The sequence below is a fragment of the Heteronotia binoei genome, chromosome 21 (genome assembly GCF_032191835.1).
Source record: "Heteronotia binoei isolate CCM8104 ecotype False Entrance Well chromosome 21, APGP_CSIRO_Hbin_v1, whole genome shotgun sequence".
Lineage (NCBI taxonomy): Eukaryota > Metazoa > Chordata > Lepidosauria > Squamata > Gekkonidae > Heteronotia > Heteronotia binoei.
In genome coordinates this window covers 37,542,237-37,686,415 of record NC_083243.1, presented here as the reverse complement: position 1 = coordinate 37,686,415, position 144,179 = coordinate 37,542,237, and the positions used below count along the sequence as shown (strand labels likewise).

Genomic DNA, 144,179 nt, shown 5'->3' with positions numbered 1-144,179 from the left:
AGTTATTGATCTTCCCTGGAAAAACGATGAGACTTTTTAACATTTCCTTCACAAATCACAAGCCATTTTCTTGCTCAAAAATGTCACTCCAAGCTTCCTTTATCCTCAGCGACTCCGTTTTTCCCAAGGGAGATCAAAGCTGTGTTAGTGTGTGGGGGTGGTGATGTTTTCCACAAGAATGTTAGGAAGGAAATGTTTAAAAGGCCCTTCTGTTCTTGCACCATTCTCCCAGCAGCCTCAATAGCTGCTTGTGAGAAATTTTTAAAAAGTCTTTAGACCTATTGTAACATGAAGTTACACTCTTTTAGGCAAGTGAGGGATAGCACTCTTGTAGCACCTCAGGGACCAAAAATAATCAATATGTTAATCTAAGTTGCCACAAATTATAGCTGAGTAAACTCTACCTAGGGTTGAAGGACGTGCATTAATCTTTAAACTAAGGGGAAAGTAGGGCATGAGAAGCCCTATTTATTATATTCATTAGGCTAATTAAGACTAAAGGGAATGATGATAAATGACCAAATTCTCTAATTCTTTTATTTGGGCCTCTAGCAGAGTGCAAAATTTCTTTGAGCTCTTGTACAATGTCATCGTGACTGAATAACACCAAAATGTTATTAGCACCAACTGTTTTAAATTGTTTTATTAGTTAATTGATTTTATTATTATGAGGTACCGGTGTGTTAAGTCTTTTATTGTTATTATGACCAATGTTGTAAGCTGCCCTGAGCCTGCCTCTATTTTCTCCATTGGCTGAGGCTCCTTCCTTGGAGAGGAAGCGGGGGGAGAGGAATAGCTTGCTTTGCCAGGCTCTCTCAATTGTACTGCTTAGCTAGTGAGCCAAGCTTCTCTTCCTTCTATTGGCTGAGGCTCTTCCTCTCCTGGTCCCCTGGGGAAGGAAGGAAAGACCCAGAGATTCCTTTGCTCAGTTCCCCAGATCGCACAAGAGAGATACAAAGAAAGCACTTTTAAGACCAATGAGTGCTACTTTTTAAAGCATGTTTTAAGTTTTTCTTTTTTAAAAAAACGTTGTCCTTTATAAAGTTTATATATCAGCTACCTGACATTACATTTTATGACACACATGGCCTAGCCCAATGGTAGCTCTCCAGATGTTTTTTGCCTACAACTCCCATCAGCCCCAGGCAGCATGGCCAATGGCTGGGGCTGATGGGAGTTGTAGGCAAAAAACATCTGGAGAGCTACCGTTGGCCACCCCTGGCCTAGCCCAACAAGGTCTCATTTATATCAGATCTGGCCCTCATAACAACTGAGTTTGACACTCCTGCACTAAATGGTGCATGAGATCTCGCTCAAGTAGAACTGTGCTAAAACCATTTGTTTTTCCATGTGCATCTCCGGATCCAAGCCTTTGTTTAGAGATTTCAGTCAGGAGGGATCAGGAGTGATAAAACCCTGAAATTTTCTAGTCATCACAGTCAAACAGAACTTACAAAAGAATTAAGTGAACAAATCTTTCTTTGTCATAGTGTTTATACCAACTACTAAACCATTGTTGGCTCAGTGGTTTTGGGAACATTTTCTTAGGAAGGACTGTGTCCCAGCCGTAAAACATCTGCTTTCATTCAGAAGGTCCTAGGTTCAATTCCTGGCACCTGTATTTCAAAAAGGATCAGGTAGTAGATGATGTGGAAGACCTCTACCTGAGACCCTGGGGAGCTGCCAGTTGGAGTAGACAATACTGGCCTTGATGGATCAATGGTCTGATTCAGTATGAGGCAGCTTCATATATTCTTGATTTCATTTCTAGACTATTTATTTATTTTATTCAATTTATACACCAGCCTTTCCCAGAAAGCAGGCTCACACTAGAAGTTATATGGTTATGCCTCTTATAGTACCATAAGGATAACCTAGTTGCTTGCACATTCCAGCTACCAAACTGGTTTTCTTCTTGTTGGGTTCTGTGTGTGTGTGTTAGCATCTTCACAATAACATTGTCTAATCATGCTCCAGTTGTTACCCCCTTTGTCATCATGCTCTTTTCCAAAATTGTTTTCCACTCTGTTTTTGGGAACAGCACAGTCCATATGTTCTCAGCCTACTGCCAGACAACTATATTGGGTCTTTTTTTTAATGGTAATTGCTAAAAGAAGAGATTGTATTTATACCCCATCCTTCACTCAGAGTGGCTTACAATCTTCTTTCCGTTCCCCTCCACAAACATGAGGTAGGTGAGGCTGAGAGAACTCTCTAAGAACTGCTCTTCAGCAGAACAGCTCTGAGTTATGACTGACCCAAGGTCACTCCAGCAGCTGCATGTGGAGGAGTGGGGAATCAAACCTGGTTCTCCAATTACAGTCTGTGCACTTAACCACTACACCAAACTGGCTCTAGATCACCATAGCATATAACCATCTATTAACACAATCTACTAGGTCTTCTGAAGTCCCAGCTTTGTTTTTAAAAGTAAGCTTCTGGACCTTTTATTTATTTATGATATGGCAGAGTTACACACAAGAAGTATGTAATATAAAATATGTAACCAAATTGATACAACAGGTAGGCTTGCAGATTGATTGGGCTGTCCCCCTAAATACTAATATCTATATTTGCAATCTACTCAACTGCAGCTTGGGAGAGTTCAAAAAGCTCTGTCACATCTCCCTGGAAAGCATGACATTCACATTCTTGTGACAGATGGAAAACAGTTTGATGGGCTGCACCACAATCACATTTGGGTCCTGCTATTTTGCCCCATTCAAAACTGCCAAAGTCTGTTCATAGTCTGTTAGTCATGTTCCATACTTTACATGGCAAGTCAAATCCTGAAGGCCTCTAGTTGGCATTTATTGGGTTATAGATATTAGGTAGAACTGACTGCATCCATGTTTGCAACCCTAGATTAAAATTTTGTGATTGCAGGATTTGTGCAGATCTTACTGCTGGATGTCGCAATCTTAGTCTGGATAGACCTGCATCAGCCACATCTTTGTGGATCTTTGCAGTCATCGGTCAGGGGAGCAATGTGGCACAATGTGGGTAGACAACAGGTTGGAGTGGGTTTAATACATCCGCTGATGGTTCTCATTGCTATGTTGAGTTGGGCATCAAGTTTGTTGACATGGGGGCTGTTGAGCCACACTGAAGCACCATATTCCACAGTATTATAAACCAACCCCAAAGCTGAGCATCTAAGAGTTGTAGCAGATACTTCCCCAAGTTGTAACATATGCTTTTTGAAGAATGTTGTTTTGTGTGCATATTTTCACTGCTACATTGGTAAGATGGTATTTATAGCTCAAGGTCTCATTTAGGGTTAGGTGCTAAGGTGTTTAAATTGGGTGCCATTAAGGTAGACATTCAGTTCACGGTTTGCATTTGGCAAGATTGTTACTGAGGTGGAAACAGGAGCATTCTATCTCAGAAACAGGAGCCTTCTATCCTGGACTTGGGATAAGCGTCTAGAGGCACCTTAAAGATTTACAAGCTTTATTCCAACATAAACTCTCTCTCTGCGGGACAGACAGGTGAAAACTCATGCAAAAGAATGGACAAAAGTCTGACATTAAAAATAGCAATATTCAAAAACTGGTGGAAAAACAATTTGATTTACAGGTAATTGCTGTCCTGCACATGATCTTTAAAATGAGAATACAGCATGAAAGTTCTGAATTAGAATTCATGAAGAGGTTTGATGCACACATACACACCTGGTTAAACATGGATTTGGGATTTCTTAGATATTATAAATGTTAAGTGATTTAGCAACATCTAGAACTCTCCTCCCATTATGAATACTAGCCAGCTCAGCAAAACTAATGAATGTCTCTGTGCTTTTCTTGATTAGATCTGAATGTTAAATTCCACCCTCAGCTTTATGCATTTTATAGCCCCATTCACCCAACTCTTTAGTATTGTTTTAGACCTATATAAAAGGTCTGCTTAGACAGAAGGCACTGTTTGCCTCTGAAGAAGTGGGTTCTAGCCCATGAGACCTTATGCCAGAATAAAATTTATTTAAGGTACCTCTTACTTCCTATTTATGAATTTGCACGCAACAGGTAACTTGTTCCAGAGATGTAATCAGAAAGAAATGCAGCTCCATCTGCTGTAACCATTGTCTCCTGATCTCCCACAAAAACTGCAGCTTGCTATAAAGTGAGATTAAAGCTGAATAAAAGCAGTAAGTTAAAGGAAATATCACAAGCAGATATGTAAAAATCACCATATAAAACTCTGGTGCCACCAAATCTAGGGTGACTGCTAACATTGGTGAAGACTATCTACCAGAGCTTTTTTTGAGCAGGAACACACAGGAATGCCATTCTGGCCGGCTTGGCATCAGGGGGTGTGGCCTAATACACAAATGATTCCCTGCTGTGAAACAATGCAGACATCAGGTGGTGGCCTAATATGCAATTGAATTCCTGCCGGACTTTAAAAAGCAAAATAAAAAAGCTCTGGTTTCTACTATATTATGGGGGTGGGTGGGGAGACACATATCGTTGCTTAAGAGGTAAGGCTGGAATCCCTCTTGACTTAATTACTACCAATGAGATATGGCTCTGGGGCTTGGGATATGCAGTTGGGTGTCATGCATTGATATAAGTATTCCAAAGTCCCTCAAGAATAGACGCACAATTTGATTTGGGGAATGGGTAGAAACCTGTGCTTGTCCTTCTTAAGGACTTAATCCAAGATACTCCCCTCTCCACTGAGCTACAACTTAAATTCTCCATAATTGAGAGAAGTAGTAGACATAAGCTCACAACAGTGGAAACAGACAGAGGTTGCAGGTCCGAAGCAAAACCCAAATAATACAAAACTACATGAAAGCTTGTAGCCAGAATAAAACCTGATTGGTCTTAAAGGTGCCACTGGACTCAAACTTTGATCTGCTGCTTCAGACGAACATGGCTGCTCACCTGAATTGTAAGCTTACAATTTAAATAATACTAGGCTAATCAAGGACCTACAACACAGAAGGGGGGGGGGGGAAGCCTGGTCCAGATATTCTTCAGCTGCTAAAAAGAACTACCTACCTAGTTCAATTTTAATCTGCCCTTACTCTCATTAACTCAGAGTAGCACATATGCTGCATTTCCTCAGTTTAACTTCACAACAGTCCTGTGTGGAAGGCTAGGCTCAGAGAGAGCATCTGTATGGAAGGCAAAACAGGTTTGAATTGATAAAACAATCCTACATAGCATTGGTATTGGTTTGTGTTTTTGGCGCCCAGGGAAGAAAGAAACAACTTGTATGATTGTGCCAGTGAAGCTGAGACGACGAAAGGGGATGGTTTGGATCATGCGAACGGTGCAGCAAGGAGAGCATTAATCCTGTTCTGGTGCCACCATGTCTTCGATCAAACTCAGAACCACCTGCAGCTGTTTGGCCTATGGAGCGGATTTTGTTTTGCAACCAGAAGCGTGCATGGAATTGGGCATTTAAACACTAAACCTGCCTGTAACTGGAGATGTTATCTGTCAAACACGGTAGGTAACTACCCAAATTTGGGATTAGACCAGTTTCCAGAGGCCATATGCCTCTGTCCTGACAACACTAGCATTTTATATTTGCTATAAATGATGCTTTTTACATTGTTAAAGCAATAAAGCAAGGTAAAGTTTCTTTCTGGTTAGTTTGCTTTCTGGTTTGCTCCTACTTCAGCTGAAAAATTTCCAGAATCTTTTTTTCCCTTTTGCATCTTTGGTAAGCTGCAGTATTGCAGCCCAAGCTCTGCTCACGACCCGAGTTCAATCTTGGCGGAAGCTTGGTTCAAGTAGCCGGCTGAAGGCTGACTCAGCCTTCCATCCTTCCGAGGTCGGAAAAATGAGTACCCAGCTTACTGGGGGTAAAGTGTAGATGACTGGGGAAGGCAATGGCAAACCACCCCATTAAAAAGTTTGCCATGAAAACATTGTGATGCGACGTTACCCCAGGGTCAGAAACGACTGGTGCTTGCACAGGGGACTACCTTTACCTTTTTATTATTTGGACTGTTTGTTACTGACGGGCGCCAGTGGGTTATATAACATCATAATATATGGTATGTAAAGAGCAGATTAGATTCTGAGTTCAATGCTGTAACTGATTTTATTATGATTTTAGCTGTTCCTAATTGTTTTATTATTGCATATTTGATGTACTCCACACTGAGCCCCCATGGGGGAATGGACGGAATATAAATAAACTAAAAAATAATAATAATATAAACCCAAGTCAGTCTTTAACGTACCAATGGGCAATACGACAAACGAACACCTTTGTAACCCTGTTCAGGCAGCCTCAGTGCTAGCACAAAGACTCGAACTCGGGCCCCCTCCCCGTTACTCCAGTCAGCACGACGTTCACCTCCAGCGCCAATCACCTCAACCAGCGACCGACACGGGCAAGCCCCTTAGTCCTCTATGATCCTTTCTTGAGAGAGCGGCAGCCCCAAAGCAGGAAATCCGGTCTGCGTCCGGAGCGACTCGGCGAAGTGTCACGAGCCCCTAGCAGCCGTTTGAGTGGTCCGCGCACCACCCGGAAGTGGAGTGGGAGGGCGGTTCCTCGGCTGGCGGAAGGGATGGCAGAGCCCCGGCGCTGGACGCATCTAGAGAGCGGCTGGAGCCGCGCGGCGCCCGTTGTCCGCCGCTTTCGGCTGGGAGTGGCAGAGTGATGTGACTGGGTCGCTCGCCCGGCCTCCCGCCTCTTTCAGTGTCTTCCCGGCGGAGGAAGGTGAGGGTGGGCCGAAGGAAGGGACGGGTTGGCCTGTCTGTGGGGGGAAGCCTGCCTGGGCGGGTAAACGCGGAAGCCCAGCTGCGTGGAACCCATAAGTGCTGGGGGCTCGGCCTGATTCAGGAAGAGTTTTGGCTTTGGCATATGGGCCGCCTGTTACAGTTAGCGATGAATGTATAGCACTTTTGCACGTGTCTAGGAGCACACTAGTCTGTGCTTCATGCTTTTTAAGCTCGAGCTCTGCCGTGGCAAGTGAGAGGCCCTGGCCCTGCTGTGTCCCAAGGGAAATCTTCGAAAGGTGGTGGCTCTACAGTGCTTTCACAGAACGTTAGAGACCGACTTGGGTGCCGCCGTTGGCTTCCCAGCCACGCTTTATAATCTGTGTTTTCTCGCTGCACGCTTGGAGGAGCAGTCTGGCTTCACTGTCACTGCACGGATGCGTATGCCTTTGTTCGTGCTTCAGGATGTTTCCGCAGCTGTGTCTGTTGACCAAAGGATCACATTAACTTCTGCGGGGGCGGGGAGGGAGGAAGACCTGACAGACTTCTGGGGTAGAAAGGGAGCCTAGTGCTTTGAGGATGTGATGTGAGAGTGATGGGTGAACAGTGAGATGGGGTGAGAGGAAGAGAAGAAGAGATCAGATTTATACCCAGCCCTTCACTTAGTGTCTCAGAGCAGTTTACAATCTCCTTTCCCTTCCTCTCCCCACAACAGACACCCTGTGAGGCAGGTGGGGCTGAAAGAGCTCTGAGAGTGACTGACCCCAGGTCACCTGGCTGGCTGGCTGCATTTGGAGGAGTGGGGAATCAAACCTGCTTCTCCAAATTACAATCCACTGCTCATAACCAATTCACCAAACTCGGTGATAAGAGCATCAACTTTGTTATTTATTCTTGAGTCCATAGTTGCTAGCTATTTCCAGGCTTAGACACACTTTTTGCTCTGAGTACTGAAAATCCTCCAAAATTTCCTTGCAAAGATGTTGGCATATAAGCATATGCATGAGTGGAGACAGGGTTGGTTTTAGCCAGGCAGACCTGAATGGAGCCCAGCAGCACTTCTTATGTCTTGCAATGTTCCCTTAGTCAGAGAACTGGCCCAGTTTGTTGACAATAGTGCACACTGTTATTCAGCATGCAGGCTGCAGGTTTCCTTCTTTCGGATTAAACATTTCTTTTATGATATTGATAGTACTGATATTACAGTCGTAGTGCTCCACAGTGGCAGTCTGTGAGCCTTGCATACAGTGGAAGTGGACTTGGGTGACTGAATAATTCCATGTCGTAGGGCCAGTTCTTTAGGGGAGGCTGAACAGATAAAAATCTTTATGCAGGAAGGGAACTATTCATGTGATTCAAACTGAAAACAAGCATCTGACAGATGACAAAAAATGATAAGCGTAGTAGTTCTTAATCTGCTTACGTCAGCTAGTCTCTTCTACTTTAGCAGGAGCTCCCATGAAGAAGCAACTCCAAAATAGGTAGGTTGAACAATGCAGCTTTTCTGTCCCTGTTGTGGGATTGAATTTGATGTTGTTTGTCTCTAGACTTGAGGCACACAATTCAGATGGGTAAAGTGATCAGCTTTTCCACGCTTCAGATTGTGATTCAGGTAAAGATCATGCACTGATTCCCTGAAACATCTTGCCAGGGACTGTTTTATTCCTACTAAGGACATAAATTGAGCCTGCTGCAGCAGACCGATGGTCCCTCTAATCCACAGTATTGTTTCATATAGTGCCTAACCAGCTGGCCTGTAAAGCCAACAAACAGGGAAGCAAGGCTTTCTCTCAGCGTTGCCTCCTAGCCCTGGTATTCAGAGGGTATGTTGCATGTAGGTAAGGAGACTGCTAGTAGCCATTGATGTGCCTATCCTCCATGAATCTGTCTAACCCCAACCCTTTTAAGGCTGTCTGTTTTGTGAGATTTTAATCCATGGAGGAAAGTTGGGGTCCAGATGTAATAAGCAGAGGATTATTCACAGCTGTATTGGTGCACCTGGTCCATGGATACTTGACACTCCCTCATTAACTGCATCGTTATTAAAAGGAGATGGGTGCAGGACAAAGGCAGTGAAACAGATTCAGGAGTCCCTTGTTATAATTTGCACTTTCACCTCTTTGTTTGCTATAGCTAAAGTGTTGTGGCTTATTGAAGAGCATTTCTCACTTGCTTGTCTTGGGAGATAGAATGATCCTTAGCACGAGGCACGTTGTGACATGTCACTTAGGAATGTGAGCATCTGGTGAGACTACACTGGGACAGATTGCTCCACTGATAGCCATATTCTAAATACTTGTGTCCTGTATCACTAAAGCAAGGATACTGAGGAGCTGCATGGAGCTCTTCTGAGCATGGTGCCAGACCCATATTTCAGGAAAGTGAGAAAGGACATTGCCTAGTGGGGCTTTCTGGTCAACAAGTGGCTTTCCCCTCAAAACAGCTGCTGCTGTTGGAGGATGTGTAAGCTCTGAGCCTCTCTGAGATGCGTAACTCATCCCCAGGATGGATGTAAGGGAACTGTTCTCTCCAACAGCCCACCCACTCCGCAGCTTCTAGATGCTTATCTCAGCTTCCAAGTGACTGTCAGCAGGACACCAAGCTGTCCAGAGATAAAAGAGAGTACAACCACTACAGTAGATGCCTGGGAAGACAATACTGGCCAGAGGGGGTGAGGGTGGTTTCACTCTCTTTCTCCATGGCCAATTTAATGTCCTCCAAGGTGCCTTGGCAATTGCACTTTGTAGCATTAGCTGCTGTTTGTGATGCTGGGAAGAGAGCAGAAGGCAGAGAGGCAAGCCCTTCATCTTGCTTCAGATACCCAAGGGCTAGTAAGGTTTGGCAGTGGTGGGGAGAGACAACCTTACATGCTCAGTAGTAATCTTAATCCAGTATTTTAAAAAGTTATAGTGATATATTATTAATGATTCTGTCTTCATTATTTTGTGAGTGTGTTTGTTGGGGAGGAGCATGGGGCATACAGTAGTGATATGGCTCTTTGTGGTGATGGTAGTTGTAAATGTGGCTCTCTGTGAACACTGGAGTAAGTACCACTGCGCTAATGCTTCTACAGGGTTAGCCCAGCATGTTGCTCTATATCAGCATGTTGCTCAGGAGCCACATGTGGCTCTTTAACACATATTATGTGGCTCTTGAAGCCCCCACCACCCCATTGGTCAGCTTGGAGAAGGCATTTCTCTCTTTAAATCACTTCTCCATGCCAAGCCAGCCAGCGGCTTGGAGAATGCATTTAAAGTTAAAGTTGCTTTCTCTTCCACCCATCTTTTTGCCTTCCTTGCAGCTCTCAAAACATTCATGTCTTGTGGCTCTTACGTTACACAATTTTGGCCACCTCTGTTCTATATTATGCTGGTGGGATGATTAGGAGATAGAACTGAAGACCACTTTGCACACAAAGGGAACTCAGGTTTTTCACAGAGGCCGTTTTCGCACTCACCTTAATCAGCAGCGACCCCCTCTTCACCGCGCAGCATCTGCGCGGATTTCGCACTAATTGCCGCGGAGCACCCGGAAGAGCCGGAAAGTCCCGGCGCTTTTGCGGCGCAAATGGAAACTGCCAAAAAACAGTTTCCGTTTGCGCCGTAAAAGCCGCGGGACCTTCCGGCTCTTCCGGGTGCTCCGCGGCAATTAGTGCGAAATCCGCGCAGATCCTGCGCGGTGAAGAGGGGTGTTGCTGCTGATTAAGGTGAGTGCGAAAACGCCCAGAGTGTATGTTTAGCGGGAAGCTGCAGACAGCCATGGCTGTCTGTCAAGTGTACCTTTCTGATGCATGTCTTTGCAAAAATGTCCTTGTTGCATTAATGCAGGTACACGTCTAAAATCTTAGATGTACAGCTGAAAGGGTAACATGTAAGATGGCCTTTATATACCTTATTTCAAGCATTCAAATACTTCCCTTCATTGATCTTATAATGGAAACCAGCATCATTTGAAGATGGGGGGGGGGTAAAATTAAGAGAATGCTAGCTTGTTGAAAGCTTCAGCACTCTGGGGTAAGCAGAAACTAGATGATTTTACTGCTTTTAAAGAGGGGAAGATCCCTCAGCGAGCCACTGACCAGTTTCCAGCAGTTTGCTTCATGTGTGCTAAAATTCTTGGTCTGATCCTGCAAGAAACTTGTATTCATATGTGAAATTGTATACTTTGGATTAGTTAACACGGTTAGTTAGGCCTGAATATACTGTCTTGTTTTGCCAATTTAAAACACCACACCACACTGCAGTCTAGCCACCCCTGTCCTCATGAGTGACTGAGTAAGACTTGAAATGAGGACTTTTGGACTCTCAGCTACATGATGTCAACTCAGCTCTGTAATGCTAAGCATATTGCGACAGAATTAAGGATCGGGATGTATAAATAATTGTCATTTTGAAATATTGCCTTCTGCAGGCCTTGCAACAACTACAAAAAGATATTTGTGTCTGCAACTGCAGTACCAATCAAAGTGACTTGACCTACAGTGCAACTTATCTAAAGTTCTTGAGGCACCAGAATGTACCATAGTTTGCTGTGCTTGTCCTTGAGACAACATTTAAAACCATTGTAAGTAGGTAACTTAATGGATGTCTTATTTCTGAGGATGATAAAATAGTGATTGCATAGGAAGGAAGGGCAAACTGAAATTTTATGGTATCGAGTGTCAGTGTTCAGCGTAGGAGATTTGTGGTTTTGGCAAAGCCCACTGAAAACCGTGAAGATAAATTTAAACATGAGAGAATCGTCTTGTTGTATCAGACGAAAGATCCATCTCGTCCAGTATTCAGTTGGCAAGAGCAGCCAGCTCTTTGCCTTTGGGAGATAACATATATTGTGTATCTCAGCTGCTCAGGGCCTATCTCAGGGTCAGTGAATGCTGGGAGCTGCTCAGAGTATGTCATCAGCAAACATTATGAACCGCTTGAAGGCTTCATCCAGCAGCTGTTATTTAGAAGTATATCAATTTGTTTGTGGAAGCAAATTATCATGGCTGATATGCATTGATAGACTGACCTTTTAGAAATGTGGAATTAGCTAGTTTTTAAATTCAATCTCATCCAGTTCCCCCCATTTACTATGACCCCCACCCCAGTGTGGTGTTGTGGATAAACACGAATCTGGAGAACCAGGTTTGATTCCTTATTTGACATTAAACCTGCTTGGTGATCTTGGGCCACTCATGGTTCTCTCAGAACTCCTTCATCTCCATCTACCTTACAAAGTGACTCTTTGTAGGACGAGGACAGGAAAAGGCAATTGTAGCACACTTTGAAGTCTCCTCAGGGTATAAAAAAGTGGGGTATAAAAACCAGCTCTTCTTTTTCCTGCCCCACTTGACTTGTAAATGATCTTCAGCAGAAACGTTTTTGACCATTGGGGTGAGGGGAGTGTACCTTTTTCATCAGCCAAAAGCCTGTCTGAATCCAACCCAATTTATTGCCAAAATAAAGGTTTCCTGAGATACCATGAAAAGAAAAAGTCTTGTAAAACGTTAATATGGTATTGTTAACTGTTCTATAAAATTATTCTGTTTTTATGATATTCAGGCTTGGCTTCAGTTTTCACACGGTTTGTTGTCTGGTTGTCTCACTTCTGCATTCCAAATTATTTGTAGCAAAGCATGCTTGCACACGAAAGCTTATACCTTGAATAAAATCTTGTTGGTCATAAAGGTGCCACTGGACTCAAACGTTGTTTTGCTGCTACAGACCAACACGGCTTCCCACCTAAATCTGATGTCAGACAGGAGTTTTCAAATCTGTGAACTGAGCTCATAAGATGAACCTGATGCATTTTGCAAATATCTTGAATTCTGCACTTCTGAAGGTTGTGGGATGACTAATGGTTGTGTGTGTGGGGGGTGGGATTGGTTTTGCAGCTTATTCTTCTAACCAACATATACTCTTTGTGTCATAGTCATACTGGAGTGAGTGATACTGGCAGCCACATGCTTGTGGGGTTTTTTTGTTTTTGTTTTTTGCTGACAGTAGATGAACTGAGGGTTGTTTTTTTAAAGAAAAACCTTTCATGCAGTGGGAATAGTGATTTAGAGTGACAACAAGTTCTGCAAGTGGGTCCCAAATCTTTGATCCTTTGGAATTTTGACAGGAAGTGGTGAGCGCTACCTCAAAATGGCTGCCTCTGGAGATGAAACCAAATCTGAAATGGCTGCTGTAGTATCTCCCTCCTCACTTTGGAAAAGAATCACAGAAGGGGGGTAAAACTGGATGAAGGGAAATTGGAGGGATGGGGGGGGATAATAAAAAGAATTAAGTCTTGAAGGGAGAATAGGACTCACACATTGACCAAGGAAAAACCCACTGCTTACCAGACCTGATCTTCCTATTGCAGCCATGGACAACCCTTTCCTTTGAAGGAGGGCAGCCAATAACAAGTATTGCCTTTCAGCGATCCCCCACTGTTTCTGAAAAGCTTGGTGGGTGCCGGGAGGTGTATTGGCAGGCACCCATGGGCACCATCTTAGAGAAGCCTGTTGTATAGACTACCATTGTTCAGTGAGAATCATATCTGCAATAAGGAATGTTCTGATGCACTTAAGGGCTTCTGAATGGTAAAAAGTTCATGGACAAAGTTTTTTGGGGATGGGGTGTATGTGTGAGTACTAAAGTTCTATGCTGTTTTAAGAATATTTATTTATTTACAAATATACAACTTGCTGGAAACAAGGCTTCTAAAATCAGGTAGTGTAGCTGCTAATTCTAGCTCATACTCCCAAAGAGTTAGTATGCTGCAAGAATACTTTTATTTTTATGAAGTTGTGCCAAAACCTCTTCAGTCTCTGGATCCCAATTCATACTTTCCAGAAACTGGCTAGGATGCAGATGTTTTCCATGAATGTAGGGACCTCTGCCTGATAACAAAGGGCATTTTGAGCTGCTGCTGGAAGGGGCAGGCGGGCAAAACACACTCCACAAGCAGACTTCCACCTGCAGAAATATTAGTCTGGATGCTGTTTCTTTGTCTTTCACACTAACTGAATAGTATAATTTTATACGGCACAGCAAGAGAAATTTCCAGCCATCCAGGAATATATCCCATTGACAGCTCATTCACAATGATCGAAGGAGGTGGGCAAAGATAGCGCCAAAGTCTCAGAAGGAAACTGAAAGTTTCATTGAGAATTGAGCTCTTTAACCAGATAGCCAAAATTAAGGTATTTGTGCTAAAACAGCATAGGTTGCATCAGCTTGCAGATTTCTCTGAAGTATTGTATATGTTTGCAGTATTGCTTGTAGAAAATTAAGGAATGTACTAAATGACTTATAAATGATGTATTTTATATTTCATTTTATTTATTGGATTTATATCCCGCCCTCCCTGCAAGTGGGCTCAGGGCAGCTAACTACCGTAGGAGTATAAAAACAGCAAACATAAAACACAAAACAATCAACAAAATATCTATACAATAAATAAACAGTTAAAATTACATAATCAGTAAGCAACAACAGGGCCAGTACCATCCAGAGATCTCAACAGGTATGGTTCTGAGACAGTATTAATGTAGAAGTGTTGGCTAGGCGTGTTGGTTCTGTGGTGACTTGACAGCTGCTTCCCATATTGTTAAAGCAATAAAATTAGTTTATGTTTGACAGTCAGTATAGCGTATATTTCATTTCCCCCACAAACGTCTGGCTTTTTTCCATAAAAAAAACTATCCCCCTTTAGCTTCACAATTCCCAGAAATTTTGCATCTCTAGTCCTTGCCATTTTAGATAGCCCAGGCTTGCTGGTGTTGGGTCAAGGTGCTGAGGGCCATTGGGTTCTGGTGACCCTTTCCACAGATCAGGCCTAATTTTGTGTGGTACCTGATATTTTAAGGTGCTTTGTGGCCCTGTGTCTTCTAGAATTGGAGTGCTAGTCTGCAGTCATTAATAGAAATGGATTGTGTATTTTCCCCCCTTTGGCACAGGCCTGCTTTCCATAGATGATATTTGTTGTAATGGGAGTCTGCTGTAATGATATCTGCTTCCCCTCTCCCATTCTAAAAGCAAATTAAGGCTGATGCAATCTTTAATTTGAAAGAACCCCGTGGTGCAGAGTGGTAAAGCTGCAGTACTGCAGTTGGAGCCCTCTGTTTACGACCTGAGTTTGATCACAGTGGAAGCTGATTCAGGTAGCCGGCTCCAGGTTGACTCAGCCTTCCATCTTCCAAGGTCGGTAAAATGAGTACCCAGCTTGCTGGGGGGAAAGTGTATGACTGGGGAAGGCAATGGCAAACCACCCCGTAAAAACGTGAAAGCAACATCACCCCAGAGTCGAAAACAACTGGTGCTTGCACAGGAGACTACCTTTACCTTTTAAAATCTTTAATTCATGGTGTCAAGAAAACAAGAGGTGATAACGGACTGGCAGCTTGGGCTGACTCAGAGACACCTCAGAAATCGATCAGAAAAATCCTTCCAAACACAAACATCTGCCACCCGTCCCCATCTCATGCTCCAGCATCCTCAGAGCAGCTCAAAAAGCTACTACTGTAGAAGTGGTAGCAAATTTTTGAACCGCACTCCAGTTGCCTCCTTGCGTCTGGAGGCGGAAGCATGCAAGAGAGGTGCCTTGGTGGTGTGAACCCGCCAAGCCGCCCCGAGCTGCTTCTGGCTTTTTTTTTTCTCCCAAAAATTGCCCTGAGTGCATGAGTGCTTGCAGTCCGGCTTCTGAGGCACCGCCGTCTGATTGTGCCAAGTCACCTCGCAGACGGGATGGGGCTGTCCCATGCAGGAGCCTGTGGAGGGTTCCGGATGGTTCTTTTTGAGCCAGCCCGATTTGGGATGCCTCCAATCCACCCCAAAATGTCTATCTGTTATCAGCCAAGGTGAAATTAAATAATGTAGTCTTGCATCAGAGACATCTTATACCCATTAATCATCACTGAATCAGAATTTCTTTCTGCTGTTCAGTTGGATTACAGCTGAGGTAAGAAATTGTAGTTTGAGGATCACCATTTTGGTGGCTCAGTGGTAGAGCATCTGCTTGGTAAGCAGAAGGTCCCTGGTTCAATCCCTGGCATCTCCAAAAAGGGTCCAGGCAAGTAGGCGTGAAAATCCTCAGCTTGAGACCCTGGAGAGCCACTGCCTGTCTGAGAAGACAATACTGACTTTGATGGACCAAGGGTCTGATTCAGTATAAGGCAGCTTCATATGTTCATATGAACCAACACGTTCCCTCCCTCACCCCACTGGAAAAGAGGCCATTGCTTAGCTGATTCAGTGTTTATAACAGGCATTCAGCTTCCTCAATATTTTGTTTCGTGGAAAACATGACAAACTCAAAAGCAAGTCCAGTTCAGTAATAGCTTTGGGTTTGGAACTTACAAGAGAAAAGGAGGAACCATCCTGCAGACTAGAGAATCCTTTATAGCTAAGCCTGGTGAACTTGTTTTCTGTCTACATTCTGACAGTATCTGTCAAGGAGGATTGTGTTTTCTGGAATAACCCCAGCCCTAAATAAATCTTTTTCATCTATCTTATTTCAGTAGGCATTTCCCTGCTATGTGTGAGCAGTCCCAGTGTGTGATATGGCACTCCTATGAGGAAGTATTAGCTAGAAATAGGGACAGTCAGAGCAGTTCCTGGGATCATAATGAGTAGATAGATAAAGTGACTTAAAGAATTGTCCTGAGGACTCCAAGGCATGTTGGCAGTGTGGAAAGAAAAAAATAGTTCTAGTTGTATCTATACACCAGGGGTGACCATATTGCGGCTTGAGAGCCACATGTGGGTTTTCGCACATATTGTGTGGCTCTCAAAGCTTCTACTGCCCCATTAGCTGGCTTGGAGAAAGCAATTGTCTCTTTAAACCACTTCGCCAAGCCAGCTGGCAGCTTGGAGAATGTGTTTAAAATTAAAGTTGTTTTCTTTCTACCCCCTCTCCCTCCCTCCCTTCCTGTCTTGTGGCTCTCAAACATCTGACATTTATTCTATGTGGTTCTTATGTTAAGCAAGTTTGGCCATCCCTGGTAAACATCTAGTTTACTCATGCAATTGCAGTCATAAATAGCTGGATGGCAGCGGTGATCTCAGCTGCTTGTGTTCACTAAAGCTATGCAAGCTTGACCCTTAAGACTTGAAATCTCACGTAAGCTGAGATACAGACCTGGGGAGACCCAGGTTAAAATTCCTGTATGCTCTTGAGGCTCACGAGGGGCCACTCACTATCTTTCAACCTAACCTTTTCACCAGGTGGTTGTTGGAGGTAAAGCAGGGATATTGAGGTGGGTGGGAAATGAGCTTTAAGCTGAATTCCTAGGAGAAAGGACAAGATAAGCATTCACTAAAAAAATAAGATAAGCTTGGAATCACTCCAGGATGAGTGCTTTGAAGACTGCTGTTTATATCCATTTGGGATCACAGTTCATGCCAGAGAGGAGAATGATGTAAGCTGCTGCTTTGGGTCCCCATTGGGGATAAAGGCAGAGTATAAATGAACTAACTAAATAAATGTATACCTTTTTTTTTTAAGGTTTTTTGGAAAGTGCATAATTTTCCCCCTTTTGTTTTCAAGGTACAGAGCATGGAGAATGATGAACTTCCGCCAGAGGATGGGATGGATTGGTGTGGGATTATATCTAATAGCGAGTGCAGCTGCCTTTTACTACGTTTTCGAAATCAATGAGACTTATAACAGACTGGCACTGGAACATATTCAGCAACCCCCTGAAAAACTCAGAGATGAAAGCACCTGGATGCACTCCTTAAAAACGCGACTGCTGTCCTTGCCTTTTTGGCTGTGGGCCATTATCTTTTTAGTCCCCTATTTACAGATGTTCTTGTTCCTTTACTCCTGTACCAGAGCTGATCCTAAAACAGTGGGCTATTGCATCATTCCTATATGCTTGGCTGTCGTTTGCAATCGTCACCAAACATTTGTGAAGGCCTCCAATCAAATCAGCAGACTGCAGTTGATTGACACTTAAAATCATTCTGAATTTTCTCATGAGCTGTTTTAGATAATCATGAAGATGCTTGGCTGTGTCAACTAAGCATGTGAATAGAACTTGGGAGTCTTTTTGTGTAAGCGTTAACTACTGAGTAGAGCATCTGCCTTCTATTTTTAAAAAGAAGTTGATTTTAAATATGGCTAATTTATACTTTGTAGAATGACGGGGCCCTCTGAGACTTGAGAGGGGCATTGTTCATATTGCCTTACGACACAGAATTTCTACACTCCATCTGAATTTTTTGTGAGGAAACCTTAATTCACTGTGCACATGATGCTCCATTCTTTTGATCCTACATATAAGAGGAGAATCAATGAAAAAGGACTTTTCCTTTGTACTATTGTATAAAGTTTTGAATGATTACAGAAGCTGGCATATAAGACATGACTGTGCTTTCTCCTTCAACAGTGTTGCACTCAATAAATCAGGGCTCCATTCACAACACATGACTAAATGAAAATAAAGCCTTTGTTACTCTTCATGCTAGGAATGGTACAAAAGTTAATTTGTCATTATACAGCTCTTGGGTCAAACTAGATGTGACTTCAGGAGCTCTGAGACTATCTCTCCCATAGGTTTTAGAAATGTAAATAGAAGTAATGAAAACAGCAAGGGGAAAAGGTTGAACTCTACCCCTGTAGCTCTGAGTCAAATTATGTTTCTCTGCCCCCCCTCCCCCCCCCCCCCCCCAAAAAGTAGAGATGTAATTTCTGGAAATTTTGAAGGAATGAGACAAAAACCATGGTTTCCCCCATTTTTTTTCCAGGGGGGAAAAACAAATTTGGGGGGAAATTGAAATTTATACTTGCTGTCCTGTCAAACTTAAACTAATTTTACTCCTTTAACAACATAAAATGCATCATTTGTAACTTAGTATTTACAATTATATTTGATATATGTATGGAATTTAAAAGTTATAAATGCCTTAGTTTTGTGCAAGCAAATATACTGAATACTTGAGAGAAAACTTGAAGCTGAGGCACATCCTAAGCTATTTTAGCATATTATCTTAATTTTTGCTGGTTAGATAGAGCTAAGTTCTCAATGAAACTTTCAGTTCTCCTCTGAGGCTTTGGCCTAGTTTCTGCCCCATTCTCTTCTGATCTTTTGTCTCCCTCCTGCAAGATAGGGCAATAAGGTACTTTTTACCCAGACTGCAGATAAATGTGTCACAGTATTTTGAGGAAGAGGGAGAAAGGTCAACTAGATGAGGGCAAAAGGACAACAGAAGGCATGCAACTGTTGAGAAGCAATGAGAGCCCCACATTGCTCCCATCATGAACATTAAGTTGCCTTATAGTTGCAGAAATGAATCTTGGATTTAAGAGCTGTCTATGTCTGCCACATGCCCACCTTGTTTTTAAAAGCATTTCACTCATTCTAAAAGAAAAAAAAAACATTGTAGAAGGGTGTTTTTTTTTGTAGTACTCTCTTCTCCCCCAAAAGGCCTGAGGGAATTCCTCCCCCTTGAATTTCCCCAGTCTTTTCCCCTAGGCCTTTGTACCCCTAATTGACTGTTCTTAAAAACAAACTGTTCGTAGAGATCTGTGTCATAGCATCCCCATTGTCATAACTAGCTTGGCCCCTTGGCTCATACCAGTGGGTCTGTAATGATAAAATGTGTGGGAGGAACTGTTTACCCTGAGGAAGTGGCTACTTGCAAAGGCTCTACTAGCTAGTTTATAATTGCTCTGATTCAAATACAACAAACTTTGTAGAGTTCTTTGCTTTGGCTGTTCAGATAACTAACCAGTTTCATCCTATCAAGTTTTTCTGGGCTTACAAGCAGACAGCTTGGCATTTTTTCCCTCTTTTGTCTATTTCAGTTTAAATGGAGTTGCCTAAAATTCACTGCCATTGTGCAGCCATTCATATGTGTTCACATCTCCCCAGTTTAAGCAAGAAAGAATTTGGGATTTCATTAATGATTATTTTAGCTGGAAAGGGGGTACTGCAGCTCAGTAGCCCATATCAAATACCTTCCCTGCTTCTGTCTGAATTTGTTCCACAAAGTGCTAGGCAGAGAATTCCGGACTTTACGAACGTTTGATTTAATACCGGGATTTATATCCTGCCCAAGCAGGCTCATGTGATTGTTAGATTGTACACAATCAGAATGCATGCCTAAACTAGATCACATACATGTTAATTGGGAAGTATGTCTCATTGATTTCAGTGGGACTTGCTCTCAGGTTTACATAGGATAGCAACCAGGCTTAGGACATAAGACTTCTGCAGTGTGATACAGACACTATGCATTGCTGGAGATGTGAATTACATGGGACTAAGTATGTCCACTGATTTATACACAAGCATCTATACTTGTGAGTGTAACACTGGAAATATACACAGAATGTGCATTAGTGTGAGTTCATGACCAACTTAAAATTGGCAGTTTGGTCTCAGGCCAAGTGAAATTCTCTGCTTATGGAAGTGGTTACCTGTAATAGGTTGCCTTATTCTGTCAGCAAATAATGTGAACTTCTATGGAATTTAGGCTTTAACTGTTGCCTGCCTTAGAAAAAGTCTTTTGCATATTGCAGCTTCACGTAATTGGAATATGTCGGAATTGCCTGTATACTGTTAGCCACTTAGAAGGCTGAATCTTTGCCAGTGAGCATGTGATATTCAATCATCCTTGTTAAAGAACTGGAAGGTCCATTGACTTATGGAGAACCTGGGCTGGATGTGAAGCCTTGCTTTTGTTTGTCCATTATGGAATTGGTCTGTGGCTGTGCAGTGGTTTCCTCTGGCACTCAGTGCTTTGAGTCTTATTGGAAGATTTTAGTTTTAGGTATGTGTAAGCTAACATTGCAGGACCACCTCCTGCCACGGAAAACAGCACAAAAAAAATGTCGCACAGGTAGGAAACAAAAGTTTTTAAAAACTTCCTACAAACAAAGTATATACAGAATCTCATACGTTTCATTCACTGGCATGTATTAATGAGCATTCATAATGGTTAAAGGAAACATACACAAATCTCATCAAATTTCAGGAATCCACAAGAGGTCAAAAGAAGTACCAATAGTCCACAGAAGCTACAGCAGTAATGGATGGAACTCCAAAAGTCCTTGAGCAACCGAGGCGCTTGCTTTTCCCAAAAGAGTTTTCATTCAAAGAGTCAATTTTCAGAAGTATGCATTGCTAGCTGAAATTGATTGCGTATCACAATGAAATGCTTTTTTGAGAGTTGACAATGTCACAGCTGTCTGTAGTGTCGGAAGACCTCTAAAAATTCTTAGTATGTCAATTACAGCATTTGCTCCCTCTATTGGTGGTGCTTTTGACCTGTAGATTCTTGAAATCTGATTATATATGGTTTCCTTTGAACATTATACTCATTAATACCAATGAACAAAATGTATGGGATTTTGTGTATATGCTTTACTGCTTGTAGACACAGGTTTTTTATTTTTATTATGGAAAACAGCACTGAAGAAACAGAAAACAAGCCTCCCGATTCAAGCCTTGGCACTGCGATGTGTAGTAAAAATCCAAACATGTACACCAATACTGCAGGATCCAGATCCTTGTCTTTCCAGAGCCAGCACAGAATAGTGATTAAAGTGCTGGACTAGAGTCTGGAAGACCCAGGTTCAGATACTTATGGTACCACAAAGCATGGTGGGTGACTTTGGGCTAGTCACTGTCAGGATAACCGTACTTACAGGGTAGCTGTTAAAGTGAAATGGAGTGGGGGAGACCCATGTATACAGCACCATGAACTTCTGGAGGACGGGTGGGATACAAATGCACTGAATGAATGTTTCAAACAATGTACAATAGACATGCAACAAGGCCCCTCCCTGCAAAACTTGGGGGGGGGGATCTCATTTCCCCATTGATAAGGTGGCATATTCAGGTCCAACTGTTCATCTTGGACCCAGGCACAGCAGTGGCAGTGTCTGGGAGCCACTCCAAGACTGGAGAGGTTCTGTGCATCTGCTATTGCTGCAGCCAGATCCCAAATGGCTCCTGGCATCTGCTGCCACAGCCAAGCCTGGAGCAACTCCTGATGTGTGCCACTGCAGCGGTTGTGCCCAATCAGGTCCTGATATGTGCATTCACTGGGCCCTCAAGCTGTTCATTATGTGCACTGATGCCACACTCCAAGCAGCTTCCAGCATTCACTGACACTGAACTAGGCCCTGAGCAGCTCCCCACTTGTGCTGTCACCACAGTTGACCCCTGTAGTATCAACTGCCACAACCAAGCCTGGAAAGGCTCTTGATGTGTGCCTCTGTTACAGGTGAGCTTAGACCACCTCATATTGTCCACCACTGGACTCTGCTGCAGCGACCTATCACTGCTGCAGAAACTGTTGTCTGAGCATGTATAAACAACGCTTTCTAATTTTTTAATCTTCTGGGGGAAATGTAAACATCACACTTTTCTGCAAACCTGGGGAGTTCCCCAAGTTTGTTGAAAAATCTGTTTAGCCTCTGTGTGGCCCTGTTTCTCTTGGAATTAGCTATCTGCAGATAAGGGCCACATGTGGCTAATAATATATAGACAGGTTTGAACATTCAGCATTTTATGAGCACAGCATACTCACAAAACCGCTTCACTAAGAACTGTGCTGTTGTCCAAAACCTGCAATTCAGGATTGATGGGGAAACTCCCTTTAAAACTGTCTACATAGCAAGAGACAAACATGGGTTGTCATACTATCTCTTACAAATACAGACATAAAAATCTATTCCAAAGGCTCCTAAAATTATCTAGACATATACACACTGTCATCTTTCTATTATAATGGAGCTGACACAAAAATCCCAGTTCAAGGGTTGCAGATTTACTTTTGTTCATAGTTCCTCTGAAATGATGAAAAGTTTGTTTCATATGTAAGGATGTTTATATAATTTATTTTAACCAATGAAATGACGTACCTTTATTTCAAGAACAAGAAAACTCAACTGACTTTCCTGTGAGAGGGGCTGCTCAGAGGTAGACCATGTGCTTGGAATGCAGAAGGTTCCTGGTTCAATCTCAGCTAAAGGGAACATGTAGTAAGTAAAGTGAAATTCTACCTAGAGAGCTGCTGTTCCAAACTATCTACAATATGTTTGCGTAATGGGTTTGCACTTAGCTGCTGACGGTACTGGTTTTGATGGCTCAAGGGTCTGATTCAATATAAGGCAGCTTCATGCTTTCAGTGCAGCCCCAGAGACAGAGCTTCATCTGTCTTCCGTGCTAGTTTTATTGGGTTGGATCCAAAATATTCTATTAAGCAGAATGGAAATTTCCAGTCTCCCCCTTCCCACTGCAGTCCTGATCTCTATTACATGCTGCTCTTGAGGAACAGGCAACTCAGGCATGACATAAGAACATCTGCAAGAGGAAGGGGGAACTGGTAGAAGTTTCTATTGTAGTCTAGTTGAGTTTCAGAAGCTTTCAGTTGTAAGTTCACTGTCACAGGCTCATTCTATCAATAAATAATTAGCAATAGTTTGCCTGGCTAAAGACAAAGCACTAAATGAAATGATTACATCCTAGTAAGGCACAGGTGAGAGTATTACTGTGTGTTACACCTGCTGCACTATGGCTTCCAAGTCATGGGCTTCTTTCAGTCTGTGGTCTTCTAGTGTTCTTTTCAGCTCTTTTATCCTGTTTGCCATAGCTGATTTTATTCTTCAGTTTTGAATTGTCTCATTTTAGTTCTTCATAGCTTGACTACAATGGCTGATAAAAGTCATCTACTACAGTTTCTTCAATCAAGAGATAAACTTTGGTCTTTTTTAAGAGGGCCATGTCATTAACAGCCACTCCCTCCCACATGGTGAAGAAGTTGGGAGATCAGAGAGCTCAGAGTAAAAAGAGTCAAAGGCTCAATGAAGTACTGAGAACCCTGGACAAATGAGCTTCCTCCACAGCAGAGCCAGGATTACTGGTGAGAATATTAGTGTGTGAAGATGTTCTGGATTTTAATAGTTTTGTCAACCAGTTTTGGTTGAGTTGTAAGCTGCCTTGAGTTACTATGTATAGTGAAAAGTTAGGATAAAATGTTTTCATAAATGCTGAGATCCATATTAAGATTCTGTGACTCATCATACCATAGGGGAAGAAAGTTTCTATTCTCTGAAGCTATTAAATTAAAAATACAGGGCTGAGAAAGTAACAAAGAAAGTTTTATTGTTACAAGCCTATGCTTGCAAACTGGAATCCTGGATGAGAACAACTTCATTGAAGTTAAGAGTTTAATTTTTTGTAACCATTTCTTAAAAGGTTAGAAATGTTTGCTATGCTAGTATCACTGTGATGCTTATTACAAAGGGGAAAAAAACCCTAAGTCTGAGAAATTATTAAAAACTGTAGATATGCCAATATATTTAATACTTGAAACTGAATGCCATTCTCACATATGCAGAATTTTAATTGTTGCTTACATATTTCAATTTATAGTATCACACTGTAGAACCACAGAATTCAAAAATAAAAAAAAAATCTATTTTGTTATAATAAAAAAAGGCATTTTCTATCAAAACGGCACAGAAGTGTTCCAGCAGAAAAAGTACATAAATTACAATTTCAAGTCCTACAAAATTTTATTTACAGTTCTTGTCAGGAGTGAGTTTTTGTCCGTTTTAATGGTGGCCCGTCCCTACACGCGTTGGCGTTAACATGATTTTCTTCCTCATCATCATTCTCTTCATCTAAATCCTCGTCATCTTTAAAAACAAAACAAAAAGCGCATATTACATACAAGGACCCTTCCCTCAGGAACGGCGACCCCAAAAGTACCATTTCTAATATCTACATCCATGACTATGGAGCGCCTCTTCTCACTCACCTCCAGTCTCAGCTCGTATACAGGCGCCGCCGCTTTCCTGTTGCACCAGAGGGCCGAGCAACGCCGACACTTGCTCCTTCAGCAGAACCAGGCCACTGAGCAGGCCCCGCAGGTCTCCTTGCGGCTGGCAACAAACTCGCAGCTGTCGCTTCAATCCGTCCCGGCCTGTCAGTTCCCCCCGGATCTCCATGTTTCCCTCCTCGCGGGAAACAAACAGCCTATCAAAGGACGAGTAGGATCGCGCCCACTCCCCACCCCCCCGATGACCCGGAAAAGAAAGGAACAGGCCAACCCTGGTCAGAGTTTCCGCTAGGACACCAACCGCTCTTTTGGCTCCGCCTTCAAATAATCGCTTCCTTGCTTTTTTGTTCCGCTAATGCGCCCTGTCTTCTTCCGCCCTCAACGGTTTCTTTCTTCTCGCGATTGGCTCTGGCAGCTCACGTGCCTCCTCGCGTGATGTCACGTGCTCCCAGCCTTTTGTTCTGCGTGGAGCCTCTCCCGCTCAGCGTCCTTTTTGTGTGCGCGCGCGGGTCTTGTGATGGCGCGGTAGCCGTTTTCCGTTTCCGGCTTTTGCTGCGGCGCCTCCTGGTGGCGGTTTCAGAGCTTTCCCGCCTTTTCCTTCTCCTGCTTCTCTTCTCCGGCTGGGCTCTCGGAAGGGGCTGTGGCGAAGATGGAAAAAGAGGCGTCCGAGTCTGTTGCCGGCGAAGGGGAAAGAAACGTCGAGGAACCTGTCGTGTCGCTGGCCGAGGTGCTGGCTGAGAACGAGGAGCTCGAGAAAGAAGCGCGCGCCGTGCTGGGCGGCAGTGACCACGAACGTTGCAGTTATTCTCAGGTGAGGGAGGGGCTCGTTTCTGAGGGGGGAGGGCGTGCGAGAGGCCCCCCTCCCCTCGGAGAAGGCTGCTAATGCGTACTTTGGGAGTGGGTGGGAAGACCCCCCCTTAATATTTCTTGAAGAAGGCGTTTGTCTCTTTAAATCACTTCTCCCAGCCAAGCTAGCTGGCAGCTTGGAGAATGCGTTTAAAGTTGAAGTTGCTTTCTTTCCACCTCTCACACTCCTTTCCTTTCTCCCTCCCTTCCTGTCTTGTGGCTCTCAAACATCTGATGTTCATGTCTTGCAGCTCTCAGACAACTGATGTTTATTCTATATGGCTCTTACATTAAGCAAGTTTGGCCACCCCTGTCCTAGGCGGTTCATAGTCCTCAAAGAAAAATATAGCATAGAAATATTAGTTAGGAATGTGATATATGTGTATAAGCATGCACATGTACAAAATGTAGGGCACTGAACTTAGAACATGAGAATACGAAGATAAGCAATATATTTTTTTTAAAATGGCAGCGCAAAGCAATAAGAGTAAGAGTAGGAGGACACTGGGGTTGTTATAAACACAACAGCAGTTAAAATGGAATTTCAGTGGCCCAAACGTAATAGTAGTAACCAAACAGTTCTCTATTGTGCCTACTGTCCAATCCAGCGTAGACACCCCTCCATCCTCAACTCAGCCATTGTTTCTTCAGTGGCTGATTAAGATACTCTTTCTGATAATTCGTCTGCTTGCTGATTGTGGTTAACTTTTTATAAATAGTTTGATTTTGTTGCCTTCTCTTTCTGTTTGCTACTGCCATCCTGGCAGATAATTCCAACTTGAGAACTAGAAACAGAGGACCTGTGAATAACATGAAAGCAGTCCTGGTTGGAAAGAATATGTGCTGTGGTGCCTTTACATGGCTGGATTAGGATTTAAAGATTTATGCTTGTGCCCTGTGTCTATAGCTGCTTAAGAAATATGGAAATTGTTAGCCTCCTTACTGAGGCTGAAAGCTAAAGCTGGTTCTCTAACTCACTGCCTTTGATATTTCACCTGAATTGGAGTTATTTTATGTATTTCTGTTGTTTATTACTCTTGTCTTTGCAGGGAGCAGTGAAGAGGCAAGCCCTGTATGCGTGCAGTACATGTACACCATCAGGAGAAGAACCAGCAGGGATCTGTTTAGCATGCAGTTATGAATGTCATGGAACTCACAAACTATTTGAGCTGTATACAAAAAGGTAATATTGACTGGTGTAGTTATTTTGTGAAATAATATTTGTACTATGTTGTAAATCAGCGCATTTTGAACTAGTTCTCACTATTTGTTTGTGTGCAAGGAAACGCTTAGTAAACATTCTTGGGAAATCTCTCACTTCCAGTTGAGAGAGAAACATTACTTATATGAGGTTAAAAATAGAAGCCTCTATTAAGGTAGAAGATACCTTAAAAGAGGCTTCTATTTTTAAAAAATTCACATACATGATAAAATGTTTTGTATATCCTGTTAACCTCATATAAGTAATGTTTTGTGTATCCTGTTAAGCTCATATAAATAATTGGTCTTTAAATGGAAAAAAGCATAACATTTGTAGCAATCCAAGCACATGTCTTTGCTGCAACTGTATTTATGGTTTATGAGTCTGCGGTGACAAATATTCAAAATCATGAAGGCTGAAAAAGAATGGAAAGCCCAGTTCATCACAACTTTATTTATAATGGTATGTTAGATTATCTGTATCCACATTTGAACACAGTAGGGGTAATTAATATATATATGTGTATTTGCCATCAAGTCAAGACAACGTATGGCAATCCCATAGTGTTTTCAAGGCAAGAGATGTTCAGAGGTGATTTGCCATTGCCTGCCTCTGTGCAACAACCTAAGACTTCCTTGGCAGTCTCCCATTCAAATACCAACCAGGGTCAACCCTGCTTAGCTTCTGAAATTGGGCTATCCTGGGCCATTTTGGCTGGTCAGGGCAGGATTGAGTAACGTGTGTAAAGTGCTGTCAAGTTATAGCTGGCTTCTGGCAACCTCATAGGGTTTTCATGGCTTGTAACTACTTGCCTCTGTATAGCAACCTTGATATTCCTAGGTGGTCTCCCATCCAAATATTAACTAGGGCTGACGCTACTTAGCTTCAGAGATCTGATGAGATCAGGCTATCCTGGGTCACCCAGGTCATGGCAGATTGAGTAATACTAGATCATAAATCAGAAGTATTTGTTTCACTATATAACTGTTTGTCTATACAGATGCCCCATTTAAATACAAGTGCAGTTAGCAGCCTGTTTGCCTTAGCTTTGGCTGAATTGTATGAAATGTTAACATTAAGAACATTTTATTTCTTCCAGAAACTTCCGCTGTGATTGTGGAAACAGTAAATTCAAAAATTTGCAGTGCAAGCTACTTCCTGTAAGTATAAATATAAGAACTAAAACAGTAATTAGACTGTTGTTTTTCTAGCATTTGGCATTTTATTGAAAAAACTTAAATCAGGTTCTGATATCAATAGCTGTGGTCTGGCTGCTAATATTCTATTTTTGGATAAGGCGCTAGAATGGTAGTTGTCCACTTCCAAGTAATATTGGACAAATGTGAATTTCCAGACTAGTTTCAACTGGGTCACAAGCTGAGTCTGGGGGTGACCTTTGAATCAGCATAAATCCTGAGTAATTGTCTAGAGGATATAGTGGGATTAATGAGGGCCATTTGGACAGGCTGTACTCCTTGTATACTTGTCTGGACATTGCAGTCATCTGCACAGCCCCTGTGATGACTACCCCTCCCCACCCATCAGACTTTTATGGCCATGAGGTGGGTTGCCATAAAGTACAGGGCCTTCTCATAAAGTACAAGGCCCCTCTTTCGATTGCCCCTTGCCCCAGCTGGTGTTTTGTTTCTCAGTCTGCTTGTTGTTTTTGCCTCTATTCTTAATTTGTGTGTAGGTGGTTTTAGGATAGATCTTGGTGTTGTTATTAGTCTATTTTGTTACATTGTGAATTGTCTTGCATGTGAGCTGGTATATGAATATTTTAAACCAGGATTGTCAAACTCATTTGTTATGAGGGCTGGATTTGACATAAATGAGACCTCGTTGGGCTAGGCCTTGTATGTCAGCCAGGTAGCAGAGACATAAACTTTATAAAGGACACATACAAACACAATTAATTTTTTTTTTTTAAAAAAACCCCTTTAAATAAAACATACTTAAAAGATTATCACACTTGCCATATTCTGTTTAACAGTATCTGATAACTGAAGGAGCAAGAAAGAGGGAGAAGAAAACAGACTTGCTTGTAAGCGGGATAGGAGCCTTCTGGGGGCCTGATTTGTCCCCCAGGCTGCATGTTGGACACCCCTTTTTAAACAATAAACAAATTAATATGAACTATTACCTTCTTTCAGAAGTATGATTAAAAGTTTCTGAGATTATTGAAATTGGTCTCAGATGCACACAAATATTAGTGGTCCTGGACGTGTGTGCCTCTATCTGCTTGTGTCAGAGGTTGACCCTTCCCAGCTCAGGACTAGATAGGTACTGCACTAAAAATGTGGATCTCATTCCAGATGTACATTTTCATGTGGATTGGATACTTTCATGGAGATCTGCTTCATCTCCTCGATTTCTCTTGGTGAAATTGGGTGATGTTGAAGTGCTACTGGTTATAAGGAGCGGCTCTTCTCTTTCCTTCAGGATTGGGGACAAAGGGTGGCGATAGGGGAGGAACTGTCCCGTCAGCACCCACTTGTGTGTGGTGTGCCACAAGGGGCAGTTCTATTCCCGATGTTGTTCAACATCTACATGCGCCCCCTTGCCCAGATTGCCCAGAGGTTTGGGCTGGGATGTCATCAATATGCAGATGACTCCCAGATGGGCGGCCAGTCCAACTCCTCCATGGAAGATCTGACCATGGCACTTCAAGCTGTGGCAGGGTGGCTCAGGCTGAGTCAACTGAAGTTGAATCCGACAAAGACAGAGGTCCTGTACCTAAGTTGTGGCGGTCTGGGAACCGAGGTCTTACTACCGACCTTGGGCTGGGCACCACTTACACCGATGCTCAAGGTCAAAAGCTTAGGGGTGCTCCTGGATTCCTCTTCAAATATGGAGGCCCAAGTGGCAGCAACTGCCAGATAAGCCTTCTATCATCTACGGCTGATAAGGCAGTTGGTCCCCTACCTCGAATGCAGTGATTTGGCGACAGTGATCCATGCCATGGTCACCTCAAGATTGGATTACTGCAATGCCCTCTACATGGGGCTGCCCTTGGCTTGAACCTGGAGGCTTCAATTGGTGCAGAACGCAGCAGCCAGGTTGTTAATGGGCCTTCCTATACGGGAACACATTCATCCTGTGCTGAAAGCGCTGCACTGGTTTCCCATCGCATACTGGGTTCGTTTCAAGGTGTTGGTTCTTACCTTTAAGGCCCTATATGGCCAGGGGCCTGCATACTTGAAGGACCGCCTTTCCCCACATGTTCCCTGGAGAGCACTTCGGTCTGGATCACAAAATCTACTTACAATCCCTGGCCTTAAGGAGGCCAGGCTCATGTCAGCTTGAGCCGGAGCCTTCTCTGTAGTGGCCCCAAGCTGGTGGAATGAGTTGCTGGAAGAGGTCAGAGCCCTGCGAAAGCTCGTACGGTTCCGCAGGGCCTGTAAGACAGCACTCTTCCATCAGGCATTTGTGAACTAGGCTGTTGGCCGCTACAGTTTATAGCAACATGTGAACCACCACCAACAAGTTGCAGAGAGGAGAACTTAAGATCTGCTATACAGAGAATTATAAAAGTGGAAAATGTAACGTGGCACCGAATTTTTTTTTTTTTTTTAAATGTATTTTATGTCTGTTTTATTCTATGCTTTAAGGTTTTAATGCTGTACTATTACGTTGAGTCATGCACATGCATGACTGTATGAGCCGCCCTGAGCCCGCCTTGGCGGGGAGGGCGGGATAAAAGTGGAATTAAATAAATAAATAAAATTAGTATGCATTCAGTTTATCTACTAAGCTGAGGAGGGATTTAAAGAAACATGCTGATTCGATCAAAATTGCTGAAAGTAATATTGTGAGCTGGTTCCCTGGATTTCTTTATTTTATTCATGTACTTCATTTATATTCTGCCTTTCTCCCCAGTGGCGACTCAAAGCAGCTTATGTCCTTCTCCCTTTCATTTTATTCTCACATCAACTCTGTGAGGTAGGTTGGGCTGAGAGGGTTTGACTGTACCAATGTCACCCAGCAAAGTTCCATGGCCCAAGTGGGGATTTAGACCTGAATCTTCCAGATCATAGTTCAATACTCTTCGCCACAATCTAGCTCTCTTTATTTCAGTTAAAAGGGACATCTGTGATCCCCATTAGATGGTTCTGTTGAAGTTAATTTTCCCCCAGTTTCATTCTGCTCTCAATGTAAAATCAGTTTATTTTCTGATTAGCCAGTGCTTCTCTGAGGTTGAGAACCAGTTTGCTGTAGTGGTTAGGAAACTGCGAGCCAGTTTGGTGTAGTGGTTTGGAGTGCTATCTCTAATCCGGGAGAACCAGGTTTGATTCCCCACTCCTTTGACTGTAGCTGCTGATGTGACCTTCGGACAAGTTCTTTCAGAGCTGTTCTCTCAAGAGCAGTTTTGGAAAGAGCTCTCTCAGCTCAACCTACCTCATAGGCAGTGTTTCCTCTAAACTGAGTTAGTGTGAGCTAGCTCACAGTTTTTTAGCCTCTGGCTCAGACATCTTTGCCTTAGCTCAGGAAAAATTGCTCCAGAGCAAACTAATTTATGCAGTAGCCCACAGCTTTAATGCCAGTAGCTCACAAAATAGAATTTTTGCTCACAAGACTCCACAGTTTATTTTTATTTATTTATTATTTTTTTTTAGGGGAAGTATTGCTCACAGGGTGTCTGTTGTGGGGAAGGGTAAGTTGCTCTGAGAATCAAGCAAAGGGCAAGGTATAAATCCAGTCTCTTCTGCTTTTCTTCTTCTCTCACTTACGGAATAGAAAATTATTTCATACATCAAAATCATAAGGCCTGATGAGAGATTCAAGCGGAGATGCTTGATATGTATTCAAGATGCCAAGACTTTAATGTTTTTGGAGTGGTGAAGTAACAATTTAAAGTGTGTTCCTGTTTACATTTCTTCCCTCAGTGTTCTGTCATTTATTTCTAGGAAAAGGCAAAGTTGAATCCAACAAATAAGTATAACCACAATTTCTATGGTTTGTATTGTGTCTGTAAAAGACCTTACCCAGATCCAGAAGATGAGGTAAGATGGCTTCTTAGAGCCTTGTACAGAAGATGCAAATATTCTTTAATCCATTTTTCATTATTTGATCAGTATGTTTACTGCATTTATTTTGTTATATGTGTTGTAATAAAATAAGGAGTCCAAGGCACACAGTTGGGAAGATGATTGCTCCGCTTTATGGGCTACTGTTTTGCATAATGCTAGAAATCACAGAAGACTACAGAAACTAATAGAATTTTTTGCAAGTATGTCTAGGGCATTTTATTTACAAAAATATTAAATCTACTACTTTAGTAATACTAATAGATGAAACACAGATAAGTGAAATAAGGTAGCTAAACTAGTTCCTGAAAGTGCCCATGATGCAGTTCAAACAATTATCTTTGCATCTTGAACGCCTACTGCTTTATTTAAGATGACAGACATATTGAGTGACCTGCAGGTACTTGCTCAAAAGAGAAAGGGAAGTTTTATTTTCATAGATTTAGACTGCATTAAGTGGAGACTTGAAGGATTGGTACATTTTATATTACTGTGGCTCTGAATTAGATTCCAGATGAAATGATCCAGTGCATAATTTGTGAAGACTGGTTTCATGGAAGGGTAAGTATATCTAATAAAATAACTCCATTAAATAAAAGGGATGGAAATGTAACTGTGGTAACTGTAAGCTGCCAGACCAGATTTTTTCTAGCTTGTAAAAACCTTTGAATTTCAGGAAACTTCTTAGTTTAAAATAACCACACAAATCCCACAAGCGCTATTTTGAAACAATTAAGCTGCAGTTCTGAACCAATATGCTTACTTTCATTTACCTTTGTGTTGTCAGATTTCTGTTTTACTGGAATGTGTACTGTTTGAATAATTTGAATGTATGAAAGAAGGTTTTGAGATAAAATTAATTCTGGCTGGCTGGCTGATGCAGTATACGTTAGGGACATAGATCACTATGCTTTTCAGTTTTGCTGAAGAACTGCTCTTTATTGGTCTGATATTACCATACATTCCTGTTGGTTTTTTTCCCTTTCTCCTAGCATCTTGGTGCTGTTCCTCCAGATAGCGGGGACTTTCATGAAATGGTTTGTCAGGCATGCATGGATCGCTGCCCATTCCTATGGAGCTATGCCTCTCAGTTAGCAGGTAAGAAGAATAAGAGCAACTGGTGTGCTAACAGTCTTCTGCTAGAGAAGACTCTTAACTTCAAGGAATGTGCTTCAGTATTTTAGTTTTATTGAAGTGAATGGAACTGTGGCCTGTTCAGGGTGTGAATATTGCTGCACCATTCTCTGAACTTTTAGGAGCTTTGTCTTATTAGGAACTAAGTGCACGTACTCTTACACTCAGTACTCAAACTCTATTTAAAGTTCATTCTTGTTGCCTGGGTGTTAGTTATGATAGTCGGTCAATTGCTTGTTTCTTGTGGGACATGACCTGTCATGGGAGCTGTTTATGTATGAGCAACGTAGCACTGAAGATACAAATCATGCACAATTGAAGCCTGTCATCTGTGAATGTAAATAATTGTGTTGGATCTGAACATCTGACAACAATGAAGATCCTGTGAATTTAGGGGGAGGTATTTTGAGTTTCCTGCATTGTGCAGGGGGTTGGACTAGATGACCCTGGAGGTCCCTTCCAATTCTATGATTCTATGAACAGTTTTTCAGCTGGTGGAGGGGAGGCCTTTTGATTTCCCCAAGAAGCTGTACTAGGGAAATGGGCCCTGCATGGACACAAATAAAGGCTTAGGGGCTGAAGTAATAAAGGGATTTGGGTGAGTGAGAAGTTTGACAGGTGATTCCACATTACAGTGGCCTTGCGCAGTCTCTGTACAAGTGGCTTATTGGATCATCTCAACCCACTCCTAAAGAATGAAGCAGTGCAAGTGAGCTTCTGTAACTTAATCCAGCAATGGTGGTCTCTGTGTGATTGGGCTTAGTATATAGAGGCCAGGTGGTGGAGCAGGTATTAGCACAACTATAGAAGATGTTAGTGTCTTTCTGTCTCCTCTCCCCATCCCAGTAGTACATTATTGCGAGAGATGCTCCTTTCCCTGTTTGGCACTGATTGCCCCTAGAACTTAACTGCAAATGTGCCGACCTATTGGTGGGTGGATGGGAAACAGGGATGTTCAGTCAGCCTCTTAAAACTTAATTGTTCACTGGCAGACTCTCCTTTCTTCCTCTTGGTAGTTGCTCACTGCTGTGAGGGGCTTTGGCACTCTAACTTAACTGGCTGTTCAGGTGCAAAGCAACACAGACAGACAGTCTCATTTAACAGTTGTTCTCAGGACTAACAGTTTGCTCAGGTCATTTCATCCTACTTCCTGATCAGTTTAGTTTTGGTATGTAGGCAAATATCGAAGTGCCAATAATTAGAATACAATATTCCCCATGAATGCAGACTTTTGTTGTTTCAAGGGAATGGATACTGATACCAGTTACCAGGAAGAATAAAAAGATGCAGAATTATCAGTCACATAGATGTTTGATCTGTCAGTTCTCAAAACAAACAAATAGTTTACAGTTTGTGGGATGTTTACAGTATGTGGGATGAAGCGTGACTTTAATAGCAGACAGAAAAGCTTGAAAATAGTTTTGTTATATGTCTGTTGGAGAGAATTAATGCTTTGCACTCAGCAACAAGGAATTACTGCTTAAATAAAAATGTGAAAATATGCCTGGTGGCTAATCTCTCAAAAATATTAATAAAACATCCTATGACAGTTTGGTAAGGTCCTCAGTTGTAGTGGGTTTCCTTTTCCTTTCTCCTTTTTCTGGCACTGCCTGTTCAACTGACCCACTGAATTTAACTTATAGACAGTGATTCATATCACAAAACAAAAAAAGTCCTGAAGACAATAAATTTGGTCAACAGCCCAGGAATGGCCTCAGAGGACATCTTTTCTTTCTCCTCTTTCTTTATGTTTGTTTCACTTGGGCAGAAAGGAAACTGGACCATGAAGATTGGGAAGGATGTGGCAGGAGACATCTCCTACTTGCTAGACATAAAAGTGCTGGACTTTCCCTGACCTCAGGGTGCATGTGAGCACAGAGTGCAGAGAAGGAAACATGTTGGCATACATTTTTACTAAAACGTATGAGTTGCAGTCTATGGAGCACAAAGTGCTTGTGGAAATGGATCGCCCTCCCACGGAGCCCCCTAAAATTCCCAGAAAACAATGCTGGGGAGCTTGAGGACCTTCATGGACAAAATGCCACAAGGCATTGGGGAGAGGAACGGGTTGTGAGCAGCGTTCCCTCTAAGCTGAGTTAGTGTGAGTGAGCTCACAGGTTTTTTAGCCTCTGGCTCACATATTTTTGTCTTAGCTTGCAAAAAATGGCCCCAGAGCAAACTAATTTATGCAGTAGCTCGCAACTTTAATGCTAGTAGCTCACAAGACTCAACAGCTTAGAGGGAATATTGGTTGTGAGGAAGGCAGAATGAACTGAAATGGCTCCCACTTCTTTTTCTGAGCAAACTTTATGTTGGCACAAAGAGGAGGGAGGATTTAATCTAATTCTTTCCTCTTTTTGTCTCTCACATTTTTATCTTGCTCTTCATCCAAGGAGTTTAGGGTAGTGTACATGTTTTTTTTTCCCTTTTTCCGTTTTATCCTTTCAACAACTCTTTTAAGGTGGGCCAGGCCTGAAAGACTCTCTCTTTGCAGTAGAATGAAATTTTGATGCTTCAGAAAATAACAATGTGTTCCACAGACAAACTGATATGAAGTATGGTTGCTTGTACTTTGTAGTTCCCACTGTGACCAAAGTTACCCCTGCTGCTGAAGATGATGCTGTGCTGAACATTGAAGAAGCCAAAGAAATTAAAAAGGAAAATGGTACAGACTGCCACGTAAAGACCGAAGAAGAGAAAGTAGCTCCAAGTAATGAGCCATCCACCAGCTCTGGCAGCGAATGTTCAGAGGCAAGTCCAGATTCTTTCTCTTGCAGGTTAAAGGTCCAAGTTGTCACATCTCTGAGATCCATTAATAGGAGAGAGAGAGTTTTGAAAAAGTGTAGTAGCTCCATTTTAATTAGCAGTTAACAGCAGAGAAATTGGTGACAGTAGGCACTTTCAAGAGGGCCTGGTGAAAGAAACCTAATTAACTCTTGCTCGTCCATGCTATTTCTGGCTGTCTGGTGCAAGAGACAGCTAGGAAGGCATGTTAGGGTTGATGCATTCAGTGCATGCAGTCTTGTGGGTGCATCATTTTACACAGGTGTCTGCTGCTAGGAGGCTTGGACAGACAGAACGTGGGTGTGCATGCACTTAGCAACCTGAGTCTGCCGCCTCCTCTTCTCAGCTGCTATTCTGTGGTTGTCAGCCTCTTCCCAGCTCTGTAATCTTCCTGGTGGAAGAGTTGCCTGTGAGATATCAGACAGCACAAGCACATAGTGTGTAAAGTGCATGATCCCTGTGGTTAGGCAGTTTTCATCCTGCCAGAGACCCATTCACATTTACTAGTGGTGTAGGATCCCATGGGTGGTGTTTATACAAGCAGCTAGTGTTGGAGTTGAGGATCCTGGTGACAGCACTCTCACAGTCAAAAGAGTAGCATGGACTCAGCAGTTAACAAACAGAAGCATTGGTTTAGCACAGTTCTGCTTGTGCAAGATCTCATGTAACAAAAATCTTGTATATTATAGTGCCCAGAAATTGGTTGCATAGGGTCTTACACAAGTGGAAATGCAGGTGTGGGTTCAATCAGTTTGACTTGCCAGAAATGACTACCATGGTGTTTCTACTTGCATGAGAACTCTAATGAAATCAGAAGTTTTGTGCTGGATCCAATTCAGTGCCTAAACTGGCCCCTGGTAATATGACTTCTATAGTTTTGGACCAACTGTGACTTGGGAGAGAGCAGATTGTAGCATCCAAAGGTGTCTTTGGAGTTGGGAATAACTGAGGCATGTTTTATTTCCTGTGATGGAATAACTGAGGCATGTTTTATTTCCTGGCACCCTTTGCAAGAAAAATTGACGGACATGAGGTTTTTATCAATTCCATATTATGAAATTTTAATTTGTGTGATAACCCTTTTAAAACCTAAGGTGTAAGTTAGGGTAGGTGATTTTTCTGCAAAAGGTGTTAGCGTGGCAACCTGGCCCATTAATTTTTGGCTTCACTATCTTTCCCATAATGTTGCTGAGGTGTGGAGTTGGAAGTAGATAACTTTGCATACATTTGGGAAATTAAGAAAGCTGTAAGCCTCGTTGAATTTGGAAATGGAAATGAGTGGTTTTTAATTTTACTGTAGGCAGTTAAGAATGAAACATCCACCTGCAAACTGCAAGAACTTCAAACCAAGCAACACCTAAAGACCAACACAGCCACATTTTGGCCTCACAACTGGCGGAGCAAATTGTGCACTTGCAAAGAATGCACGGTATGTCAGTTTTTTTAGTGCATTTTGTGGTTGAAGGCTATAGAAGTATCCAAAATGAAACTTATTTATACAACTGTAACTGAATGAATACAAACATTAGGAAGTAGTAGCTTGTTTTATGTTGGGTGAAATTTGTCTTAAGAAATATACAAACCTAGGAATAAGGCCTGTTGTGGAGAAAAATACGAGCTCTAGAAAGAGGCTCTGGGCCAGTACCCTCCCCCACCCTTGCTGTCTTCCATCCACCCAAGTGAAGGCATTCACTCCCCCCTCCACCTCCAGGGGTACTGATCTCTGCCATCTGGAGAGCAGCTGTAATTCTGAATGATCTCCAGCCATTGCCTGGGAATTGACAACAGTGGTTCCCCAGGAGGAAATGGCTGCTTTGGTGAGAGGAGTCTGTGGCATTGTACCTGTCTGAGGTCCCACCTCTCCTCAAACCCACCGTATCCAGGCTCCACCCCTCAAATTTCCAGAAATTTCCCAAACTGCTAAGTCCTCATCTGTCCTGGGTCAGGCAGTGGATGGGGGATGGGAGTCAGCCAGTGGGAGCCCAGAGATAGAGACTGATGCATGATGAGCCAATGGCTTATGATGAGCATCCCTATGCCAATGGGAAACCTGGATTTGGCCTCACTACAGGGCTTTTATTATTATGGAAGACAGTAAAGGACAGGTGAAGAAATGTTGCTTATATGAACATATGAAGCTGCCTTATACTGAATCAGACCCTCGGTCCTTCAAAGTCAGTATTGTCTTCTCAGACTGGCAGCGGCTCTCCAGGGTCTCAAGCTGTGGTTTTTCACACCTATTTTGCCTGGACCCTTTTTTGGAGATGCCAGGGATTGAACCTGGGACCTTCTGCTTCCCAAGCAGATGCTCTACCACTGAGCCACCGTCCCTCCCTGTCTGCAACCTGTGTATTCCACTAATATCTGAAAAAATGGTCAGCCGGTTGCCATTAGACTTCTCAAAATGGGGAGAGGTTACCATGCAGGATAGGTTAAACAAAGCTCCAGACATCCACAGTATGTAGCAGTTTGACAGACTTTCTATTTCACCATTGCTATTCTTGGCCTGAACTGTGGAAATGCATGGAGGCAAACTCAGCAAGTGTGGCTGCCGGCTTCCTTGGGTGGCTCAGTTCCTCCTTGGAGTTGCTGTTCATTTTGGATTTAAGTTAATGAGCTTCAACTGCACATCCTTGTGGCTTCCTTCACAGCAACTGAAAAGAATTTTAAAACAAACACACTTCTGTATAAAGTAATCATGCTTCACAGTGAATGTGCTTTCAAAGAATGAATGAAAGACACATGTTCCAGATGAAAGAAATGCTGAGCTCGTTGCACAAGTTTTGTTGTGAAAAATTAATTTTCATTTTTCAAGTTCTGTAGGGGCTGCTGCAGTAAAACAAAAACAATCTACTTACAGGCCAATGACATGAGATTTTTTCACGCCAGATGAAGCAAGCTCATGCCACAGTTAATTCATTAGTATTTAATGTGCCTCAAGACTTATTATTAATTTGTTTTTTTAGAAAATGTACTTGGATCTGGAAGTCTCATTCCTAACAGATGAATGTGATACAGTCTTGGCCTATGAGAATAAAGGGACTAGTGACCAGGAAGCAGACAGGAGAGATCCTCTGATGGACACACTTAGCAGCATGAATAGAGTCCAGCAAGTAGAGCTCATCTGTGGTAAGTTACTTTATTGTGTAATTTGCAACTGAATTTTCAAAACATCCTTTCACAGGAGCATATGGGAGCAAAGGTGGCACATGACTTTCTTATTTAATGGGGTGCTGACTTTTAGCATCAGCTACTTTTCTAAAGTTAAACATTACTTAAACTTAAGTAGGCCTTTAACATGATATCCATGAGAATGCCCATATCGAGCATGCTCAGATTGAGTACTACCATTTTACTTGGCTGTTCCAGTAGGGACTGTTGACCACTCCCTTGAACCCTTTTTCTCCTCCTCCTCTCTGTTTACCTTTACTATGGCAGAACAATCTGTTTTGCTTCTGCAGTGTACTTCGTGTAACAAAAGCTAAGGCAGTGCTTGGTATACTCTACTACTTCTGTGAACTCTTACTTTGTATGATGTATGTTGCTGCTAATTAGGAGGAGGCACATGGAGTTCCATAGTGCATTGTTGAAGTTCCATAGTGCACTGAAGACCTGCCATCTAGTTACAGGAAACCTTACATAACAACTCATATAACTTGAGATATTTCTAAGCATTTTTCACATATTTGCAAGTGTATCTTCACTAGCATTAAGGCAAGAAAGTGGGGCTCTGTTTTTTTAAAAAACAAAAATTCTAGTTCTGGGAAGGTGATGATGGTGTCCATTAACTCATTCTGTGGTTATTTTGGAGCGTCTAGAAATGTAGCCTTCCCATTGAGGAGCTGAGTGGATGGGATTTTATTTTGTGTGACTAGTGGTGGAGACTAGAATATTGTCCTGTGTATAAGGAAGGGGTTTGCTTTCACTCACATTTAGATGTTGTGTTAAAGTTATACATCATTTGTATTTGCTGGGCCCCATGATGCTGCAGCCAATATTTTACAAAATGTAAGGTTTCCTTTCTGAGGCATCTTTTGTTCTAGATAGTACAGAGTCTGCTGTTGTATAACTTTCTGGAAATGGAACTTATTTTTTTTTAAGAAAGGAAACAGAAAGACCAAAGTGTTTAGTAAGATGGAGTCTCACACGCTTCTGGCATTGCATTTTGGTTCAGTTAAACCATCTGTCTTTTCTCAGAGAGGTAATACTGTTGTCTGGACTAGTCTTTAAATGATCCAGGGGAATTAGGATGTCCTAGGATTGCACCTTGTGTAGAACTTGTTCCATTGTGATCTACACTGGTGGGAGGTAGTATGGCAAAGATGCTTCTTCATATCTTTGTCCAGTAAGCAAAGTTGGAGGTAAAGATGCCATCCTTAAGGTTAAAAGCTCAACTACAGCAAAACTGTTTTTTACCCTATCTAGAATATAATGACCTGAAAACAGAGTTAACAGACTATCTGAGAAGGTTTGCAGATGAAGGAACTGTAAGTATATTTGACTTTGTGTTTTATTAATATTACTGGGGAATGTCTGGAGAACTGGTAAAATATAGGTACTGTCTTCAATGTTAAATGAAAAATAAATCATAATGAACAGTTGTGAAAGAAGGACATTTCTAGCTGATTAACTTGCTGGGGTGGAATTCTCCCTGTGTTGAACTACAGTAAAAGCCTCAATTCTTACCCACTTCAAGATATAAAGCTTGCCAATAGTAAGCTAACTTGCACAAGGTTTTCTTCCAGCAGGATGTTCACAATTTATTGAAGCCCTAGGACTGGATACTATGAACTGTTATGGGGGAATTTTTTTCTCATTGCTGCAGTCACAGCACTGTGTGGCATTTCGCTTGAGTCAGCTGTGACATTGTCCCCCATCCCATACAACACATTTCTGTAGGTCCATGGAAAAATGGACCCTTGCTGCTCATGGGTTCCTGTCTATTGTTACTATGTTTGTTATTGAGAAATACCATTTGGAGCAGCTGAAATTAATCACTACAGTAACAAAGTCAATTTTATGTAAATCTCCCATATTCAATAGCCATCTTCTAATGCTTACCACTTCCATACACAAGTGTATGTGGGGGTGAAGAATTGGGGGGATGCAAATTGAAAATCCCACTCCTTAATCATTCTATAACCTCTCAAGGGCTGCAAGCTCACTTTCCCTGTCCTCCTCTTTTGACTCTCGACTGCTTGTAACATTCTCTAGTAGCCTGCTGCATATTCAGTTGCCATGCTAGTTTTGCTTTTTTTCATGTGAAATGACTTTGCACATTAATCTACAATTTGCAGAGTCATTCTGGAGTGTCCCCCCCCTTCTGCTGCGGGGGTAGCTTGCTTTTTGCTGCTGAATAAGGGCCAGCCAGTTTCCTATTAAGCTATAGTGGAATAAAGGCTTGCCCGTAATATTCCCTCACTCTCCCTTTCTTTGTGATGCTTCAGTGATAATAGATAAGTTAGTCACATGCTCTGTCATTCTTCTAAAGGATCCTGGAGCTGTGCTCTGGAAAGCCCTGACTCAAATTAAGCTGCCAGGGAAAGGGAGTGACTTAAAAGAAAGAAGGCTGAGCAAGGGAAGAAGACAAACTGTAACTTACATGGAAGAAAGTGACTTCTTGTTGTCTCTTCAGCAGCCCAATTTTCATACTGGATTTTGATTCCTTCATCAGCTCTGAATACAAAAAATAATTGCCTGTCTTCATTGCAATTTCATGTTAAGACTCCTGACTGGAATCAAAAGTGCAAGCTTGCTTGACATATGGAGCACATTTTGTTCATTGTGCAACCCTAATAGTACAGTGTTGGCTTTGCCAGTTTTAATATCCTCTTCTACTGACTTCATTTCCCAACAGGTTGTTAAGAGAGAGGACATCCAGCAATTCTTTGAAGAATTCCAATCTCGAAAGAGGAGGAGGACAGACCAGATGCAGTATTACTGCAGCTAGACCGGCTTGGACATCAAAGTGCAAGCTTCTCCAGGCCTCTCTGCTACCTTTCCTGCCCCTCTCCCCTCTGTGCATCTCCTTTCTTACAACCTAGATATGTTCTCTAATGTGAGAGCAGCTGTACTAAACTAAACAAAACACAGGATCATGGTTTTTTAGGATGGGGTGGGGTTTTTTGGCGGGGGAGGGGATGTTGCTTGATAAAGGTTACTTGAACTTTGATCCTAGATATCTTGGGCTTATATTTAGTGTCAGAGGACATGTTTAGAAAAGGAATAGCAATCCTCCTGAACTGGTATAGGTGAACTATTTTTCATGTGTGTGGTTTTTAAAAGATAGATCAGTGTGCTCGGCAGATTAATACTTAGGATCAAGGTGCCCCGTGTGATACAGACCCTCTCATCTTTTAACATATAAGGGCTTGTATCTGCTCACTTTAAATGTATACTCATACTGATCTCTGCTGTATAGTCTGTTCTGTTGGTTTCTGCTTCTGAAAAGCTACCCATGCCAAATATGAATTCATGAGCTGTTTCGGAATTAAGATTTCTAATCAGTTAGAAAGGATTTCTCTTTGACACACAAGTATTTATTCCAGACAATAGTTCCTTGCTGTGGGGTGGGGGGGAATCACTTCTCATATGCAGAGTTGCTTTCAGTTTTTCTTGCTTGCCTTACAGAATGTAAATGAAATGCCCACTGGAGGCTAGTTCTGTTAGGTTAATGCCTTTGCTGTTTTTAGACCAAAGTAGAGATCTCTGTTTTTGAAAAATAACACGATTGTATTAGTTTGTAAATGGTTAAAAGGAGATAGCTTACAGGGTTGTTTACTAACTGTAAAATATGGCATTTTGATCTTTTTTGTAGAGAAACTTAAAAAGTGTACTACAAAGAATGTTAATCAACTTAAATTGGATCAGTTTTTAACAATCTGGCCATCCCTTCAGTAGGCTAAGCAAGTTATGTGTGTATGCTCACAGATCAATACAATTGTTGCCTAAACAGGCACAGCCACTACATAAAATATTTGGGGATCTCTCAGCTGTAGTTAAGAGGAGACACAATGCCATTCATGTTCCATGTTCGTTTAAATGGGTTAAGCAATATAGTGGCACTTTTAACAACCATAGTGTCAGTGTCACAGTAACACTTGGGATGAGAAAGGCTGCATAAATTCACTTGTAAGAAAGAGTATGATTCTGGAACTTGTTTCTACTTAGCCAAACTTGAGAGAGACCCTGTATATTGTGGTGGCAGTCTGACTGTCTTGGGAAATGTAAATATCATGCTTCATTTACTTTGTGCTCTGATAAGTGGTGGGAGTTATATGCTCAAAAGATCTCCCCATATCAAATGTTCACATTCTAATTGGTTCAGAATCTTAAATGAAAAGTCTTATCTGTTCAGCAAGGATACTGAGAGGGGAGTATATTGCTCAGCCACATTTGTATTGGCAAGAAGCTCAGCTCTACATTTCTTGATACAGAATAATGGAGCTTTCCTATGAGAGTGGAACAGTGGAAGGAAATGAGTTTTACAGTTTGAAAAAAGTATCTTAAGGGTTAGGGGAATGAAAGTGTTGTTTATTTTATGTACACAACTGGAAGTGGAAACAGCTAGAGTGTACTAACAAACCAATAAAGATTGTCAGAAAATGTAATTGTTTTAGTCTACAAAATTTAACTGCATATCTGCACAAGAGCTTGTTCAACCTTGTGTAGTGCTGGTAGCTATATTTTAGTAACGTCAAATTTTACAATCTCAGTTCTCTGCTTTTTCTTTGTGAAATGCATACCGTTGTCTTGATGTAGTTTGTACTCTCTGTGTTCTGGTGTAGATAGGACGTAATGGGCTGTGTACAGAGCCCTTCTCTGGTAGGCCCCCTGACCTTAAAGAGCAACATCAGATGCAGCAAAAGGTGGTGTTATAGGGAAAATAAAAACTTGTATTCCTTGCAACATTGAAAATACAGTATTTTAACAGTTCCAAGATCAATTGATAGCACTGGGCGAACTGCTGGGACATGGGGCTGAGGGTGGATGCCTGGACCAAACACTAGTGGTACTCAGTTCTTACTGTTTACAGCCATCCTATCCTCTATTCCTTCTCCTGGTTGCTTGGAGGCTATGGAGAAAGGTTGCAGCAGCAGCCGCCAAAACACAGCTGTTGTTAGTCAGAATTCTCTTCTTTGGCCATCATGTTAGTGGCAAGAAGGTGTAGAGCATGGAGAGAAAACTGGTAGCGATCCAGCTACCAGCAGGATTCAGTGCCTACTGTTCCCTGCCACCTTTATCTTTTCCTTTCCAGTAGCCTCCTTCTCCAAAGCACCTTGGGTGCTGGGCAGCTGAGATCTCATGATTTACTGTTGTTAAGAGCTGCTTTTTCAAAGGTTTGGAGATTTAACTTTTCCAGATTTTAGATTTTTCTGCACATGGAAGGAACTTCCCTTCCATCAAGACATGGCTTTATTTTGGGTCCCCCCAAATCAGAATTCTAGGGCCATTGTTCAGAATTAGATAAAGTGAAGAGAGAACCTGCCAGGACTTGTAGGATGGGGTCATCTCTTCCCCCCTGTATCCTTTTCTTTTGCATTATATCCTATTTTGCATTACAACACAGGAGGTGGTGGCGGCTACAAGCATAGACAGCTTCAAGAGGGGGTTAGATAAAAATATGGAGCAGAGGTCTATCAGTGGCTATTAGCCACAGTGTGTGTGTGTGTGTATATATGATGGGCCATTGGCCTGATCCAACATGGCTTCTCTTATGTTCTTATGTTATTTCTTACCTCCGGACATCCCTCGTGTAGTCTTTCCCTGCTTCCTTCTGTGCCTCCCACTCACCAACCAACCGTTTTTTATTTTCCCCTTTCAGATTTTTTACTTCATTTATTTCTGACCTTTCTCCACACTGGGAAGCCAAAGCAGTTTACATAATTCTTCTAGGTAGGTTAGGCTTATTATGTGTGACTGACCCAAGGATACCTATCAAGCTTCCAGTAGAGTGAGGATTCAAACCTAGATTCCCAGATACTTTTCTGAGATTCTTAACTACTACACCATATCAGGTCTCGGCTTTTCCTCCTTCCTTTGACCTAGGAGCCTCTACCTGGAAGAAGTCTTCCTAAGTTGCAAAAATGGCGCAGTATGAAGTCACTTATGAGAGTTCTTGCAGAGGGCATTTTATTTTCCCTGCCTCACTATTCCTTTCCTGAAAGCCCCAATAGGCTCCTCCCTTACTTCCCAGCAACTCCCCCCAATCTCCAGCTATATTATTTGTTTCATTTATTCCTGACCTTTCTTCACACCAGGAACCCACAGCAGCTTGCGTTTTTGTCTTCTCCATTTCAAATTCACAACTTTGAGGCAGGGTAGGCTGCTTGTGTGCGAGTGACCCAAGGGCCTACACGGGACTTCTGTGGCTGAGTTGGGATCTGAACCTGAGTCTCCCAGATCCTTGTCTGAAATTCTAACCACTACATTCTACTGGCCTTTGTGGGGTGGCTGCTGTTGAACAGTAGCAGATAGCCAGCCCTGGTGAGTGCTGCAAGCTGCATGGCAACAGGTTACTTAGTGGTTGTCACCATGCCTGGCCCCAGTGAGTCCTCCCTCAAAGGCCAAAATGGTGCAGGAAGAGGCTCTGCCCCTTCACCCTGCCTTCTAGTGACAGAAGCCAAGGACTGAAGGCTGGTTGCCTATGAATTCCCACAATGACCACTGTGGGCATGCTTTTCTCTTTTTTGTATCTTTGCATTTGCATGTTTTTGTACCCCCATGCCTGGAAGTCATGGCAATCCCTGCTTGGGCATGGAGGACATTCAGAGAAGTGGCTCGATAGCCTGCCTCCCCCTCCCAACTCTGATATTCTTTGGAGGTCTCCCATCCGAATACCTGGCAGTGGGGCATCACAGGCCCATGCCCTCTCACTTAACAGCCATGCCCACAAGTCCTGCTGCTGCTGTAATTTAAAAACATTTTAAAATTAATTCAGTTAAGTCCTGCTGATGGCACTCCCTGCCCCGCCAGCTGCCTGCCTGAAGTTGCTGGCAAGCCACTGGGGAGGGGTGGCCAAGCTTGAAGAGCGGCAGAAAAAGTTCAGTGGCAGCTTCCTTCTTCCCCACTGTTTCACTTCCACCTTCAGAGCTGCCAGGCTGGCAAGGTCAAGGGGGGGGGGGGTGTTGCACAAGACTCCTGGGGAGGAAAGAGTCTAGGCCAGAGGGCTTGGCCAAGCCAGAAGCAGAGATCTGTCCCCAACATGGTCAGATCCCGGGGGGGGGGGGGGGCGCGAATCCAGGTAGTTCAGCTTAGCAGAGCAGTGAATTGGGACTTTTGTGAGTTCACTGGCTCTTACTAATCTTTGCCACCCCCATGTCAATGGTTCCTCTCTTCTGGTTTCAGGTTGGTTAGTTGATTTTCACATCCACCTCACCCAGCACTTTTACTGATAGATTGGGGGGGGGGGGGCGTGGTGCAAGGAAAGGAGAGAGTTGCCAAGCCAGTGGGACATTGCAGATGTTGCAGCTGCAGAAGTTGAACTGACTGGAAATTTGGGCAGAGAAAGGAGAACTGGGAGCCTTTTGAACTGGTTCAAAATGACCTTTCCCTGACTGTGCTGACAGAAATCACCCACTTTGGTGTGCCTTTGCACCGAGAATAGTGGTGGTGGTGGTGGCTAAGCCTGCAAAATGCAAATTATACTATATTCAGTGTGATGAACACTTCCTGCTTCTGTTTAGGAAGACCCCTGGCAGTTGCAAACCTTTGCAGTCTCCAGCTTTAAGGATCCACAGATGATGCCATGTTGAGAATTACATAGATTGATGCTGAGATTGATAATGTCAGTTACAGCAAAACGTGTCCCTTTCAATACTGATGTGACTGAGGAACTATGGACTATGTAATACAGGACCGTGCAGATTAGCAGAATTTCCTTCAAATCACAGGGTTTAACAAAACATACTTTTTAGACTAGGAATAATATAATCACAGGGTCTGGCAGTTATGCACAGTAATTAAGATATGTTCTAGTCTTCCACTGAAATTTGTTTCTGTAATTTGGTACTGTGCAGGCAGAAGGAGAACATTATTGTCCCTTGTAGTAACTAAATCAGAACAATTTCATGTTCATTTTTCTAGACAAGCCATTTATTTGAAATGCCAACTATATGTAGGATAAAGTCAGTGTTAACATGCTTCTCAGCAACAGTAGAAAAATAGAACCAGTGAAAACCTTTTTACAACTGTAATGGTACTCAAAAGAGAAATGTATTGTTTTACAATGCATCACACAAGACTAGAATTCAATTCTAGAGGTACCTAAATAAAAATACTATATTTTCTTTAAAAAACCAATATGTACAGTTGAAGCGTAAACAAGTTTTACAAAGTACTGGTTATGCAGGTTGTAGAAAAAACACTTGCATAGGACATGAAGTTGGTTTAAGAAAATTTCTGAGCCTTTAGCATTGAAGGCACTTGACTTTACACCAGTAACAGCACAAGAACAATGTAACATCATGGACACTTAACACCTTCCAGGAATACATACAAGCACAGAAATACCAAATTAGTTTTTCTTCAGCTTCACCCAGCATTTCACACATAACCCTTCACCATATAAACATATCGTTGTTGGAACAGTGCTACCTGCAGCCCATTTCAAAATAAGTTACATAAAAGATGAGGGAACAAAAAACAGAAGAGGGCCAATTCATTTTTTTTTAGGGGGGGGGAGATCAAAGACAAGCAGTAAATCCTGAAACCTACTGAACAGTTACTGAGACAGCTACTGTGACCTTAAAGGCTGAGGAAAAAATTAAGAAATAGTTCTAACAGTGTCTCCTTAGATGTAATTGTAAACACACTAGCTAGGATCCAAAATGTTGCATGTGCACAGAAGCTTTTTGGCTTTGTTCTGGCAGCTCCATTCCCCACTCCCGGACCTAACGTGAGGGGCCACTTCCAAGCAGTACCTGCTGTGGCAGCCATCAATGCTGCTGGAAGTAATCATATAACATACCCCTCACGTGTGGACAAGGTGCTTTGCATGCCCCCCCACATGACAGAGCTCTCTAGATCCTGGTCATGAATGAGAACAGAAACATTTCCCCCAGATGTACATATGCCAAACTAGTTTTGGACAAGATTCTGCACAGCCTTGAAGCAAAATTAGCCAGGATAATATAGTTTCCATACTTTCATTGTATACCAATTGTTCAGTAAGCAATTATTTTCTCTTTCAAAGCCACAGCTGTACAGTTACGAAATACTTGGAACTTCCAACCATTTATTCAAAAGTGCTTCATGCAAACAAAGGATTATTATTTCTTTTAAGCTGCTAAAACTGTTCTGTGCACGGATAATGCCAAGCACATGGCACTGCTGTTGATTCCTGCAACACTCAGCAGTTGGGATTTGGTTGCTGCTCCTCCATGTGCCCTGCTTTTTGGAGCACAAATGGACCAAATAAAGAGAGTCTGATTAAGTCATCTGTCCAGCAGAAGGTGAACATTATTCCACTTTATGGCACAAATAATCATGTTTGATCAGTTTGTTCCTGGGTCAAATCAAAACCCCTTCGCAACAGCTGTGCCCATCAGGCTACAGTCCGTCAAAAACACTTCAGCTACACCTTTTTATTTGTTGACAAATATACAGTTAATTGTCAGTATATGACAAAGTAAAGATACCTTTTTGTAAGGAAGTACACTAGGAATGTGGTATGACTTTGCAAGCATGTCAGTGAGAGAGCTATCCAGAAGCCCTGTCAACCCTTCTCTGAGCTAATCAAAATACGGCTTTACTGGGAAGAGGGAACATAGTGTAGTGATCGAAAGGATCTTATGGGGATAAATGTGCTACCAACACATTAGAAGAAAAGCACGAAGGCTTGGATCCTATTGCAGTATTCCCACTTCTCTGTGGGGACTTTCCTTCGCTGCACGGCTCATTTCCTCTCCTGCCAGCACTTGTGTGTGTGCACGACCAATGATCTTTAAGGATGCACACAGCAGTGCTGATCGCAGTGGAAGCAAGCCCCACTGCAAAGGAAAGCATCTGCAGTGGGTAGAGGGAAGCACAAGAGGAACCGTATGATCTAAGCTTCGGTCCTAGTGGTTAAAAAAAATAGAATTAAAGCTGGTTTCTCACCTTCTCTAATAGGCCTGCAAGTTCTTCTGCATCCCCTTTTCCAGGTTAATGCAAGTTTAGATTGTACAAATGGCCCGATTGTCCTAAGAGCCCTACCGTACAAAATCCTACCCCTATTCAAGACTTGGTTTCACCTGTAATGCACTCCCTATAATGTGCTTAAAAATCTGCAATTTGGCTTTCAGAGCTCCAACATCCATTAAACAGCTTCTCGCCCAAATTATTCCACAGTAAAAACCAAGTGTAAACTCGATGGTCACCACCAATAATCTCAGCCAATGATTTTGCTGCTACTGAGATGCTGAAGACTTGCACCTCAAACCTATCGTGCCTGTTAGACAGGGGCTATGTTTAGGGATGTATGAAAGGGGCTACATGAAACAGCAGACATCTAATAGTCTTTTCAGTGAGTAGGTTAAAATTCTGTCTGTGAGAAAACACGGGGTAGAGAGACAGAGACCAAGCTCTCTAACAATCAAAGCTAACCTAATGCTCATAATAAACTTCTATACTACAAAAGAAAGATAAAACAAAATTTGGATAAATGACAGATTAAAAATAATCCAATAGCTACTAATCTTCTGACCAAAACAGACCTTTTAAAAAAAGGCCAGTTCACACAGCCATTGCCTTGCACTAAAAGTGGGTCTGATGAATGGGCTTAAAGATACACCTTGCCAGCAAGGCTACAAAAACTTATCTGGTGGAGAAAATGGTAGTGACTTGCATACAAATCTAACACACCAAAACAGCAATTGTGCTGTACTGTTCAATCCACCTGCTGAACACATGAATGAATGTTCTCGAAAGGCATGGTGTGAGAGGCTTTACTCTCTGGAATGACAGTGCCATGCAACGCAAAAATTTTGGCCAAGATGAGTCTCCCTCTTCCCCCTACATGAACAAAATCACAAATAATGTTTCTGTTTTAATGACAACAAAAATGTTCCTTCCTCCACAACTTGAAGAAGCCAGGAAGAGAAGACAAAATGGTGGAAGCTGCAGCTCTTTTTTCCCCAGAGCCCACAACAAAGCTGTTCGTGAATCGACAGTGAAACAAAATTTACATTTAAATTGTGTCAAGTATTTAAAAACAGAGTCCGGTTTAAGGTGACAATTAGCCTTTAGTTATATTCTGACTGAGGTCTACAGGTGATGGAAGAGCTTTACTAGAAGGTATCAAGTCAGGCCTCTGTTAACTGTTACCAAGTAGTGGTATGTGAGCCTTTTCTTCTGAGAGGATGGCCATCGCTGGTGTCAATGGACATCTCTACCTATCAGCCCCAGGACTTCACTTTATGTCCACAAAATCAGAAGAGTCCCCAGGGCCTTAAGCAGAAAAACAAACAAACACACATTCAGGAGGCTGAGAACAAAGAGTTTTAAGTGCTAAAACTGCTTATAGCTCGTGAGGCTAGAACAGCTGGCTCTTTGATCTGATTCTGATCCACAAAGCCAAGCGGTTGTGTGAAAGAGTGCCAAACAACACCACTGAAGACCGAAAGCCCTTGGTTTCTTAAGTAGAGGCAGAGCGAAGAAGGCAGCGAGCGTTTCTTTTTAGTGCCTCTATTTAGAGAGGCAGCCCTCTGATGAGACAAAGCAATTAACACCTATGTCAGATGTTAAGCTGTACCTTCCCACCTTTCTGCACTTGCTATGAAACCTTCCCATCTCTGCATATCTTTGCCAAAAAGAAAAGAAAAACTTGAGAAATATTGTCAAACTGCAGGACTCGAACCATTCTTAATATATTCTAACCATTTTTATTGTGGTTTAATAAACCACAGGAAGTTACTAAGTGCTTCTTGAGGTTTCCCTCCCCCTCATAAGAAAGGGGAGCTGTACTTCCTTGCTTTCCACAGAAAATTCCAGCCATAAGCATGAGTTAGTTGAGGGCTTGCTACATCAAGACCGGAAGGCCAGCTGCCATGGACTTGGTAAACAAAAGAGAAATATTAGGCTGGATTCTTGCATGAGTGGCAAACCAAGAAGGTTTCAGACCTAACCAGAGTAAGTTACTTAGATGTGCTGTTCTTTGGAATTCCTATAGTCATTCAAAAATGAAGACAGACATTCTCACCACCTTATTAGAAAATACATTTCACAGTGCGCAATGTAATGCACACAGAAAACGGGGAGCTGAAAGACATTATAAAAAGTGGGAAGATTGTGAACATAGAGTCCTTTAGAATGAGTCAAAAGTTTTAACATACTAGTACAAAAACCAAACAAAATTAATGTACAGGTGCAAACAGCTATTCCCCCCTTCTTTTTTAAAAAAAGGTACCAGCTAAAATATTTTTTTAAAAGCTTAACAAAATTTGTTCCAACACACAAACTTTGAAGCAGCATTCCAAATAAACTGATAGCATGCCATTTCTAAGGAAGCGATGTATATACAAAGGAGGGGGGGCAAAGGGGAAAGGAAAAAACAACTGCTTTTAGAGGCTGGCATTATGAACTTGCTTGACAAGGTCAGGCAAAAGGACTGGGAAGGTCGCAATTCTTAGGCACAGAGAAGAATCGGAGGTGGTTTTCAGAGGGCAGACTTTTTGTACATGAAGTCTGGTTTGCTTGGGGACCGCCTCCCTCTGCTTACCACCTCTTCTCTTTCCAAATCTGCATTTCTCTGTGCTTCGTGCTCGAGAGGCTCCGTCTCTGCCAACCTGCAGCTGGACTGTTCTTCGTGGCTCTCCAAATTGTATGCCGGCAGAGAAGGCCGGCTAGCAGTCAGCCCATAGGTCAAGTCTGTTTCCATTTTTGTTCGTCCCCTCGCATGAGCTGGGCCATTCCCAGTGTTCTCTTGGGCAGCCAACGCCAAATCCAACCTCTGGGGTGGCTGCTCTAAGACATCGAGGTGTATCGGTTCGTTCTTTTGTCTGTGGGGATGCCCTTCTTGAGAAAGCATGTACTCTCTCCTAGGATCCTCGAGCTTTTTCGGGGAGAGATGGTTAGCCAGGTGGGCGGGCTTTAAGCCACTGGGCAATACTTTGTTGTGACTGTACAAATCTGGGCCAAAATAGACACCTTGGGAAGGTGAAGGGGTATGCCTGCCAGGCACTGGAGTGGAAGGTCTGCCTGCAGCATTGGAGAAATCATAGAAATCTGGATATTCCTGTGGATTCTCTCTGGCATCCAGCTTCTGCTCGATGGAATGCTTCTTCCGGGAACTGTGCGTGTGCCTTGTCTGGATGCAGGAGATGTGCTGGGATGGTCCTGGTCCAATCTCCAAAACAGGCTGGCTTAGTTCTGTGTCAACAGTGAGCTCCGGCAGCCTCCTGTCCTTGAGAGACATCGTCGACACGCCCATTGCAATATCTGGCATCAGTTCATTGAGCACAGGTTGTGTACCCTGGGAAAGAGTAGAGAACATCCATTTCACTTGGGCTATTTTCTTCCCCCTTCTGTTCTAGCTATCAACCACCTGGTCTATTACTCTCCTCCCTCCCCACTTCCAGAACCGCTTCAGCCTGCAGAAGGCCAAGCTTGCCACAGGCCACTGTTAAGAGACTGGACCCTAACCCCCCAAATGTCTATCACAACGATTTAGGTTCAAGGTAAGCAGGCAGGGCTCTGGCATTCTTCCAGCTCCACAAAGGAGCTGGCTGCTGATTTGGTTTAGAAAAATGGCAAGCGTCTAATATTCTGCATTCGAGGCTTATAACGAACACACATGAAGCTGACATACACTGAAGAAGACCACTGTTCTGCTATCAAGGCCAATCACTGTCTCCTCAGACGGCTCTCCAGGGTCTCAGGCAGAGGTCTTTCAAAGTCTGGTCCCTTTCCCACCTCCCCCCCCACCAACCCCTTGAAGATGCCAGGAACTGAATCTGGGACCTTCTGCAAGCCAAGCAGAAGCTCTTCCACCGAGCCACAGTACCTTCCCAATGAACAGTTTGGGTGCAGATCTGTGAGCTGCCTCAAATGAGAAGACAGAGCATTATACATTTTCTGACTACAAACAAATAAGTACCCAGACTTAGCTTCAAACTGGTACAAAGCAGCTAAGCAAAAACGACACGAACAAATCTAGAGACAACCAGTGGAGGCAACTGCCTTAAACGGAGCAGAAATAAGAGGCAATCCCTGTAGGGTTTTCAAGGCAAGAGATGTTCAGAGGTGGTTTGCCCTTGCCTGCCTCTGCGTAGCAACCCTGGACTTCCCTGGTGGTCTCCCATCCAAATACTAACCAGGGCCAGCCCTGCTTAGCTTCCAAAACGTGAGGAGACTGGGCTAACCTGGGCCCTCTAGGTCAGGGTGCTGAAATCCTGCAACTGTGATTTAGCAGTCAACTCGCTCGCATTTCCTTATGCCTCACTGCTGAACACAGTCGACATGGTTTTAGTCACAAAACAAATCCATGGCAAATTACTTTAAAACAGTCCTGAATATCATCACTTGAATGCTTTTCTCCACTTCACGTGCTCAGCTGAGTTTTGTCAAACTTGTCCAAACTGTTAAAGAATTACCTGAATCAAACAAGATTTAAATCTTCTGAACAAGAATGAGGCCTCAGCAGAAAGCCTGTAAAGAGTCAAAAGCAACACACACACAAAACCTCCCCACCCCACTCTGCTTCCTAAATAAAAGCACCCCTTAGCTACATCTGACCCCTAAGTCACGAGAGCTCAACATTTCCTTCTGACAAGGAATTAACAGTAGTTGGACTCCAGTCCAGGCCATCACATGCAGTCACTGCTGGCCTTGTCCAATAAAATACACCCCTCGTTAATCAGACAAGAAAACAATACGGGTTTAGCAGTAGAAAACAATCCAGACTTGAATGCAGCTTTCTAACAGAAATCTCTCGAGGTATTTAGGGTAATTACAAGGAGAGAAGATTTTATGAATAATGGAGAGGAAGTGAATCTGAACTGCTCCCGTGAGACTCACAGGGGAACGTTAGAGAGACCATAAGTGGGATCAACCATGGCGATTTTTCAGCGTTCAGGCAGACACCAGGGGACCTGCACAAATGCTCCCAAACTTACCTGGCTAACTACATCAAGAACTACATTTTTCCTTAAATTGTTCCAGGCCAGTCTTCCTTCTTCTCTGCTGCATGTTTTACATAATGAGAGAATAAGCCAGGTTTATATGGGACCGTTTCTTCCTTACTTTCAAAGGAGCCGCTCACTCGCTTAAGCCTAGTCATAAATGCTTTTTGCCTTAAACCGTTAAGTCACAGGTTCTCCACTGTGCTGATTTCATCTTTTAACACCTCGCCATGAATTATTCAGCTGAACGCAATCCGATTTAAAAGTAAAATCCTGGGACAAAGCCTCAACTGCCATCCATGCACTGCTTCCAAAAGCTCTGGTAACTAAACACTCAAAAGGAGACAGTAAGAGCAAAAATCCATCTCCACTAAATCCACTTGCACTGTTTTATCACTTGCCCCCCCCCCCAAACATTTAAGACTCTTGTAAAAATGGAGAGAAGGGACTACTTTGGCTGCCCCTAAGAGGCTACTGCCCCGCACAGCCCATCTGCACGATGGATTGCTTTGCACGTGCACCGGCGCAGAAGTATTTATTCTATGTATGTGCCACACTGAACAAAGAAATCTCTTGAGGTATTTAGGGTAAGCTGCTACATCAAAAATTTGCTCCTCATTGACTCGTTTGAGTGAGCAAACAGCGAAGCCCAACAAATATAAAATCATCTTCCTGTTGTCAACTCGGAATCAATTGGTAATTGAAACTGTTGCAAATTTTTTATATCTAGCATCTAGGAGGCGCTTAATGTATTTGCAAATTGCCATTTGATGGATGGATTGGATCCCTGCGATATCATGCCAATAAAGGTTATTGAATTGAAAGGCTGAGTTGTTCAGAGGCAGCAACCCTCCAAGTACTAGTTCTGGGGGACAAGAGGGGCCCTCCGTGACCTGCTGATCAGCTTTCTGAGGGCATCTGGTTGGCCACGGTGTGAAACAGATGGACAATCGGTCTGATCCAGCACAACTGCTCTTATGTCATTACACCCAAGAGAGTAAAGAAGCTGCAAAGATGATGATGATATTGGATTCATATCCCGCCCTCCACTTCGGATTTCAGAGTCTCAAAGCAGCTCACAATCTCCTTTACCTTCCTCCCCCACAACAGACACCCTGTGAGGTGGGTAAAGCTGAAAGGGCTCTCACAGCAGCTGCCCTTTCAAGGACAACTCCTGCAATAGCTATGGCTAACCCAAGGCCATTCCAGCAGGTGCAAGTGGAGGAGTGGGGAATCAAACCCGGTTCTCCCAGATAAGAGTCTGCACACTTAACCACTATACCAAACTGGCTCTCAAACAGCCTTTATACATGACTTCTATGGAATGACCCAGTGCTAGCCCCCAAATGGAGAATCCTCAATCTGTAATTAGGCCAGCGGTAACTGGATTTGATACTGCTACTTGCCAAACTGTTCTTGTAGCCGTTTTTCTTACTTCACCAGGTTAACACCCCATGACATCTTGCCATTCACATATACCAGGCTGGGGGGGGCGGGGAGGATGTCAGGAGTATATTTGGTTTGCTTACCACTTGCTTTTCAGCTGCCATCACAGCTGCCGCCGCTGCCACAGTTTGTCTTCCCAGTCCTGTTGTGTTAGTGCAATCGGGAGGTGTGGCTTTGACCCCGGACAAGTAGATGGGCGGGGCCACTTTTGGTGCTGTCCTGGAGTGGAACAAGGAATGGTTGCAGGGGTACGAGAAGGACCGCGAGGGGTGCTGCTGGCTCTGGGCCCTTTGCTTCCAGCCGACTTTGAACTGGCTGTGAATCGGAGTAGCTGGTGGATGGTAAGGTGGTGGGGGAGGGGGCAGTGGGGGATGGAAGGCCACAAAAGAGTCGAGTTCTGTAAACAAGGTTTCTGCAGTGGGCGTGCTGTTCACCCGGCATCGCCCCCCTGACTGCCTCAGGGTCAACAGGGGGCTTTCGTCACCGAAATGCTCCTCGGGGAAGAACTTGTGAGGATTCTGCAATTGAAAGATAGAAGCAGAAAGTTGTCAAAGGGGGCCACATTTGCTTCTGCTACAAGGTGGGTGTTCTCTGCTAGGGTCCCCATCTGCATTGACTGCCCTTGTGTGAGATTATCATCTGCTTTCTGTTCAAGTCAATACTTCAGCAACAGAAAATTTATTAAGGCATTTTTGCTCCTATAGCTGAAGTTTAAATGTTACTTCATTCCTGCCAACAATCAGATACAAGAATGGAAATTATGAACCACAATTATTGTTCACGCAGAATATATACAGTGTTAACAGAATCTGTCTAAAAAGCCTGGATGGATAAAATGTAGGTCCTACAAGGGTGTCCTTTTTTTTTTTGCTGAAAGTAACACAAAACTACATCAAAAAACCCAAAGAACTTTATGCTACAGGCCACCACTGGGTGGCTCCCTCTATGAAATAAAGTACCATTTTATGAAAGTTTTGGTTAAAGAGCATTCCCTCCTCTATTTAGGGCAGGGGTGGGGAACCTCTGTCCCAAGGGCCGTATACAGCCCTCGAGGTCACTTGGTGTGGCCCTTGGAGATTACTGGGCTGAACCGAGCCATGTGGCAGCCTCCCTGGGGCCTGGCTTGTCAGCGAGAATCGTGGGGTGCAGCCGTGCTGTGCAGCAGCCTCCCCAGGGCCCGGCAGGGGTCACAGGGCCCAGATGTACTGTGCAGCAGCCTCCCTGGGCCTGGCTGGCTGGCCAGAATTGCTGCAGGGCCTGGAAAAGTTACTGTCACAGTTCAGTTTGCACTTGATTATCCCAGATGGTGTGGCCTAATATGCTAATGAGTGTGTGACCTAATATGCTAATATTAGGGGATGCGGTCTAATATGCTACGGAGTTTCTGCTGGGATTTTTCTACAAAAAACCCCTGGACCTAGGTATTTGCCTAGGGCGGTGGGCCAGGTATGTGTGTGTGTGTGCACGCCAGATTAGGCTCTCCCCACATTATTTCAAATACAAAAACGATTATTTGCATTAATTTTGCTGGCCTGAATTGTTCTCCCTTGGCAGAGCACTGTTTTTTAAGCTGATAATTTTTATGGTCCGCGAATGATGTTATAAATATCCATATGGCCCTTGGCAGAAAAAAGGTTCCCCACCCCTGATTTAGGGCATGGGGAAAAAAATCAGACAAGAAGTTGGTTGTTTTTTTTTAAAGTTTCTCCTACAAAGTCATGCCTCCCTCTTTGGTAAAATTAGGTATTTTACACTGCCCTCCTGAGAAACATTATACCTTTTTAATTCCATTAAAGTCAATGGGCTTAGAAGCGGGTAGAACTCAGATTGCACTGTTAAGACTGTCAGCTCTGACCTCTCTTACTGAACTCTAAAAAAGCCACACACACTGATGGTGCTCTTTAAAATAATCACAAATGCTGTTGGAAGAATATGGAGCTGCTACTGGGGAGAGGCACAGCTGGGATACTTATGTATGATTTGCTTGAGTGGGCCTCTGGTTAAAAAGTGCTAGAAGATGGCTACAGATGCTTGAAACTGTGCTAAACCAAGTCAGGTCACTGGTCTATCAAGGTCAATTCTGCCTACTCTGACTGGCGGTGGTTCTTCAGAGTCACAAGACGAGGGCTTTCATGTCACCAGCTACTAGAGATATTGGGGACTGAACCCTGGGTCCTTCTCAGGGATTTCTGTAGCAAGAGCTCCACTGAATACTAGGGCACACACCCCTGATCATAGAATCACAGAATCATAGAGTTGGAAGGTACCTCCATGGTCATCTAGTCCAACCCCGTGCACAATGCAGGGGACTCACTGGCTATTGATATAGCCAATCCTCCAAGAGCTTACAGAGCTCTTAGTACAGTGCCTACTGTAAGCTCTTGGAGGATTGGCTACATCAGGGGGTATGGCCTAATATGCAAAAGAGCTCCTGCTACAAAAAAAAAAGCCCTGGTCTTTCTGCAAATAAGGCAGATACTCTACCACCAGCCATGGCCCCTCTCATATGTTACACAGTATTCTTTACTTGCGTATTTGAGGGGGGGGCGCTTACTTTTATAGTTTAACTCGCTGGGAGCATTCAGGATCAAAGTGTATAAAAGTTGTACTTGGAGAAAAAAAATGCCTGCACTTCAGTTACTTTCAAAAAAAAAATCTGATAAAGCCTCTCTCTTACCACACGCCCTTGCTTGCACTGGCTGAGCAGAAGACTGCTGTAGGTCCTCTACAACCTCAGCAATGCTTCCTCTGGCACTTACTCACTCCAGCAGTATTCTGCTTACCTTCAAAGATGACTACACTAAGTGTACTCACAGTTTCAGTTATGTTTTTTTTTGGGGGGGGGGGCGGGATCAAACGAGAAGCAGCCAGTTCGGGGAAAGTCCAGTGCCGGCAGCCAGCTTCACGACCAGCGTTCCATACCTGCAAGAGCTCTGCAGCGGAATCATGAAGCCCAAACTCTCTCAACACCCGGATCTGGATCTCGTAACTGACAGTGGCTCCTTCTCCGCAGTTAAGAGCGTAAGCCCTCTGCACCTGCTCTGTGTGGCGGAGCTCCTGCAGTCGTTTGACCATTTCTTTAACAACCAAGAGACGAGGAACTGGGGAAAGAAAACAAAACATACAGAGAACAACCCATGTTGGAATATCCATTCCCTAGGCTCACACAATGTTGCCAGAGGCCTAGAACATCAACGTTCGCAAAGACCTGAGGTTTGGACTCTCTTTTTTTTTTGTACACTCCTTAATGCCAGACTAGCCTTGCTGCAAGGGTGCAAGTCTGAGAGAACAGGTATAGTAATGAGGAAATGTTCTGGGCCCTGCAGAGATAAAGCAGGGCAGAAAAAACCAAGCTTAACATCTTCTCTTGAGACAATGCACTACAGACACCAGGGAAAAGAAGGCTGAATGAGCACACTTTTGGACCCCTTCAGCACTTGTGGGCAACGTGATGAAGAGGACAGACTCTTACTTATGGGACCTAGAAGAGATGGTGACCTCTAGGTTTTGCAGGCTCAAAAGATAATGGGAAGCCAGATCAGACTGTGAGATCACTGATGTGCTCTTAGAATGGAGGCTGAAGCATCCAGACCAGGGGTGACCAAACTGCAGCTCAGGAGCCACATGTGGCTCTTTCACACATATTGTGTGGCTCCCAAAGCCTCCATTTGCCCCGCTGGCCAGTGGCTTGGAGAATGCTTTTAAAGTTGCTTTCTTTCCACCTCTCCTCTCATCTTCCTTCCATGTGGCTCTCAAACATATGACTTTCATGTCTTGCAGCTCTTATGTTAAGCAAGTTTGGCCACTAAGTTTGGCTCCAGACCATCATCAAGGTCAGTTGCCCAAGGGCTGCATTACAAAAGCCAGGCCTTAAGGTCACAAAGGCTATACAGGACAGTTGCTATGATCACCTACAGCGATCCCCAATTGGAATGTACTGCCCACCCCTTTTCTTTAAATGCCAAGTTTCCTTTAGACAAGGAACAAAGAGATTGCATCCCAACAATGTCTGGATGTTTACACAGCTAAACAGAAAATTTGGGCAGTGGGGTTTTTAAAATATTCTTCAAGGGCCTACTATACAGCAGACTCGGAGCTGATTATGACCAAGAAACTAATACTTTTATCACTTGGCAAGCTTGCCCCCAGCATTTGCCACAGATAGGCTGTCAATGCTTAGAACTTCTCAATTGCACATCCAGTATCCTCACAGCCTGGTGTCCCAAGAACACCAGCTGTGGGAACTTGCTCAAAGATTCCTGTGATGTCTGGAAGTCAGTAAAAGGAAGGGAACACATAAAGAATGCTATTCACTTTTTCAAGCGGTCCATCCAATTCTGCCATCTGCACTTTTGAAACAGACTCCAGCACAAGGACAAACCCTTGACACCATCCATTTGTTATGTAAAGCGTAACTCCAATCATCTCTCTGAGTCAAAAGGAATAATATGTTGTAGAAAAGCAGCCTCTCTGCATTCTTCGGAGCTGGCAAAAACCATCTCCTTTCTCAGCAGACAAAAGTGCATTCCTGAGGGGCTAGAAGAAATCCAGCACACCTGCATGCAACAGCACCACAATGGCTCTCAATACCGGTGGAGCGAGAAAGAACTCCTTGAGTGCAAGCAGCAAAAATCAAGGGGTTGTGTCCCTGGAACTTGTCCAGCCTGGCAGTTTATTAAAGCCTAGCTGGGAAATAACAGAAGTGGCCACTTAACATTCCGTTTCATTCTTTGGTGCCTTGATCTATTTCGGCTTCAAATGAAGGCCTATGAAATTATGGTGTTGCTGGAACTACTGAGCTCTACACCCACCAACCTGACTGGAGAAAATTAGTCTGACTTATTTTCCTGCCTGTGGCTCCCATTTTAAAAGTCAGATCCAAACGCCTGTAATAGAAAAGGAGTTCCCCAAAATGCATCTTCCTGACATTCACTGGCACAAGACTGAGGGGTGTGTTTTACTTATTATTTAATTAAACTATTTTTATACTGCTTTCCCACCCAATTAGGGTTCCTGAGGCAGCAAACATGAACATTAAAACAGCATTTAATGGCTGGGAGCCATTTCACCAGTCAGTTTTGCTTCCCGCTGCATGGAAGCGGGGTGGGGGTGAAGGACAGACTGCTAAAATGGCCACCAGACATTTCAGCCTAACATCAGGCAGGTGCATCCATCCTGGTTAGACTGAAACGGCTGTAAGCCTTTTCAACAGTGGGTTTTTGCTTTTCCCAATGGAAGTGAAATGGACCACTGAAATGGCTGGCAGAAGGGATGGGCACAAACTGGTTCACAAGCCAAAATTCAGCATGAACGTGGCCTGGTGTGAAGCCCCTGAACTTTTGGTTTAGCTTGAATCATAGAAAAGGAAGGGACCTCCAGGGTCATCTAGTCCAACCCCCTGCACAATGCAGGAAATTCACAAATACTGCCCCTCCTGCAAAATTCACAGGATCTTCATCGCTGTCAGATGGGCATCTAGCCTCTGTTTAAAAACCTCCAAAGAAGAAGAGCCCACCACCTCCCGAGGAAGCCTGTTCCACAGAGCTTGGAGGTGGGGGAGAGGCAAAACCAACTGGTGAAATGGCTACTTGCTATTTAAACCTAACAGTTGGGCAAGTCCAGAGGTCAGCTGTTAGATTTAAATGGCTGCGAGCCACTAAAACCATCAGTTGCACTCCCCCCATTTTGGAGCAAAGCAGAAGAGTTATATGACTGCAAGATTCTTGTAATTGACATCTTTTAAGGCTGTGAAGAGAAAGCAATTCACTAAGCAGGAAGCGTATTCACTTACCTGGGATTTCATTGGCTACAACTGAAGGCGGGCTGGATTGGTTACTGCTTATTTGCTGGTGACTTATCATATGACAACACTGCGGAACAGCATTGTTTACCATGTAGAGGGTGTCTGGAACATTGGACATCCTAACCATCCGTAAACGAACCAGGTCTGTCTGTTCCACCATCATCTCATCTAGAACCGACTGAAACAATTGGTTAACACAAAGACGTCACTAAATGTTTACTGTCACCAACATCAGCAGCGTAACACAGATGCTTTCTCTTTACTCTTGGCATCAATTACACCAAAGATGCCTACCACCACCAGATTATACTATCAAAATGTGTTAACATCTCCCCCCACCCTTCATATATTTCTTCTTTAATCAACCTTCATAATTCAAAGGTAACCAGTGTGGTCAGAATATCAGACTAAGAATTGGGAGACTCAAGATTAAAATCCCTCGTCATGAAGTTTGTTGGCAATTGTATGCAATGGTTTCAATGGGCTTAAACTGGAGTAATTCTGCAAAGGGCTGCCATGTAAGTGGCCTTTGGTCTGTCCCTTTCTCTCAACCTAACTTACTCATGGGGTTGTTGTTAGAATAAACTGGAGGGAGAAGAGAAGTATGCGTGCTGTCCTGAGCGCCTGGAAGGGAGGGAGGGGGGGGGAAGGAGAAGAGGAGGGGGAGGAGATTGGATTTATACCCCGGCCTTCACGTGGAGTCTCAGAGTGGCTTACATTCTCCTTTCCCTTCCTCTTTCCACAGCAGACACTCTGTGAGATAGGTGCTACTGAGAGAGCTCTGAGAGAACTGTGACTGACCCAAGGTCACACCAGCAGCTGCAAGTGAAGGAATGGGGAATCAAACCCGTTTATCCAGATTAGAGTTTACGCTCCTAACCACTACACCAAGCTGGCAGGGTAGAAACATGAAAAACAGGGATACAAACTACTATTCTGACACATAGAGTTGGAAGGGACATCCAGGACCATCTAGTCCAACCCTCTGCACAATGCAGGAAATTCACAAACAGCTCCCCCTAAACTCACAGGATCTGCAGTGCTGTCAGTTGGCTATCTAGCCTCTGTTTAGAAACCTCCAAGGTTAGAAACCTTCTACTTGCAACCAGATCATAGTGTGAACATATGAAGCTGCCTTATACTGAATCAGACCCTTGGTCCATCAAAGTCAGTATTGTCTTCTCCGACTGGCAGCGGCTCTCCAGGATCTCAAGCTGAGGTTTTCCACACCTATTTGCCTGGACCCTTTTTTGGAGATGCCAGGGATTGAACCTGGGACCTTCTGCTTCCCACGCAGATGCTCTACCACTGAGCCACCGTCCCTCCCTTACATGTAACATCTGATCCATGAATTCTGCATGTGTGGTAAAAATACTTTAACCTGCCCACTTCAGTTCTCCAGAACTATCAAAGTACTTCACACCTCAGTCCCATGACAGCATGTTCCTGGAGGGCAACCTGCATATACTCAAAATCTTAAGTAGGTAGGCTTGCATCCTGTGAATGGACTCTGTGAGCCCTAGATAGCCTCTGTTTGTGCAAGGCCCTTGCAAAGCATGGACCCTCCAGAGAACTGACCTTGCATAAAGCAAGGGAGACTCAGATTCAAATCCCTCGTTGCGAAGCTTGTTGGCAATCCTATGCAGGGTTACTCAAGTCTAAGCAAAGCACTGACCTTGCAAAAAGGGAAGGTTTAGCAGAAGAGAGGAAGCGCTCTCTGCAACAGAGACTGTCTAGGGTTCATGGGACTCATTTGCAGGATCCAAACGAGAAACTGCTGAATGCCGTAGAATTCTTTTAAAAAGACATTTTAATATCTGTTTGTACAAGAAAGACAAGATGCAAGCTAGATCCTGGTCCTCATCTTAAATCAAATTTATAGCCTGTACTTATGAACAAACTCTCAGTGGGAAAAGGAAAGAGCACAACGCTTCATCCTCTCTACGCAAAGAAAGTTGTGCTTGCAGAGTACATAGCCCCACTGTTACTTCCAGGTTTGTTCTGCTGGCTGATGCTTCTTCACAAACAAGAGGAGCCCGGGCAGTAAGCCCTTTGTTGGAAGACAAAGTAGAGTTTTGGGGAAGGGAAGAGCAAAGAAAGACAAAAGAGGAGAGGGAAGAGCAAATGTCCTTCATTTCGTGTACAAGAGGCAGGATTACAGACATGCAGATGGCAGAACAGAGGCTCTTTTCTGAGGGGAACATCAGCGTGGACATACCAATGAGTTATTGAGCAGGGGTATGCAACGCCTGTTGTGTGTGCAAAACAGTGACCACACCGGACCACTGTGCTTAGCACACAGGGCTGGATCTCCACTCAAGCAGCCAAGGTAAGCCCAAGAGGCATGGGCAACACTGCTGGGGATGGTGGAATGGGAAAAGGTGATGGCCACAGCTTCCACCTGTCATAGCTTCCCAGACTCTTGCAGCTTCATGCTATGTCTGAGACAAGCCCGAGATACCAGCAGTACCACTCAAACTCAATGGAAACACCCACACACACACAGAGCTTTGTTTTTCTGTGGCCTCCAACATCTTCATAGAAAGACTGTTCTGCCTTTTAGACAATTGGGTCAAGAACAGTGTTCCCTCTAAGCTGCAGAGTCTTGTGAGCAAAAATTCCACTTTGTGAGTTAATGGCATTAAAGTTGTGAGCTACTGCATAAATTAGTGTGCTCTGGGGTCATCCTTCCTGAGCTAAGACAAAAATGTGTGAGCTGGAGGCTAAAAATCTGCGAGCTAGCTCACACTAACTCAGCTTAGAGGGAACACTGGTCAAGAAGGTTACCAACTTCTGTTACAGCTGCTGAATGTTTGTTTGCTGTGTTTGGCCAGATGTCCATTCGCTGTTCTTTTTTTTTGCTACCAACTTATGGCGACCCTGTAGGGTTTTCAAGGCAAGAGACGTTCAGTGGTCCTTTCTGCCACTGCTTGCTTCCCGGATTTCCTTGGTGTTCTCCCATCCAAATATGGACCTGGTCCAACCCTGCTTAGTTTGTGAGATCTGACAAGATGGGGCTAGCCTGGGCTGCCCCAGTTTGGGCCCATGCTCTATAGGCAGTGTTAAGTCTACAAAAAGTGGCAGAAAGAGGGGAAGGCTCACTGCTTTCAGACAGGCATCTGTTCTTATCTGGATAATGTTTCACCCAGATCTTGATACCATGCTTGCTGCAAACTAGAACAACCATCCAAGAACAGTGCTCCTTAATGAGCATCACATTCACCAACACAAGGACAAAGTTCTTCCGTTACCTTGGCTTCCTCCACGTAGGGCGAGAACAGCCTTGGCCTCACGTAAATCCCTGTATTCTTTTGCCGCAGCCACGCGTTCGACTTGCCACCCTCTGCTGTGGGCAGCATGTCCGAAGGGGGAGTGCTGATGAGGCCTCTCTTCATCTTTGAGGGAAGAAAGAAGGAGAACCTTTTTGAACACTTCCGGTCATTACAGGCACCAGCCTTCTTCAAGCTATTTTCAGCTAAGGTAGGCAAGCTGATGGTAAACTCGCTGCGAGGCAAAGCAGTACAGCCCAATCCTGATGGCCAGTGCCTAAGTAGGTTTTTAACTTTTGTGGTTTTGGAATAAAAACCAGCTGCCAGCAACTTCGAATATGAATGAGAGATGCCTAATGTTACCAGAGTCAGGATCTTTATGCATTTTTTTTTTAAATGGTAAAGATGTGCAAAGTTCTGAGTAAACTTAGGGAGAGACTTACGGAATCAGTGAGGACTTCGCTGTTCATGGGCAAAATATGTTCAATGCGGACAAAGGGCAGAAGAGGAGACAGAATCTCTTTGAGCTCTTCGATATCAAGATCTCGCCTCTTTACACCTCGCTTGTTCACACTGTGAGCTGTGCCGCTCAGCAAGTTAGGCTCTGTCAGAAAAACAGTTCATTTCACCCACGTGTATTAGTAATAACATCAACAACTCTCCATTTCTGCTACAGCAAGGGAGAGAAGCCACCAAGAGAACTTAAATACTATTACTACTGTAAAGCTAGCTTGTACAACAACTGCATTTCACACAAAAGCATCTCTCCTAAATCTATTTATCTAACACAGCATTCCTGAAGCCACAAGAAAAGCCTGTGATCTAGGCTGCCTGTGGGACAATCTTGCCCAGCATCTCCCTAAAAGGAAAAACGGCTTTCTAGGATGAAAAGCCTACTGCAGGCTTAGAAGAGAGCATCAGTATGGTCACGGGGACACTTGGGGCTCAAACATGTCAACAATGTGCTGTACACTGCAACTGTCGTGCATGTGGGTTGCATTTAAATATGACGTTGAATTGCACACATGATAATCAGTGACTGCCTGGGTGTCTCCTGCTGAACATTCAAATGCAAAAACAGCAACTCATGTTAAGCATATTTAGCTGCTTGTTAAAGCTTTGGTAGGTGTCATGTTCATCCAGACTTTTTAGTGACACAATCAATCACTCTGAAACACAAATCTTTCGGGATGCGAAATGTACTTCCAATCTGAGGGATACGCTTCCCCACTGACTTTGATGGAGCAGATGGAAAACTTCCACAATGTCCCTTTCTGAGGGCACAGAGCACTGAATAGTGAGCATGAGAGCATGAAGATGAACTAATTCTTATGAGCAGGGAAGCCCCGTGTGAACACCACTGCTCTCATTTCTGCTAGGAACTGCCAGGGGACAAGTTTGGATGGCCAGCATGCAAGAGGGATAGGAACAAGCACGGTGCTGATACACAAGCCAACGGCAACATCTGCTTAAAGGAAAAAATGCTAAAAAGAACAGCTAGTACAGCTCCAATTCAGTACACTGGGGCCACAGCTTAGTGGCCAAGCAGATGCAAAAGGTCTCAAGATCAATCCCTGGTATCTTTTTTTTTTTTTTTTTTAAAGCAGAATAGGGAATAAGAGCTAGGAAAGACCTCTGCTTGCGATTCTGCCAGACAGAAATCTAACAATGCTGAGCTAGATGGTATGCAGAAGTCAGCTTCCTGCAAAGGATATAAATTCACAGCGTAGGATCCAGTTCAAACTTTTTAAAGAGAAGCAGTTTATTCACTGAAGATTAAATTTGGCATGTTTGTTAAGAAGCACTTACCTCTGTCTGCTATTCTTTTCATCAACTGATGCTCTCCCCATTTAATAAGGTACTTCAGGACATCTTGCTCACTTGCCTGTTGGAGAAGCATGCAAGCCAATGATTGAGCAGGCTCAGTTCAGGGCAATGAACAGTAATCACTGAGTGCACACACAGTTCTCAGACCAACACTAAGCCACAGTCAATTAAGTTTCCCCAGTGCAAACAGACCTTCAGAAGCCTGGAAAAACTAGCAGGAAGTCTCAAGATGTCTAATCCTATCATAGTTTCCCTGAAAGGTCATCCCTAGAGCACAGCAGTCTATTTCCCATGATGTGTGTACAGAAGCTTTTGGTCTCTCCCAGCCATCATTCAACCCAAGCTAATCAGTGCATCATTTTTACACAATTTCTTACATTAGTGTACGGAACAATGCAGTCAAAAATAATTAATTATACAAGTGTTGCAATAACTTTTAGAGATGCAACTTGGAAGGTTTTCATTCTTGAGCACTTGACTGCATTCTTCCAATTGAAATGTTGACGTGATCCATTCAGTCTGTAGTGTTTCCCCTCAAAGAAGGGGATTCTGAGGAGGATCCCATTAGCTGATGTGATCCAGACAGAACTCCAACAATATAATCTTTTATTGTGAGGTATCTAGTGTCTGTATTTGATTTCTTTTTTTTAAGGTACAGGATTTACTATTATAAGGGGGAAGGAAACAGTCATGAAACTATGAATGAGAAAGAGACCTAGGTGGCACATACTGGATTGGAATCAGGAGTTTCTTTGAGCAAGAATGCACAGGAATGCAGTTTTGGCTGGCTTGGCATCAATGGGTGTGGCCTAATATGCAAATAAGTCCCTGCTGGGCTTTTTCTACAACAAAAGCCCTGTGTGAAACAATGGTGATATCAGGGGGTGTGGCCTGCCAAGCAAATGAGTTCCTGCTGAGGTTTTTCTACAAAAAAAGAACCCTGGTTGGAACCTAAGCATTGTGGAGTTAAGCTGGGGAAGCAAACCAATGCTTTCCCCCATTTCTGCTTCCTGCATCCCATCTCCCAAAAGCCACTTCTCAAAAGAGGGGAACCCCCAGGAATGATGTGGGATGCAATTAGGGAATGGATACAAGAAGGATATCAGCAAAATACCAGATCCCACAATCAAACCTTGTAAGAGCTCTTGTTCCAGCTACAAAAGACTTTTTGGGGGGAGATCTCTGCCCATTTATCTACTACCTGCAGCCCCTTACCACATCTGAAGGTTCCTCCAGCCCACGACTGCAGGTTTTTTGGGGGTACAGGGAGTGGCAATAGGAAAAGGAACATGGCAAAGACACCACCTGCTTTTCATGCATAACCACTATTTAGAATGTAAAAGCAGGAGAAACTATCAGCAATTCCCCCCACCCCAGTAGAATCATTATCTCCATGGTATTTCTCAGGGCTCTTCTATCTTTTTAGAATTTCAGATAGTATAGCTGGATGGGGGGCGGGGGTTCTGTTTGTTTCCTTCTGAGAGCAGTGCTGGGCTTGTGTAACTTGGGAACCAAGACCAGGTCTACAGAGTAATGGATTTTCATGACTGAAAAACTGACCTGAGACCACACCCCAAGCACAAATCAACAGAATGAGAACAAAACATCCAGAGAAGTTGGAACTACTACTGCGCAACTGCTGATTTGCACAAGATTTTCTCTCCACGTGAAGACAAGTTTGCAAGTCTCATGGGAATTTCTTCTGGATAATCCACAATTATGTGGTTTACGTCCCCCCTCCCCCCCCTTTTTTTTACAAACTAAGCATACACACAAGGAAGGATACTTCCTCGGACAAGAAAAAAAATCTGTTTTGAAAACCAACCCTTAACCTTCTTTACAGTATGTCCCTGCAGCATGCTGGATTTCACAGCAAGTAGAAGACTAATTAAGCTATTTTGTTAGCTTCAGCTGAATTCAGAGTCACACAAAATGTGACTGCTGTTAGAAATAAAAGCACCCCTTCCCAAAGTCCACATTATTGAACAAGTGCACAGCAAGAGACCCTTTCCCTAAGTTCATCATGCACTGCAAAATAAATAAACGGACATTAAAAATTGGGGCAGACACATTTTGCTTTATGCTGCCTTGAGCACAAGAGAGAGAAAGAATGACACATTCCTATATTAGTTCTTCAGCATACACAAGAAGACTTGAGGAAAGGGACTTCCTTTCACTGCATGCTGGCTAGAAGTACTCTGAAAGTAACTGGAATCTTTCATGCTTTTTCTCTATGCTGCCCAGCCGGGCACAACATGAGAGACCAATCATCCTACCCAGCCCCAAATACCCCCTGAAATGCTGCTCCTGAGGGCTAGGGGACCCTCGGGGATAGCATGGGGGGATCTGGAGGTCTGCCACGGGAGAACCAGTGATACCCTCCCATGCAGAAATGACTGGTGGGACCCAACCCTCAGTTTCCAGTAAGAATGCCCAGTTAAGTTTTCTGACGGTCCCCTAACTGTAAAATAAGCCAACTGTATGCATGACATTCCCAGTTCTCTCACTACATCCAGGGCAAAAAACACATAAGGATATATTAGAAAATATGTAGTCTTTGTGATGTGAGGCAGGAACAGAGTTTTCAGCATCCATTAAAACTGTAAAAACAAATGTAAGGGGAAAGGGGACAACTGGACTGAATGAAATAAAATATACTCTTTTTTTGCTTGTAAAACAAGGTACAAGCCTATTCAAAATGATGAGCTGGACTTACTTTTTTTTCTTCCATGATGCATGGATTTTAGCGTGAGAACTACTATATAATTTCCAAAAACTTCTGAACAGGCAAGGCAAACATTAAACCCAGAAAAAGTTTCACTTAAAATAATTTGCAGTGACTTCTAAAACTATTATTAAGCTCTCAAGAAGTAGTTTATGCTGCCAGTTTAGGTTGGGTTCTGTGCCAAGAAAGCAGAACACTCTTCTTAATCACTACCCTCTGGCTTGAGGGTTGTGTGCACATATGCCAGAAGAAAAGGAGAAAGAGCCCATTCTAGACACTCTCCTTCTGGCAGGTTTTTTTTTTCCTTTTCCACTTAAGATTTTGAAAACTCAGCATGTTTCTGCTCCATACAAGACAGCGATCACCAATTCATCTCGATTTTGACTAAGGAGAAGATAAATTACCTGTAAGTAATCAGACTGGATAGCCGTTTGAAGGTGATCTTTGCAGAGCTCATAAAAGACGTCTGAGGTCATGACCTGGGTAAACTCCTCACAGAGGAAATGGAGCGCTTGGCGGTGTACCCACTTGGAGCCGTATGGCTGAGAACTCCACTTAAGGATGGCAATTAAGGTGTCTAGAGAGATGCTCTCAGCAATAATATCCTCACAACCTACAAAGAAGCAGAATACTGTTCATTAACGCAAAACACTTAATTTTGCAGAGATATCCACTATGCAGAAGATTCCAAGTGGATCCGACAACCAAACACCTAAACAATCTGACATCGCTGTGCATGGGTAGTAAAATCTCCTCGTAAGACCACACGGGTTTGATTCAAACAGTGGCAAATGATTCACTGCTACATCTGAAATCGAGTCAGGTCATGGTGATCTGCATAGCCTGGTGGTGTAAATCTTGGCTGGCGGCAGCTCTCCAACACCATGGCAAAGATCCTTCTCAGCTCTGTACTTTAAATAGCCTTTAAACGAAGCTGCCAGACTGTACCTGGACCACATTATGAATTCTGAGCTATGACTCCTCAGCGTGCTATTATAGATATGTTAAAGTTCCACAGCCTCCAATTTGATAACACTTCTGTAGTTAATGCTTTATTCTGGCTGGCACTGTTGAAAACCATTGTTCAACATAAACTGAGCTTACCTTCATACTGCGCTAGTGCTTCATGGTATGCCAAGTACCACATTTCCCAATACAAGTTTAATACATTACCAGCCCCGGTCCTTGGAGCTAGGAGCCATACCAGTAGTCTTAATGAGATTAAAGCTCTGCAATCGAGGTTTAGGTTCAGATTTAGCCAACAGAGTGAGCTACAATTATCTTAAACATCTATGATGTCTCAACGTGTTTTAAACGCTCTTCTCCACCCCAATTAAGGCTTCTTGGAATTATGTCAGATGCAATTACGATCAGCAGCGCTGTATTTTAGCCGTTACAATTTAAACATTTTGTAAGCTTTTAAAAATGACACACACTTTTTGCACACAAATATACAAAATCCAAAGTTTAATCACTTGTGATTTCTACACACTGGATGTCTATGTATTCTGGATTTCCCAGCATGATTCAGATAAATGGGCAGAGCTGTGGTGTTTTCTTCTATAATATTAGCAATAAGATACTATAACTGGAAAAGCAGCCTCTAAACGGTCAGACCCAGAGTAAAGGAAAAGATAGTTGAAGTTCAAGATCTTTATTCCAGCTTCATGAGCATACACACGCATTGTCGGAACTGACTTCTCTGTCAGCTCCCTCAACTTATAAATTTTTGCCCTGACCGTTATAATTCAAGCCAAAGTGCGGCAAGCAAAAGCGGGGGTTTTGTGCAGGGTTTTTGCAAAGCTCTCATCACCGCAGGTGCTCGCTATCAGTTCATGGTTCGCATCTCTTCCAGCTCTTGCCCTTGGTTACCTAGCAACTAGCCAATTCCCAGGCATGACATCCTCCCTCAAGATAAGCAACAAGTTACAGTTATATCAAAGGCATAGCAAGCGCAGCATAGCATTAAAGCACAGCCTAGCATTGTACAAATGAATACACATGACAAGAGGAACAAGATGGAGTGATTCTTGACATTCTGCCCCCCTAACACCCCTTTCCCCTGAGCTTATTAGGATATTTGTTGTAAAGTCTTTAATTAAAGCCTTGCAGTTGGTACTTTTGGAACTGACCCACTCGGCCTGACTAATTGGAAAATGAGTCTATTTGATGAGATAGAATAGTTCACCACGTTTGATCTTGGCATCAAGGATTTCCTGCACTTCATGATAAATCTGACCACGAACCAGAGCTGAGGATGATGGTTTCGTCTGGGAGTGCCAACGCGAGGGTCCAGGGTCCTTCTTCAAGTAGCTAGCATGGAAACAAGGGTGGACATGTTTAAGGTTTTTTGGCAGTTCCAGTTCAACAGTTACCTGACCGGGGGGGGGCAAGTTCAGGGAATGATTTGCTTTCATATCCATACATCGCTTGGAAGAGGCTCACTTTAGTGGTGCTATGTACGCTGTTGTTGTAAGCATACTCTGCGAAGGGTAGTAGAGTCACCCAATTGTCCTGTTGGGAGGATGTAAGAACTGTTCAAGCACCGCGTTGGTGTGTTCCGTCTGCCCGTCCATCTGTGGGTGGTAGGCTGAGCTGAGCCCTTGCTCCATTCCCGCTAGTTCACAGAGATGTGACCAAAATTTGGCAACAAATTGTGGGCCATGGTCGGAAATTACCTTAGCGGGGAAGGTATGCAGCTTAAAGACGTGCTGGATAAATAACTGAGTCAGCTGCTTGGCCGTGGGGAATTGCTTACACGGCACGAAATGAGCCTGCTTAGAAAAAGTGTCCACTACCACCCAGATCACTGTCTTCCCCATTGAGGGGGGTAAGTCAGTTATGAAGTCCATGGATATGGATTCCCAGGGGCGTGAGGCAGAGTTGCAAGTACCCCGGCGGCAATCCCCCCCCCTTTTTAGCCATGATGCATGTGGGGCACCCTGTTGTATATTCTCCCACATCCTTACGTAAACCTGGCCACCAAAATTGTCGCTGAATCAAATGGACTGTCTTTACAAACCCAAAATGCCCCCCCAGTTTGGAGTCATGCGCCCTCTGGATCACTCGTTCACGTAAAGAGGGGGGCACGTAGAGTTTCTCCCCTTGGTGTCAAAACCCATCCTCTGCTTTTGTTAATTGTAAATCCTCCTCTGGGGGACTGTCAAGGAAAGCTTGTTTCAATTCGGTTAGGAGCCAGTCAGGGGGCTCCTTTTCCTTCCGGCTCTGCGCACACATGGTTACCAATGCGCTTAGTTGGGAGGGCATGAACAATTAGTCGATAACCTCCTCCCTCTTGCATTGAGGGAGGCGGGACAATGTGTCCACCAAAAAGTTCAGTTTCCCGGGGATGTGCCCAGCTTAAAATTGAACAGCCGAAATAGCCCCGCCCACCTTTGTTGCTTATTGTTGAGGTTGCGGGTGGCAATGAGGGCGGCCAAGTTTTTATGATCTGTCCAGAGTTCAAATGGTTCCCGTGCCCCTTCTAGGTAGTGCCTCCAGTTTTCTAGGGCCAGTTTGATGGCGGAGCCTTCCTTGTCCCACACTGACCAGTTGCATTCAGCTGGGCTGAACTTTTGGGACAAGTACATGCAGGGGTGCAATTGGCCATTTGGCCCCTCCTCGAATAACACAGCTGCACGGGTGATGTCGCTCGTGTCACACTGGACCACAAACCTTTTGTTTTCATCAGGGTGCATTAGGCAGGACTTGGAGGTGAACCAGGTCTTAAGTTCATCAAACGCCTTTTGGCACTCCCCTGTCCACAGGAGGCTAGAGCTGCCCTTAGTGGCTTGCAGCCCCTGCCCCTTGGTTTTCAACAGTTTTGTGAGGGGTAGAGTGATCTCAGCAAAGTTACTGATGAACCCCCTATAAAAATTTGCGCACCCGAGGAAACGCTGGAGTTGTTTACAGGTTTGAGGGGGCTCCCACTCAGCCACGGCTTGTACTTTGGTAGGATCCATTCCCAGGCCCCCCGTGGAAATGCGGTATCCCAAAAAGTCGAGCTCTGCCTTGTGGAACTCACACTTGGACAGTTTGGCAAATAACCTGTGCTCGTACAGTGTTTATAGTACCTCCCTTACCAACTGGATGTGTGAGGGCAGGTCTTGTGAGTATATCAAAACATCATCCAGGTAACAGACCACGCCCTTGTATAGGTATTTATGCAGTACTTAATTAAGTTCATGAATACCCCTGGTGCCCCCTTAAGTACTCGTATTGGCCCTGGGGTGTGTTGAAGGCTGTTTTCCACTCGTCCCCCTCCTTGATGCGCACTCGGAAGTATGCATCTCTGTTTAGTTTAGTGAAGATTTTCCCTTGGGACACCTCCCCTAAGAGATCCCGTATGAGGGGGAGGGGGTATGCTTCTTCTTCTTCTTCTTGGCTTGACTTCGCGAACGAAGATTTAAGAAAGGTGAAGTAGTCCACGTCTGCTGCAGGCTCGCTGGTGGCTGACAAGACCAATGCGGGACAGGCAGGTCTGGCCACAGTGGCTGCAGGGAAAAGTCTGATTTGGGGTTGGTGCTGTAGCAGTGCGATTCTTCCTCAAGGGGGGTATGCATTACTCATGGAAATCGCGTTCCAGCCACGAAAGTCAGTGCAAAGCCTTAAACTGCCATCTTCCTTCTTTCTAAAAGGCACTGAAGCGGCGTGTGAGGACTTGGTGGGTCGGATGAACCCCCTATGCAGGTTGAGTTCCAGGAATTTCTGTAGCTCCTCCCTCTCCCCCCACTGAATATAGCTTGGATTGGGAAGTGGCTCCCCCTTCACCAGTTCAATAGAACAGTCAGTGGATTTGTGAGGGGGAAGCTCATCTGCCTCCTGGGCATCAAACACCTTTTGTGAGTCTTGATATTTGGGGGGGGGGGCAGACTGGGCACTTCAACTGTGATGACACAAAGTTTCTCAAGCTGGGGAGGGGGGTGTGGGCCCCATTTTTTATTCCACCAGTGACTGTCGCACACTGGTTCCAAGAAGTAAATGGCGCTCCCGCTCCACTGGAGCAGCGAGTTGTGGTCAGCCAGCCACTCCAGGCTGAGGATGGCTTGGAACTTGGCGGCTGGGGCGATAATGAACATGTGAGTTTCCCAACGCTCCCCCACCCCTAAGGCACACACTTTGGTCCCTGTCCTACACAGCTCCACCTTCATTGGGCTCCCATCCATTTGCTCAAATACATAGGATTCTTTAATCCTAGCACTTCCACCAAACTCGGGGATAGTAAGTCTTTAGAGCATCCTGAGTCCAGTAGGGCCCTGATGCAAGAAAATTGTTTCGTAACAGGGTTTACTGGTGTTATGAGTACATAATACAAAGTCCCGGATAATCTCACCCATAGTGGTGTGGACGTGGCTCTGACCTGCTATTGCGCGCTCCTCACAGCAGGTAGGGTCATTTTCCGGCAGCTGGGCCTCTCCATCCTCCTCCTTGGACTCCTTGGGGACTGGCTCATGGAACTGCAGCACCGCGACTTGGAATTGGCTGCTGGGGCTCCACCGCCACCGTTTTTCTTTTTAGCCTTCGCCTTCAGAGGTGTGGAGGTCTGCGGCTCCTTCGGCTTCCTGGGGTATTCGCTGGCGATGTGATTTCCCGCCCCACACTTGAAGCACAACTTCGCTTTGGCTCTCTGGTCATGCTCCTCACGTGACAACTGTTCAGGGGCGCGCTTGAGTAGATTGGGTCAGTGTGTCTTTTCCTGCGCTTCTTTTGGGGGCCCCCTTGTTTCTTATGGAGGGCAATCATCTTGTTGCGATCCTCTATTTCACAAGCTAGCTTGGTCCACCCGACCAGGTCTCGTGGCTCCCCCAGTTTTAGGGCTTCTCCATATATGTGAGAGTTGAGGCCCCTCTTGAATTGCTCGATCCTGGCCCCGTCATCCCATCGCTGGACTTTGGAGTTCAGCGCCCTGAACTCGCTGAGGTACTCTCGGACCGATGCAGCACCCTGTTTCAGGTCTTTTAGTGTCACTATCGCATTGGTCTCCCATAGAGGGTCTTCGAAGTGGCGTTGTAGAGCCCTCAGGAGGTCTGTGGCCGAGTTCAGCGCAGGGGATCGCCTCTTGAATAGGGTGACGTACCACCAGGCCGCCGGGCGTCAGAGGTAGCTGCCAATGTACACTACTCATGACTGCTCCGTCGGGAAATTACGGGCCCAGACGCTGAGGTGCCCTCGTACAGTCAGAATGAAGTAGGCTAGTTCCGATGGATCCCCATCAAATCTCACTTCACTTACTCGGGGTGGCCCCCAGGCACTGCCACCGGTTCCTCCGGCTCAGGTTGAGGTTGTGGCACCCGGTTGCCACCCATGGGTTGTTTGCCTCCCGCAGGGCTCCCCCCCAGCAGGAATTGGCAGTCTTCCCCCCCCCTCAGGGTCTGGTTGTGGGTGGTAGGAGCGTTTCCTCTGCACTGTGACGGTGACCGGAGTGACCCACGGCCCTTCAGGTTCACCAGCCATTGTGAGTCTGGGGTTAGGCTAGGCCAGGGTGATGAGTTCTGACAAAATGTCAGGCCCAGAGTCAAGGAAAAGACAGTTGAAGTTCAAGATCTTTATTCCAGCTTCACAGGCATACACATGCGTTGTCAGAACTGACCTCTCTGTCAGTTTCCCCAACTTATAAACTTTTGCCCTGACCATTATAATTCAAGCCAAAGCACACCAAGCAAAAGCGGGGGTTTGGTGAGGGGTTTTTGCAAAGCTCTCATCACTGCAGGTGCTCGCTATCAGTTCAAGGTTCACATCTCCTCCAGATAAGCAACAAGTTACAGTTATATCAAAGGCATAGCAAGCACAGCATAGCATTGAAGCACAGCCTAGCATTGTACAACTGAATACACATGACAAGAGGAACAAGATGGAGTGACTCTTGACATAAGCGACCAAAAAAGAAATACTCTCCTGGGGACATACCAATTGTGGGGAAAGAGAGAGACTGGAAAAGAGAAAACATTTTATCAAAGACAAGGCAATTACTCTACCTAATCCTATAAGCGCTGGCTGGTCCCTTGGTGGACAGTGAAATCTGTGCAACAGCTGCCAGACAAGACTACCCCATTAGTGTTCTGCAAACTGTGGGAAGCCCCCCAATTTGCAGAAAAACCAACCTCTGTTACCTCCCACTCAATCTGAAGTTAAAAAGATAAACCTAGAGCGACATAGTAATGAGAACTGCAGAGATTAAAAAAAAAAAAACCTTCCAGAATTTGGGTGTTATTTTGGGTTGCCACGACAACCACATGGACACTGAGGAAGAAGGGGTATAAGGTGTGTGCGTGTGGGATAGGATTTCCCTATCCCTTGAGGATTTTTCATCTGTCTACTATATTAGTGTGGGGGGAAAACATCTGGCCTGGTATAACTCTGAGCAGGTGGCATGTTATTTAGCAAGTTCTCCAGAATACCCATATGGACCTAAAAAGGCAATGTAAATATCAGATATATCTCACAGGGTTTGCAAAACTGTCTGGGCTTTGAGAACTTTCGTACAAGCCAATTTATACGTTAGTCGCATCCCCTGAGATAGCCAGGGGCGCTGCTCTCCCATTCTCAGCCTGGCCGATCAAGTCTGCTTTAAACAGACTTGTGACTTGGATCACTAACGCAACAGGCTGCTTTTAAAAAATCATCCTAAGCCTGAGCATGACATGCATCTCCCCTTACTCTGCCTCCAACTAATGCACTACAGCTAGGATGACTGAGGACAGAGAACTACAGATGCTTATAAACAAAGAAGGCTTCAGAATCAGTTGTTCCCTCTCTCCTTGTCACAGAGATTGTGTTCTAGACAAGTTAAGCCTCTGCACAAAACAGAAATATGACAGACAAGAAAGAGCAGGGCTTTTAACACAGTGGAGGATCAAGTGCATCTGATATCAATATGCAGAATGGTTTATAATCCTCTGCCCTCACTTGCACAGAAGTCCCTTATTCTGCAGGCTTTTTCAAAATTCACATCTTGCTGACTGGGAACATATGAAGTTGTCTTGCACAGAGTCAGACCATCAGTCAGCCCCACTCACTCTGTACTGTCTGCTCAAACCGCAGGGCCTCAAAGAAGAAGACTGCAGATGTATACCCCGTCCTTCTCTCTGAATCAGAGACTCAGAGCGGCTTACAATCTCCTTTACCTTCCTCCCCCACAACAGACACCCTGTGTGGTGGGTGGGGCTGAGAGGGCTCTCATAGCAGCTGCCCTTTCAAGGACAACTCCTGCGATAGCTATGGCTGACCCAAGGCCATTCCAGCAGCTGCAAATGGAGGAGTGGGGAATCAAACCCAGATAAGAGTCCGCACACTTAACACCACCACACCAAACTGGCATATGTTGTGTGCATGCATCAAGTGCCTGCAAGTTACAACCGACTTAGGCTGACCTCATAGGGTTTCAACGCAAGAGATGAACACAGGTGGTGCTCTCCCATCCAAGTACGAACCAGGGCTGACCTTACTTAGCTTCTGAGATATAAGATCAGGCTAGCCTGGGCCATCCAGGTGAGAGTCAATGTGTGTTATCTGACTGGAAATGTCGATTTACACACAAAAAGCAACCGTATACTGAACCAGACCACTGCTCTATCAAGGTCAATTACTGCTTTACAGGGTCTCAGGTGGAGGTTTTTCACATCACCTGTTGCCTGGTCTTTTAAACTGGAAGTTGGACCTGGGATGCTCAGTATGAAAAGCTAATGGACTGTAGAGTTAGCGTGTTAGACAAGGTTCTAGGAGACTCTAAGTTCAAACAACTCCCGCCCCATAAAAGTTTGTGTGGGTGACCTTTGGCCTCTATGACATGAAGTTGAATGCAAATGAAGCTCCTTATTCTGAATCAGACCCTTGTTCCATCAAGGTCAGTATTGTCTGCTCAGACAGGCAGTGGCTTTCCAGGGTCTCAGGCCTTTCACATCCCCTATCACCCGGTCCTTTTAAATGGAGATTCTGGGGACTGAACCAGGGACCTCCTACATGCCAAGTAAATGCTCTTCCACTGAGCCACAGCTCCACAAGGCTGGGGTTGTTAGGATGATAAAATGAGGAAGAGAATGATGTAAGCGGCTCTGGGTCCCCCACAATAGAGGAAGGCAAGGTATAAATGAGGTACATAATAAATAAAGCATGTGCTCTTCCCCCGAACTGCAGCCACTCAGTCAGACGCTGGGTTTTGTTCTTGTTTTTTTTAAAAAACATGTTTTTACACTGCCTTTCTCCCACACAGTGGGAATCAAGGTGGTTTACAATAAATGTCACTCTACACAAATATAACTTTGGTGGAAGACACCTAGTACACAATTTGTTGACTTTGTACAAGGCTACATTGGTTGACCTGAAATTCTGTCTTTGGAGTCCACTGGATTGGAATGAACATAAGAGAAGCCATGTTGGATTAGACCAATGGCCTATCCAGTCCAATACTCTATCAAACAGTGGCCAAAAAACCCCAGGTACCATCAGGAGGTTCACCAGTGGGGCCAGTACATAAATTGTGTGGCATAGGCAAATTCCCATTTTACTCAAAGGGGGCAGTTTCTAAGGGTAAAGCTCCTATTCTTCCTGATTAATCCTGATCCATAAAATTCCAGAGTGGCATTGGCTGTACCATCTGGGAACAAATTCCTCAAAAGAGATATAATAGGTTGCATTGGTCTGATGTCCTTCTCTGCAGAGGAATCACTGGAAGGACAGACTATGAAGATACAACAGAAACACAGCACAGTCAGATATCAAGGTCTGAGATACCGGCCATTGTTTCAGAGACAAACAGTAACCATTGAAGGCCAGTGGTGTATTAGACTTCATACCTTTGCAAACATAGCTTAAAATATGCGACCTCACTCACACATCTAATGAAGTAATTTGGTCCATTAAAAAAATCCTGAAAGGGGGGGGGGGATGATTTTTTAAATTTAAAATCAGATACAGATCTAATAGATGCTCTCATTATTCACATTTCCATTGCAGAGTAGTGACTGATCTCTTTTGTATCACATTAAACAGTCAGCAAAATTTAATTTCTGGTTAAGGCTAGGTCCTGATGATCTGTGACAAATAGGTCCTCCTAGAGTAGGGAAGGCCAAATTGTGGCTTGGGAGCCACATGTGGCTCTTTCACACATATTGTGGGGCTCTTGAAGCCCCACTTCCCCATCGGCTGGCTTGAGGAAGGCATTTGTCAGTGACCTGAAAAATACATTTGAAGTTAAAGTTGCTTTCTTTCCAACTCTCCCTCCCTCATCTATTTTCCTTCCTTCCTTCATTGTTCATGTCTTGTGGCTCTTAAACATCTGACGTTTATTCTATGTGGCTCTTATGTTATGTTAAGCAAGTTTGGACACCCCTGCCCTAGAACCAGTGTTCCCTCTAAGCTGAGTTAGTGTGAGCTAGCTCACAGATTCTGAGCCTCCAACTCAAACATTTTTGTCTTAGTTCAGGAAAAATGGTCCCAGAGCACAATAATTTATGCAGTAGCTCACAACTTTAATACCAGTAGCTCACAAAGTAGAATTTTTGCTCACAAGACTCTGCAGCTTAGAGGGAACATTGCCTAGACCATGTCCTGCTCCCAATCAAAATGCTTTTAAAAGGGAAAATGTCATCCTCCATTTCGTATTTTATTCTTGCAACAGCCTTGTGAAGATAATGAGGTTAACTGTGTGCAACTGGTCCAAAGTCATCCAGCACAGGTCATGGCAGAACAAATATCTGAGCCCTGGTGTCCCAGATTCTACTCCAACACTAATTATTACAACCCACTCATTCTGCATGAAAAAGATCTAGGGCAACTATTCAACAGTATCTAAATCACTGCTTTAAAATCCTTTCGATTACACAGGGAATATATCAGAAGAACAAGTGTGATAAGAGGCCAGCAGGCACTAGACAGATTTGTTCTAGTTATGCCTGAAGATCGGATTAACGTTTCTAAACAAGGCACATGAATTTTCATCGCAAAGGCACGATGCTGCATCTACTCTCACATGATGATCCTCTCTCTGTAATTCCAATACAATTGTGTACAAGACAGGTATTTTAAAAAAAATAATGCATGCAGGCAAATTTAATCAGAGTTCCCAAAGCTTCTGAGAACTCTGAAGATGAAAATATTACTTTTGTTCAAAAGGGATAAAAGGTGGCAGTTGTTGGAACAGCACCCAAACAAGGAATCTCTCAACTGCTCTAAATGTTTATTTAAAAGTGACTGCAATCCAAATGAATTTTTCATCTGCTAGATCACACCACCTATGAAGCTGCTTTGGAAAAAGACTTCAGCTGGAGTTGTACGTTTACAGGAGAAAATCAGGATTTGTGCAAAGCTAGGTAATGTGACATCAATATATCTATTTCTCAACCTGGCCCCTATCTGGGGATACTTAAATCTGCAGACTGAAGACAGGTGGAGAGAAGGGAAGATTTTTTCCATAAATTTGGGGGACTTCCCAGGTTTGCAGTGAAATCTACAATCTTACTCAAAATGGAAGAGGGTTAGCTTCCTCCAAGAAACTTCTCAGAACTGCCACTGATGCCACCTGCCTGGCCACGGCTGACTCTCCTCAGCAGCAATGCTGTTTGCTGGACAGTAGGGGGTGGAACTGTGAGCCAGGATGGAGGAACCACCACTGCTGCCAGCCCCAGCATTGCTGACTTACCCAGCAGTGGCACTGCAAGTGAGCGGGGAAGGAACTGCTGCTATTCTGCCATGCCTTCTTCTGCATCGGCAGCACTGTGGGCAGGGGAGAAAGAAGAAACCAGCACTGTTGCTGTTGCTACCACCAGGCCTGCCATCACTGCCTCTTTGGCAACACTGTGTGTGGGGGAGAAGAAGGAACTGCCCCTGTGCCTAGGCCTTCCATCACAACCTCTCTGGCAGCAGCACTGGGGGTGGGGGAGGAAGGAACCAGCATTTTTGCTGCCGCTGTTGGTTGCTGCTTCCCCAGAGAGAGATTCTGACAGCAGGCATTGAAGGAGGGAGAACAAGTTCTGCAGAGTTCTATATGGTTCCCCATGCTATTTAACATCCACATGAAGCCAACAGGAAAGGTCATCTAGATATCTGGAGTGAAGCATCATCCAGACGCCAACACACGGTTCTCTAGTCCTTCTATTTATTTATTTATTTATTTATATAATTTCTATCCCGCCCTTCCCAACAAGTGGCTCAGGGCGGCTCACAGCACGGAGTTCCACATAAATACAGTTTAAGCATAAATCAGTTAAAATAATCAATACATTTAAAATTTTAAAACATTTAAAGCATTTAAACCATTTAAATATTTAAGACATTAGGGACAGCAACCTCTATTATAACTACACCTGATTTCTTGTTGCTTGTACCAGCTAGTCATAGGCCAGCCGGAAGAGGGTTGTCTTACAGGCCCTGCGGAACTGGGCAAGGTCCTGCAGGGCCCTCACCTCTTCCGGCAGCTGGTTCCACCAGGAGGGGGCCATGACAGAGAAGGCCCGGTCCCTGGTGGATTTTAAGCGGGCTTCTTTTGGCCCAGGGATAACTAGGAGATTTCGAGTTCCTGATCTCAGTACTCTCTGGGGAACGCGTGGGGAGAGACGGTCCTTCAGGTAGGCAGGTCCTAGGCCATATAGGGCTTTAAAGGTAATAACCAGCACCTTGTACCGAACTCAGTAAGCTATTGGCAGCCAGTGCAGATCCCGGAGCCCTGGCCGGATATGATCCCGTCTTGGGAGTCCTAACAGCAGCCGGGCCGCGGCATTCTGCACTAGCTGTAGCTTTCGGGTTTGGCACAAAGGCAGCCCCATGTAGAGAGCATTGCAGTAGTCCAACCTCGAGGTGACCGTAGCATGGATCACTGTTGCTAGATCGTCGCGCTCCAGGAAGGGGGCCAACTGCCTTGCCCGCCTAAGATGAAAAAAGGTGGACTTGGCGGTGGCTGCTATCTGAGCCTCCATCGTTAAGGAGGGCTCCAATAGTACCCTCAAGCTTTTGATCCTGTCCGCCGCTATCAGCGGCGCACCCTCAAAAGCTGGTAGGGGGATTTCCCTCCCCGGACCCCGACAACTCAAGCAAAGGACCTCTGTCTTCGCCGGATTTAGCCTCAGCCCGCTCAGTCTGAGCCATCCAGCCACTTCCTGTAGTGCCCGGTCTAGATTTTCTGGGGCTGAGACCGGTCGGCCGTCCATGAGTAGATAGAGCTGGGTGTCATCAGCGTACTGGTGACAGCCCAGCCCATACCTTCGGGCAATCTGGGCAAGGGGACGCATATAGATGTTAAATAACATCAGGGAGAGAACCGCCCCCTGAGGCACTCCGCAATCAAGCATGCGCCTCTGGGATAGCTCACCCCCAATCGCGACCCTTTGTCCCCGACCGTCGAGGAAGGAGGAAAGCCACTGAAAAGCTAACCTCTGAATCCCCGCGTCGGCGAGGCGGTAGGTCAGTAACCGATGTTCAACCGTGTCGAACGCAACCGACAGGTCCAACAACATCAGCACCGCCGAGCCGCCCCGATCCAGATGCCGTTGAAGGTCATCCACCAGGGCGACCAACACCGTCACTTTTCAAGTGAACCAGATGAGACTGGATTTTTTGAACGTTTGTCTGAAGACAGGAATAGGGGACCAAACTAAGGCTCCTCCCAAACAAACAGATTAGGTTCTGCTGGTCAACTGTAATGCTGATACATTTAATGAAATAGCCTGCTCCCAATGAAAGATTTGCATCCTGGTGAGAGCCAGTGTAGTGCAGTGGTTAAGATCAGTGGGCTCAAACCTGGAGAACAAGGTTTGATTTCCCACTCCTCCTCTACATGAAGCCTGCTGGATGACCTTGGGCCAGTCACAGTTCTCTCAGAACTCTCACCCCCACCCACCTCACAAGGTGCCTGTCGTGGGCAGAGGAAGGGAAGGAAGGCAATTGTGAGCCGCTCTGAATCTCCTTAGGGTAGAGAAAAGCAGGGTATAAAAACAAACTACTCCTTCTTGTAGAGTTATTAGACCTGGGTTTACAACTGAAGGCCCGGTGTTCTTTGTAACACTTAGCACCTGAGGCCTAGGTTTGGCTGGTGCATCAGTTGCAGTCGTTCCTTAATCAATAGAATTTGCACATATTTATTAACACAACGCAATGTATGGGTGACTGCCTTTGAAGACTGTCTGGAACTCAACTGGTTCAGAATGCTGTAGCTAGACTGCAGCGAATTACAGATTACCTCTCTCTCCTGTTCTCAAAAAAGGTTATCTATTCACTTCTGGGCACAATTAAAACTGATGCATGTATCTCACTCGACAATGGTTTGTTTATTTAAAATGTCTATTAGCTACTTTTCTTCCTTATGGAGCTCATGGCAGCTTACAATATTATGTTTTGGGACAAGAATGCTCAAAAAGACTGCTTCCTACTACTTATAGCCCTGGCCTGGATGGCCCAGACTAGCTCTATCTCATCAGATCTCAGAAGTTAAGCAGGGCTGGCCCTGGTTAGTATTTGCATGGGAGACCACTGAGGAAATCCAGAGTTGCCACCCAGAGGGAGGCAATGGCAAACCACCTCTGAACATCTCTTGCCTTGAAAACCCTATCACCAGGTCACCATAAGTTGCCTGCAAGCTGATGGCACTTTCTACCACCACTACTATATATGCCTGCCCAAAAAGTCATGCCGCCCACTGTGGCTTTTCTCTGTGTGCCCCCAGCTACTGGACAGAGGGCCTTTTTGTAGTGGTTCCTCATCTAAGGAACACTCCACTATCTGTTATCTCTACGATGCCTGACCTCCTTACTTTTCAGCGCCAGGTTAAACCTTTTACGGGGCCTTGTTTTATCCTTTTTCTTTCTTCCCTTTCCCCCCAGAATGTCTTACTCTATTTCACTAGTTTTAGCTGTTGAGCTGTGTTTACATGCTGTTGGGGTAGTTAACTTCTAAATGTTTCCCATAGGCGATAGGTATATAACTTGGAACACTCCGTGAGAGCTTTAACGAATACATATATTGAAAACAAAACTTTTAAACCACAGTATTTTTCACATATTAATTTGGAATTATTTTACAGCCCATTTTACAATATACAATGTTTTTCTTCGTTTGTAGGACTTTGTTTGAAGAAAAACATTGTGTATTGTAAAATGGACTGTAAAATAATTCCAAATTAATATGTGAAAAATACTGTGGTTTAAAATGTTGTTTTCAATATATCTATTCGTTAAAGCTCTCACGGAGTGTTCCAAGTTATATGCCTTACTCATACCTGTGAGCTCTCTGGTTTCATATGTCAGAGGTGATGGCTAAGAGGCAGCATATAAATAGTTAACATGAAAAAGCAAACCTTGGCAATAATTTTAACCAGTGAAGGCAGCTTTTTCTGAAGCTTGAAGGAGTATATCAAACAGAACAAAGTTTTCTTTACTCATAGGATATCTATGTTAAAAATGTATGCTCGTGCACAAAATATGGACAAATCTGCACTCAGTGGCTTGGATCTACCAGCATGCTTTTGTGGACCAGAAGATTTCTGCCTGCAGAATGCTACTTTCTTACCTCCATGTTCCTGTTCCCACTCACCGGGAGCATTTGGGAGCATTTTGAACTGCAGGAGGAAAGAAGTTCACATTCCATTCAGTGAAATGCTCTGGCAGTTATAGCAGCCACTACTACAGCCAGGGGTCATTTTGTAGAAAAATAGGTGGTGGAGCTCATCCAGGGATTGTTATGCAGCTGCACCTACTATTCAATGGACAAGGAGATGGAACTCTCAGAAGGAGGAGGTGGAACTCTCAGGAAGGTTCAGGAGCTGTGCTCCTATGAGCTCTCACTGAATCTGAGGCCTGACTATAGCACATGTTTAATATGGATGTACCCCCCCTCTACCACCCCACCAGCTCCAAAATTCACCAGTCACTTCTATGCAGTTTTTAAGTTTCTTTAAGACAACCCCTATAACGGGGCCATTTAAAAAACCTAATTACTATAGACTTCAGCAACTTTAAAAAAATGCAGCATCCAGCATGAGAACTCAAACTTTTTACCAGCACAAGGTTACAGCTCTACAGCAGAGTTTTCTCTTTAACATCATCAACAACATCCGGAAGTCACTTAGATCCTTTAATTATTCCAGCTGAAATGCTTTTCCCAAAGAGGAACTTTATGAATGATTCCGATGAAGGAAAACGCATGAGACTCTGGCCAGGATCCATAGAGCTGCTCTGACCCCACCCAATGGAATTTCTGACAAGCTCCTTAAATGGCTGTCTGCATCGTGTCATAGCCCTTCTTTCAAAATCCCCTTTCATTGCAAAAGTGATTTGCCAGGTGATACGGGAACCACTATTCGAAAAACAAAAATTAAAGTTCAGGAACTAGATTCACAGTTATCCAGAGCCCGGCTGTTATTGTAGAAGTGGAAATCCAGGTGGTTTCCCAGGAAAGATCCGTGAGAGGTGATTAAAAACTTCTTGGCTGAAATCCGAATTTGGCTCCATCCTACTTATGCTGGGAACTTTACAGCCATCCTTTTATGAACAGGAGTCAGATTATCCCACCATGAAGCTTTCCTTAAAAGAAAAAAAAAATCCATGTGGATTTTCAGCTCCAACTCACCTTTCCTATCTGCCGTTTCTTTGGAAATTATTGCAAGGGGCACCCCTGCAGAGAAAAATGTAACAGCAGAGCCAGCCTTTAGTTTCCAGTACTGCAATAACCACATGTTTTATGTGAGCTAAACTGCTGCATGTGAAAGAATTATAGGTCAGAAGGGCAGGGCACTGGGAGCTCAAAGCAGAACAGGAGGGGAACTTCAGTACAGGGAACAATGGTAGGAGCAGGCAGGCGAGGCGGCGGCACTGGCAAACGGGGACACAGTCTGCCAGCCATCATTAGTATTTGTATAAAACCTGGCATTCCTAGAACACAAACAGGCTGCTACAGCAAAACTGGGTCATTGCCTTCAAATGGCTTCTCTGCTGGCGTTCAATTTATTTGAAATGTCATAATTATAACTTGACTGTAACGGACCAAATTCCCCATTCTTACCGCATGAGCGAACTTACTGTACCATCTCCAAAGATGGCCCCAACTGGTTCCAAGCTTCAATTTTTGGTTAAATATATAAAGGGATCAGCAGAAACACAGTTGCCTTGTGCTGCGTGTATTGAAGCAAACACTGTTTTCAGACACTGCCCTTTTGACGACTCAGTATTCAGGCTCCACTGATCCACAACTCTGGCATCACAGTAACTGCTCTGAGGGCACCGCTATGTATTAATGTCTATGCTTTTGCTCTGGGCTATCCATCGCTTAGATGTTTCAATTACAGTGAAATCAAGCTGGCTTAAAAATGTTACCGGCCACCAAACAGCAAGGGGAAAAAAACACCTTAAAGACCACAGAAAAACACACGAAAGGTTAGAGTCAGTGGTCTGGGTCCCTTTTTAACATATGCAGCAAGAGCTTCCAAAAGGTGCACCTTTCCCTGCTGTGCTCCCCCTTCAGCAGCTGACTGTGTGGCCCCCAAATCTTGAGGGTCAGGGAGGGAAGAGGGTTGCAATGAAAAGGAGAACAGTTAGAAAAATGTCCTCTCTCTTCCTTGCATGTAGGAAGCACAGTGGAAGAAGTTTCTGTTTGTGCAAAAGAGAGACAGGAGGTAACTCAAGTCTTCCCTTCTATTGCATCCCCCACTGTACTGAATTTGATTTACAAGGGTTCCCCGACCCTCAGGAGACTGAGCTATACAGGGGGCTGTTAGGCAAAAGGGGGAAGGTCTCCCTCTGCAAGTTCTTTCCACTTGCACTGCCTGTCGTAAGATCCAGCTCAACTAGTCCATTATGCCAAGAAGACTCCCTTTTTCCTTCCTCCAACCCAACTAAGCCAGAAATATGAGGTCTGCATTTGATATCTGCTTATCAAAGGACACTTGCTGCTTGCAATGGCAGAGTATGAGCATTGCAAGCATTTATACTGACAAGTGTCAGAAATACAAATGTGAGGGAGCATAAACCGCTTACGAATGTGAGAATATGGAAGCAGTGATTTGAATGTGCTGGGGGATGCACCTGAAGCTGCAACGCATAGCGGTACAAAAGCACATGACACTGTTGCAAAAGGGCCCAGGCAAAGTGGCAATCTCCCCAACTCTCACTTTTGATTAGCGGTGCAGCAAACATGTTCGGCCACCAAGCATGCTGTGTTTGCCATCTGCGATCATGGGGGAGCCAAGCCTTGATCTCCTTGCCATGCACAGCAAATGAAATTGGCTCTCCCCAAGGACCACAGTTCAGGGGTGTCAAGCTCATGAGGGCTGGATCTGACATAAATGAGACCTTGTCAGGTTGGGTTCAGCTGTGTTGGGCCAGGCCATGTGTGTACCTATTTAAGATTAGGTAGCAGTGATATAAACTTTCTAAAGAACACAAACACGACTAAAGATTTTTTTTAAAAAAAACTTAAAATAAAACAGGCTTGAAACATTAGCACTTGTTGGTCTTAAAGGTGCTTTCCTTGTATTTCTCCCATGGGATCCAGGGAACTGGGCAAAGGACACTCTGGTCCCCCCCCCCCCCACTCCCCGGGGGAGGAGCCTCAAACAATGGAGAAAATTGAGGTTTTGGTCTGGAGCTCCTGTGCAATTTAGCAAGCCTTGCAAAGCAAGTTGAGATGCAGAAGGAAGCAAGAGAGAGGGAGAAGGAAGCAGACAAGAACCAGTTGCTCGGGGGCCTGATACAAGCCCTCCAGAGGTCTGATTCGGCCCCTGGGCCGCATGTTTGACATCCCTGCCATAGATGGTTTGGTCAGGTAATTAAATCATGTCTCTGTGTGCACTACAACTCTACAAGTATGTGTGAAAATGCACACAATTGGAATAAACCTTGACAGTAACAGAGCCAGATGAACACCGAATAGAAAGTCTAGAAAAACAAAACAATGTGTAGCTGGTCAATTAATTAGTTCACTCTTAATTTATGTAAATTGGCAGCTGAGCAGCGACAACAAATCTGTAGGGAAGGGGGAAACTAGGACTACCAATGAGCTCTCTGACAACATACATGCATTAAATATTACCAACTACACTGTACTGTTCTAACGATGTGATCAGATACTCAAGCAGGGTTGAGCTGCTTGGAAACAGCTGAAATTGTCAGCGAAAACTCAGCTGCCCGCTCACCACTGATGAGCAGAATGTAAGCAGAACTGGTGGGTGTTTGAGCCTCCCTACTTTTGATATACAATACAGATGTTACAGGGCAAAATTTAACCATGGACCAAGTATGGACACAGTATTGTTGATCTGTCCTACTTTTGACTAGTTTTATTCATGCCAATGCATAATGCGCTAACATAAGGCTCCGCGTAAAGCGGATGGGGCTAAACAAAAATCTCCCACATTCAAAAGAAGGTCTGCACAGATGCAACCACACACTAGCAAAACTACAAACATGATCACATACACAGAAGTTTTTACAGATAGCTGCCCAAAACACTTGAAAACAGACAGACAACTGAAAACTGCAGTAATCTTAAATGCCTTGGAAATTAATGTTCCAAGTTACCACCTAGGATTCGAGTATTTAGATTCTACTTGGATAACTTTAAAGTCAAAATTTCTATAAATCGGTAGATTTTCTGATAGTTCTAGGCTGAGTTGAACTGAGACTGAAGACAAGCAATGATGCATAAAGCTTTGCTTTTTTTAATGGCAAAAGTGATGTTAGCTGTGATATTAAGCTGTATGTTCCAAATAAACTGCACGCCTCTAGTTACCTGATGTACATTGGTTTTCACATGACATTTACCTAGAAGAGCGATGACTTCAAGCGTCCAGTGTTTGTGTCAGTGCAATTAGCAAGCAGAGCATGGACAAAGCCCCTTTGTTTTACTCAGTTTTATTCTTGCTTTATGACCTACTAATATAATAACTTACATGTCAGACCTTGACTTGCCAAGCACATGGGTAAGGTACAATGACTTGTGCTTCTGAAATCCTGATGCAATCAGACAGCATACAGATGGTTAGATTCCTTGCACAAAGCTTCAGAGTACACTTCAGCGTGCCAGTCTCATACCATTGTTCACTCCACATGGGTGTCCCCTCTCCTGAAGATAACACATCTGCAGCCAGCTGACAAAAAATATCCTTTCCAAAAACACTTCAGTGCTAGCAGCTTTCTGTATTGCCTGCTCCAAAGTGGGGGGAATCACAGGCTTTCAAGGGAAGGGGTGATGTGTGAATGCTTAGGGGCAGAATCCTGATGCTGACAAACAACCTCTGTATCAGTCTTTTGTACCCTGGCCTTTTGTACCCAGCAAAAGGTTGAAGCACAGGCAAACACAGCAAGTAACTAAGGAGCTGTTGTGAACCACATCAGTTCTTGTTAGGACAACTATGTTGACTGAGAGAGTCAGTACCTACATGTCATTCATATTGAGGACCTGGTTTTCAGAAAGAGTGCTGCAACCAGCAGCTTCAGTATCCAGGTGCCTGTGAGACGTGGAAAGAAAAAAACATGGGAAGAAAACTACTCTGCCCATTGATCTGAGAAACCTGTGTAGCAGCAGATCATCAGGATAACCAATTCATTTGAGAGCAGCCCTTCTCTTCTGTGAGATGGAAAACGTTCCGGCTTGTTATTGCCCACTTCATGGAACAGAAGGCATGAGGAGGCAAAGTTACACTGCTTACAAAACTAGACTGGGTGTAGAAGTCTGACCATGGTGCATCATCAAAACAGACTGAGACTAAACCCTATCAAAACCACATTTTTAACCGTGAAATAGTGGCAATTTCATCTGTAATTTCAACATTATAAATCCAAGACTGCTTTAACAGGCTACATTGGATTTAGTACTGAACTGGGTATGATAAAGGCAGCAACTGGACAGATATTTTAAAGTTCAGCGCATCTGTGGAGTTGGCATGGGAGAGAAGTAATTATTTTAAGCCAAGAAACTAAATTAAAATACCGCAGTAAAATCTAATTACCTTGATGCTACCTGAATATGTTTCTTCTGAGAAAGAGTGAATTCTTTGACTTAAACAAATTAAAAGAAAAAGAATGAAAACATATTTCAACTACCTAAATGCAGCATCTTCAACTTAAACGGGGCAAGGGGGAGGAGCCTCAGCCAGTAGAGAAGAGCCAGTGATTAAGCAAGCTTGGCAAAGCAAGCTGTGATGAAGAAGGAAGCAAGCCAGGGGAGAAGGAAGCAGACTTGCTCATGGGCCTGATAGGTGCTCTCTGGGGGCCTGACCCGACCACAGGCTGCACGTTTGATACCCCTAGTCTAAAGCACCCCTGATAAGTATTCCTCCAGCTGCTGCTTGAAGACTACCCATAAGGGGGAGCTCACTACCACCCTAGGCAGCCAATTCCATTGCTGAATTAATGTAAAAAAGAAGAAATCCCCCCAATATCCAGCTGGTATCTTTCTACATAATTGTGAGTCCTATCCTCTGCTGCCAACAGCACCCTGCCCTCCTCTAAGTGACAGCCCTTCAAACACTTAAAGAGAGCAATCATGTCTCCCCTCAACCTCCTCTTCTCCAGATTGAAAATTTCCAAGTCCCTTATCCTTTCCTCATAGGGCTTTGTCTCCAGGCCCCTGATAATTTTTGTTGCTCTCCTCTGCACCTGCTTCATTCTGCCAACATTCAATATACTCCAGATGCCGCCAGATTGATGCAATGTAAAACAGAACTATGACATCTTGCGATCTGGATGTAATATCTCCATTGAGACAGCCCAAGATCGCAATTGCCTTTTTTGCCACTGCATCACACCAACTGCTCTTATTTTACTTACTGTCCACCACATACCTCAAGATCTTGTTCTCACACACACACACTGCTACATAGAAGTCTGATCCCCATCCAGTTTGTATGTTTCTCATTTTTGTTACTAGATGTAAATCCCATCTCCTCAGAGCTTCAAGGGGAAAAAGCTCTGCTATTTAGCTATATGCATTTTTAGCCACACTTCTTTGAAGGTGCTCAGAGAATTACACATGACTCTTCTAGTACCATTTGCTCCCCACAACCAGCTGATAATGTAGGACAGGCCAAAAGTGTGTGATTGGCCCAAGTTCATCCCCATAAGCTTCATAACAAAGTGTGGATACTGAGCCTGGGTCTTCCAGGTCCTAGTCCAACACTAACTGCTGCTGTGCAGCATAAAGGAGCACTGGGCTGACCATGCCAATTCCTTCTACTCTTTGCAAGCTTCCCCAGGCCATGGAAGAGCAACTCTCAACATCACAAAAAATGAGTATGGAAAGGGCTAAAAAGCCACATCCAAAATTCAATTCTGCAAATGACTAAAAGATAATCAATACAGGAAAAAGAAGAGTAGATAGGGGACAAAACCAAATTCTACAAGTGCCTCCCCTCCCCCCTTTAAGCCAAGGTGGGGTTAAGATGCTCTCCCTTTCTCTGAGTAGAAGGAACTTTCAATGTTCCTTTGTCACTCTTGACAGGAGGGCATCCTAGCATGGGATGCCCATATATACTCTCTCCCATGATGAGCAGGGATGGCTGATGACTTCACTGCCTATGTGATTCCTTGTTGCCTTGCAGCCAAAAGCTGCATCAGCTTAAGCAAGGCTGTCTCTTCTGTAGCGCCTTACCATAGTGGAAACTGAAGCCCATGTAGCTACCCTACCTATTTCTTGTTCAGAAACTCTGGCGTCAAATATGTCTGGAGTTGGTACTCTGTGGACTGAACAGGCTGCCAGTTCCCTGTGGCGCAGGATAATTCTGTGCTGGGTATATAATGACAATGTGCTATTTATTCTATTTAGTTATTTATACCCCACTTTTCTTCCCAGTGGGCACACCAAAGTGGCTTACAACAGCATTCACACTGCCTCCAGAGCTTACTCACGGTCTAGCAGCTCCCACAGCTGAACAAACGGGCCTGCATATTCTTGTTGGGGGGGGGGGGGAAGTGAACATGAAATAAGCTCACAACAGAAACAGAAACTTTGGTTGAGAAGATGAGCAGCAAGCAATCCTTTTTATTGCACTGAAAACAATTGTCCAAAAAGGCTCTACGGTTCCCAGTGGGCCTTGTGTGACTTCTTCATGGTGAAGATAATCAGAAAATAGTATGTGAAGCTAGTACTCCAGGATAAAATCCTCTGTAAAGCAGCCAATCATGTGCAATGCCAAAAATATAGCTTTTATTCTTTAACGGTAGGCTTCCAAGAACTGCTGATGGAATGTCAGCATGGGGGGGGGGGAGTGAGGAGCGTAGAGACTGTTCTAGGAATGGTAACAGGAAAGGAGTTCAGCAGCAGGGTTACAGGAATGCACTATAATCTTTCAACAGTATTTATCTGATCTCCTGAGATTGAGGTCATCTTTCAAGTCTGTTTGCTACCATAGTTTCCATGATAACAGTTCCAATTTCAGCTTTCCAGAGAAGAATGCAGCAAAAACGTGTAAACCAAGATGATTGCCTTCTCCACTGCCACATTTTCTTCAGCTTCGTTTTAAGTCCCATCCTTACGGCAGAACCAAGACAAAAGTTTGCATTTGCAAAACAGGTTTCTCCCTATTTATCTTGTTCATAGTCCATTTCCGCCCTCCCTTCCTTCATGCATTTTCCCTTCCTTGGTCTTTACATCATCCTTCTCACCTTAATGAGCCAATGGTCACAGACTTCTGAGAAGGTTTGCTTTTTAAACAGTTAGACCCTGCCATTCCTTAACGGTTCAAGGCCAGTTATAATAACAGGTAAAAGCATCCCCAGCTGAAACCAAAAATAAAATAGCAAATCCCCAGATCAGAGTATATTCTAAGAGGGATATCAGGCAGCCTTCAAATGAATAGCCATCTAGTGACCAGAGATGTGCGTATTTAACCTTTTTCAAATGAGCCAGTTTGATGTAGTGGTTAGGATGACTGTAATCTGGATAACCCACTTCTCCTCCACATGCAGCTGCTGAGTTTCCTCGGGCCAGTCACAGTTCTCTCAGAACACTCTCAGCCCCACCTACCTCACAGGGTGTCTGTTGTGGGGAAAGGAAAGGTGATTGCAAGCTGCTCCAAGACTCCTTTGGGTAGCAAAGGGTGGGGTATAAAATCTTCTTTTTTCCTAGGTAATTGCTGCCTAGTTTCGGACTGGGCAATCAAAGGGGTATGATAGTGTTGGTAATTTTGGCTGGGTTGGAATTGGTATGCCTTCCCAAACTTGGGTTGCTGCATGTACCTCAGGAAATACCTGTGTTTGCCGTCCCCTGACTGCTGGGAAATGATATCCAAAGACTTGGCTGTCAACCTGCTCTTACGGATTCTGTCACGAATTGCATCAGTTTGTTTGCTAAACAGAGTCATTTCCTTAAAAGAAAGAACCTCCACAAGGGCCCTAGTTTCCAGAGGTAGGACTGAAGCTCTCAGCCATGAATGTTGTCTGATAACTATTGCTGAGGCCATAGTCTGGCTACACACATCATGATGCATTAAATTTCTGTTTTCCTAATTTTATCCCCTCTGCCTAAGGTGACTTTGCCTGATTTGTAATGCTTTAGCTATTTGAATGAATTGTTCAGAATATAATTTAAAGCCTTCTGTTTCTGAAACAGGCGTGGGGCCCTACAACAGCAGCATCAGGTGAAGGAATTCAAAGCCATTTTCTGATTCCTGCTCTTGTGTCTCTGGGTCTCCGAAGCAATATAGTGTCCTAAATTGATCTATGGTTGCCTGGTAATCATGAACTTGTGATAGGGTTGGTATAAAAGGTAGTTGGTTGGAAGGAGGATTGATCCCACTGATAACATGGAGGCATGAACCATGAGGGGAATTGCCTCCATTGTGGTTGAGAGATCCATGCCTCCATTGGAAACTGAGGATGGCTTGTTTGTTGAAGTCTTCTGCCTAGCAGTGATTAATTCAACCACGTCCTTGTCCAATGACAGGTACTTAATCAAAGCCATGGAAGAAGAAGATGAGGTTTTTGGAAGTGTGTTGTGCTTTCACCTGAGGAGTGGTGATGCCACTGACTGTTGGGACTTCGACATCAAAGGGACTGAGATCTTCAGGTTGGAGGAGATCCTGATGTTGAACAATGGGAAGAGACTGAAGGTCTGGTTTGAGCTGATGATGAAGACTGGTGTCAAACTGAGTCCTTTCAACATGGTGACATCAAAGGAATTTGTGGTTGACCTTGAGGGGAACTGGATTGTTGGCATTGTGCCTTGTACTGGACCAGTGGTTTCAAGATAATGTTGAAGTCAGCACAGTGGGGTCCAGTAGTTGATGGTCGAATGTTTAGACTTCTTTTCAGCCTTCTTTATAGGTGGTTCAGAAGTCACTCTTGGGGCCTAAGTTATTCCTGTGGCATCAGGCTTTGACTATGCAACTGGCACAGAGACCACTGAGGAGGTTGTGGCTGAGGGGAGTCCAACATTTTTGGAACCCCAAGAGACTGCTCCCACAATGAGGCCTTGAGATAAAGAGCCCTTTCATGCCTTACAAGAAGATGGATTGTGCCCTTTCGTAAGCACACGAGGCACTGGTCATGGTGACCGTTTTGTGCCATTTTCGTGCTGCAGTTGTGGCATTTCTTTAAAAATGTCATCTATACTATTTTAAAAAATAATTTGTGAGATGTACAAATTTATCAAAGAAATCACCTGAAGGGATTGTTAGAAGTTGCAGCAGGTCCTTCCTCCCTGGTGGCAGAAAAAGGACTGAGGAAAGAGTGCTCCCTCTGCCCCTCATCAAAGGATCATTTGGGCAGAAATAGAGCACTCAACTGTAGAAAACTATGACAGGCCTGCTCTGAGGCAGTCCTTTGTGGGACTGCACAGAAGACATAAAGATAAATGTACATTCTACATCCAGTTGAATCCCAATCAAAATAGTTAAAAGAGGGAATTTCAATTCCTAAAATATGTTATCAGAACTATGAGAAAAATTATAACCTCATTTTATAGCTCTGCTAGCTATGCATTCAGCTCATGATTCAGCTACACCTGGTACACATAGGTGGTATTTGAGCTTTGAAAGGAATACAAAGGAATGATTACGACTTGTTGAACTGGTTGATCAGGTATTCAAGAAATGGAAGTCTTTGCTGTTTGAGGCAACTTTTATTTAAATTTTATGCAGGGATTATAGGTTTGTAATCTGAACAAAAACATGACATGTGGAATTCTTGCCACTTTTTATATTTAATATTGCAACACAATGTTTATGTTTACAGCAAACAGAAGACATAACTGTTACATTTCAAAGCCTAAACCACAGAAGAAGATGGTGACTTCAGCACCAGTCTATTGGTCCACCTGCCCACCTGCCCTGAATTACAGCAGCTCTGGGGAATCTCAGGCAGATATTCAAATTGTTAAGAGAATTCTAGGGGTTTTTTTTTCTAGTAAGCTCCCATCATGCTAACTTCTTATTCAGGAAATTAATAAATTAAACCATTGTTAGCAATATCTCCCCCACTCTTTCTTAAAGAAAGCATATTAAAAGCAATGGAAAATCCTGGAGATCTCAGTGGCTGAATTGAGAATATCAAAATGCAAAGCATGTACTCCACCACTTAGTTATATCTCTGCACTCCCACCCCGGAAGGAAGGCATGGTACTCATCTTGGTGAAACATGAAGACTTCCACTTGGCACTTCCTGTACTTGTTTCTGGGAAATGGGTCTTCAGATCCACAATGAATATTGTTCATGCCTGCCCTCCTTGCCCTATTATGATTTTACTGTCAGTACATTTTATTTCTAATCTAGGGAGATGCCACTCCAAGTCCATGAACTGTGTTGTAAACCTCGTCAGAGGGCTGAACAGCTGCAATTGCTGGCTTGTGCCTCAATACATCCAGCTTCTTCCTCAATAAATCTTAATTTCTTCTCCCGCTCCAGTTCACATATTTTATTTAGAGGATTTTTATGCTACCTCTTTAGGTGTTATTCTTGGTGTTTCCTCTGCACCAGCTCTTACTAAAGTCACACTTGCCTGTTCCCTGGTCAACCTACTCCTTTACCACTTTTTTAAAATCCATTCATGCCCCCCAATCCTCAGTGATTGCCTTCTAGTCACCTCAAAGATCAAGCCATTAAATCATTATCTGCTTTTCTGATATTCTGTCTCTTTCCTCCATGAAGCTGCTTTTTCCCAGTGCCAAAAGTATCATTAAGGGTACTTGTCTTTAATACTCCAGAAACTTGCAAATGTAGCAAGTAACACAGGAAACAATTGCTCCTTAAATTATAAACACCAGAAATTAGAAACCACATCAATGAGAGCAAAAATGTACACTTTTGTGTGAACCGTTTTCATCTTAAAAGTATAAGTGCATAGCTTTCTGCTATCTCTATCACAGTGCACATGATTTTTATGAACATGAACAGGGTTAACACAGGTCAGTAGAATGTAATCACATTAAAAACATCTTACAGCATATAAAGGGAAAGGTGGAAGTTATTCTCCATCTCGAATCGTTTTATTTCTTGAACTGTCAGGAAGCCACTCTTCAGCTCAGTCCAAACCAGCACTCGTGACATTTCACTGAATTCCAATGTTGTCCCTTTCTGCCTTGGAACAAAACTGGGTGTTTTCCATAAAACTCTCTTCCCCTGCTAGAGGCTGATGTTATTAAGAAATGCTGAATTTGAACAACTGTACCCAGAGCGCAAACAGGAGGGAGCAGGGAAGGGAAGATTTGAGATGGCTTGGTACAGTAGCCACAGTTATGAAGAAACTATCTTCTTTCAGATGAAGACAATTATGAAGTTTTAATTGTTACATGTTACTATGGTTTAAATCCAATGAACCATGAACAGGGAGGAAAAAATCACATGCTCCCAGTGTCTTGCCTGCATAAAGCTGCATCTCAGGATCGGGGGATGCTTGGGAACACAGTGTGATAAAGAATGGGGAGGCCACAACTCAAGGGGATGTCAGCATATGCCAACCCGCTTCTCTTGCATGGGCTCCTCTACAAACAGAGTTCATACAGCAGTGGGGTAGTTCCTGCCTCTCCCCACGCCTCACCCCACTCTGGTCCTGAGGGTTTCCTGATGTGCTCTACCCTTTGAGCCACTAGCCTTGCACAAACGGATTTATACCGCAGTCCAAGATTCCAAGCACTGGTTTCCCCTCAATTCAGAACTGGTTTGGACAGCAAGCACGAACCGTACTTCCCAGGTCTAGATACAGCAGCAAACTATAATTTGCTACAATATTTTGTGACTCATTAGAGAAGGGAGTGTGTCATCCTACAAATTCCCCAGGGTCATTCATGGAGCAGCAAGATATGCTTTTAATTACATCAGAATCAAAACACTGTGTTTTGATATGCTGGGGCATTGTTCCCTCCTGTATTGTACTTTAAAATGAAATAGCTCGTGTGTGTTGATTTAAAAAGCCTCTTTGTGCTCTGAAATGTTCCAAATATGTCCCCAATATGTCAAGGAAATTATGTCAACCCTTAATCTGCATAGAATTATTCCTTTAAAAAAACCTATCTTCTTTAAGATATCACAATCCTTTCATATGAAATTCAGAGAATGGGGTTCCATCTAACCATCCAATTTGTTTTAGACTGTTTACTCCCAGAAACAAAATACCCCTGAAGGAAACATGCAAGAGAGGGAAGTTCATTGCAGAGTTCATCTAATTATCTGTTTGGGGTTTGTTTTTTTTAAGTGAAAGCACCTGTGTTTTTATTTTTCTTATGAAGATCTAGTGAAGACCTAACACTACTGATCTCTTAATTATAATTAAGAAGCTGGGAATTGGCTGCAGGCTCCCATTTCCCTCTCCAATACAAATACCCTTTTGCTTGCCATAGTTGGGACTTAGCATTGTGCCCCCGAATTACCCAGGTTTCTATCTTAATCAGGGCTGGCCACCTCAAACCCTCATTTCAGCGTCTAGTTAAGATGGAAATTCGGATTAATGCTAAGGTTAGAGGCATTGCTAAGGCAAGTCAGGAATAGGAAGAGGTCAGTGGCCATGCTAGGACTACCCATGAGATCAGTCACACTACACTGACATAAGGCCAGAGAAACAGACACACAGGAGTGAAACAAGCTTCCTAAATAGACTGGGATGCAATTTAATTTCTCATCCCTCCTGGTTCAACCAGAAAACCCACATCTTGTTCAAAATTTCACCATAAACATGTTTTCAACCTTATGTACCAATAAAACCGCATTACATAAATTATATACACAGTGCACATGATGCACTGCCTTAAAACCCTTAATTATCAATCCCAGTAATGAAAATGAGTAGAGCAAAGCTGTTCACAATGAACACACAAAGGGGGGGGGGGGGGGAGGACAGATCATCAAGTGGTCTTCTTTATGGCAGCACTAAACAATAATTCGTGGGCTGTTGAAAAACAAAGCTTTGTAGGTAAATACAAAAAAGGTTCCTACAGAATACTCTATAGGTGGATATTTGAAACTCTGAATTGATACGAACGCTATGCTGATGATAAACCAAACACAAATATAAAGGAATTTCAGATAGTTTCATAGGTTCTACCATGCCTGATATTTATCTTATGATTTAAATTTACTTTAATCCTCCAGAACAAGGAGAGCCAATTTACGGATTGCATGCAGCCCATGAGATAATGCTGCCCGGTTCTGGAATTCCTTCCACCAACCCCTGGAAGAGGTCCCAGGCTCATCACTGGCAATTCCAGTGCTACCACATCTGCCTGTCTGCACTTTACCCTCTAAGTGCAAGAAAAACTAAGATTGAAGTTTATGACCATTCCTAACCTACAGCATATAATTCTGCCCAAACTGACCTTCTGCAACAGCATGCACCTACCTCTGCCCATTGTAACCAACCTTGCTACAACGATCACATTCCAGTAGATGCTTAATGTTCTTTTTATAAGCCACTGTGGGTTGGGTTCTATGATTCTCCTCTGCTAAGTTCCCCCGCCCCCTCCAATGAAAAATGACCCAATGGAAAAAAGTCTCTTTGTTGAAGGAAGTCTTTCCCTGTTGGAGGAGGACTTGGTGGGTGGGAGTCATAATATACAACAGGGTAAAGGAGTCATAGCATCAAATACAAGGGAGAAAGGCAAGTGAGAATAACCACTGCAACAAATTCTACAGCCTTCTAAAATTGCCTCTTCAAAGCAACTTCAGCTAGCTCTGCTACAAAAAGCCAGTACAGAACAAGAGATCAGAAGCTGCCTAAGCCTAAAGAACTTTTGCTAATATTATTTTATTAATACTAAACTGATGTAACATTAAGATTAAAGAGTTCCATAAAGACCTGGCAACATACTTAAATATCATTCCACATTGAAAATGAGAAAAAGAGGTCCAAGTCTATTCAGCGTGTTCGTAATTGAGATAGTCTCATCTGTGTTCTTCCTGGCCAAAATCCTAGCTAAGTTTTCCATTGGTGTGTGTTTGTGGCGGCATTTTCATCAATTCCATCTCACAGCACTTATGTTGTCTCTGGGGGTCCACCAGCCATCAATGTACGATTTCGGGTGGCACAGCAGTAGGAAAAGGAAAGGTCCCCTGTGCAAGCACCAGTTGTTTCCGACTCTGGGGTGACGTTGCTTTCACGTTTTCATGGCAGACTTTTTTTACAGGGTGGTTTGCCATTGCCTTCCCCAGTCATCTACGCTTTCCCCCCAGCAAGCTGGGTACTCATTTTACTGACCTCAGAAGGATGGGAGGCTGAGTCAACCTTGAGCTGGCTACCTGAAAACCCAGCTTCCACCGGGGATCCAACTCAGGTCGTGAGCAGAGCTTAGGACTGCAGTACTGCAGTTTTAACACTCTGCTGCAGAGGGACATCCAAATTTATCAAGAACAGAGGAATGCTCATGGAAGTTCTATGCAGGTGTGAAGTCCAGTGCAATGCCCAAAGTTGTTGTTAAGCATGCAATTCAGCTGTTAAGCGGCTTCTGGGCTACTTTGAATAGTTTTTTTTTCCAAGAGGGAAGGAGTCTCATTTCCTACCCCCAAAAAACAGCTGAGCTACTCATGCTGCCTTATGGCCTCAAAGTCCTAGCCCTAGGCTTTTTTGCCTGCCAGGCATTTGTCCTGTTTGCACCAGGGAGTTCAGGTTTAAGAGCTTGTGTAAGGAAAGTAAACTAAATCCAAAGATGTAACATATAAGAGCAAAGTACAGAAGAGCTCTGCTGGCTGAAACAGACTGGGAACCAATGAAAATGTCTATGAGCAAGAAATGTGCTCATTGATGCCACCACTGGCAATTTGGTTATCATAATCTGGATGTCTGAACATATATATTTAGTTTTCACTAAAGCAGCTTCACTTGTAACACATCACACTAGTGTAGCCTAGACATCACCGAAGCATGAAAAGAGACAAGAAAATTCTTTCCCAGGAAGACTGTAGCTGCTATGCTTACTGAAGTCGGTAAAAGGTACTCTAAGCTACTGACACCATTTGGGCATCTATAAATCATGTGGGTTCTAACAGCACCCCAAAAATCACTTTGCTGGTCTTCAAAGAGGAATGCAAGCCCATCCAATGTCACATACATAGCCAAGTAACTTATCTACTAACAATACTATCACTGAGTCCAGATTCAGCTTCTAATTTACTAATTAATTAACCTATTTACCTGAGCACATATTCAGAACATCCACTGCTCTGGTGAAAAGGACAGTTAGAAGTAATCCAAATACTGAATGACACCTCTTCCCAAATCTCTCAGTGACCTCCCCCAAGAATTTTATGTCAATGAAAAAACAACATAGGAACAAAGAAAACCCTGATGAACACCCAGCAACACTACTGGGTGGGGGTCTTTTTTTAGAGGTTGCTTTCATAATGCTAACTTATGCAATTCAATACATACAAACATACAGCTAAATATTTGAGGGAAAATACTAGTTTTTGTACCCTCACCCAAGGAAACAGAAGATTTCACTAGAGTGCATCATCCACATCATTACAAAAACCTTTCAAAGAGGGATTCATATTCAACTCCAAATTGAAGGACTGCAAAATTCAGAACAGAATAAAAGCATGACATACCTTGTGCAAGCATGTTAAACTCCAAGAAGAGCGCTATGTGGTAAAGTTCCATAGCTTCTTCAGCCCTCGTCATGTTTGGCTTTCCTGCTACAAGAGCCTGAACTTCGCTTAGACTCCCCACGGAAGGACTACTGTGCAAAATAGAGAGGTCCACCACGTCAGTATACATACAGTTCAAAATTACTCTCACATATTTTTTTGGTATGATCGATTCGTCCAGTATAATCCTAGTTGGAGTTCTTAGTGTTCGATCTGTGATTTCTTCACCCGTCCGTATTCTGCGCTGCAGCAGATGTCGAAAGAAGGGGGACCGTGATGAAATTATAGCTTTGTGCGCTCTGAGATCCTCATCTAGGCAGCTCTGACTCCCACCATAAGCCTCGACCAGTTCAGAGTCAGATGAAAAACTGAGAACCACGTCGTAGTAACACATGTAGTCCAAGAGCCCCCGCATGTCAACATCTAAAGAATTTGGTGTTCCAAATTCCTCGCTAAGCTGCATGAGGATGTCAACATTTTGAAATCGTGAATCCTCCATTCCGAACTCTCCTGTGTACAGGTAGTGTAGCAAAGCAGAGAACATGGGCAAGTCTATGCCAGCGGTGTTGATATCCATTATAATCTCTGCACCGTACTCTGGTGAAGAAGAAAGCAGAGTCTTAAAAAAGGGACACCTCGCAGCCAAAATAGCTCTGTGCACAGGGAAACAAGTGTCTTGAAATATAAGATCTACATCCGTACAGTATTTAAACTCATATAATTCAGCCATGTCTTTCTGTAACGTTCTGGCTTCTGGTCTTGCCAAGCTAGCTTGTAGAGAAAGTTCTTTTAAGGCTGACGTTCCTTCATACTCTTCCACTAATGCGTTGACATCTCTAACATCCCAGCCTGAGAGGAGCTCGCGCATCTGCTTGGCGTGATCAGCAGACCGGCTAGACTTTCGGCGCTTAATAAACTTCTTTTTGAGGGTGGCCAGGCCAGAGCTTTTCTTCTTCTTGTCTTGAGGTTTCTCCTGGCCATGATCAAGGCTGTACAGTTTGGATTCACAGCCATAGCCTTGATGAGAATAGGACGATGTTCCTGAAAAATTGAGAAGATAATCTCACTTAAACAAATACTGGATTTAACAGGGATAACACAGCAAAGGATTAAACTATGAAAACCAAAGCTTTCCAAGGAGCCATTGTGACATAGCAGTTAGAGCAGGGGTCTCAAACATGCAGTTTGGGGGCTGATTCAGGCCCCCAGAGGGTTCCTATCAGGCTCCTGAGCAACTGGCTGTCATCTGCTTTCTTCTCCCTCTCCTTTGTTTCCTTCTGCATCACAGCTTGGTTTGTCAGGCTTGCTCAATCACACAAGGAACTCCAGAGCAAAGCCTCTATTTTCTCCATTTGCTGAGGCTCCTCCCTTGGGGAGGAAGGTGGGGAGGAAGAGCTTGCTTTGCCAGGCTCTCACAATTGCACAGCAGATCTAATGAGCCAAGTCCCTCTTCCTTTTATTGGCTGAGGCTCCTCCCCCTCCTAGTCCGAGCCAGAGCTTCCTTTGCCCAGTTCCCTGGATCCCATAGGGGAAATACAAAGAAAGCTCCTTTAAGGCCAATGAGTGCTAATGTTTAAATTTAAAAAAAAAAAATCTTTAACTGAGTTTTTCTGTGTCCTTTATAAAGTTTATATTTTTGTTACCTAATCTTGAATAATCTTATTTAATACCTAATCTTAAATCTTAAACACACATGGCCCAGCCCGACAAGGTCTCCTTTATGTCAGATCCGACCCTCAAACCAAATGAGTTTGACACCCCTGGCTTAGAGCATCAGACTAGTAACGGGAAGACTTGAACCCCCATTCTACCATGGAAGCATGCTGGGTAACCTCAGGCCAGTCACACTCTTTACCTAACCTACCTCATTTAATTGTTGCAAAAATATTATAAGGAGAACAATGAAAGCCACTCCCATTGGAGAGAAATGGGTACAAATAAGGTAAACAAAAGGCTCCTTAAACCAGGCAAAGTAGGAGAAGACCCAGAATCAGCAGGATTTAGTAATCTCAGTCTTAACCAGGAGCCCTGCAAAGCAAGTGGGCATAATTTCAGAGCAACAGCCTTCAGATTTTCAGACCCAGGATGACTACTTTTAGTACCAATTCATAAACTGGAGATTGGGGAGCAGCTTTATACTTCTGAACACCATGCATCTAGCTCTTTTCTGGTTTTCTTAAAGTCACTGGTGTGATGTCTTCAGTCAGCTTAACCCTGCTGTTCCAATCCACAAACTGAAAGCCAATGTTTTAGATGAAAGATAAAAACTAAAAAAAAAAGAAAAAGTTTCCTCTCTTTTGCCATCAGTTCCAAAAAGAGGGAACTGGCCTGAAACTATCTGGAATATGCAACTGAATGGAAAAGAACTCACTGATTTTCTTCTGTGGTTTTGCTATATTTGTCTTTGTCTTTTCATTCTTCCATTTCTGAGGATTATCCATGTATGCCATTTGTAACAATTTCCCATGGAAAGCCAATATAGCAAAAACTTTTTTCAAGATTCACAAATGCAGCACACACAAAAATGAAACAATACAAGCAATTATGCGCTTTCAGCTTTTACTGCTTCAATGCACGTGACATTCTGTGCAGAACTAGTATCTAAAAATCTCATGCTAGCCCCTATAAATTTCACACTAGCACCTCAGATTCTGAAATATTTCTCAAATAAATGATGGAGCTAGGTAACTTGGCATATCTGGTTAGCTTAGGGGTTGTACTACTATTTGTGAGTGTCCTACATCTCTGTAAGCCTGAGCATGGTGTCTTTTTCGCAGAAATCAAGCAGGCAGACTTAAAAAAACTGTATAACCCAGTATATAGGGAGAATTCTTTGTTTCAAAGCAATACTTGAGAAAAACAGGCAGAAGCTGCCTAATGCCAAGCAAATTAAGTCTGTGGACCCCGCCAGATGATACCATTTAAGCCAAGCAACAAATTTAATTAAAGTTCTAAGAACTCTTTACATTCTAAGCCATTTCAAATGTGAAGCTGTCTGCATATATCCAGGCTATAAACTTTAGCTATGTGATCCTTTCTCCAGCATCTTGTTTAAAACTGATTCTCCATAAACTGAACCAAGTTCCATGAAGGCAGACAACTCACAGCTTGCTTGTGTACCAAGCAAGATTCAAAGGAAATTAAACCCAAGCACTATCCAACTCAGTCTCACTGATCTGCAAAAATCTGCAACTCTCAAAAATGACAACAGATTTTGAAAAGAGACTAAAAGAGTGCTGCATACCGTTAAGTCTGCCCCTCACCGGCAGCATCGCTCCAGCACTATAGGGCCTTTTCCTCTATGGCTGCATCCCCTCGTCTTTGAGGCTTTAAGAGGCATGCCACGGTTTTCACTGAACCAACATCCACTACCCTCTTTAAATCCTGCCCCATAGGGGTTTGCTTTACATGACAGGACTGGGAAGCAGGCATGGAGATTGCTCTTCATCTATCCTGGTCACCCAACCGTAAGAGACAATTCTCCTTGCTCCATTAGGTAAGCTGCTTGTTTCTACTCAGCCTGCTACTGAGCCAAGTGAGATCTGTGGCCATGCTCTGCCCTTACCCCTTTGAGTTCATGGCAACATAGCCCTTTCCCCCCACCTGGTTTGGAGCAGTGGTGTAACGGATGCCTCGTCTTCTTGCTGTTTTCATGCATTCTTTGTGATCAAAAGGCTATTTACTACACTACTCTTGCACACCTTTTCTTTATTAGATCCCAGGAAATCATGTAGTTGATTCCACCAGATGTAACTGCAATTGCTGGATAACTCCTCTGGCAATGACAGGTAATTGATTCCACAAACTGGATCCAGCACTTCAAACTGCCTTTGTCAAATAAAGCTTTGTTTCTGGGGTACAAAAGTGCTAAATACAACTCCCCCTAACCTTGGGAGAAATGGGCACTTTCAATCCACTTCAGTGACTGTTCGCAAGTGGACTTTGCCACTTCACACAGTAAAATCCAGCTGTAAAGTGCATTGAAAGTGAATTGAAACTGTGTTATTTAGTGTGTGTTAAAGTGCCTATTATTGGCATTATTTAGTGTGTGTGAAAGTGTCTATTATTGGCTTTGAATCCTGGCATAGAAGAAAAATTACATCTATTTACCTTCTTTGATTGGCATTCCCAGTCCACCAAAACACTTCAAAACTGTCAAGAGGACAATGGAAATTTGATAGATGTGGAGTACTAACTAGTTTCTAGACTTGGAAATTCTAAGACTCCTGTTAGCATTTCTTGCTAAAAACTAGTTATATTTTCTTCTGCAACTGTTTTCTCCCTTTCCCTATACTCCTCTCTGTGCTTGTGTTATGTGTATTAAGTGCCATCAAGTCACTTCCAATTTATGGCAAACTGTAGGAATTAATGACCTTCTATCATTAACAGCCTTGCTTAGGTCTTGTGAACTGAGAGCCATGGCTTCCTCTAGTGCAGAGGTTCCCAAACTTATTTGGCCTTAACGCCCCCTTTTCAGAAAAAAATTTACTCAGTGCCCCCCTGGAAATCTACCTTCAAGAAGTGGACTAAAAGATGCAGTGACATATTTGCCTGTGACAAGCACAGGCAACGTTTGCCCCGCGAAGAAAAGCAGCGCACCCAGGGCTCCTGGCTTCCCTGCTGGCTGGCGTGATCGTGCCACATGGGAAGGGGGAGTAAGGGGGCACCCAGCAGCATACTCTGAGTCTGGCAGGATAGTGCCCTAGGTTGTCGCCTACCCTGCCTACTCCCACATGCTGGCCCTGTAGAAGACACTCTGTGTCTGGGGCATTGCAGTTGGCTGAAATCAACAGAAGCAACCAACTGGTAACCAGAGGACTATAAGAAGCTTGATGCTCTGCAGAAAACCTTGTGAGGAGAAAGCTACAGGTTGGAACTCTTCAGAGAACTTTGTGCAATTGCCTCAGTGATTCCACTGTCCTGACCTGAACTGTATAGTTGAGAGGGAAACTGCAAGCAACCTTGAGAAGCTGCTAGCTGTAGCAAGTATTGGCTAGGATAGACTAGTAAGGTTTTTTGTTTCTGTGTTTCTTGTTTGTCTGTACACCTCTATTTTTTATTCTGTCTTGTAAATAAACTGCAGTTTCTTATATTTTAATTGGAGAGTTCTGGTCCTCATTACTAGTCTAATTGGGTGAATACACATTAAGTAGTGGACAAAAAGGAACCCTCTATTTTTATTAATTGGAATTTTTCTTTAAATTAGAAATTCTGGACCCCTCCCAGAAATGTGATGTTTTGACACCTCCAGCACTCTTCTCTTCTCCCTTTATGCTTCCACTGCCCCCATATTTTTATTCACCGCCCCCCAATTGCACCCAAGGCTACTACTGCCCCCCCCGGATCGTTCCAGCACCCCCCAGGGGGCAATATCGCCAACTTTGGGAAACACTGCTCTAGTGAGTCAATCCATCTCATGCTGACTCTTCTTTTCCTGCTGCCTTCAACTTTTCCTAGCATCATTGCCTTTTCCTATGACTCTTGCCTTCTCATAATGTAACCAGGCATGATAGCCTCAATTTAGTCATTGCAGGTTCTGGTGCGAGTTCAGGCTTGATTTGATTTAGAATCCACTCATTTGTCTTTGGGGTGATTCAGTGTCCATTAAGACTCCCTTTCAACACCACGTTTCAAAAGAATTAACTTTCCGCGCTTAGTGACCCTAAACTGTACTCTATTGTTGCTGACTGACCACTACCACAAACCTACACAGCTCAGGTTTCAGTCTACTGGAAACCAATGCGATGAGCCTTAAGAAGACAGTGATGAAATGCAGGAATCTCCCTCTGTGGGAACTCACCCCTACCTATTTTACCCCTTCCCCAATATCTAAGAAAATCCAGAGTCTACCAGTAGATCAGATATACTAAATGAAATGCTTCCACTGGTGGCAGTTCTTGGTGAATTAATCCAGTGTGAGCAAACAACCATTTGTCACAAGAGGAAAGTTTTGCTTTTCCTGCATTCCTGAGGTTTCCCAAGTATGCAGAAGCCTGCCTTTTTAGTTACTATATCAGTTGTTCAAATGAAAACTGAACTAAAAGGGTTTGCTACAAAGTAGTCAACTAGTAACAGGCTTCAAAGGAAGCTTCCACAAGACTTGGAGTTAATTAATACCAAAGATTTACTTTGAGCAAGAACAATCTTGTTATTAATTCTGATGGTCAAAGAATGAGACATTTTAATAAACCCCTTATTCCAAGTTTGTGCTGGAGGCAAAAGCTTACAAAATCATGACATTATAATGCCACTGTTCATTTCTGAAATACCAGCATTTACCAGCTTCCAGTCCCACAGGTGAAAAAAAGGCAGACTTGATTTTGGATAAGCACGTCTCCTACTTTGAACTGACCTTTTGTTTTAGGACCACAGAGAGAAATACAGCGTTTTGTCCCTGAGACACTGGCCTGTAAAATGCTGTGGACTTGAAAATATCTTTTTGCTTCTGAGCTGATGGTATTTTCCAAGGCAGACAACTAGATAATAAGTAACTTGAGACCTAATTTTACTGACCTCTAATGCATCTGTACTCTCATTTGGGGAGGGGGCTGAGCACCAATTCTTTGACTAGAGCCCTAAAATTTTCTGGAGTTGCTTCTGTGACCAGAGGAAGACTAAGAACAATAGACTAGATCAGAGTTTCCCAAATCCCCCCCCCCCACTCGTGGCCCAGTTATTTTTACACTTCTCCTTCATGGCCCACTAAAATTTGGGGGTGGAGCCAGGAGACAGGAAATGATGTACAAACAAGCCTAAAACTTGCAATATCTTGTTTAGGAAAGGTAGGAGAATAGTGGGATTTTTCAATGCAATTTAAAAAATAAAACTTCAAGAAAAAGCATAAGAATCACACAGCAGAAAACTAAAAATATAAAATGCTCTCAGCCTAGGAAAACATGAAATGGCAGGATGTTTCAAGCTTCTCTCCCTGCCCAGGAAGGAAGGAAGGAAGGAAGGAAGGGGAAAAGACTGACTGACAAAGTGAGAAAGAAAGAAAGAAAGAAAGAAAGAAAGAAAGAAAGAAAGAAAGAAAGAAAGAAAGAAAGAAAGAAAGAAAGAAAGAAAGAAAGAAAGAAAGAAAGAAAGAAAGAGAGAAAGAGAAAGAAAGAAATGAAATGGCAGCGCTGGGGAAACATGACATAGCAGGCATTTCAAACTTCTTCCCCCAGCCTCCCACCCCACTCTACTCAGAGTAGCATGGGAAGGAAGGAAGGAAGGAAGGAAGGAAGGAAGGAAGGAAGGAAGGAAGGAAGGAAGGAAGGAAGGAAGGCAGGCAGGCAGGCAGGCAGGCGGCAGGGGAAAAGACTGACAGAGAAAGAGAGAGAGGAAGGGGAGTGGGAAATAAAGCAAACAGGGAAAAAAGACTGATAGAAAGAATGAATGAATGAATGAATGAATGAATGAATGAATGAATGAAAGAGAGGGAAGGAAGGAAGAAGGGGGAGAGAGTTGGAAACAGAGAAAGAGAAAAAAGAAATAGAAAGGAAGGAAGGAAAAGGGAGGGAAGGAATGAAAGAAAGAAAGGAGGCACAAAAGAAAGAAAGAAAAAGAAAAGAAAAATGGAAAGAAACGGAATGGGAGCAATTTACCTTTTAAACACCTGACTCTGGCCAGGGGGAAGTCAGACCAAGTTTGCCCCACCCCACAGTACTGTGCTAGCCCCCGCGCCTCCTCCTCCCTCACCAGGTCAATTTCAGGCTCTGTAAAGCCCTCCATCCCCCTCCCCCGCCAACAACCTTGTCTGTGGGAAAAACGGCGTGCTCCCAGCACTGACTTGTTGCTCAGGCAGGCCAGCAGCAGATGGAAGGGTCAGTGTCCAAAAAAGGCGACTGTGGGGGCGGGAACAGTTGCGGCACCCTTTTCGGACACCGTCCCTTCCATCTGCTGCTGGCCTGCCTAAGCAACGAGTCAGCACTGGGAGCGTGCCATTTTTCCTGCTGACAAGGTGGTCGGCGGGCGAAGGGGAGGGAGGGCTTTACATAGCCTGAAATTGACCTGGGGTGGGGAAGGGAGGGAAGAGGAGGCATGGTGGCTGGTGCGATGCCACAGGGGGGAGGCGCGGGGGGGATGTCGGTGGGAGGCCTCGCGACCCGGGATCGAGACTTGGGTGCCCCGGTGCTGGGTCATAACCCTGCCATTGGGAAACGCCGGACTAGATATCACCACAGCCAACTGCAAAAGTATTTGCGTTTTGCCTAGACTGAGTTTTAATTTACATTCCCTCAATGCAGCCTATCACTGACTCCAGACACCTGGTCAGAACATATGCTGCTGCATCTGGGGTTAGAAGAAAAGGAAGAAACAGCTGTTTCCCACCAGTCTATTGATGTCAATTTACTTCTGATCTCCACTGGGTTCACAAGCACCTCCAAACTTCAAATTTGCTTCTTTAGGGGGAGTACGACCTTGTACAGAACCAGGGATACCCTATTTCCTGGGTCGGACCTGGATCTAAGGAGATGCTTCAGACGTGGTCTCATCAGTACCTCCTCAGAGAGGTGAGCACATGGTTCCAACAACCTTTATAGGGCATTCACCATCTTCTGAATCCAACTACTAATGGGCTCTGGATCAGATGTGACTAACTGGGCAAATGACACACATACCTGTAGTAGGCTGCACCTCTCCAGTACTATCCCAGGCAATCTCTCTGGAAGACTGCAGAGCTATTCCAGAAGTTATAGAGCTCTCAGTAACAATGAAGTAGAAATACATACACCCTCATTTACAGACAGTAACTCTCTGTAGGTTCAGGAAGGTAAGTAATGACAACAGCAAATGAAAGTTTCAGAAGTGGTCATATTTACATAATAACTCCAATTTGCCCTAGAATACCCCTGGGCTTAAAGCTTTGCTGGAAAAAAAGAATTCCCCATCAATAGCAAGAAACAGCAGCATCTTTTTTTTTTTAAATCTCCTACTAGAAAACTTTAGTTCTACTGAAAAGATATCTAATTGGAACAGCATCATTAGGATGCTATTTTAACTCAGGTAAAATGAAAGCTACATCCGCAGGAAGCACCATGAAATGGGGTTAACACACAAACCATATACTTAAATAAGTAATCTTTTGATTTTGCATTTAATGATGAGGCATGGTTCAGACCCAATGGTGAACTCTGATTAAATGCTATGTGAACTAACCTGGACGGTGCCTTGAGTTCATGCTCATCAGGCACAACTAAGAACCACAAAGTGGCCAACATACTCTCCAGTGCCATGTCCAGCATTTCTGGAACACAACAACACTGAAATGTAACAATATTCTCCATGGTGGAGACCTAGGCCTAGTTAATACTCGTGAACTTGGCAATTAGCTTAGTTTGCATTAATTCAGAACTGAATATCACCACATCTTACAGTAGTGCACAAGTACGGTTTGTATGAAAAACTTGACTATAATCGCATGGGTTGTGGTTTGCAAGCTGAGGTCCATGTGATCTTGCCTCAACGACCCTCCCACAACCCTCCACATGGTTACTGGAGATTCAGGTATCTCGTCGTGGGATAGCATCCATAGCAGACAAGCTGATGCCAATCAATTACAATCATCAAACCAATGGAGAGGGGGGTGGACTTCTGCAGTCCTGGAAATACCAACAGCAGCCTTCCAAAGCTCAACAGGCAGTGCTGGCCGCCAATAAAAAAGCTCCTATCCTGTCATATATACCCCCAAGCTCACCTACAGTTATTGTTTTCCATTGGCAGCAGGTGCACCAGGCATTAAAGGCAGAGAATGAGAGGGAAGGGAACTGGAAATCATTCCTCCTGTGTAGAGCTGGGGATGTTTGGTGCTTACTCAAGGCTCTGGAGCACGTCCTTCTGCTCACAATGAGCAGAGGGGCTTAGCTTCATTGGTTCCTCGGTTGAGGACCCCCCCTCCCCCGGCTTTGTGACTACTATCTCTGTCTAGCTGGGATTCTATGAGGTGGAATGGACTCAGGGCTCTGAGCCACTGGTGCTCACACTGAGCAAAGGGGCTTAGCTGCTGGTTGCCTTGCCAGAATACCCCTTCCCTCATACTTATTTCTGAACACTTCTGCGAGTTTGATGCCTCTAGCTTGTAGGGGGCTCATACGACTCTCCTGAACCTGCGGCTGTGATCTCCCCAGAGACCACTTTCCTGGGGCACCTAATTTGGAGGGCTATAATGTGCCCCCCCAATCCTCACCAAACTAGAGTGTAGGCTGGAGACTCGCTGCAAGTTTGGTATCTCTAGCCCACAGGGGGGCTGTCCTACCACATCACAAACCTCACAAAATGAACCAGTTCGGTAAATGGGAAGGTCTGTAAAGGTTTGTTTGGCTCTGCGAACCATGAACTGAAACAAACCTCCATTCTCCTGGTTCATGCCCATCCCAAGTCCCAGTTTCTAATACTGGAACAGGATCAAAGATGTTAGAACTACACTTCTAACCTATTAGGAATTTTTAAAATCTCCATCATGTCTCCACAACTATAAAGTAGACTGTGCAAGCCACTGTCTCAAGGCCTCTAGTGAGCATCATGACCGAGTGGGAATCAGAACCCAACCTCTCTCTATTACATTGGCTCCACCATGACACTCAACTGTATAATTCCTGAAAAATTAGTTTAGAAGGGGGAGAAAACAGAAAATATGTATGAGAATTGGTAAGGTCACAATGGTTTTAACAATATGAACTGCTGTCAACTGAAAACTGCACAACCTTAACCATGTTACTGAACTGTAGTTTTGCACTCCTTTTGTGTTTACTGAGTTACTTGTTTTCTGTTACAAATTCTGCAAGACAACCTATGATCTGAACAGCCTAATTTAAAACAAGGGGGTATTGAAAAGCTTACCTATGAATGTCTGCTGTGCCTGAGAATTTCCCCCTACCCTTGGGGAACACGAATGAGGGTAGTTCGAAGCATTAGCACCCATTTTCTTCAGTCACTCAGGCATTCCACTTGCTGGCTCATCAGCGCACAGTCCCATAATCCATTATAAAACTTCAGACAGTGTTCAAGTAGGTTCTCCGCCTTCATTTCTGAACAAAAGATATCATCATTATTTTCCCAACACACATGATTTTTGTTAATACTGTAGTTACACAATGGTTCATCTTTTTACTAAGAACATCCATTATTCACCCCTGAACCTTTGATAAAATATTTGCTGTTAAGCCAAGTACAATAAAAACAAAATAACACAGTAAAATGATTTATTTGTTTGCAAGACCAGAGTACGGCTGTTAACAATAGGATGTTTTGGAGGTCATAAATTTATACGGTAACCGTAAGTTGAAAGCACAATACACATACAATTTACTTGTATTGGGCTGTACGTTTTCCACTAGTAAAAGAGGGAGGAAGGGCCCTCTTATGACAAACAAAAAGGCTATGTCAGGAATCATAGTACCTGTGTAGACAAAAGCCACATGGGACAATGCTTACAGTCAATACGGGAACTAGACAAGCTTGATCAGGAAAGCAGGTAAGAATCCAAGCTGTTTCAAGTTAATTTTGCAGACATAAATATAGTGATACATTATGTAAAGGAGTACATTAGACCCATCTACACTACCAACAGTAAAGATCCATGAGGCTGGGAGACACAACTGTAATACCTGAGTTTACCAAATTACTTTGCCACGTTCTAGTAACATGTAGGATCTTGTACAGGCAGCTACAAAGGCACTGCCTCATCTGCAGTGCTTAGAGCAGGGGTATCAAACATGCAGCCCCGGCAGGAGAATCAGGCCACTGAGCAACTGGCTGTCATCTGCTTCCTTCTCCCTCTGTGTGATTCAGCAAGGCTCCTCCCCCTCCTCATCCCCTGGGGAAGGAAGGAAAGAGCCAGAGCTTCCTTTGGCCAGTGCCCTGGATCTTATATCAAAAATACAAAGAGAGCACCTTTAAGACCAATGTGTGCTAATGTTTTAAACGTTTTAACTTTTTTGTAAAAAAATCTTCAAATAGGAACACACGTGGCCCGGTCTGACATGGCCTGGCCCGACAAGGTTTCATTTATATTAGATCCGGCCCTCATAACAAAAGAGTTTGACACCCTTGGCTTAGAGGGTCAAACAAAAAGATGACAACAGTGGAGGTTGACTGAGTCAGCCAAGTGAAACTGCAAATTGATTTTTAATATACCATGCAATTCTGAACACATGACCCTGACATTACAGACATTCCCTACTGCGATGAGTCATTTCTTTTTTTGCAGGATACCTTGTTGGTATGGAGAAAAACTTAATATTCCTAAAGCTATTCAGACAAGTTCCATTTATTAAAATGACCCATTGACATTGGTGATATTATACGGGGAGGAAGACAGAGTGGTTCTGGTCTAAGAATGAAAAAGGATATTACATGTGCTAAGGGATTTTTTTTCTTTTTTGCAGTTTCCAAGGAGAACCATCACTGATCCTTTTACAAATAAAATTTTCAATCACAGAATCTAAAAGTGTTACATGTAGGGTATTTATTTGTTTGACTGTTTTCAACATTATCTTCACAATTATGAGGCCTTCTCCCTCTTCTGTGGTTTATAACCATGCTCAGTTCAAACTTAATATATTTCTAATTCAAATTATTCTGGCAGCTTTCTTTACAAGTTCGTATTTCCTTGCTGTGGAAGATTTATCAATTCTAGAATTTTTAACAGAAGCATATTAAATCAGATTAATTAACAGGATTAGTATTGGTATCATACAATGTTCATACTTAACATCCAAATCCTGAGGGATGTCTTCATCTGTGGCACAACAAACAGTGGCTATTTTATTTATTTCACTCAATTGAAACCTGACATTCAATCTGACCTAGGAACTCATGGTGAGCAGTTGAGACCTAATCTGGTGATCTACCCAAGTTCAGGGTTACAAGTTAGTTTCAGACACAAAGGGAGAAACAGGCCGCAAGTATGATATGCAGCAAAGTGGTTGGAACGGTCTGGCCTGATATGAATTTTTGGAGGCTTCTGGCCTTACGAAGTAGAGAAGTGGCCTGGAAAAATCTGTAATGCTCTGTCATAAAATTAACAAATGGGCACCACTGTTAACACAATATTAGGCAAACTTGATAGTTTCAAGATCGTAGTCGGGGAACCTGCAAGTTCTTGTGGGGAAGCCATGTCATGTTCCCCTCTGACCTCTCTCACTATTTCTTCTTTCCTTTCCCTGGCAGAACCCATAGCCTCTCTCTTTTCCTGCTTCCTTCTCATCTTCCCATGCACCAGCGAACCTTCCCCCAGAAGCCTCTCCTCAGGAAAAAAACTAGCTGAGTTACAGTGTCGAGCACTGTTGAGCCAGACCCTACTGCCCTATAGGTATTGTTTGAATTATTTGGGAGAGCTTTTAATTCCCCAGTTTTTTTTTAAATCATTTCAGAATTTTCCAAACCTGGGACTTTCTTCAGGTTTGTAGTGACATTTTCTTGACCTGTCCCCAGCACAATTATGCAGATCTATTAATCCACACTCTATGGCTTGACTGGGAATATGATGATTTCCAGATGATTATCCCCAAGTATTGTAAGAATACATATCTGTTTAATTCATTTGTGAAAAGGGCGTGGAGGGGATAAAACCATATTATAAACATACATTTATACACAAATACAAATTTTGAAAAATTATGAATTCATTGTGCAAGCTAAAATTCATTTATGTGTTTCCTCTAACATGGAAGGGATATTTCACCAGTCTGATATGGAATTAAGAAATAATTCAAATGACCCTATGAAGAGCGACAGTGAAACGACCATTGGTACTTAACGTGAGGGATCATTCTCCTCTGAGTACAGGAGGACATCTTGGGTGCTTTCCACCATCTTGTCAGGGAGGCAGGAAATAGAATTCTTCTTCTTCCTCTTCCCATGACCCTGGAGCACCCATCTCCTCAGTTAGGATACTCCGAGAAGCAGTTCCTAGACTATCAATCTTACTCAGAAGAATTAAACAGTAATAACGAGTTAAGATGCAACAAGCATAACAGACAAAACTGTAAAGCAGCAAGAAAAAATGAAACAGATATAGATATGGCAGAACAGACCCTAGCATGAGTGATGCAATGAGGTGGGCAAGATGTCCTCCTGTACTAAGAGGAGAATGACCCCTCATGGTAAGTACCAATGGTTGTTCTCCCTCTGAGTTGGAGGCCATCTTGGGTTCTCCTATAGAAGTAGATTAATGACTGGGTGGGGCATCGCTCTCTTCTAGGAATACATGTTGCAACACCTTTCTGCCAAATGCTGCTTCTGCTGAACTGTAAGTGTTTAATTTGTAGTGTCGGACAAATGTTGAAATAGAAGACCATGTTGCAGCCCTGCACACTTTGTCTACTGAAGCATATTTGTTAAAGGCCGCATTAGCTGCCGCACTTCTGGCTGAATGCGCTGTAGTCCCTCTGGGTACTTCTAATTTCATTGCTCTATAAGCTTCCGTGATGTATTGCTTATTAGCATAACTAATGGCTGAAGCTGACATCTTTTGGCCCAACCTTGGTTGTGAAACGTTGATAAACATGGCATCTGACCTCCGGATTGGTTCAGTCCTGACTAAATATGCCTTCAGACAACTTCTAACATCTAGGTTGTGCCACATTCGCTCCCTGGGATGTTTAGGATCTGGGCAGAATGATGGAAAATGAAGTTCCTGGGATTTGTGAAATTTAGACACAACCTTGGGTTGAAAAGTAGGATCTGTACAAAGGACCCTTTGTCCTTGTGAAAAATACAGAGTTCTCTCTTTACAGACAATGCATTAATCTCCGAAACCCTTCTCGCTGATGTGATCGCTATCAGGAAAATGGTCTTCAAACGTAGCCATCTTAAAGAAATGTCCTGTATAGGTTCAAAGGGTGGTTTTATAAGTGTGGACAAGACAGTATGTAAACGCCACGTTGGAAATCTGTGAGTCTGTAGAGGGCACTTGAGGGTGGCCCCCCTTAAGAATCTCTGTATGTCTGGAAATATCCCTTCCCTGCATCAGTCCCAATACAGAAGACAACGCAGCTACTTGTCTACGTAAAGTAGCTGGTTTCAGTCTAGATTGTAGTCCATTCTTGTAAGAATTCCAAAATGTATTGAATTGATGGATTTAGTGGATCCCTTCCCTTTCTGTGACACCACCTATGAAAAGCCTTCCATGTAGTATTGTAGATCCTGGTGGTGGACTCCTTTCTGGAGGCCAACAGTGTGTTAGTAATCTCTGAAGAATAACCTAACTTCAGGAATGTAGACCGTTCAATTTCCACACGGTCAACTGCAGCCATTCTGGGTGCGGATGCCAAGTTGGACCCTGCGTCAACATGTCTGGAGAGATCTCCAGTCGGAGTGGTTGAGTGGACGATAATTTTTGGATAGAAGAGAACCATGGGCGTCGTGGCCATCACGGAGCTACTAAGATAACCCGCGCTTTCTGGTGTTGTACCTGGCAAAGAAATCTTGATAACACTGGAATTGGAGGGAAGGCACACAGTAGGCTCTGAGGCCAAATCACTGTCAGAGCATCCACTGCTGCTGCAGCCGGGTGGAAGAACCTGGTGCAAAAGCTTGGTACCTGATAATTGTTGTGAGAGGCAAACAGGTCCATGATTGGTTGTCCAAACTGCTCGACTGTTGGAATACCGACTTTTTTAATCTCCATTCTCCAGGTTGTATGCTCGTTCGACTGAGCCAATCTCTTGAATGTTGGTAATATTCTTGATGTGTTCTGCCCTGATGGACAGAAGGTGATGTTCTGCCCAGTTGAATAATGTCTTTGCTTCTCTGGACAGAGCTGAAGATCACGAACCCCCCTGATGGTTCAGGTAAGACTTTGCAGCTACATTGTCTGTTTGTACTAGTACGTGTCGTTTCTGCACTAAATCGGTGAAGGATAATAGGATTAGACGGATTGCTCGTAACTCCAATACATTGATCGGAAGTTGAGTCTCTGCCGGTGACCAGCGACCCTGTGTTGGGATGTTGCCGAGTGTTGCTCCCCATCCCGACAGACTGGCATCTGTGAACAACTGTATCTCTCTGGGAAGATAGTAAACTCTCCCCTGTCGAAGACTGGAATCCCTGGACCACCACATCAGAGATTTCTTGACCTCTAATGTGACCTTGATCTGTGGATTCTGTTTTTCAATGATCTGGTATTGGTGGGGGCGGAGCAGGCTTTGTAAAAGTCTCGTATGTAGTCTGCCCCATTGAACTGCATCTATGTTCGAAATAAGTAGACCCATCAACTTGGTAAGGTCAATAACGGGGTGTGGACATTCTGAAAGACCAGATTCACGAGTTCTTTGGTTCTCTGGATCTTGTCGTTCGGGAGAAAGAGTTCTTTCGTGTGTCTATGATCATCCCCAAGTGCTGCAACCGTTGTGTTGGCTCTAGAAAGCTCTTGGATAGATTTATGAGAAAACCATATTCTTGTAGACACCGAATAGATGTTTGGACATCTGACAGAGCTTTCTGATTGGATGCTGACCTGATCGAAAGGTCGTCTATGTACGGATGAACATGAATCCCCTGTTGTCTGAGATGTGCTACCACGTTCACCATCACCTTTGTGAATACTCTGGGGGCTGTGGCTAGGCCGAAGGGAAGTGCTCCGAACTGGAAATGTCTGTGCCCCACGCATAATCGAAGAAACCGTCGATGGGATAACAGGATCGGAATGTGTAAGTAAGCTTCCGTGAGATCCAATGACGTGATTGTGATTGACTTTAGAGTCTCCATATGAAAGTGTCAGAGATGAATGAATCTGTTGAGAAACTTTAGGTCGAGTATTGCTCTCCAATCTCCATTCTTCTTGGGGACAGTGAAGAATACTGAATACACACCTCGACCCATCTGTTCTGTTGGAACGTATTCTATGGCACTGATTTTTAGGAGATGCATAATGGCCTTGTTCATTATTGATCCTTTGGCAAAATTCTTTCAGATCGGGGATACCAGAAAACTTTCCGGTGGGATGCTTTTGAATTCTACTGCATAACCTCAAGACACAATCTCTAAAGTCCAGCAGTCTGTCTGGGAAGCCTCCCAGGCGTCTTGAAAATAATGTAGTCTTTCCCCTACCGGAATGGAAGTCCAGTCACGCCTTGTTGAACTTTGGTTCCCGATCCTGTTTGTCTCTACGTTCTGAGTTCTGTTTGGCGAATCTAGGATTATTGAACCCTTTTTTGAAGGGTTGTCTTGTTTGATTCCATGACAATTTTTTGTTATCTGAATAGGGTCTTGATCTGGCCAAGGTGTGTGAGGAACGAAAGGGCTGAGAATAAAAACCTCTTCTATCAGGTCTCTGAATATTCCTTGGCATGGCCTTCTTTTTGTCTTTGGTTTCCATTAAAATCTTGTCTAAGGCACTACTAAAAAGCTTTTCTCCTTGAAACGGATAAGATATCACGATTTGTTTGGAATCGTTGTCTGCAGGCCATGCTCTCAGCCAGATGCCTCTTCTGGCTAGTGCCCCTGATGCCAGACCTCTGGAACAAAAGGTGAGCGCGTCTACCGAAGTGTAGGCTGTGAATTCTGCTGCTTTAAGCAGTCTAGTGGTTCCCACAATTAACTTCTTGTTATTTTCTGGTAACAGTTGAGTGAGTTTCCTAGCCCAGACTATAGCTGCTCTAGATACAATAGAGGATGCCCAGGTTCTGAAGTGCCGTCACAGGGGCGTCCACTACTGGAACCTGTAACATCTAGTTTGCAAAAACAGGCAAATCATATAGCTTTTTTACAAAACCAGGAAACTGAAGATTCGAGTTAGGTTTTCCCCATTCAGCTTTTAGTTGTCTCTCAAAGAATTGTGGGAATGGAAAAACCTTAGTAGTGGTGTGTAACCCTGGAAAAAACTCCCTATCCCCCGTAGTTTTGTTCCTGGGATTGGTATCGGTACTGGTATTCTCCTCCTCAGAGGAAGAATCCTGGAGTGCCAGTGCTGCCATGACCCTGGTTAATAAATATTGGTAATCATCAGCTTTAAAGCAACGAGCTGACTGTTCCAGACATCCTCCACCTCCTCATCTGAAATAAAACTCTCTTGATCTTTGGATTGAGACTCCACACTTGAATGAGTCTCCTCTGAATCTTCCTCTAGTAATCTAGAGTTAGTAATCTCTTTTCTGGCTGCTTAGTTGCTCTCTCTAGGCAGATTTTGCTCTGGGCGACGTGAGAAGGGAGGAGAGGAAGGAGATCTGGATCCCACTGACCCCATGCCCATAACCCCTGATTGGCAAGCATTGAACAACTCGGTCCTAATAGTTTTTTGGAGCATGGACATAAATTCTTGGGAGAAGGGCCCCTTGGGGTGAAGTACATTAACACACTGTTGTATCAAGGCTGGGTCAACCAGGGAGGCTTGATCTGACAGGGGCTGGCCTCCTGTAGTGGTTCCCGACTGGAGATTGGCAACCGTCCCATGGGGCAAAGCATAGGGCTCATGGCGTCTATCAGGTGAAAAATGCGCCAAAAAATCTTCTTCAAGGTGGCTGCCACCAGTTGCGAGCTTCTGCTGGGGAGGAACATCAAGTCCATCCGCTGTTGCCCCTGGACACTTCAGCCCACGGTGACTAGAGTCACCAAGGCGGGAAACGTTGCCGGGAACCGCAGCAAGCTGAAAAGTCATGCCAGTCCCGGGGTCCATTCCCATGGCATTGGAGTGAGGGCCGAGGGAAGACGCGTCCTCCAAGAATTCGTCTCTGAAACCTTCCATCTGCCGCTTCTTGTGACGCTCCACAGAGAGAGAGGGGAAAAAAATCAGCCGCTTTGAAGCAGCCGCGGTAGCGTCGCTCCCTCGCTGATTGAGGAGGTATGAGGGAAGATGAAAGGTAAAGAATAGAACAGTAATATAGCTAAAGAGGAGTAAGGTTGAAAAGGAGGAATTAGGTAAGAAATAGAGAAATAAGGCTAAATTGCTTCCTATCTGTTAGCAGCTAAGCTAATTAGTTGCTCTCCCTTTAGAGGCAGGAAAGAAACTGAGGAGATGGGTGCTCCAGGTTCATGGGAAGAGGAAGAAGAATTATTCTATTTCCTGCCTCCCTGACAAGATGGTGGAAAGCACCCAAGATGGCCTCCGACTCAGAGGGAGAGCTGAGGTGCTCCAGTGACCTCTGGGGAAGAAAAGTCAAATTATGATGAACAGGTTAGTGGATAACCATGTTCATTGCACACGATGCATAGTTCTTTGGATGCCAGGATTAGTGTGTCAACAGTTCTCACTGCCTTTGTTGTTTTTTTCTTAAACGTGCACAACTTAAGGGAAAAACATGCTAAATTGGTTTGGATTCAGCAGTGTTCCTGTGGGCAGAAGGATTTCTACCTGCAAAGTGCGGCTTTCTTAAATCCACCTTCTTACATCAGCCCAAAATACACATTCAGGCTACCACAGGATAGGGGAAGAAAGAACACCCCAGGTAGAAATCCTTCTACCCACAGAAACACCGTGCTGAATCCAAGCCATAGTTTTTACATTTATTTTCACTGGAATAATACCTGCAAATTTTCCACATAAAGCTCTGGATAACTTAAACTACAAATGATTTATTTTTTTTCCTAATCAAAGATTTCAGTTCAAGTCTTTGTTGCTATTGGGACAGAAAAATTAGCAAGGGGTACTTTAAAATTTTTGTTTACTAAAATTTAAGTAAAAATAAGCTAGCTAAATCAGATCATATTCTATTTAGGGCACTGGAAAGTTTTCTAATTCATATTTTTCTGGAAAACCTGCATCACTGTTGCCTGGTAAGAAGAACAGCATTTTCTCGTTGCTGTATTTCAGCCTTCATCTTATTCCCTTCCCTGTGGTTTCCCAAAATGACCTGAGAGAACTTGGCCTGTGTAATACAATATAGAGGCAATCCTCAGCCCAGGTTCAAAATATAGGAGGCTGTTCCGTCAGTTACCAGCACCAGAGCTTGAAAGAGAGTTAATTTGAAGAGCCCTGCTGCACAGACAGAGCACAGATCTGGAAATCTCCTTTTATTGGCTAAATCAGGGGTGGCCAATGGTAGCTCTCCAGATGTTTTTTACCAACAACTCCCATCAGCCCCAGCCAGCATGGCCAATGGCTGGGGCTGATGGGAGTTGTAGGCAAAAACATCTGGAGAGCTACTGTTGGCCACCCCTGGGCTAAGTAAAGAATGAAAGTTCCCAGATGCAGAAATTTTGGACTTCCAAATCGCTTGCTTAGTTATGGACTTTGCCCCTTCTCTGGCTCATGGACACCTACACCTTTAATTAGTACTACTGCTACTAGAGGCCAAAGTCCTTGAACATGAAGGTAAAAACCATCTAACTCAACTGATTGTTTTTTAAACACACTGGTGTGTGGCACAAAAACTATGTTTGTAGCTCAGCTGCACTATGATACCACTGTGTCAAGATTGTCTTAATTACCTTGCTGGATCAGGCCACAGTCCATATATCCCAGTCAACCCAGGAGTGTTAATAATTAGCATGGACACATTGCAAGCATGCTTAAACAGTCGGCCACCATATTAGTGGTAGCTGTAAATCATCTGGTGGGGGTGGAGGAGAAAATGCTTCTGTGACCAAAGGAATTCACAGTGTTGCATCAATGCAGTTAAATTCTTCCAGACCTTGTGATTATGGCTGCTGGTAATCAAGTTATAACTGGTTTATTTCATTCAGTAGGAAAATACAGGCAATTAACATGGTCAACACAGAAAAATATTGTAGGGATATGGTTTCTGGACAAGCACTAGTGCCCTTATTCCTACAGCAGTATTTTTAACCTATTCTCTTAACCGATACCACAAATATAACTGCGGCCACCCTCAAAATCTGCCTCATGAGGCAAGCAATTTTTTCCGCTAGGGTGTGGCTTGCCACCTGCAGAACTGAACCCGCCCTTAGATGGGATAAATTTCTGTTCTGTTTACCAGCAAGACTGTTTTTGGCTCCAAATCCAAGAGTCTTGATTCAAAATTATAGTTTAATATCTACCAAGGCTGGACAATTCCAATGGGCCGAGTCACCTAAAACATACCAGCAACAACTCAGAATTTAGAACACTAAGTTCTGTGCAGAGCCGTCTCTTAGAACATGTAATACTGGCTTCAATTAAGGGGAGCACCAGTGCCTAACCACAACTATTTCTCTGGCCTTGACTACATGTTTTAAAGTTATCACTCTTTTAATTCCTTAACTTTTTGAAGAAGACCATAAATAAAGAATTCCATTATTTTTACCCTTAGCTCAGAAACCTGTTTTTCCATTTGATTTTTAAGACTGTGGGCATATTTGGAACTACATTTATTAATATTAAGGAATGACTCCTCCCAAGCAATGTGTAACACTCTGAACAGAACACTGCGCATGCTTGTGCAACACAATACATGTGACCCTCCCCAAATTCCTAATGGTATCTGGATTTGGTATTTTACAAAACTGGCAGCTGTAAAAGTAGGAAACTACATTTGCAAAAGGCAAGTCTGCATAGGAAACACAAGCTGTAACAAGTCAGGACCTACAACTGCAACACAACAAGCATCAGTTTTCTTGTGAGTTCTCACCACTTCTCACAACTTTAGAACGTCTAAAGAAACTGGCAATAGTCTGAGGCATCCAGGCTTACAGCCAGGAGTCTCTAGACCTCAATCTCTGATCTAACAAAAGCTCTGTGTGCAACCTGAACTTTGGGCAACAGCCATGCTTTTGTATACAAGTTTCCTCTCAACACCAGCATTTTCATACCGTTTTCCACTGGGACTTCAAAAAGATTAAATTACAAGGTGCAAAACAAGAGACGTGCACTGTGCAGCCAAATATTTCAAGCTTTACTCATTCTTCCAATGATTCTCAGCAAAATACTGAATTAGTCAAGTCTTCAGAATGTGTAGGAACCGTTATGTACACTAATGTTACTTAAATGCATGAGAGTATCATGGCTATAACAGCCTGAAGGGAAGGAAGGGAAGAGACCCAGAAATACTATGCTGATTTATAAAACTACACACAATTTCCCTGCCTTTAGCCATCTATTAACTTAAGGATTAAAAAGCTTCGAACACCATGCCATGTACAGTGATGAATAAATCCATTACACTAATATTGCAAGTCTTACTGCCCTGACTTGCTCTCCTCCAAAAACCTTGTCCACATCCATGCAAATATAGCAGAACAAGGAACGGTCAATATGGGGCACATTTGCCACAAGCAGATGAACACTCATGAACTGGCTAGAGTACAGACTGAGGCCTTCTATACTGCTGCCTGCTCTATTGTTCACTACACTAGAGAAAACACACATACACACCAATGAATAAGGAGAGCTACGAACACATAGCAGGGTGGCATGCTTTCATATGCCGTCTGGCAACCACTTTGTTAGAATCTTTCTGGATCAAGGAAATCAAGATGAGAGGGGTTTTGTTTTAACACAAGCCTAGAACAAAAGTCCACAATTAGTAAGTCTTGTTCTTAACCCAATCGGACTGGCATTTAAACTTGCCTTGTATTCTGCTCGCTTCCACGGATTCCTGTCAGGTAGCTGCAAGTCTAGGCATCAACTTGCAGAATACACACAGCTTTTCCACAACAGTTTCTATGAAATCGAATGTTTCCCTAACTGTACAAATTGTTTTTTAAAAGCACCCAGCAATGAACAGGCCTCTGGGCCAACACTACAAGCCGAAATACATCGTGTTTGAACACAAGGCCAAATGGTGGAAGAGAAGCAGTGTAAAAATCCTCAATGGTTTCAAGTGCTTCCTGGAAAGAGTCATTACACTAAGCAAATCCCATACTTGACATAGCCCACATTTTCCACATAAGAGATCTAACTACAATTTTTAGATTCCTGATTGCCTCAAATTGGTGCTTCCTAATGAAAATAATATGGATTAAATCCATGCTGCTTAGTCAAGCTTTTCCACTGAGCTCTAGCCCTTCTATAGCAGTGCCACTGAAATATGGAAACTAGTACAACAAAGAGGTACACAAAAAACCAATTCTAGTTTAACCCTCCATGTTGCTGTTTAGGAGTGGCCGTGTGAAAGACTGCAAAATGTATATTAATCTCTCTGGATACATAAGGATTTCTTTCATCTGATGGGTTTTTGCCCATCCTCTGCTCACCATAATGCAGCTGATATTAACACAGACTTGTATTACTTGGGCAGCAACTAGGCCAGGACACAAGCAGAGTGAATAGAGAGTAGGCAAGTTAAGTACAGATTTACCCCTTCAACTGCAAACTGTGTTGAGTTATGGTATCTGCTTGTGTGGTGCGGAATTAGGGAGTATAAGAACTGTAAGAACTAATGGTGGGACTAAAGGCTTATGAGACATGTTGTAGTACTGTGGTTCTATAAGAAGGTGAAGCCTACCAGAAAGCGTGGGGGGACTGTATCAGTATTACACTGGAATTTGTATCATATCCTAGATTACTGTTTTGGCTGGAGACAAAGAGATACAAGACTTAACATAACTTTTCCTTCTCCCCAATAAAATTATGCTCAGATGGTATCAGATACATTCTTGCTTGCATAATCTGCAATAAGGCATCTTTAACTCTTAACGCTTTGTTTTAATTACATGTATGCATTCTGCCAACTTTCCAAGTCAGATAAAATTGACTCCAAGATGAAATTAATTAAAATCTGTTATATGGAAAAATGAAACCTGTGCAAAGGAATTTTAACAGCACTGGAGCAATAGTTATTTCTACAGTACTTGTATCAATTGCTTGTTGAAGAATCTGTTCATAGAAATCACATTTATGTCTGTCAATGTACACAATGTGGGATAAATCTTTATACAAATTCTCTAACTAGTTCAAAAATGACAGAATGATAAAGCAATGATCTGCGTTTTAGCACACAGTCAAATTAACCTAGTTATTAATTTTCCTACCAATGCGTGCAGCACAGTTTCCCCCACAGACCACGCAGTTCCCCTTGAGGAAAAGGGGCTTGGGCATTAGCTTCCGTAGTCTGTCTCATGCAGGCCAGGACCTCACGTGTGGAACTGCATGGAAACCAGGAACAACAAACTATTCCACTGTCCCCTCCACAAAAGCAGGGCAGCTTGATTTCATCTTATCCCACACAAACATCTCCTTTTACTTAAAAACAAACAACCTCAGCTTCAAAGAAAGAACTGTTTAATCTGAAAGCTTGCTCACCAAATGAAGTGCAAACATTGACTGGTCTTATATTACTACTATTTTACTGACTATAAATACTGCATGCTGGCATTCAAGACTGCATTTTGTCTGGCATCCAGGGAATCAACAGTTCTTTTGTTATTTGCGTAACACTGGTTGGCATAAAACTGAGGACATCCATCACAGCTTTCTGATAGAAATTTGTAACACTTATCGCTGACATTTTTGCATTGATCTCTATTAACTGCCCTTTCATTTCTTTCAATAATTCAAGCGTTGTTTCGTTAACATTTAAGGAAGGGGGCTGTATTTACAGCTGACACATCTATTGCTGGTATTAGAAAATGCATGGCCAAGGTTTAGTCCACAAATTACTTCTCTTAATCAAATGGCCATCATTGATATCTATACCTACACATGACATCACTGATTGATGGCATCACTGATATCTAAACCTATACGTGCAAGCAATGTGTGAGTGAAGCATCACCTGAACAAGTCAGTAGCATCTGATGTTACTTCATAAGCAATTTCCTAGTCTCCTAGATCACAAAAGTGCTGCTAGCCAATAACCATGATTACCCAGTATGCATATTAAGTTTGCTCACAAACAATCAGAACCACCAAGAAGAGATTAAAAGCAATGCTTCAATGCCCTGTATTGGATTGTCCAGGCAAGCCCAACCTTGTTAGAAGTTGGAAGCTAAGCAGGGTTGACTCTGGTTAGTACATGGATGGGAGACCTCCTTGGAATACCCAATTAGGAGGCAAGGGCAGGCTCTATTCATCCACCTCTCAAATATTCTCCAGGCCCCTAGGAGGGGTCAATCACCAGAGGTCAGGTGCAAACATACACACACACACACACAAATATATATACAAAATACCCCCCTCCCCCAAAAAAGCAATGCTTCAAGTCATTTTTCAGGAAGGTGTAGAATTAGTACTTATAGTTTACCACTACATCCAGTTGGAGCATAATATGAACATATGAAGCTGCCTTATACTGAATCAGACACTCGGTCCATCAAAGTCAGTAGTCTACTCAGACAGGCAGTGGCTCTCCAGGGTCTCTAGCTGAGGTTTTTCACGCATTATAAGGTCTATAAATGGAAATCTGCCCTTTTTTCTTTAATCCCCTGCAATGCTCCACTCCCATCACAAAGCGCTCACAAGAGTTAAACTCAGCTGCTTATCTTCAGATAATGCTAGACTGCGAGTGTGCTGTGTATTAACCTGAGAAACAAGAGCCATGAAGTATGAGAAAAGAGATCTCAGGCCAGGATTTTAAGGCTTCTTCAGCCACAACCCTTGTACAGTGCTTCACTGACTTCAATGAGTACAGGGTTAGGAGACGATGACGACACTGGATTTATATTCCGCCCTCCACTCAAGAGTCTCAGATTGGCTCACAATCTCCTTTATCTTCCTTCCCCAAAACAGACACCCTGTGAGGTGGGTGGGGCTGAGAGGACTATCACAGCAGCTGCCCTTTCAAGGACCTCTGCCAGAGCTATGGCTGACCCAAGACTATTCCAAGCAGGTGCAAGTAGAAGAGTGGGGAATCAAACCCGGTTCTCCCAGATAAGAGTCCACACACTTAACCACTACACCAAACTGGCTCTCTTAGGTTAGGTTAATATCATAAGAACATAAGAGAAGCCATGTTAGATCAGGCCAATGGCCCATCCAGTCCAACACTCTGTGTCACACAGTGGCCAAAAAAAAATTATACACACACACACACAGTGTGTATCAAGTTGTAAGCATGGCATGCTGAGTTAAGAAGCAAAAGAAAAAAGAAACCATCCATTTGAAAACATAACCAAGAGTTGAGCAAATGTGTTTCTGACACCAAACAGGGACTGCTTTTAGCTTAAGCGCTAAGAGTCAGTGTAAGCCAAATTACAGTAATATTAAACACTCAAACACAGGATGATGACAGAGAAGCCTTTAGATCATGGCCTGAGAGATTTGTTCTTTTTTTAAAAAAACACATCCAACTTGATGAGGAGTTCTGGAAAACTCAGAGGCTTGCAAAACATATGGTGTTATTTTAGTTGAGCTTAACTTATTATATGGCTTTTATTTTTAGATATTGCTATGGACCAACATTAAGTACATTATTATACATCACGTACAGCTGCATTACATATTAATTTCACGATCTTACTGACTTATATTCATCTGTGACTTGCATTCATTTCTATTTTGGGAGGAGGGAGAAAGAGTGAAGTTTACAGTACTCAAACAGAAGGATTAAAATGGATTGTCTCTGTGATGCTGTAAATTTTTCTAATTTTCTCACCTGCAGTTTCAACAGGTTTGGCACCAATACTCACTTTAACAGCTGACTATACAAGCTGCAGTTTTATTGTATCTGAATTGCTCATCTGCTATCACAGCTGACCTCAGCCTAGTTTTAGAAACTGGTGTGACAGTAAATGAGATCACTGTGTCACATCTCACTAAGTGCTGCAATACTCAGGTACACATGACTGTCTCCTGATAGTTTCCAGAATATCACTTTAACCACCTGTCTCTCTTCACTAAAGAGCCCATGGCGCAGAGTGTTAAAGCTGTAGTACTGCAGTCCTAAGCTCTGCTCACGACCTGAGTTCGATCCCCGGTGGAAGTGGGTTTTCAGGTAGCCGGCTCAAGGTTGACTCAGCCTTCCATCCTTCCGAGGTTGGTAAAATGAGTACCCAGTTTGCTGGGGGGGGAAGCATGGGTGACTGGGGAAGGCAATGGCAAACCACCCCGTAAAATGTCTGCCGTGAAAATGTTGTGAAAGCAATGTCACCCCAGAGTCGGAAACGACTGGTGCTTGCACAGGGGACCTTTTTTTTCCTCCATTAGGAAAGGAATCCAGATATAATAATACTATTAAAATATGAATTTCCCATCTCCAACAAAGGGGGCTCAAAGAATAAATAGTCCACACATCCAGGCAATTTACTTAACAATCCTAAGCAGAGCTACCCCAGTAAATCAACAGACCACCGGTCTTTTGGGGTTAAAATTGTTTATTATGATTGACAATGGGTCATAGTCTTTCACACTACTTACTACTTGATCCTTTAAACTGGAGATGCTGGGAATTGAATCTGGGACCTTCTGCACATGAAACAGATTCTACTACTCCACCACACACCTTGCCCAGACTACCTCTGAATAAGACCTACACCACAGGCAGTCAATCTGCGGCTCAGGAGCCACATGTGGCTCTTTCACACATTTCACACATATTGTGTGGCTCTTGAAGTTCCAACCTCCCTGTTGGCTGGCTATATACTTAGCTACATACTTGTACACCTCACAGTCATCTTAAATGTTTACATGTTTACCAAACTTCACCAGGGAGCAGATAAACTCTTCAGAATAAGAACTCCAGCACTGACCACTCTGTGTACTTCATCACTACAGTATTTCTCAGTGACAGGCAGGTACAAATTATTTCAAACTCAGGCTTTCCCTGTGTACAGGCTGCAGCCACACCAGAACTGTGGTTTCTTAAATGTTATGGGCCAACAGAATAGCAAGAATGGTAATGTTAAGGCTGAAGAAAACTAGATGTGTTATAAACATGTGTGCTGGAACCCTGCATGTACGGTAAATCAATAAAGTGAACAGATGTGGTAAGCTGCAGTACTGCAGGCCAAGCTCTGCTCATGACCTGAGTTTGATCCTGGTGGAAGCTGAGCTCAGGTAGCCTGCTCAAGGTTGACTCAGTCTTCTGAGGCTGGTAAAATGAGTACCCAGTGCCGAGTAAAATGAGTGCTGGGGGTAGTGTAGATGACCAGGGAAGGCAATGGCAAAACACCCTGTAAGAAGTTTGCCATTCACACATTGTGAAAGCAACGTCACCCCAGAATTGGAAACGACTGGTGCTTGCACAGGGGACTACTTTTACTTTTTTAGATCAAGGTGGGCAGTCATGATGTGAAGCAGTAGAACAAATTTTAAAGGTGCCACTGAAGTCACACTTTGTTTTATAGGCTGGGTTAGATGGCAATAAGTATTTGACATTGTCTTATACAATAATATCCTAGAAGTCAATTTCCAACAATGGACATTCAGACTTCTCTAGGACATCACAAACAGGTCATTCAAGAGACAGGCTACTGTTTTTCCAGCATCTTTATTACAGAGCATACCAACTCCAGAGGCATCACTGATCATGGGAGAAGCTGGAAAATCCCACCGTGTTGCTAGCAGCAGTTGAATACCATCAGGACCAAGCTTGTCTTCTCCTCTGTTTGCATGGGGGTAGAAGTGCAAGCCCTTGGGCACAAGCCAAAAGGCAAGATCCCAGGGACTCTAGGCCCTTAGATCACAGCTCACAAGCCAAAGCCCATGTTAGCCAGGTCCAGTGCATTAGGACTCACCTATGGTGTGTGTTTTCTTTCTTTGTTTTGTGTATTTAAATTGTTTTGTGTGTTTTGGAAACTATTAGAACACATGTTGAATCCCTTTCAGGAGAAAGGCAGTGCAGAATTCCCCTAATAAACCTAATAGGGAGATTCCACTTAAGAGGGCATGAGTAATAGCCATTTATAAACTATCCCTTCACAAGTAAGTCTAGTCAATTTAAAATATAAGCTAGTGGCTATTACAGTTTACCACAGTGAATTCCATATTATTTATGTATAATTATGTACTCATAACCACCCTCAGTCATTTTCTCCTCCTCAATCAATTTAGATCCTTTCATATGAAAGTAGGATTTCTTGACCCAGCACACATTACTTTATACTTGCACTGTTATTTGATTTGTCATTCTGTTTCCAATTATGCCAAGATATTTTTAGTGCTCCTCTGCATCATTGCAGAATTTCACCACCCTAAAAAAATCTGCTACCACCTGCAAATCTGGTTCTCTTACCATTTAATCCAATTGCAGATTATTTATGAACAAGTAGTACCTCTCACCATACAGATCCTTTGAGAGATGCTCATTTCATTATTCATTTTCTGCATGTCACAAATATATTCCTTTACAGCCGAAGAGACTGTATACAGCCCTATTAAATGTCACGTTGGCAAGATCTGAAGATGAATATTACCTCTTAAAAATACTGCATCTCTACCAACATATTCTAAACACAGCATACTTTGGACTGCATGGCTTATAACAGTCAATTCCCTAAAGATCCAAGCTCAATGATTTTGCTTTAAAGGTAAGTTGGACTACCAAGAAACTTTTAATAAAGAGATATTCATCTAGTTAAGCTGGTGCTGGCAATCAAACCTAGAATAAAACTATTGGGGTTTTTTTCTACACCTTATATTCCTAAACTGATTTTAAATGGGACCAGGCAACAACCATAAAGTTACCAGGTCAAAGACCACATGCTAGGCAGAGAAAGGCTTCAATAAAATCTGCTTGGCAGGAACTGGTCTGTCCTCTTTATAAATGTAAAATGTCTGTATTTATTTATTTTTATATCCCACCCTTCCTGCAAGCAGGCTCAACCTAATTCCAACCTAATCAAGAAGGCTACAGATATCTTTTACTTATTAATACCTGTTACGCACCCTGAGCCTGCCTTGGTGGGGTGGGGCAGGATATAAATCCCAAAACTAAATTTAAAAATTAATAGTTCCAGACTTTGCTAAAGTAGTAAGCAGCTATAGTGAGACACTGCAAGCCCAAGTCTCAGTTCAAACCTGGGGAGTAGGTAACGTCTTCATTCCTGCAATTTCCAACTGAAGTCTCCCTTTGAAGTACATGAAATGGAGTCAGCCTTGACTGTCTCCTCCCTTCTGCATTGCACCCCCTCTGTTTACATTTAAATAAACGTCCACTTTGCTTCTTGCCCTGTAGAATCCTATCTATATGAAAGCTGTTTCATCTTGGCAAAACTGAGCTCCCTCACTGATTGGGATTGGGCATCAACCTTTGGCCCATCAAACCATCAATCAAGAGTACTTGCGTGCCATTGGTTGAGTCCACTCCTCTCTTCTGCCTAAGTGGCTGTTGCTAGCCAGCCAAGCTGATTCTGTCTGTAAAAGACAAGCAGTCTTGGTTCTGGCAGTTGCTGGCTCTCCCTACTGTGCCATTAGCTGACCTGCCTGCTGCTCTGCTTCACAGAGGAGAGAAAGCCTTCCCTCGATTGGTTGAGGGAGGTAGGAGGAGGGAAAACGCCAGAGAAAGCTTCCTTCCAGTGTCTGAGGGCTCCTCCCTCTTTCATGGAAGGGAAGCAGCCAGAGACGGAGGGGGCAGGAATGGTGTCCTTTAGCAGCAGACCAGATACAGAGAGGGAGGGAAAGCAAGACAGTGTGAGAGAGACTGAAGTCCTGTGCTTAAGATCAATAATGTTATCAGAGAGAGCCTGTTCATCTGAAAGGTATCACTAAAGGCCTCTGAGGGAAAACTCACTGGGGCCAATTCTGACTAGGGATGCCAGTTCCAAGTTGGTGCGAAATTCCTACAGCTTTTGTGATGGAGTTTGAAGCAGGCATATGAGTTAGGGCTTCAGAGCAGGGTCTGCCAGACCTAGCTTCTTGCTGTGGAAGCTGACTGGGTGATTTCAGACCAGTCACAGACTTTGAACCTAACCTGCCTCACTGCTTTCGTCCCCCCCCCCACACACACTGTGGGGAAAAACTGTCCTTTTCCTAGGTAGAGGCTGCAGGGAGGGGCAGGTGATGGAAAACTGAATCCAGAGGGGCAGATAATGGGAAGGAGACAGGGTTGCCAACTCCAGGTTATGAAATTCCTGGAGATTTAAGAGGTGGAGTCTGGAGAGGGTGGGGTTTGAGGAGGGGTGGGACCTCAGTCAGGTACAATGCCATACACTGCACCCTCTAAACTAGTCATTTCCTCCTGGGGAACCACTGTCACCAATCTCCAGGTGAAGGCTGAAGATCACTCAGAATTACAACGGCTTTCTAGATGGCAGAGATCAGCTCTCCTTGATGTGAGGGGGAAGGAGTGAATGCCTTCACTCAGGTAGCAAAGGGGGGGCACTTGCCCAGAGGCCTCTTTCTAGAGCCCTTTGTCTTTTTCTCTACAACGGACCTTATTCCTAGTATATGCATAAAGTGACTGATGGTATTATATAAAGAATAACAGGCATACACTAGTCTTGTACCAGCTCCAATTTTAAGACAAGTTCAAAGAGATATCCAGAAGCTCTTCCCCACTCACAAGGCAAAATAATGAGGAACACTTAATGAATAAGCTGTCTGTTGTTAGCATACCAAGTGTCTCAGTTTGTTCGGTCTTTGTATGGGCATAGACCATGTCACTTTGAAAATAATTCTCTGTATAAATAAACAACTTTACAGACAAATAAAGGCGGGGGGGGGGGGGGAAGGAGAACCAGATGGGATCCCTAGAGACTCTAAGGGCTCCCAGTCTATTAACTAAACATGGCAAATTATGATCAAGCATACAGTTTACAAAAAAACTGTCAGAATTGCTTTACAAGCAGATAGCTGATAAACTATTTTGACAAACATTTACCGTAATTCCGTCCATCCACATAGCCTTTAAAATGTGAAAACCAACTGCATGTTTTTAATATAGTATTCTTAAAACCAACACTCAAATACTGCAGTTTTCTGAAAGCCAGAAATGAATGGCTAATGGAGTTAAGCCAGTTCTACACAGTTACAGTCATGAGAACTTTGCAGATTACTTTGAGTAAAGAAAGTAACATTCAGACCTGAAAAGGTCAGATTCTGAAGAGCTAAACAGTATATTAAAGAAGAGAGACAAGCAGTATTAAAAAGGTAGTCCCCTGTGCAAGCACCAGTCATTTCTGACTCTGGGGTGACGTTGCATCATGACGTTTTCATGGCAGACTTTTTACAGGGTGGTTTGCCATTGCCTGCCCCAGTCATCTACATTTCACCCCCAGCAAGCTGGGTACTCATTTTACCGACCAGAATTCTGATTGTGAAACTTTCTCAAGTATTTTAGAGTCCATAAAATACTTTCATGCAGATATTTTGCTTTATGGCAGCTGCCAGGGGCAACTGCTGATGGTGCAGTACAGGTGATCACAGGACAAGAGATAAAAATCAGCGAAGAGATCATAAGCAACAGGATGAAATTACAATCATATTATGCAGCATGGGGAACTGGCTTCTGCTGGAGAGACCAGTTTCTGTCAGCAAGCTATGGCTCCTCCCCCTATTTTCTACAGAACAATCCTACGGTGGTGAACATTAATGCATCACTTGCAGGCAGGAGTTGAGAGGAGCTACATCACTTACCAGAATCCATCTCTGTTCTCCAAAGTTAAAGATGGCTTCAAGGATAGATTAGGAAGAATTTTTCAACCTCTATTTAAAAACTCCCCCCAAAAATCCTATGGCAAAAACAGAACGCTTCTTTTTTAACGCTTAATTTTACCTTCCTAATTGTACAAAATACAAATAGCAGAACCGGTGTTTGGAAAACTTACCTACAGCACACATGGCTGATTTTCAGGAATCTTAGATTAGAGGAGATGCTTTCCAATTCCTTTCAATCAAATCCACATAATATACCAAAGTGTGTCTTCCACACACTAAGAAGAGAAGCTAACACCATAACATGCTCAAGACAGCTCAAGCTGTACAGTCATAGCGATTAAACAAATTTAATATGTCTTCAGAAACACAGCAGTTGATTTTGATAAGGAATACTTAATAGCACCCCTCCTGGTCAACACTGAGCTTGCTATCAAAGTCCAACAGATTTGTTTCTACAAAACCAATAAAGAAGGGAGCTATGTTAGATCACAGAGCAGCATCTACAGTTGAATGTTGCAAGATCGACACAACTCCTTCAGTACGAAGTGCTCCCTAGGCAGACTGTACTCACATGTTTCAAGCTTGAAAAATCTCATTGGGGGATAAAAACCCAGTAGTGATTCAACATCACAGCGTGCTAACTTTCAGTCTTTAGACATCTGTATTAAAATACTAACCAACATACTTGAAACAGCTAAAAGGAACAGATTAGAAGACACAGGAGAAGCAAGAATTTACACCATTATTTTGATTTCCTGAACACCTGGCAATCATGTGGAAGACAAACACAAACTAAGTTAATAATCATCAACAGTGATGAACAGACACTGCTCATAAGAATACATCCGTTGAGCTGTAGGGCATGCCAGTTGTGAATGTGAGCTATGAATCAGAGAAAGCCCAGTTAAATATTTTTAAAAGAGGCTCAAATTCAGCTACGCTTAGTTCAGGTTCAAGTCATACATCATTCAGAATTCATATTCACTATACAGTGAAAGCTTTGCTGCCCAGCAACTGATTACCCAGAACACTCAATAAAATGGCATTACCCAGAAGGTAAGCCTCTCCTCACCTCAGCCACTGTACCCCTCTGTCCTCAGACACATGTGAGTCCCACTCCTCTCTCTTCAGACAGACAGGTTGATGCCTCTGGCCACTGTTGGGTTTCTGACAGCTAGGGATGTCAGATTATTTTACCCTTGGGCGCATCCTTCCCCTTCAGCATGTCTTTAACTTTAGGGTCCTGCTTGTCAGCCTGTTATGGTGGATAGTTGTGTGGCTCAGGAGGTGAAGCCAGGAGTAGGGAGCTTGTCATGGAATTCCCAAGGGAGTAGGGTTTGATCACTGCAGATTCCTCTGGGTAGGGCCCAACGCAGTAGTAAACTTGAGTAGCCAACACATATAAGCTACTGGCAACTCCACCTCCCCATAATTGGGAGATAACAAAACTTGTACTGTATCAAAACGTGCAAACCCATTCAAGAACTCCAGTTGCATGGTCATTTTTATATCATATTTAAAACACAAACCATTACCTTCCATGGCGGGGTTTGAAACCAGAGCTGTTTATCAGTGAAATTAATTCACAAACAATCTCACTGTTCACAATCATCGTTTGCCAAATTCAGTTCACTAACTGGAAGGTCTGATTCAAAATGTAGAACTTCTGGCACTGCCAAACTCAAACCTCTTATTCTCTCCAACTGGTCAGAATGTTCAGTGTCAAAAGGCTTTCGCTACATTGATCATGGGGAAAAAAAACATTTTTGCACAAAAAACAACAACACAGCTCATATGGAGAAACTACAGCCAAAGTATGGAGAAACATCCAAAGAACAACCATTTACAGTTCTACATTCCCATGTAGCAATGAATTTACCTTTCCAAAATAGGAAAACACAAGCAGTAAACCTGTGAGAACTCATGAAGGAAGAACCTTGCTGGTCAGTGAGATCACTGAAAAGGTTTGGGGCAGAAAGCTTGTATGATGTACTTTCTGCTCCAAGCCTCCCCCAAAGCTGGACAGATAATGAGGGAGCTGGGCTTGTAGCAGTAAAAAGGCTACTTCTCCAATTATCCCTGCATACGCTTTCAACTCCAAGCCTTCCTCTCTTTGAGCCACTGTTAGCCGGCAGATCAGGGTCTGTGTTCTAGCTTAGAGCAGAAAGTTCCCACAGTGTGCTTTCCATTTCAAGCCATCTGCAGCCAGGTTGCTGCTGAGGTCTCACAAAACTCTGTTGCAAGATCTTATTCTGCATTTTTTTTTTATTTGATTGTAAAGTCTGCACAGACAGCGCTTCTCCAATTTCTCTCTTTTTAACTTCGGTGATTTCCTGCAAGCCTGATATTAATCCAGGATTGTGGAAACTTCTCTCTTTTCTGCCTCTGGCCTTATTGTGAAGATTTTTTGATCCAGATATGAAAGACATCGACCAACAGCCTTCTCAGAGGTTGTTTTTTGACATTTTTAAATTGCCCTCAATGTACTCTGGACTTTATAGGGACAAACAAACCAACAAAAGCATCACATGTTTCCAAACAAAAGCATCACAAGCTTACAAATTAAGTTTCAACGGTCAATAGAATAAACAATCATATCCAAACAAAGGCACACTTTCAGCTGAGGCTGGATTTATTTATTTTTAACCATGCATATCCCCCCACCCATCCATAAAGGTCAAGCTAGGGAATGCCAGTACACAGTAGGTGCTGGGGTAGGACTTAGGAGACGCAGGATCAAACCCCACAGGAGGTGGTGGTGGCCACAAGCATGGCCACCTTCAAGAGGGGTTTAGATAAAAATATGGAGCAGAGGTCCATCAGTGGCTATTAGCCACAGTGTGTGTATATATATATATAAAAAATTTTGGGCCACTGTGTGACACAGAGTGTTGGACTGGATGGGCCATTGGCCTGATCCAACATGGCTTCTCTTATGTTCTTAACCCCCACTCAGCTATGAAATCCATCAGGTGACCTCGGACCACCCTCTTTCAGCCTGACCTGCCTTGCAGGGTTACTGTAAAGATAAAATAGAGGGGGAAACATGTAAGCAACTCAGCGCTCCCTAAACTGATAAGATAAAATTGTAACAGATAAAAAAATATAATAGATAAAATGAAATTAGTATAATCAGCAGCTTTAGAATCTACAAAAACAAATACACCAACAAAACAGCATATAGTCTTCAATCAAACCTCTCCATTTGAAACACTGAGAAGACACCCATTTCAGCTTGGTCTGAATAAGGCAGCTTGTACTGAGGGAGCTACAGGAAGGACCTGCTAGGCCAAATGAAAGCAGGTGTTTAAAAAAACTCAGAGGAGAGAGATTTTGAAGGAAGATTTGAGAGAAGGTGGTGATTTATAAATAGGGGATCTGAGAGGCAGTTCCAGATGCAGTGGGCAGTAAATAAGAATAGTCAGCTATGGGGAGGTACAGCTGAAAGACTGGTCAATGAAATATGGTAGGAATGGTGAATCACAGAACTGTAGAGTTGGAAGGTACTTCCAGGGTCATCTAGTCCGACCCCCACAGTGCTGTTTTTGTAGCAGGAACTCCTTTGCATATTGGACCACACACCCCTGATGTAGCCAATCCTCCAAGAGCTTACAGGGCCTACTGTAAACTCCAGGGCTTATTGTAAGCTCCAGGAGGATTGGCTACATCAGGGGCTTGTGGCCTAATATGCAAAGGACTTCCTTCTGCAAAAAAAGCCCTGCCCCTGCACAATGCAAGAAATTCACAAATACCTCCACCACCACCTCACTTACCCCTGCTTAGCCTTGATACAACCCTTCTTGCCCTCCCTCTCATATCTGCCTAAGTTTACAGAACCAGCATTGCTGTCATATGCCCATCTAGGCTCTGTCTGAAAACCAGGAAAGCCCACCACCTCCCGAGGAAGCCTGTTCTACTAAGGAACTGCTGTCAGGATGTTCCTCCTAATGTTTAGCCAGAAACTCTTTTGGTTTGATTTCAACCCATTGGTTCTTGTCCAACAGAAAACAACTCTGCACCATCCTCTATATGGCAGCCCTTCAAATACTTGAAGATGGTGATCGTATCACCTCTCAGTTGTCTCCTCTCCAGGCTAACCACACCCAGCTCCTACAACTGTTCCTCATAGGAACAGGTGTAGCAAGGATGCTTTGAAGGAAATAATGAGATTATATTGAATACAGAAGTGATAGGGAGCCAATGTAGGGATCTGTGCATTGGCAGTGCATGGAATGAACCATTAGCAGGTGACTCATTTTGGCAGTAGAGTTCTGGATAAAGACAAGGAGGCTGAAATGGAATAAAAGGAGGACTAGAAGAGGTCACTCACTACAGTCATCAAGATGGGAAAGCACTGAAGTATGAACTTTAATCCTACTACAGTAATTGAGAGGAAGGGGTAGACTTTCCCCTCAGTGCTCCACAGACAGATGCAGCATGACTGAGCAACAGTTTTTTATTTCTCCTTTCAGCCAAAGTGATGATGCTTTCAGTCTGAATGTGATGAAGAAGGTGTGGGGTTGGAAAGATGAGGACTTTTGACTTGGATGCATTGAGCTTGGTGATGAGACTTCAAGACAAAGCAGGTAAAGCAATGGAGAAGCAGAACTTGGATGGGAGCTCCAAGACTGAAAGGTATGGCCTGGCATATGGTATGGCCTGGCATCACCACTGCAAGAAAATACTAAAAAGGGAATTCGTGTGTATGCACACATAACACACAACCATTTCTTTCAGAAGAAAATATGTAACAAATTGGGTGAAATGATGGATTGTGTGCTCCTAGTGGAAAAACTGCTACTAAACTAATTACAAGAACAGAAGTCCAGGGGTTTTTTTGTGTTTCGTTACTTCATTCTTGTATTGTAGCCACTGGATTAACTCCACAAACCAAGATTTGCAGTCTCACGAAACAGTGCCAACCTTGTGTATTTGCTCAGCTTAGTCCGGTGAATGTTGATGGGGCTTCCCCATGCCATGCCTCACAAAATTCAAGTCTGGCAGCATCTTAAGAGACCAACAAAATTTCCCAGGGTATAAGCTTTCATGAGTTAAAGCTCACTTCATCAGGTGGGAACAAGAAGCAAGATCCATTGGTCCCTATATCCAGGTCAGAAGGTGGGAGGGAGTGGGGTAGATGGATCCAGGATGCAGATGTACAATGTGAAAACAAAGCAATTAGGCTTGTAGCCTAAGCGTCCGATACCCAACTTCAAAGTAAGTTTTCTACACACTCTCCAAAGCTGACAAAGCAGTACCGCAGCATGTCTGTGCACGTATTCTAGGATGGTTTGTAAAAGCACATCCAGTATTTCATGTGTGACTATCAACTTTAAAAGTCAACCACCACCAAAATAACATTCCTGATTACCACAGAATCATATTTATAGCTGAGCAAGATAGTTTAAACATACACATTGAAATAACCCAACAACCGACAAAAAGCCAGTTTATCCCAATGGCACGAAATGGAGAACAGGGAAGAGGCATCGAATAAGTCAAAATGCTGATCTGGGAGATAAAGGTATATCAGTGCAGCAAGTTTGGATAATGGAGACTCCAAATCCCTTATTAGCCACAGAAACTCATCAGGTTTTGTGTGCACACTAGAAAATCAAAAAAAGAATACTACATGTGTTTGCTAAGGCTTGTCATCTAGGTATACTCAAATGCACTAAGGCTCTAATGTGTTAAAGAGTCTTTTTGCCCCCCCCCCCCACACCTACTGCAACCCTGTCAACCAAGACAAGCTTTCAAACTACCATGGTCAAAAAGTACTTCCTGTTCTCCTGCCCTGAAATAATCCCAGGGAACTGCTATTTGTGCTGTCAGGGAAACCTATGCAAAGCCCATGAGAAAGAAGAATTAAAAAAAACAACATTTGGCACTCTGAAAAATGCTCAAGGGAGAACAGCAAACTACATTACATATAAGCATTTGTTTATATGAATATTGCACATTGTCTGTACAGGAAGCATCTTCTACAGTATACAGTAATGTCCTGGGTAACTTCTATTCAAGTTTGAAAGATGCTTTGCTCACTTCCTTACGCCCAAAATATTCAATTCAGCTTTTCTTAAATCAGCAGCAGCACTATTCATTGCAAGTATTTGATTTGCATGCTAAGTTATTGTACACCCAGGTAGGTCAGTGCCGAGCAATTTGGTGTGGCCTCCAGACCACACATAGGTGATATTATAATCCTGAGAGGCACAAAAGGTGCTACATGTGCATTTCTAACTCTCATAATTGCAGGGACAAAAGGATTAATAAGTAATAGCACAATTTACTGATGCAATCCTTCATGCTGAACAAGTCGCCCATCCCAGACCATATCACGTAACATGATTCATGCATGGTAAATTGAAACAGTGACAGGGAAAACAGAACAGTTTTATTTCTTTGTGTTGTCATAACAGAGACAATCATCATCCAAGGGATGTACATGTACACACATACAAAAGATAATTCTATTCTGCAAAAACTACCCTTCTACTCAAATGGCTCAGTACAGATTAACACTAGATTACGGATTAGGGATCAGAGAATCCCTGCAGAGTCACATGGTCACTCTTCCTCCTCTCCTCCCTCATGAGGATTCCCTCCTCCACATCATGTTTTTTGCTAACTGTCATTTACCATGACAGCCAAACAGACAAATATTGTTAGTGCTAATCAGCAGATCCAATTTCTCAAAACCATAGCTGTATTATCGTGGTTTGGAGCCAAGGCACTAGCTGTCATTCACCCTCATGTCCCAATGAGCAAGTTATTGTCAGAGACAAGAAAGACGAAATTAATGAAAAGGGAAAGGAAGGAGCATGTGTGTCCAAAAGGGTACTCCTGACAGTCAAACCATAACACTGGAATTGAATCAATATGTGGGGTCTGTTACATGCTGTCAGGATCAAGCCAAACCATGCCCCTGTTTTGCCAATCCTCTTCAAAACACAATTTTGCCATCATAAACATTGAGCTGGATACTTAGCTAGGATGCAGTTGTGTTCTAGTCTCATAAACAGCTTCAAAGGGGAAAAGTTACTTAATGAAAAAATTATGTAAATGAGACAACTGCCCCAAAATGTGACAAATGACAAGAGAATCCACACACACACATATATTAAAGATATATCAAAAGACACACACCATTAAGTTAAATATTTCAGTGTACCGAAGCACCTGCCAACACCTTTTCTGGAACCTGCCAAGAATTTTTAGAGAGTGGGTGGGACCAGGTGGGGTTTTTGCCCAGCAGGACTTCTGATTCGCCACTGGAGATCTGACTGCTTGTGTAGATTTTTAAAAGTGTTGCTTTGGCAGCAGTTTGCCACCACAACATGCGGATCTTTACTGTATTACTGAAAGTAAACTGGGGCAACCATTTTGTAGCTGGCGCTACCTCCTGCAGCAGCCATTTATGGCAGCCATTGTGTGGCTGTGCCAATCACACTGTGACAGAATTCCAAACGTGCCCATAGGCTCAAAAAGGTTGGTCTTGCTCTAAAATATCTAAATTCCTTTCAGACTCTCAAATTCCACAAAATACAAGAAAAGTTACCTACAATAATGCTACACTGTAAGAGGTGGGGGGAGAGATTTTCACCAAAAAATAAAGTATGGAGAAAGAACTTCCTGTACTCACCTTTCTATACTGAACAAAAATCCAATAACTATTTGAAATGGGCGGCAATGAAAAAGGTTATACTCCTGCTTACTGTGCTGTCTTCCATATAAGAAAAAAAAATGAGGTTGCGCCAAAATACCCAGTATAAAAGAAATGAACTGTGTCACCCTCATTCCATTCTGAAAGTGTTTATATCTACAGTCTGCCCAGCTCTTCTGGATACTAAAGTAATAATAGCCTACATTGCCTTTCATGCTTGAGAATCTCAAGGTGCTTCAGAATCTCTGCTTCAGACATGGATGAGAAAATGTGTGCGAAAGGATCAGTCACTTTAGAACTTTGGTCAAGGAACATCACAGAACAAGAATGCTCCCTTTTAAAATAAATATGACGATATACAGACTTAAACGTAGTTGTGAACAGAAAAGTATCCATGGAGTTCTTGGAGACATAACTTTTTTGCATGGAATGTGTTGTCAGTTAACCGAACGCAGAAACCCTAAGTAAACTGAAACACTATCACTGCATATCCACATATGTTCACCAGTGGAAGCATGAGGAAGATACCAGGGCCTGTATAGTGAAAGTCTCTCAGGAACCAAATAAGACAAATTTCCAAAGAGAATGGACAAAGAATCTTTCCAGTTCACAAATATGCAAAAAGGCATGACTGCTGTCCTGATGACAGGCAATAATAATATTTATTTTTTCACATAGATTTCTGACCACAACTTATTATTATAGTAGCAGTTCTCAAACTGTGGGTTGGGACCCAAAAGTGGGTTGAAATTGGTAGATAAACAACTCATTTTTATTTACCCATTTATAACCTGCCTTTCTCCCCAAAGTGGATACAAGGCAGCACCTACAATAATGATACACTAATGCTAAAGCTACAGTACATATTCTCTCTATTTTTCTCCTCACAACCCTGTGAGGTAGATTAGGTTGAGAGTGTACAGTTGGACCAAGGTCACCCAGCAAGCTTGCAAGACAAAGCAGACATTTTTATCCGGGACCTACCAAATCCTAGTTCAACACTCCAACCACACAAAGCTGCTTTATTTTATATCAGACTATTAGGGTCAGTACTGTCTACTGCAATTGACAGTAACCACCCTGGTACAGGTCTTTTTTGTATCAACCAATCCTGCTCCTCTTAGAATTATAGAGTTGGAAGGGACCCCAGGGTTATCCAATCCCCTTAACTGGGAACTGAACCTGGGATCTTCTGCATGCAAAGCAAATGCTCCACCAGTGAGCCACAGGCCCTCCCCATTGAGCTATGATGGAAGAGAAGGAATAGGGTGAATGAAAGGCTTGATAATGATTTGGGTTTGCTTCTGCATAATGTGCAAAACGGCCACGAAATACAACATGCTACTCAGCAATATTATATATTCAGATGTGTTAAACATGACAAACGGAATATAAAAGTTGTGTAAAGTGATGTCTAATGCAGGGGAGGGAGAAATTAGTGTTGTTACTTTGCAAACACATTCCAAGCAGTACAGTAGGTTTTGAAATATGTCCTACTTCAAAAGTTTGAGAACCACCAGATTATTACATCATAAATGAACCTAGCCACTCAGCTGAGGAAGTGTGTGCGCACCCAAAAGCTCATACCATTAATAAAACTTCACTGGTTTTCACTGGGCTCAAATTTCATTCTAACCACTCAACTGAGGGACTTCTCTCCATATAGTTAAGTTTATCTCAACTTTTAACTAGAGCCCCAAATAGCTAATAACCACAAAACAAACACATTACTTAAAATACTATACAATAACCTACTCATGCATTCAATACCCATGCAAAAAAAAAAAAATCATTCACAACTTTCACAGCCTCCCAAACTAAACTCTCCAAAGATTTGTTTGAATGGATCAGTCTTAAAACTCAGTACTATCAGCAAAGGAAACTGCAGGGCCTTTCTTCAGAAGGGCTGCAAAAAGTGGCTATTATAACTACAGAACTTAACCTATTCACGTTATCATGCACAGAGAGCGATCATGTGGATTCACTAGGGAAAGGCACAATTACCCGTTTCAGGGACAAATTCACCCCAAGGTAAATACAGAGCTGCACTGTGCATGCCACAAACTTTACCAAGCATCACCCAACCCTGCAACTCTGAGAAGCAGATCAGTATAAATTCAAGTCTACAACTTACAAATGCTGACTGAAAAGTACTGATTTATCTAAGGTTGCTAAATAAAAGCACGTATGGTGGAAGGGGGGATTCACTCAACACAGGAGCCATGTACATCTTTTATCCCAGTCCTCTGCCCATCTGCCCAACAAAGATATCTTTGCTCAACCAGAGCAAGGTATGCGGTAAGTATTCCTCACACCACATCATACGATTTTTGGGGGGGGGGGGGGGGAGGGGGGTGGTTGTATGTGAATTCTCCCCTATTACATGTAGCATGAGAGAGAGGGAGAGAGAGACCCCGAAGCCTAACCCAGCAAGTCCCAAGTAGCTAAATAGAAGACGACAGAAAGCCGGAGTGGGGAGAGGAGAGAGATCACACAGAGAGAACAGAGAAAGAGAGAACAGGTATATGAAACAGCAAGTCTTTGCTCCCCGCAGCATGGCAAAGAAAGCACAACAAAGCCAATTTGCCGAGGCGAATGTGAACTTCGGTGAATAAGAGAGTCCAGGCAGCAGGGAAAGAGGGGCTTGGAAGGAACAGGAGAATCCAAGCCTGCCAAGAGTGCAACACCTGGGCGAAGAAGTGGAGCAGCCGAGGGAAGCGGCCATCCGGGGAGGAGGAAAGCTGCGCAGTGCCCGAAGAGTCTGGAGACTGGGAGCCCCCCGGTTGCAGCCTCAACGCCCCCCCCCCCCCAAAGCACCTTGTTTGGGTTGCGAGGCAGGAACTCCCTACAACACAAACACTACCAGGAGGGGGACGCCGGGGCAGGAAGTCGGGCTACTCGGAGTCTCGGGCGCCCCGGGCAAGAAGACAGAGGGCTGCAGCTGCCCCACAGCGCCTACAGGTCGGGGATGGGATAGCCTGCATGGGGCTAGGTAGCCCCGACACAAACACACACACTCCCGGGAGTGTGGTACTTTCGCCCGCCACTTTCTCCCCATAATCACTCACCGAGTTTCTTTTCAGCCTCCGCCCGGAGACTCCATTACTCCCGGCTGGGCATCCAGCGCCGGCCCGACTCAGCGACTCCTGCCGCCCCCTCCTCGGTCCGCTCCGGCCGCTATTGCGGCCGCCATTTTGATCCGAAAGCTCCTGCCAGACTCGTTTGGGCGGGAGGGGAGGGGGGGAAGAGGGAGGGGCAGGAGCGAGCCCGGAGTCTGCGCAGTAGCGCTCGGGACACGTGGTTCATCGTGGACCGCGCGTGGGGCGAGTGGAATGCTGGCGGGCGCCACATAGGGGGAAGTTGCAGGCTGTGAAGCGCGCCGAAGTTACGGGCGGCTCACTCGTATGGAGTGGAGCCATTCGAGCCCGAGAGAGTCCGCGTTGCGTTCAAGGGCACTTCCACATGGTGCGTAGAACTGCGGCATGCACAGGGAGCTAAGAGTTGAGACTCCCTACGAAACAGTCAACAGGATTACGATCTAATGCTGCATCTGCGCCTCATGGGCTATTGTTGCGCTACAGCATTCACTCG

The 144,179-nt window shown here is 43.5% G+C and overlaps 4 protein-coding genes across 7 annotated transcripts; 2 read left to right on the top strand and 2 right to left on the bottom strand.

The window, feature by feature from the left end:
• The first annotated feature begins 6,436 nt into the window (after positions 1-6,436).
• LYSET (lysosomal enzyme trafficking factor) lies at positions 6,437-18,120 on the top strand. Of its 3 annotated transcripts, XM_060261853.1 has the most exons (3): positions 6,437-6,684; positions 8,134-8,164; positions 17,199-18,120. In XM_060261853.1, the coding sequence occupies exons 2-3, from the start codon at positions 8,142-8,144 to the stop codon at positions 17,608-17,610; spliced, it is 435 nt and encodes a 144-aa protein (XP_060117836.1). In that variant the 5' UTR covers positions 6,437-6,684; positions 8,134-8,141; the 3' UTR covers positions 17,611-18,120. The 3 variants fall into 3 exon arrangements, with proteins under 3 accessions (XP_060117836.1, XP_060117837.1, XP_060117835.1); XM_060261854.1 differs by lacking the exon at positions 8,134-8,164 and having other exon boundaries at positions 6,441-6,684; XM_060261852.1 differs by lacking the exons at positions 6,437-6,684; positions 8,134-8,164 and adding an exon at positions 11,225-11,246.
• A 5,864-nt stretch (positions 18,121-23,984) lies between these two features.
• On the bottom strand, positions 23,985-25,222 carry GON7 (GON7 subunit of KEOPS complex). The gene is made up of 2 exons (XM_060261365.1): positions 24,428-25,222; positions 23,985-24,305 (listed from the first exon to the last, which is right to left on the bottom strand). Exons 1-2 carry the CDS (start codon positions 24,615-24,617, stop codon positions 24,199-24,201), a joined length of 297 nt encoding a protein of 98 aa, XP_060117348.1. The 5' UTR covers positions 24,618-25,222; the 3' UTR covers positions 23,985-24,198.
• UBR7 (ubiquitin protein ligase E3 component n-recognin 7) lies at positions 25,098-43,050 on the top strand. Its single transcript, XM_060261364.1, has 11 exons — positions 25,098-25,259; positions 26,344-26,477; positions 27,595-27,655; positions 31,403-31,498; positions 32,030-32,083; positions 32,515-32,620; positions 35,235-35,411; positions 36,745-36,869; positions 38,407-38,569; positions 39,866-39,927; positions 41,298-43,050. Exons 1-11 carry the CDS (start codon positions 25,098-25,100, stop codon positions 41,388-41,390), a joined length of 1,233 nt encoding a protein of 410 aa, XP_060117347.1. The 3' UTR covers positions 41,391-43,050.
• Positions 43,051-46,512: 3,462 nt separating this feature from the next.
• Positions 46,513-143,817, bottom strand: BTBD7 (BTB domain containing 7). 2 transcript variants are annotated; one of them, XM_060263277.1, is made up of 11 exons: positions 143,657-143,817; positions 111,418-111,605; positions 100,555-101,634; positions 69,013-69,221; positions 65,866-65,941; positions 64,500-64,660; positions 64,039-64,182; positions 60,776-60,965; positions 57,907-58,085; positions 55,068-55,502; positions 46,513-51,890 (listed from the first exon to the last, which is right to left on the bottom strand). In XM_060263277.1, the coding sequence occupies exons 2-11, from the start codon at positions 111,497-111,499 to the stop codon at positions 51,075-51,077; spliced, it is 3,372 nt and encodes a 1,123-aa protein (XP_060119260.1). In that variant the 5' UTR covers positions 111,500-111,605; positions 143,657-143,817; the 3' UTR covers positions 46,513-51,074. The 2 variants fall into 2 exon arrangements, with proteins under 2 accessions (XP_060119260.1, XP_060119262.1); XM_060263279.1 differs by lacking the exon at positions 46,513-51,890 and having other exon boundaries at positions 55,394-55,502; positions 60,876-60,965.
• Between the last annotated feature and the right edge of the window lie 362 nt (positions 143,818-144,179).

Coding starts and splice junctions, on each gene's coding strand:
- LYSET (XM_060261853.1), top strand. CDS start 8,142: ATGAAGAAGCAACTCCAAAATAG. Junction 8,165..17,198: donor AAGAAGCAACTCCAAAATAG/GTAGGTTGAACA, acceptor TTTGTTTTCAAG/GTACAGAGCATGGAGAATGA.
- GON7 (XM_060261365.1), bottom strand. CDS start 24,617: ATGGAGATCCGGGGGGAACTGACAGGCCGGGACGGATTGAAGCGACAG. Junction 24,306..24,427: donor TATACGAGCTGAGACTGGAG/GTGAGTGAGAAG, acceptor TTGTTTTTAAAG/ATGACGAGGATTTAGATGAA.
- UBR7 (XM_060261364.1), top strand. CDS start 25,098: ATGGAAAAAGAGGCGTCCGAGTCTGTTGCCGGCGAAGGGGAAAGAAAC. Junction 27,656..31,402: donor TGCAGTGCAAGCTACTTCCT/GTAAGTATAAAT, acceptor ATTTATTTCTAG/GAAAAGGCAAAGTTGAATCC. Junction 32,621..35,234: donor CTATGCCTCTCAGTTAGCAG/GTAAGAAGAATA, acceptor TGTACTTTGTAG/TTCCCACTGTGACCAAAGTT.
- BTBD7 (XM_060263277.1), bottom strand. CDS start 111,499: ATGGGTGCTAATGCTTCGAACTACCCTCATTCGTGTTCCCCAAGGGTA. Junction 101,635..111,417: donor GGCACAGCAGACATTCATAG/GTAAGCTTTTCA, acceptor TCAATTTTTCAG/GAACATCGTCCTATTCTCAT. Junction 60,966..64,038: donor CCTACGTGGAGGAAGCCAAG/GTAACGGAAGAA, acceptor CAATTGTTTCAG/TCGGTTCTAGATGAGATGAT.